Source organism: Oryzias latipes, chromosome 3 (assembly GCF_002234675.1).
Source record: "Oryzias latipes chromosome 3, ASM223467v1".
Lineage (NCBI taxonomy): Eukaryota > Metazoa > Chordata > Actinopteri > Beloniformes > Adrianichthyidae > Oryzias > Oryzias latipes.
In genome coordinates, this window is record NC_019861.2 from 8511584 (window position 1) to 8633479 (window position 121896).

General features: G+C 39.8%; 1 protein-coding gene and 1 long non-coding RNA gene across 3 annotated transcripts; both read right to left on the reverse strand.

Moving 5' to 3' along the window:
* Positions 1-42929: 42929 nt before the first annotated feature.
* On the reverse strand, positions 42930-44398 carry LOC111946743. Its single transcript, XR_002872485.1, has 3 exons — positions 44350-44398; positions 43458-43553; positions 42930-42968 (listed from the first exon to the last, which is right to left on the reverse strand). It is a non-coding gene; the product is annotated as an uncharacterized LOC111946743 (long non-coding RNA).
* A 16991-nt stretch (positions 44399-61389) lies between these two features.
* On the reverse strand, positions 61390-106241 carry LOC101160884 (very-long-chain 3-oxoacyl-CoA reductase-B). Of its 2 annotated transcripts, none has more exons than XM_004066848.4 (11): positions 105923-106241; positions 87551-87597; positions 86887-86962; positions 86337-86441; positions 83064-83128; positions 82435-82479; positions 78489-78523; positions 75211-75292; positions 74636-74701; positions 70394-70543; positions 61390-62307 (listed from the first exon to the last, which is right to left on the reverse strand). In XM_004066848.4, exons 1-11 carry the CDS (start codon positions 106098-106100, stop codon positions 62200-62202), a joined length of 957 nt encoding a protein of 318 aa, XP_004066896.1. In that variant the 5' UTR covers positions 106101-106241; the 3' UTR covers positions 61390-62199. The 2 variants fall into 2 exon arrangements, with proteins under 2 accessions (XP_004066896.1, XP_011485867.1); XM_011487565.3 differs by having other exon boundaries at positions 86337-86444; positions 105923-106239.
* Between the last annotated feature and the right edge of the window lie 15655 nt (positions 106242-121896).

A 121896-nucleotide genomic window follows, 5' to 3' on the forward strand; every position in this document is an offset into this window, starting at 1 on the left:
GCATGCGTGGGTTTTCTCCGGGGACTCCGGCTTCCTCCCGCTATCCAAAAAGATGCTTCATAGGCTAATTGGTTACTCTAAATTGTCCCTAGGTTTTAATGTGACTGTGGGTGTGTGATTTGTGCAACAGACTGGCGACTTGTCCAGGATGTCCCCTGCCTTCGCCCACAAGTGGCCAGGATAGGCTTAGATGAGAAGGAACAAAAGCGGGTTTAGAAGATGAACAAAAAAATTTAATTATGCTCCATTTTCGTTTTAACAATTGTAAAATCAAAATAAGATTTTGTTTTTTTGTTTTTTCATTTTATTTTAAGTTGAAAAATGAATGAATAAATGATACATGGATACAAATAGCCTTCACAGTCACCAAATCTCAACCCAATAAATCACCTTTGGGATGTGGTGGAACCAGAGATTGGCATCATGGATGTGCAGATGACAAATCTGCAGCAACTGTGTGATGCTATCATGTCAATATGGACCGAACTGTCTGAGGAATGTTTCCAGTACCTTGTAGAATCAATGCCCAAGGCTGACTTTCTTCGTTAGAACACCCAAATTATGGTGATTGAATGAATGTTAAGACTGGAGTTTAAGCTCTGGTGTTAAAGGGTTAACTGAGGGGAAACATTCATATTTGCTCCTTATGTTTTAGTCTTGACTTTGTATTTAACTGCTGATATTCTTTCATTCAGCGCTCTGGTCAGCTTCTGCTGTTTTTTAATATGCTGTGTTGAAACATTTAAATAAGGATGTTGTCCAGTCAATAAGCACATGCTTGCAGGCATGTGACCAGATTTACTGTATGAGGTTCTCCAAGAGAATGGAGTATTGGGACCTTTGCCATTGTCCATTCAAATTCTGTTCCACTACAGTGAGAGCTTGATCTGCACTGCTGGCAGTAATTCAGCTTCATTCCCGCTGGGTGCTTGGCTGCCCTTTCTCACAATGCTGTCGTCCCTTTAATGGAAAAATGTTTAAGGCGCAGCCAAAGGGTGAGGGGTTTCCAATTCTGTCAGCATCAAGGATTCCATCTTTGCCTTATGCAGACATAGTCTAGTTTGCTTCATCAAGTAGAAACTGCTTTTGAGGGGAAAAAAATGACACCGCTTTGAAGAAGATGAGCTATATACCTTCGTTGTTTTACATTTTGTTTACAAGTGGATGTAGGATGGAGTGGATTGTTTACTTGACTAACATCTGTAGTAATGCAGAGACAGTATCATTATGTTTGCCAAAGAAAGCAGAGAACAAAGGCCAAGGTGGGGAGTTACTGCATATTTTTTTACATGCTAAATCTCACATATACATGTCACTTCTTCTTTTTCTTTCAGCTTTTCCCTTAACCCTTGTGCTATCCTATGGGGTCAAGATGACAATTGACATGTTATCCCTACCATGACAAAGGTGGATAAAGGTGGAGAGGATTTCATGTTATCCATGGACACCAGTGAAGATCACAAATCATTGAAGAAAAAAGTTCAGCGCACTGTCTTGTGGGTCTAGATGACCCAACTTCCAATGTCAAAGTGCCTAGGATAGCACAAGGGTTAAGGGATCGCCACTGTGAATCAGCCTCCTTCATTTAACCTTGTCTTCTGCATCCTCTCTTCTAAAACCAGCTACCTTCATGTCTTCATTCACTGCATCCATAAAGCTTCTCTGGTCTTTCTTTAGACCTCTTATTTTGCAGCTTTAGAGTCATCATTTTTCTATCAATATATTCACTGTCTCTCCTCTGGACATGTCCCAGCCATCTCGGTCTGGCCTCTCTGACTTTATCTCCAAAACTTCTAACATGCTGTCCCTCTGATGTCCTCATTCTTAATCCTATCCATCCTGGTCACTCTCAAAGAGAACCTTAGTATCTTCATCTCTGCTACCTCCAGCTGTGCTTCCTGTCTTTTCCTCAGTGCCACTGTCTCTAAGCCAGACAACATGGCTGGTCTCCCAACAGTTTTTGTACACCTTTCCTTTATCATAGCAGTAGGTTTAAAGCTTGTCATCTGGACTTGGTTTTTTAAGTTGAAGATGTTTCACCTGTCATCCAAAATGCTTTGTCAATTCTGAAATAGCTTGTAAAAGAGCTGGTTCATATGTGCACATGGGGGAGGAGTCAGACCTGAAACTGGATAGTATGGTCTACTTAGACTACATGGTTTTGGGTCGTTAGGAGTCCTTTGTCCTCAGCTGGGGTTGGGGAGACAGTGGCTACCCTCCCCAACCTGGTCATCTCTTTCAGCTGTTAATGACCTAGGTGAAACTGGTTTGGTTTGTTTGGGTTTCAGAACCCTGCTGTAGATGTATGGAAGAATAAACCTGAGACCACCATTCTTAGGTTCTCTTCCATGACCTGCTCTGGCTACAAATCACAATTTCATCTGCAAACATCATAGTCCATGGTGATTCCTTTCTAACCTCATCTGTAACCCTATCCATCCCACTGCAAACAAGAAGGGGCTCATAGCTCACCCCTGATATAATCTCACCTGAATGCATGCATCTATGCATGTCACTGATTTTCACAAAAATCTCACTGGGAAATCACTAATAGACCGACAGCACAGGCCGACCTGCGACTCAGCAGGAATTAAATCTCCTAGGTGTTACTCAAACCTCTGAGTATCTCCTTAGATGAATAAGAGCAAGCAGCTGGAAAGAATGAGTTCTGGAGATTATTACTAAAGCCTTACAGCAGATTTACACTGGTTTGTCAGTGGTTTATCTCCATTGTGTTGTGTGGGGACTCCGTCTCACAATCGTCAGTTATCTTATTGTTTCTGTTGTGTCCTCTGGTTCGTCCCCCCCCCTTCCCCCTGGCTCCTAGGGATGAACTTCTGTGTGGAGAAGTTCATCCTGCCCTCTTTGCTTATCAGAGACTGAAGCAGCCATGTTTCTCCTTCCCTACTGATTCCTTGATAAATGCAAGTTTTGTGTCATAAATGATTTTGTGTTTTTGCTCTTCCAAAAATAGACCTTCGTCCTCCATGGCGAACATGGACGCCGATGTTTTCCACTGTGTTGACACATATTATTGCGTTGCCACGTCACCTTAAATATAAAATTATATTTTTCAAAGTTTAATGTTGAAAGTACAATGGGAGTTTACATTTTGAAACCCGGACCCGTTTCCTGTTTCTCCAGCTTTTTGCCGCGATACTGACAAATCAACAAACTAGAAATAGAACTCCAGTGTAAAGCTAATATTGATGAGGAATTGACTTAAGACACAGATATAATAGAGGCCATGTACTCATTCAGCATGATTGATGAATGTTCTTTTTTTTCTTTGTATGTCAACGCAACAGAGATGCTCTGCAGACGGACCAGTTTAAATGCAGGACATGCAGGAAGGGTCTTTGGGTTATCCGGGCCTGTGAAGGGTCGATCTCCTTTGAGGGTTTCGTACGCCAGGTACTGACGTGAATTTGGTTTTAAGCTGTTCAAAATTTCTGGTTGGTTGCAGTTCACGGATATATCTCCCGAAGGGCGGTGTCTGTCGTCCTCGCAGGTGCAGCCTTGGACGCGCGCCGGGCCCTTCTTGTTGATATCCCCAGTTGTAGCTCCCACTGGGTCCCGTCTTGGTACCTAGCAGTTGAAAGCAATATGCACAATTTGTGCATATTGCACGGATGAAAACTGGTCATACATGAATATACGTGGGAAAAAGTGCAGGAGACCTGGGGGGTGTCAAAGTTTTTTGTTGTTGGTGCAGCTGCCTCCCTGCAGCTCCACTCTAGGGCTGTTTTCTTCAGAACAATACCCAATTCAACATTTTTTTAAAACACAACTTCATGTTTGAAAAAAAAATGTATTGTTATCTTGTGCATGTGCATTTAAAATGTGTTGCTACAAATTTATGTTAAACTACAACACAATCATCATGGGTCTGCACTTCTGTAGTTGTTGAAACATCTGCCCTCTCTGGAGTATCTTACTTCTGGAAGGTTTTCTGGCTCATTTGATCAACTGATATTCTTGAATTATTTCTGCTCTACAGACCATAAAAAATTCTCTTTTGCTGCTGTGGGTAGGAAATTACTGATGATCATTTTCTTGCTCGGTTTGACGAAATTAAACAATAACCTCAAACTGTAGTCATAGGAAGAGGCTGCCATCGAACACAACACGGCCCGACTCTGTCTCTGCTAGCTTAAAAAAACATTAAGCATTGGCTTGTAAGGAAAATTAATTAAGAAGTGATATTTGTCCCCAGGGATAAACTGAAAAAAGGTGGCTGTGTGAATGACAGGACCTCTAATTTGGTATGACCCAGAGGCATAAAATGTTTGGGAATTTTAGGCTTCATAGCTGCTGAACATTATTATGAACCCATTTGGCTAATTTGTTAGACTTGATGGCTTTATACCTTTTACTTTTCATTATGCAAGAGTCTTAAACTCTGCAATGAGGGGGAGCCTAATGATGATGTTTAGAAGAAGATCTGACATTTTCTTTCACATGAAATGCACATTTGCTGCCTAATTATCAGCTAAAATAACGTGCAATGCTTTTTTTTGGCACTTTTCTAAACAAGGAACAGACGTGATATTTCTGGGCTGGAAAAAAAAGAAAGTTTTAATGGCCACCCAGCTAGTTATGGGAAAGTCAAGAAAGACAGCCTGTTGACAGTATAATAAATGAAAAAAATTAAAAATGCATTAATATGATCATTACTTGTGAAGACAGCTTGTGTTTTATGTGTGAGTATGAATATTACTGCATGATTACTGCAGAGGTGATGAGTGCTATAAATCTCTGTAATACAATGTGGAATCCAACATGCAATACTCTTATACTGAAGGTGAATTTTTATAAACCTCATATATTTTATATTTACAAATAAACTTAAACACATGTAGATGTGTGGCCTTTTTACTTTCAAGAGGATCATTAAATCATGGTTCTGAAACTGCAATAATGAGAGGGTATCAAGAACTTAATAGAAAATGTTTGCTGCCAGTTGACACCATTTTTGTGGAAAAAGGGGGTTTAGTGACATCATTGTCAGGCCAGGATTGTGAGGATTGCTAAACTGACAAACCTATCCATTGCAAACATTTAGACAAGTTGTCCCCAGGCCATGGAACAGCACCATGTTGGTATACCCTCAAGTTAGCAAAGCTAACAAAATAAACAAAAATATGTATATTTCAGTCAGACAACTCATGCAGTAAAGACATTTTTTCACATTCTTTTAGTTTGGCATAAAGGTCTGTTCAATTACATAAGACAACGAACGGGGCGATGAACGCAGTGCTTGTGGTAAAGAAAGTGAAGGAAAAACTTGCACACCTGGACCTAAATAGGAAGCTGAACAGTTGAGTTGATTAAACTGAACTGCCCTAGGGAGTAACCGAAGTAAACGCACTGCTAGAGTAGTCTACCGGAAATGCTCCCAAGGACGCTCACTTCAGTCAGATAACTCATGCAGTAAAGAAATGTATTCACATTCTTTTAATTTGGCATAAGGCTCCATTCAATTACATAAGACAAGATCTCCATAAAATTTTCGGGTAATAAACTACCCCAACACCATAAGATCATCAAGGTTCAAGAAAATGTGAATGTAAATCAGTGTGTAAAAGTCAGATGAAGTGTGTTTCGGAGGCATTCCATGTTCAGACTTAGAAGTACTGTATGACTGCTGTGTGTGACCCAGCAGCATTGACCGTTCGGCCGCTCCCGTTCCAGTACAGCGCCCCGAAGGGAACACACTATCTATATAGAAGAGAAAAAGAGCCAGGCAAATTTGAACGTCGAGCCAATGTCCGCAAAAACGCTGTAGGGAACTATAAATTGAAACCGCCATGAACCAAACCTGTAAGACGACACGAAGCTTAACATCCAAAATCCGATACTTCCACTTGCATACTATGACACAAGCTTAAGTAACATTCATAATGTGGAACTTGGAAGCGAGCCAACTTTGTCAAGGGTTTTACGTCATCCACCAGGAACTGAAGTCCTGACCGGGGAGTAGGGGTCACAGGCTCAGGAAGCGATGCATAGATAAAGACAAAAGCAGTGTTAGTCTTGGCAATGAATATAAAAAATAACTTAGAACAGATCAGTTTTAGAATCCTTGAGATGAAGGGAATAAAGATGCTTTTAAAGAACAAATCTGAGAAAGTGAAATCAAGTAGTGAGTTTAAAGAAAAGGTTCTATTTGTGTATTCATCGCACCATAGAAACCCATCAGAAGCACAGATTCCAACAAAGGAGATGCTCTTAGTCCAGTGTCATTTGTTTGAAAGCAGGGCAGACTGAGGATTGGTTTGTGGACGCAAATTTTTAACTTTTGGACTGAAGCCAGAGAGCGTCAATGATATAATTTCTACGGCCAGGGATAAATTTTCTCGTAGTATAAAGTTATTTAAACACTAAACCAAGTCAACCGACGATGCATTAAACTATTTATCATCGCACTTCTTGAAACCATCATTAATAATCTCCGTGGCTGTATTCTTTCAGAACACCATGATCCGTTAGTGAACCATTAGAGCTCTGAATTTGGATTCAACATCCTAAATTTCTGGCAGCCGGACATTCATAAACCACTCTTCATAAAAAGTCCCCCAAAAACCAACGGAGGGCGCAGCATAAAAAAAAAGCGGAGGGAGACTGAGGATTCGAAACAGTCACCATCATAACGAAAACCACTCCAAGCATCGAGAAGGAGACCAGAAACGCAAGACAGAGAAACATCCAGAACAAGGAACATGGAGGTCCAGGACTGAACTTCTTAAGGCCTGTACACACCGAGGACGAATTTCGCGCGCGATATTTGCCGACGTTTAACGCCTCGTGACTAAACAAAGGGCACCAATCTAAGTGTGCACACCGACGCGAAAAAACCCCACGCGTCAAAGCGTCACTTTTTAAAAAATGCCTCGGGTTAGTTTTTTTGGTTTGACGCGCAGTGTCGAAAACTATACGACCAATGAGAATGGCGCTTTTGCACACGTGTCTGGAGCTTCTGAAGTTACAGTAAAACACAACTTGGGGGCCCTCAAACACAAAACTGCCTTTCTGAGCACACATACCAGCGAAGAAGATAGACGCCAAGTAGCGTCTACACTGCCGCGAAGAAATAATGACGGACATTCTAAAATATCCCCTTACCAAGCACCAGTTGGAGCAACTGGTGCTTGAAACATTCATGTTTTCTTTGTATGATTCTGACAAGCGCGTAAATACTTGCTCTCTTCTTCTGAGTGAAAAGCGACTTTAAGAAGCGTAAAGTTGCGCAGCGCCACCTTGTGTACAGGAGTATTTCTGTTTTACATTAAGCGCCATCTAATGTCAGGGAATGAAATTGCATGTTCGCCCGGCTCATCGTCAGCGAAAATCGCCTGGGTGTGAACACAAAAAACGTGGCGAAAAACGCTGGCGAATAACGCCTGGCGAACATTCGTCCCGGTGTGTACGGGCCTTTAGAACGAGAAAACAAGATTAACAAATGACTGTGGGGAATAATGCACATAGCAAAATTGAGGTGGCCCAACAGCGACAAACCCCTTTTTCATACATCCAAAATTGAAAAGACGATGCACGGCATGAATACGAGTGATGATATAGTGGGCAGAGAGGCTTGCATAATGAACCATCCAGATTTATGGCAGAAAATAAATCCTGAGGTGGAGGACCATTCGTCTTACTCACCCAAAGCGGAAACCCCGGTTCGAAAATGAGTCGAGACCATAGAGATGCAGTGACCGGGGATAGAGGAGGAAAATCGACCACCAAGAAATCATCAAGACGCAAAACGAAGGGGAGTCCATAGGATTAAACAAATTCCAGCTCAGGGCTTCTGACAAATGTAGTCTAAAACATGAGGACTGTTACGACACCCAAAAGGTAAACAGAAAGATAATATGTTGAGCGCCACCTGACGCCAAAAGATGCCACTGGGAGGGATGGAGAGGCAGAACAGTGAGAATATCTGCGGTATCCGCCTTCCCCAACCATGCACTGCGTCCAGTGGAAATAATCTTGGAGATGGCATGGTCAGCCGAAGTGCAAAACAAACAAAACAGAAAGGATCACGAGGAATTAGGCTGCTGATGCCCAGATTGGAGGAACTGCGAAGCGTATACAGGTCTAATATAAGTCGCGTCAAACCTGAATACTTCTGGGAGGCCACCCTTAGTGGCTGACTTGAAAATGGGTATTAAAAAAAAGGCCCTGGAAAGAGCCCATCATATAGCTCCCACAAACCAGCCAGAAACCCTTGAACCAACCAGAGAGAGAAAATAACAAAATATCTGTTAGAATGAGAATCAGGGCTGCGTACAAAGGTGGCTGATGCTAGTTCCCCGATGGCTAGGGCTGGACTCTCCGGGGCACAAAGAGTGGGGGTGGCTGTCCACACACCAGCTGGCCACAAGGGAGGAAGGGTGGAGCAGAACCAGCTAGCTGAGCATGCACCACCAGGATAGCTGTTTCTGGAGCAAGCGAATTAAAATGAGAAAAGGAGCCACAGATGCTGCATAAAAGAGACCAATGACAATTAAAATGTCCACAGATGAGATACAGGTCCAATGACGGACCTTTCTAATAGCTGGTTAAACTATTGAATGTACACAGCAGCTTTAACAGGAAAGAAACAAAAACAGAGAGCCGCCATGACAAAGCCAGCATCAAATGATGGCCAAGAGTCACATCTGGCTCCTAAATATCACAATAACAAAGAAATACGCCAAAAGCCACAACAAATTCAGCCAGCATGAGAAAAACGTCAAGGTGAGGACCGCCAGCCTTCATAACCACGGAGAAGACCCCACAATCCCTGAAAACGATAACCAGATGACGGAGAGCCACACAACAGAGTCGGAACAGGTACACATCATTACTCTTAAGAAAGGAACTGCAAATCCCAGGGTCCTTAGGGGCGTGACGTCACAGGCGACAATGTAAAATATAGAACCAGGAAGATCCGGGAGCGAGGAAAAACCTCAACACAAAAACGCAGAGGAAGAGGGCAGCATGCACGCTCACCATAGAGATTCCTGTGATCACAGCGTCCAAGGAGGCCCTGACATCACCCAAACGAGCGCCACTGACAACTCAAACACCGCAGGACGCTCCCCCCGCAGATGCCGAATGCGCCGAAAAAGAAGGGGCAGACGGGGGGAAGACGGACGCCCCCACATCTAATGACGGGAAACCATCAAATCCGAAGAAGAATGGGGGGAAGACATATGACGCTGAGAAAGTGAGAAGGAGAACAGCAAGCATGGAGAACCGGCGACAAACGCAGCGCTTGCGGTAAAGGAAGAGAAGGAAAAACTTGCACACCTGGAGTTAAATAGGACGCTGAACAGGTAAGTTGAATAAACTGAACCGCCCCAGGCAGGAGTAACTGAAGTAAACGCACTGCTAGAGTAGTCTGCCTGAAATGCTCCCAAGGTCGCTCACTTCTTTAATTTCATAGAAAAGATCTAGTAATGAAACAGAGGTGCAATTGACAAAAAGCTGAAGTTTTCACTCCAAATATGGATCTACTGCAGCAGTTGTTCCAACACACTTTAATTGTTATTCATAATGTAAGGCAACCAGATATTTATTGTTACAAAGATGCTGCTAATAAAGTTGCTCAAACAGCAGATTCATGTTTTATATGATCCCTTGTGCTATCCTATGGGGTATATATAATATATAGGCAATCGGCGGTCGCTCCGGCTGGTTGGCTGCCTCTGTCCCCTTCGAGGCCTGATCAGAACTCTCCCAGGGGCGGCGCCTGGGGGTGGGGGCCTGGGCTTACTCCGCGGGGCAGGGTTGTTTTCTGGCTCCTTCGGGGGATAGGACCACTGGGCTGAGGGGACCTGGGCCCTTTGCTGGGGGATGGCTGTTTGACCACCCGGGGACCGTCTAACAGCTGTCACCGACTTACCCTCTTCCTCATGTAATCTCTCATATGGGGGATGGGGGGGGGTGTCAGCGGAACAACCCCACCTTAGACCTTAGACATGTAGGACCCATGGTAAGGGGGGGATTGGTGCTTGGACATCACTGCCAGCAAGCAGCAGATATCCTTTTAGCGCCCTACCCGCCACTTTTAATTGCATCGTAGACATTTAGGGCCCCTTGGTGCTTGGACATCACTGTGAGTAATCAGGAGATGTCCTCTCAGTGCCCTACGCACCAATTTTAACTGCATCCCCTTAGTACACACACCCTTTACCCCTCGGACCCTCTGTCCCCTACCCCATCCCTGGTAGGGGGTATGGTGCCCTTGGCAACGGCGACCGTGTTCCCTGGGTGCTGGCTTCCTGGGCCCGGCGGCCCTCTCTCCACACAGGGAGAGGGAACCCTGAGCTTTCTGGCAAGGCCAAAAGCCGGGGATCATATCACACCTGAGCCGGGGTTGTCCGTGTCCCTGAGGTGTGGGTTCTGGTCCTTGCCCCTGAGTGCTGGGCCTCGCCAAATTTCCAACAGTGACCGAGTCTGGTCGGGCCATGTTTACAACACTTTTTGTGGACCCCTCTTCCCCTGGGTGTCCTCCTCCTGGGCGGGGACGGCTGGCCCCTGAATTGCTCCTTCCTGGACCAACCATGGGCCAGGTGGGCGGCTGTCTGAAGCGAGGGACGGGTCTCCCTTGTGGGGTCTTGGCCCGTAGAACTCCTGGGTGGTGATGGGGTGCTCGTCTGGGGCTGTGGGCACTCTTCTCGGGTGGGGGCCCGGCCCGGCGTTGGGCCCTCCCGGCGCTGCAGGGGGGCTGCTCTCCTGGTTGGGCTGGGGCTGTGCTCTCTGTCCCCCGTGCCCCCCTGCTCTCTGGCTCTGGGGGCCTCGTGGCGGTCCTGCTGCCCCTGGCCTGCGTGGCGTATGTGATCACCTGGGGACGGTTGTTCTCTGCCTGCTGCCGAGTGGTGTTGGGGGGTTCTGGTTGCCGCGGCTGCTGCGGCGGGGGTCTTGGTGTGGGGGTGGCACTTGGCACTTGCCATGCCAAGAGGCTCACACAAACGTGTCCCTGCAATAGTATCTTCTTTCTCTTTCGGCTTTTCCCATCAGGGGTCGCCACAGCGAATCATCCTTTTCCAACTCACTCTATCGTGCAATACTATACTGTATTTAATCCTTATAAAGCTGTTGTGAACCAGTTGATGTCTCTGCTCGTCTTGGATTGTGTTATTTAGATCTTGTTAATTGCATTTCTTATTCCCAAGGGGAAGCTTTCTGAGCTTTGAAATATGTTTAAAGTCACTTAATAACTTTATAATTTCAAAGAAGTGCTTTAAAGGCCAGAATGTCTCACTAACCAGGTTTAAGACTAATTATTTGTTTAGGTAAAATAGATTTATTTTTCTTTATTCTACCTTTAATCCTCAACTTGCAATTTTAAATCACTGTTTTTTACCCCCCTGGATACTATAAATCCATTATAGCACTTGAGGTAGTCGTGTGTAAAATTATAACTATGAAGCAGGATTTTTATGGTTATGCTCCTGAACACAGAGAGTTCCTTACATATTGTTTACTCTAAAACCCTCAAGGAGAGTGGAGCTGCTTTGCGGTTCGAAAACTTATTTTTACATCTTTATCAAAATGAACAAACTCAGTCACAATCGTACTGAGCACCCTAGAGGCCAGTGGTTAAAAAGAAAAAAAATCTGATAAACTGTGCGCACGGATTAGTAAACCGTGCGCATGAATTAGTAAATATTGCGCATGGTTTACTAAATGGTGCGCACGGTTTACTAATCAGATTTTCTTTTCTTTTTAACCATTGGCTTCCTGGGGGGATCAGTAAAAAGCAACACTGTAAGAACAATATAAACATGTGAAAATTAAACAACACGACAGAAAATCCTCCTTTGGTGCAAATATGCTGGTCTTTAATGACTCTCCAATAAAGCAGGGAGGGGAGGAGCAATCGAGAGAGGAGGAAGTGTGCAGTTTATGCAGACAGACAACGTTGCCAGATTGGACAGTTTTCCACTCGGGTATTTACTCAAACCGGGCAGCATTTTGCCCAATCTGGCAACACTGTAGAGAGAGTGATGTTGTGCTTACATGAACTCAGTAAGTACATTCAAGCTCTTAACTGTACGTAGAAGACACGATAGTATTGATCTGATCACAGCAGTATTGATACTTTGATACTCGATACTTGGTATCGATACTATCAATCCTCAGATTGATACGCCCACCTCTATGGCCCATTCAGGTTTGCCTTTTCTTTGCCTGGAGACAGCCCGTATCCGCTTGTAAAGGGCATAGGGGTGTAACAATACATGTAGTTCGACCAAACTATACATGTATAACAGTTTCGGTTCGGGTCACTTCTATATCGTTTCGGTACGTTTTTCCTTTTTTTCCCCCGCATATGCATTGTAACGATCCAGCTGGTATGTTACTCAAAGTAGGGAAACGAGTGTTGAGCTGCGGATTAAGTAACTGCGTTGGCTGTCCTTGCCCCATTCTCCACACGCCCCCAAACAATCTCAGAGGGGTAGATAAAGAAGCAGATTGCTCCATCTCCTTTCCGGCATTATAACACATTTATTAAGAATGCACACGAATAGTGTAACAGCATGAACCTCACTTCTCTTCACAGCTCTCTCAGTTATGGTGAAGGATTCAACACACAAGATTTCACACTTCCCATGAGTCTTAGTGGATAACCCCCAGGTTGCCACTGTTTTAACTCTGCGCCGAGGTGGAAGTAATGTTAGGTGTGAGTTTCCTCCAAGATGCTATTAGGTGACGGACAGTAAGCATGTCAACATGCTTTGGCTTTGTTGTCAGCATCCAGAAAGGGAAAAGACAATTGGATAGGTCGAATGCTGTGTGTCGACATTGTTACACAAAGATAGCGTATGCCAAAGGTAACACATCTAATCTGTTAACGAAGTTAAAATGGCATCAGCCGACTGTAACAATCGGGTCTACAAGAAAAAATATGTGCAAGTTAAAATGTTTTTTTTCAGGCCAGTGTATCCAAAGTTTTTGGTTCCTTGCATCTAAAATTTTTTCTCATTTTATAAAGCAGATCACCTACATAGGTCAATTTTATTTGTTATGTAAAACCAATGAATGCATTTTGCAAGGAATTTTTTCTGCCTTTTTTGTACCAAAAATAAAGATAGAATTAAGATAGACAGACAGATAAAAAACTGAATTCTGAACCGAACCGAGTTGAGATTTTAGCGTACCGTTACACCCCTAAAAGGGCAGTTGTGACTTAGGAGACTTGATGGTGCAATGAAGTACTTCAGGAGGAAAAGGGTGTCTAAGAAAAAGTGGGACACTGAGAGGATAGACAGGAGACAGGGAGATGTAGCACAAGGTAAAGGTGGGAGTGGCAAAGGCCAAACAAAGGATAGATAAGAACTTGTGTGACGGGTTGGACACAAAGGACAAAAAAGGGGGATCTGTGCAGTGTTGCAAAGCAGAGACAGAGACAGGAAGCAGATGTTTGTTTTCTCACATCTGTAGTAGATGCTGGTTTCGATTCTTTAGCTGTAATGAACATAATTCTTCTTTTTTTATTAACTAAAATTTTGCTAAATATTTTATCAGGCTATTGCACTTAGGATTCTGTATCTTGTACACCAAGTTCAAATTATTTAAAAAAAATTGCTTTTGAACATTTTTTGTGTAATTTATTTGCATTTTATGACTATTTGACACCTAGGCTTCAAAAGATATTTGTCTGCAACGTCAGCATAAGAAGCCAAAGTGGAAAACATGTCTCTTTTCTGTTGGGTTGAAGTAAGATTCAAGAAGGGTCATCTCATGAAAGTGCATGCTACCGTATGACAACATGAGAAGTAATGCATGGTAACGTGTCTTGGCTTGTTATCTATATTTCATTAGAGGCGGCCTGTCATAATATGATTTCCCCGAAGGGCCTTGACTTAAAGCTAATCTTTTTTGTGTTTTATTGTTTAATAAAATGTATGTAAAATGTATTACTTAAAATAAGTAATAGTCATAACTTCCCTTATGGGTGGATACGTACTGCCTGTGTGTGGAAAAATTGGCAAACTTCTTTCCACAGGAATGATGTGGACAAAATTTTACAACATGCAAGGGTAAGTAAGGGTGAAGTAGGTGACAAAGGCGTTTCGTACAGATTTTCAATTTTTTTCAATCCCATGAATCCGTCGCACTAGGCAAGGGGTCCGTTAGTGATGTTCAAGGGAAAGGTACTAGCTCCTCTCGTGTCCTCTGGCTGTAAGAAATGAGGAAATTAGATACTCAGTGACGTTTGTGTGTGCCATCTACAGGGCACTTACGTATAACATGAACACCCCAAGCAATTCTTTTGATGATGGCCTTAATATGTGAAATAAATAAATTATGGTTGATGAAAATACATTTGTTGTTTGATTTTGCTTATTAACGTTCATCCAGGACAGTTTATCCCTTGTGCTATCCTGGGCACTTTAACATTGGGAGTTGGGTCATCTAGACCAACTAGACAGTGTGTTGAACCTTTTTTCTTTAATGATTTGTTATCTTCACTGGTGTCCATGGATTACATGAAATTTTTCCACCTTTATCATGGTAGGAATAACACGTCAAAGTAAGGGTGGGGTCATCTAAGACAGCACAAGGGTTATTTAGCATCACAATGAACAGAAAATCATGGCATAATACTTTTTTCTAAATAATTGGAAATAAATTCTGGACATGACATGAAACGGTTAATATGCGCTTGTTTTTCCCTGATTATTTTTGGAATAATTTGTTTCCTGCTTGGTGAACAAGAACAGAAATTTTAAAGGCATTAAAAAAAAAGCGCACAAATTTACTTAATTAATAAAAGTAACAATCTTCATTGCACACCCTTTGCTCTTTGTTATTCGTTGCTTTTATTTATTTTAAATTAGATTTATAATAATCTTAAGATTATTTATTAAAGTGGAGCATTCTTAATTGCTACTATAAGTGATGCTTTCATGATAAATATGACTCCAGTACATACAAAAACATTAGTGCAGGGGAACTCATTACGTCGATCGCGATGTTCCGGATGATCTTCAAGGACAAGAGGGTAGATCGCGGGCCAGAAAAGAAAAAAAAAAAAAAAGTACTTCTTAAAAATCCACCAACCAATCAAAATCCTCATCGACAAGGAACGGGACTTGATTGACATGCAGATTGGCCAATCGGACATCCTCTGACACATACGTCACTGCAGACGCGTGTTTAAATTCACTGAGCGCAAACTCGGGGGGGTTGGACCAAGATGGCGGCCTGAGCAGACGCTCCTTTTCATCCAGCTGCGCTAAAAAGTTATTATTACTTTGGAAAATTAGCAACTTAAACGCTGAATAATCTTTTCTGCTGACCCTGAACACCCTGAATGTTAACTGCTCTTAAAATGGATTCCCGAGATAGAAAACGAAGCTCAAAGCAAAAAAATAAAAGTTTGGCTAATGCTAACAACACAACTGCTAGCGGCTGTGACTCGGGCAAGGCGGTTCATGACTACGTTAAAGTTCCTGACGACCAAGATATGTGTGGAGAGGAAGAATTCCCTCCCTTACCTCTCTCAGAGGACGGAACACCTTGCAAAGAACCTGCGCTCAAGAAGGCATTGTTTGCAACTCCCAAAGGCAAAGGTGAGAAAAGTGTTGACGGCAACCAGGAAATCGTAGCTGTTTTATCAGAACTGATCAACACTCGCTTTGACAGCTTGGAACAACTGATTAATACCAACTCACTTAAAATTGAAGACCTTAAGAAATCAGTTGACTTTGCTTTTGGTGAAATCCAAGATTTAAAGAAGAGAGTTGACGTAATTGAGAGGAAAACAAACAAAGATGGCGCCACCATCCTCCAGCTACAAGAAAGACTTATTGAGTCCGAGCGCTACTCGAGAAGCTGGAATCTAAAACTGTACGGAGTACCAGAGACTGTGGCCAAAGAAGATGTAAAGAAGGAAACCATCCGAATCTGCCAGAGTGTTTTTCCTGAAGCTAAAAGCAAACTGCCTGACGTGATTGACGTTGTTCACCGGTTGGGAAAAATGAAGGAAAATGAAAGGAAACCCAGAGTAATCATCGTACAGTTTACATCCAGAACCCTCCGAGACGCCGTGTGGAAAGCTGCGAAAAACAGCTCTTTTCTGAAAGAGCGCCATCTCCACTTCACCGAAGATCTCTGTGCGGCAGATCGCGAGAGAAGAGCGGCGCTGTGGCCAATGATTGAGGCAGCCAGACGAGAAGGGAAAACCGCTTACTACGTCGGTCCTCGAGCATATATCAATGGTAAAGAAGTCGGCCTGCCTGAGACCTAAACACTGGACTGTCTACCCGACGATATCAGCTCATCCATCTTTTTGTTCTCTAGCGGTTTGCAATCTAACTTTGTTGAAAATTGGCCATTCATGTTAATATCTTAAAATGGTCGTCAGGTTTTTTTGGTTCATAAGTTCAAGTCACTTTAAAGTTGAGCCTGAATGTGTTTAATTCAGCATATTTTTTCATCCATTTGAATTTTACATTAGCGTAAATGTAAAAATTGAACGTTTATTTTCCTATTTTTTATTTATTTTTAGCACACTGGTTGATGCAACACAGCTCACCAACTAAAGTTCTTACTTTATCATCTTCTCTTTGTTATGTCTTTATCTTTAGGTTCATTGAATGCCAGGGGGTTAAAAAATGCTACAAAGCGTAAAGCTCTTTTCTTGTTTGCCAAAAAGTTAAACACAGATTTTTTCTTTTTTCAAGAGTCTCACTCTACAAAAGATGATACCAATTTTTGGAGATCTCAATGCGGTGATAACATTTTCCTCTCTCATGGTAGTCAGCACTCAGCTGGTACTCTTACGGTAAAACATAAATTTGAAGGTGACATTCTTTCACATAAATGTGACACTGAGGGTCATTTTGTCTGTATGGCCTTGGCCTATGAAAAAAAGATTTTTATAGTAATAAATGTATACGGTTACAATACAAAACGTGACAACTCTCAACTCCTATCTATAGTAGAAAATGATTTAATAGAATGTTTAAACAAATATCCCAATGCAATTATTATCATTGGAGGAGACCTGAATATGGTGTTAGACTGCCAACTGGATAGATGGCCACCACAAACTGATAATCCTAATGCCGAACTTCTCTCATTTATGCAAAAATTTAATTTAAAAGATCCTTGGAGAGAGAAATTCCCAACAAAATCAAGTTTTACATGGAGCAACAAAAATGGCTCCCACCAGTCTCGTATAGATTATTGGCTTGTTTCTGATTGTTTAGATACAGATGACATTAATATTGATATTTTTCCTTCTCTTACTGATCACAAAGCAATACAGATTTCCATTAAATTAAACCAAAATAACTCTAGAATTAAAAAAGCATATTGGATCCTTAACAATTCTCTACTTAAGCTTGCTATCGTGGAAAAACAAATTTCTGAAAGTGTTTCATATTACTTTGAAAAAGCTGTAGCTGAAAACTCTTATAGTAATAACTGGGAATTATTAAAATATGATATTGCAAACTACCTTAGGAAACTTAGTTCTAATTTAAATAAGTCCAGGAAGGAAAAAGAGGATAAGGTCATAAATGACATAACAAGATTATCTCAAATATGTCCAGCAAATCAATCTGAAGATGACAAAGTTAACTTAAATTCTTTACAAAATAAACTGGATGAGATTTATAAAAATCGTGCTGAAGGCGCTTTTGTCAGATCTCGACTAAAATGGCTGGAAGAGGGTGAAAGCAATTCTTCTTACTTCTTCCAATTAGAAAAGCATCGTGCTAAATCAAATACACTACACCAGTTAAATATTGATGGCCAACTAAACTCAGACCCCTCTGTTATTGCTAAATTTGTTAGTTCTTTCTATAGTAAACTTTATGCTGTTAATGATTCCACTGACAATCCCCAACAGTTTTTAGATAACATTAATTCACAATCTATTAATCCCTCTGAACGTCAAATCTGTAACTCCCCCGTCACTGTTAACGAAATACTGACTTCTATAAACAAACTGAAAAATAACAAATCTCTTGGACCAGATGGATTAACTGGGGAATTTTACAAACAATTTAGTATCTCAATTGCTCCTTTTTTAACGCAGGTTTTCTTAGAAAGCCTTCGCCAAGGCACTGTTCCTCCAACACTGAATCAAGGAGTGATCACTCTCCTCCCAAAACCCAAAAAAGACACTCTCAATATTGATAACTGGCGCCCGATCAGTTTATTGAATAATGATTATAAAATTATTGCCTCTGTATTTGCTCACAGACTGAAATCAGCCTTGGACTCTGTAATTGGAGAAACCCAGTCAGGATTTATGCATAGAAGACATATTTCTAATAACATCCGGCTTGTACTAGATATTTTAGATTATTCACATTTAATAACAGATAAAAGTTACATTCTTTTTTTGGACTTCTATAAAGCTTTTGATTCAATTAATCACACGTTTCTTTTTAGCTGCCTTCACAAATTCGGTTTTGGCTCTTATTTTTGCGATGCAATAAAACTGTTATACAGTAATGCTAACTGCTCAGTAAAACTAAAATATGGTACTTCTCCCCGTTTTAATATTAAAAGAGGAATTCGACAGGGTTGCCCAATCTCGCCGTATCTATTTTTATTAGCCACTCAAACTCTGGCAGATTACATAACTATTAATGATTTGAAAGGCATCTCTGTCTTTGGTAAAGAGATTCTTATTAGCCAATTAGCTGATGATACCACCCTTTTTTTGAAAGATAGCAGTCAAATTCCTCGAGCACTAAATCTAATAAAAGCTTTTTCTAATGTCTCTGGACTTCATCTTAACATAAAAAAATGTGAATTAATATCTATCAAAAATGACCAAACAGGATCCATATGTGAAATCCCCATCAAAGAAAGTGTAACATATCTAGGGATTACCATCACCAAAAACGAACTAGATAGAAGTTCTTTAAATTTTAGTCCCGTAATAGAGAAAACCAGAAAACGTTTTAACTTATGGCTTCAAAGAGACCTAAGCCTAAAAGGCAGAGTCCTGCTGTCAAAGGCAGAGGGAATCTCTCGACTCACTTACTCTGCATTATCTCTGTACGTAGACAATCAAACATTAAAATCTGTTGACCAAATTTTATTTAACTTTATCTGGAAAAACCATATACATTATTTAAAAAAATCTGTGGTAATGAACTCGTACGAGAATGGAGGACTAAACTTTCTTGATTTTACAACCCTAAATAACACATTTAAAATAAACTGGATCAAATCTTACCTAAAAAATCCTACTTCAATTTGGAATATATTTCCCCATTTTATATTTTCAAATTTAGGCAACCTTAACTTTCTTCTCCTTTGTCATTACAATGTTGAGAAAATACCAGCTAAACTATCAGCATTCCACAAACAAGTTCTTCTTGCATGGGCACTTCTATACAAACATAATTTCTCTCCCCATAACTTCTTTATTTGGAACAACAAATATTTATTATACAAGAATAAATCTTTATTTTTTCCACATTGGTTTGAGAAAAAAATTCTAGTGGTGAGCCAACTTTTTGACACGAACGGGCATTTATTAAGGTATACTGAATTCAACGCTAAATATAATCTGGTTGTGACTCCTAAAGAGTATGCCATTGTGTTTGATGCTGTTTCCAAAGAAATATGCCAAATGTTTAAAACAACTGCTACGAATGAAGAAATGCCCTCTATGGATGCAACTGCCACCACCACAGGAAAAATTTGTTTTACCCCTACACACAAGAATAACAACAAAAAAATACGTGTGTTGTTTCAAAGGGACGTCATTTCTGTACCGTGTACTAAAACCTTCTGGAGACGTTTTGTTCCCGACAGTATCTGGAAGAAAGGATGGAGTGTCACCCAAAAATTTATGATAAATAATAAAATGAAAGAAGTATCTTTTAAAATAATTCACAAAATTTACCCCACCAATCAATTTATGCTAAAATACATTAAAACAATTGACCCTAACTGTATTTTTTGCAAAGAATATCCAGAAACAATTAACCATCTTTTTTGGAATTGTGCTATAATTAGAATCTTTTGGAAAAAATGTTTACAATTTATTAGAAATCGCATTCACCCCAACTTCAATCTAAAGTTTGAACATATAATTTTTGGCTTTCATAATAAAAATTTGGACTCAAATAAAAAACTCATAATTAATCTTATTATTATTTTTGGCAAATTTTATATACATAAATGTAAATTTTCTTCATCTTCAATTTTTTTCCCTGTTTTAATGAAACAAATTGAAATGTATATTAGTAACATCTCCAAGAGTCTTAATCAGAAAGCTGTATGTCTATATGAAAGTTGCAGAAACCTGAATGTTTTTATGTAAAATGTATTTAATATGTATGCTCCCCTGGCATATCTGAATTTTATTTTGTAAAATTGTGTTTTGTATTGTACTTCCGTTTTACACAATAAAGTTGTAAAATAAAAAAATAAAAAATAAAAAAATAAAAAAAAAAACTGAGCGCAAACTCTCTGTAATCAAAAAGTCTCTTCTGCCCCGTGGGACGTCAAATCCCCGGCAGAAGACCACTCCGGCCAACCGGAGTGTTTATTAAAGCCGCCACGGGTGTCTCCTGCTACCAGCTCTGCAGTTTTCGCCCGATAAATACGAGCTCATTAAGGAAGCTGTTTTTCACGTGGCACATGCTTCGTACAGAGCCAGCAGGGCCTTTGAAAAGCCATGCTCCCCCCATTGCACGGTTCACAGCAGAGCATGACATTCAACGGTCGCTGCTTTCTGTCTTTGTAATAAAACGCCTCATCTGTTAATACAAAGGTATCTTTATGTAATCTCACTGTGTAGTTTTTAATCATCAGTACATAATCAATGATGTTAAAATAAACATGTAACTAATAAACATTACTAACAAACATTTACTAATAGTATTTTATACATATATATATATACACACACACACACACATATTTTATAGGTAGATCTTCGAGACATTGTCGATTCAAAAGTAGCTCACACGCCAAAAAAGTGTGAGCACCCCTGTGTGTCTCATGTCTCATGAAAATGAAAATCAATGCAATTTTCCATTTAGTCATCAAGTTCTCAATACTTAGAAATATTCCTACTGATTAGTTATTTGATGTCCTAGTGAAGAAAGTTTAGTTGTATTTCCTTAATGGCCTAGATTTTTTTCACTAACATTACAAAAGCCTAATACATTTCATGCTGCTGCCATCTGTTCTTTACAGCTTATGGAGGGTCTTAAAAAAATCAAGACTGGGGAGAAATAAAAAGTGATTTGTCTTTGGCTGGTGAAAATCCAAAGTTGTGTCCGAATTTCTTCACTGCTCATCAGTGTGCATTTCCAATTTTGTAGAACTGTCCAAATCTACAATTCCAAAATTGAGTGGTCTAAAAAGTTCCCACAAGTCGTTGCTAGAAGCAATCATGCATTGATGTTCACTAGAATAGTGAACCAAAATGCATTGTTTGAACAATTTTTCGTGAGGAAAAAAAGTAATTAAATGTATACTTTTTTATCATTCAAGTTTTTATCATCAAAACATAGTGGATTAATAAATCCAAATGTTCATATTTATAAAGTTTTTATTGTAGAAAACGTGTGGTCTTTTTTTGTCAGTATGGTGTCCGAATCGCTTTTATAGTGCAGGGATCTAGATAGTCCCACATTATATCGTTTTTTAGTTGTGTCACGTTCAGCTCGTAGTCTCGGAGACCATCATCATGGTAGAAGCAGAGGCGGAGTCTCAGGCCTTGGGTTTAGCTCAAAACTTTATTTTCCAATTTCTTCTGTTGGCATTACACAGTCCTGCCCCAAGCTCTAACCACTAACCAACAACAACCCTCCAAATGGTTACACCTTTTTAGGATTTCTCCTTTGGGAGCTACCATTCACCCATGTAGACATGGTCAAGACGATTTGCTGCAATTCAAACCGAGCATCATGATGGAGAAGAAAGGTGACTTCAGTGAAGAAAATATCCAGTGATCTGCAGTTCTGTGGGCAAAAATCCCTTGTTGATGCCAGAGATCAGAGGAGAATGGCCAGGCTGGTTCAAGCTGATAAAAAGACAACAGGAACTCAAAAAAAAAAACTGGTTACAACCGAGGTCTGCAGAAGAGCATCTCTGAAAGCACAACACCTACGCACTACAGCAGCAGAAATTCACACCAGGTGTCACTCCAGTCAGTTAGGAACAGAAAACTGAGGCCATAATTCACACAGGCTCACCAGTCAATATTTTTTTATATCCATTTCTGCTGAGACATTTGGATAGTAGAGTCAGAATTTGCCCTCAACAACACAAAAGCATGAATACATCCTGCCTTGTATCAACAGTTTAGGCCGGTGGTGGTGTCATGGTATGGGCGATATTTTCTTACCAAACTTTAGGCCCCTTAGTACTAATTGAGCATGGTTCCAAATCCACAGTCTACCTGAGTATTGTTGCTGACCATGTCCATCCCTTTCTGACCACAGTGTATCATCTTCTGATGACTACTTCCAGCTGGATAAGGCACCCTGTCATAAAGCTGGAATCATCTCAGACTGGTTTCTTGATCATGGCAATGAGTTCACTGGACTCAAATGGCCTCCATGGTGACCAGATCTCCACCCAATAGAACACCTTTGGGATGTGGTGGAACAGGATATTGGCATCATGGATGTGCATTCGAAAAATCTGCAGCACCTGTGTGATGCTATCATGTCAATATGAATCAAACTCTCTGAGGAATGTTTCCACTACCTCATTGAATCTACACCACCAAAGATTAAGGCAGTTCTGAGGGGCAAAACGGGCTCCAATCCGGCACTGGCAAGGTGTAACTAAAAAATTGGCTGGTGAGTGTAAATTTTACAGATTATATGACATAAAGAAGCCTCAATGCACACTTTATTGCCTAAATTCCATTATTGTGAATTGTGATTTTTTTAATCAGTTTTACTTTGACGATAATCAATTGTCTTTTGTATTTCCATACTGGGAGGAACTTCCTGGAGCTGGAAAAAGAAAAAGTGATCGTTATAACTGAACTGATGCTGTGACAATAGCTAACACCTCAGATTATCAATTGCCAAGATCAAGTTTGGACTGGCAAGAGGGTGACCATGGCATCAATGTTAATTAGACACTGCTAATCTGCAGGCACTAACGTTTATCCTTTTAATTAGCAGAAGCGATGGTCACTGCCAGCTAAAAGTAAGAAACTGCTTTTCTTATCCCTGCAGTCTTTTTGCAACCGTTTTGTTCAGATTCCTTTTCCCTGAATTCCCATTACTGTAATACTCAGCAAAGGATCTCAGTATAATTCTTATTTACAATTTGTTTATGTCATTTTTGAGGACTTTGTTTTTAAACTAAACCTCAAGTTAGGAGCAGATCTGCTTTCAACCTTCCACATCACCCGAAGACTTCACCATGCATTAGTTGTGAGGTCTAATCTAATATCTTAACATGCAATTGAAGCGTCATTCTGCTGGGAACTGCAAAATAACACATGTTCTGTAAACTACAGTCACGCTACACCTGCAATCACCATGAGAAAAGCAGCTTTGCACTGATATGCAACCATTTGTTACGTGAAAATCACGTTTGGTGTGAACACAGCATAAGAGTTCTGTGCAGAACCAAACAAAGAAAACCTAGAGTTTACTGAGCGGTGCAACACAACTTTATTAAAACGTAGATGAGAAAATGCATGGACAGCGGAGCAAATATAAGCTGGGGTGACTTATACAACTATGTACAACTGCCACAGCATGATGGGGAGACATCGGCAGAATCTTTGAAAATAGCTGATTTTTCTGTAAAATCGTTGGCGTTGTCGTTAAAACAGACGGCTGCAATCCAGCGGCAGTCAGTCAAACACGGACTGACTGACTGCCAGCCAGCAGCAGCTCTGATGGACGATGTTTAAATGCCTTCAGATGGCAGACGTCCATATCAAGTGCCACTGGCCGCCAGCAGCCCGGTAGCCCGAGGCAATGTTCCCTAAGCGCTTGCGCAAAGCTCGCACATTCACAGAGCAAAAGAAAATATCTGCAGTCCACAAAGTACAATACACTATTTACATCAAAAACAAAGTTAAAAACTCAAATTCATTAGAAATGTTGCGCTCATGAACAAACCGAACGGGATGATTAAAACGACAGTTGAAATGGACTCACTTCTCATTGTTTTAGAAATTACTTAGATTTCCCTCCACATTTTTTTATCCTTGACTTAAAACCAGTGAATCACTAAAATGAATGTGTTTAGTCTATTTGGTTTCCAGCTTAATTGGTAGAAAATGTATCTAAAGTCAGAGCCATCAGTCTTTTAGTCAGAGGGGGATAACCTTTTATTGAAAAATCTTTAGTTCTAATTTAATGACATGAAAAAAAATCTTGACACTACAGGGCATAAAATGAGCAGCTGGTTTTTTTTGCAAAACTCCTCCATATTCATTACTTTAAAGTAAAAAAAAAAAGAAGAAGACATACATGGTGATTGTACAGAGTCCCCCGGGGCCCAGTGGTTAAAAAGGAGAAAAACCTGATAAACTAATCCGTGCCCACGGTTTACTAATCCATGCACACCATTTAGTAATTGTGCTCGTACTGTTGCGCAATCGTGCGCGCACAAACCGTTTTTGGCCCAACTGACACGGAAGAAGGGTTAGGATTAGGTTAATACATACGTGCTAACAACATTAGCCATGCAAATAACCGATTTAGCCGTGGATCAACTTAAATTGGAATAACCATCAGCATTATTTTGTCTGGACCCGAATGGTAACACAAATTCACATGATTGTGTGCACGGTTCGTCTGTTTTTTTGAAAGCCGCCTCCGCCTGTCCCAAAAGCCCGTCCTCTATCTAGAGATACAAATTTTCCCGGAGACATGGTTCTTTTGAGTCCATCTGCCCGGTCAGGCAAAACAGGGAAATGAACTGCGGTCCGAAGTCTCCTCTGTTGCGCACACTGTAACAAAACATCCTCACAACCCTGCAAACACTAAGCTAAGAGTCCATCTGCTCTGCTCAGAGACATGCACATGCAATGTGCGTGCGCGCACGATTGCGCAACAGTACAAGCACAATTGATTAATCCGTGCACACTGTTTACTAAACTGTGCGCACGGTTTACTGAACGGTGTGCATGATTTACTAATCCGTGCCCAAAGTTTATCAGATTTTTTTTCTTTTCAACCACTGGCCCCCAGGGGGCTCAGTAGCTTTTGTTTACTTTTTTCACCATTGACTTTGATATTTTATTACTGCCTTTTTTTTGTTAAATATTTGTCTGTGATGCTGTTATACTTAGATTTTTTTTATTATTATTATTTTGCACAAGTTACTGTTTTCTTATTATTATTCTATTATTACTATAAATGTTCTAAATTTACTTTATGTCCAGTTCCGATTCAGATTCTATAATACAACAATTTAAGGAAATGTATCAGCATTGGTATCGGCAAAACTAGCCCTGTAATTATTTGGTATCAAATCAATACCCAAATCCACAGTATCGACCCTGTGTGTCCTGTACAAGTCTGCTCTTTTTTTGCCCGCAGAGAGCAGATAGCCACCCATACGGGCAGTTAGGATCAAGGTATCAAAGAAAAATACTGGATTTCTTCCCAAACCAACTGTAGATTTGCTTAATTCTAACTAACACAGTCTAATCCCACTGAAGAAAGAGTGAACACCAAAGCTGAGTTAACTACAGAGACAATGCTGAAGCATTCACATGCAAGGCCATAATCCCCCCCACATGTTTGAGGTTAGAGAGGATTTAAACTCAAATAACATTCATTGCCTTTCTCTCCCTCCCGAGCATGTGCATCACCATTAGAGCAATGGTGCTCCGCTCATATGCAAGCTAAAAAATGGATTTAGGATCCATTAGCTTATTAGGAACAAAATGACATTATCTTCCCTCAATGTGAACCCCGTAGCAACAATTTGGAGATAAATCATCCCATAGCAACACCCCCCCATGAACTGTCAATCAGTCCTCTTATCAGTTTGTCTCCTACTAGGATTTGTATCACCCATTCACTGTGTGCTTTAAATAAACGTACTGCAGCTGATCCTTTTGGAAAATCAGGGAGGCTTCATCCAAATTAGAGAGAAAATATAGTTAACTTCAACTTCTTCATGATCACCAAACAAAAATCATGTATTAGAAGAAGGACACAAAAATAGATTATAACCTTTTTTAATATCTATCTTTTAAATAAACCATACAATTGTCAAAGAGTACTTTTATTTTACCCAATTTTATCTAAAACAGGGGTCGGCAACCCATGGCTCCGGAGCCAAATGTGGCTCTTTCATCCTTTTGTTGTGGCTCCCTGTGACTTTGGAAAATAATGAGTATTTTATAATAATTAAATTTTATTTCAGTTTGTTCATTTTTCATGGCATTTCAAAGGCGCTGCTGGTACGAAGCGCGTGCCACGTACGAAACAGCTTCCTTGATGAGCTCGTATTTATCGGGCGAGACCTGCAGAGCTGGTAGCAGGAGGAGACACGCGGGGCGGCTTCAATAAACACTCCGATCTTCTGCCGGGAACTTGACGTGCCGTGGGGCAGAGACCAACTCGCTGATGACAGACTGAAAGTTCGCGCCAGTGTTGCCAGATAGAGTCCCAGTTTTCCAGCCCAGAAGTCATCTGAAAACCGCCAGACCCAGCCAAAAGCCGCCCAACACAGCTTTTGTTGATGATTTTTTTCGTACTGGACTGATTTAGCAAAATAAAATATTTTTCTAAATAAAAAATAGTTCAGACTAATAATAAAATGTGTACAATATTGAATATTTCTTCAGCGGAGCGCCTTCTTCCATTCATTTGCTTAACCCGCTTTATCCCCGCTATAACCTGCGTCCGGCTCTTTCATCCTTGTGCTTCGCTGGAGCGCCCCGACTATCGTGTCATCCTGCTATCACCGTATTTTGCGCTCTCTTTGTAGAATACACTGAGGAGCGCGGAGGAAACAAATCTCAGCTGCAGAGGATATGAACGGGTGAACAGGTAGAGAGGAAAAGCAGGTAGAGAGGCGGGGGAGGGGCTTTGGCTTTAAACTCTGTCATAGATGCAAACACGGGTGTCAGATTCAGACGCAGCTTTCCCTGCGGGAGTTGAAGCAGAGACTTTCCCTGGGTTGATTTTATGAACTCAAACATGGAAACATGATTACCAAGTAGAACTCTTCAAAATAATAAACCTGATCTCTCCACATTCTCTGTGTCTACCATGCATTGATGCACACATCGCTCCATGCAGCGATAAGACCATAACTTCAGCCCGTACTTCTCAGTGAGGATTTTTATTGGCTGGTGGATTTTTAAGAAGTACTTTTTTTTTTTTTATCTTTTATGGCCCGCGATCTACACTCATGTCCTTGAAGATCGACGTAATGAGCACCCTTGAATAATATATACATGTATAATATATATAATGATGTCAAAACGGGTTGTGGCTCCAGGTGCTTTCTTTTTTATTAGGGGCGGTCCCAAATGGCTCTTTGAGTAAAAAAGGTTGCCGACCCCTGGTCTAAAAGAAATACACTTTATTTTAGAAATAGCTTCAAACGTTGAAGAATTGTGTTACAGAACAGCTTCAAAAAGAATGTAGAGGATACGTAGTACTCAGTTGTTCCTAATTAAATGCTTTTGTTCAATTGATTATCTTTGGATGAGAGCTCTTGTGGATGCACAGTCTGGAACATTTAGATGTGTGATGGGAGGGGTAGGCGGACAAGCAGATTGCTCCATCTCCTTTCCGGCATTAAAACCCATTTATTATGAACACACACAAACAGCATAAAAAAATGAACCTCAATTATCTTCATAGCTCTCTCAGTGATGGTGAAGAATTCAACACACAAGATTTCACACTTCCCATGAGTCTTAGTGGCTATAGGCGGGGGCTAACCCCCGGTCACCACTGTATTAACTTTGCGCAGAGGCGAAAGTAATGTTAGCTGTGAGTTTCCTCCGAGATGCTATTAAGTAATGAACAGTAAGCATGTACACAAAGATAGCGTATGCCACATGTAACACATCTTATCTATCAACAAACTTAAAACGGCATCACCCCACTGTAACAATCGGGTCTGCAAGAAAAAAAATGTGCAAGTTAATTTTTTTATCCAGGCCAGTGTTAAGTATCTAAAGTTTTTGGCAGCTAATATTTTTTTTTAATTTATAAAGCAGATCACCTACATAGGTCAATTCTATTTATTGTTATGCAAAACTAATAAATGCATTTTGTAAGAAATTTTTTCTTGATTTTTTGTAGGAAAAAAATACAGAAAATAGATAGATAGATAGATAGATAGATAGATAGATAGATAGATAGATAGATAGATAGATAGATAGATAGATAGATAGATAGATAGATAGATAGATAGATAGATAGATAGATAGATAGATAGATAGATAGATAGATAGATAGATAGATAGATAAAAACTTTATTGATCTCCCAAGGAAGAAATTCAGTTGTCCGGCAGCAAAACACACAATAAATAAAAACAAAATAATAGTTCATAAAATAGCAGTTCATATCAGGCAGAAATCCCAACCTTCTCAGTAATATGTGAAAAAAAAAGAGTCACAAACAGCTAAATGTTAGCCACGTTAGCCACGTTTGTAGCGTTAGTGTATTCACAATACCTATAACCCCCAACCTTTTTTGCAGCATATTAAAAAACAGACTGATTACACTAAAGCAAATGTTACTCTAACTACGCTAACTTCCAACATCATTAGTAACACATAAAAACACATCCACCATAGCTACACATTAGCTACACCAGCATATTCCCAATACCTGTAACTCCCAACTTTGTTTGCAACAGGTAAAAAACAGACTGATACTGCTAAAAGAAACTACTGTGACGACACTAAATCCCAATCTTATTAGTAACATGAAAAAAAAAACGCATCGACACACTATAAATGAGCTATTTAGCATTTTCAAATACCTGTAACTCCTTTTCGCAACATTAAAAAAAAAGACTGATACCACTACAACAAATGTTTCTGTGACTACGCTAACTCACAATCTTGTTGGTAACAAGTAAAAAGGACCGTCTGACACTCGTTTTCTTTGTCTCACTGATTCTGCAAGTTATCTTTGTTTTTTTGCAAAGTATTTAAAAAACTAATTTGTTCCTGTTCAAGTTGTCATTCTTTTATTTACTTTTCAGTCCTTGTAATGATCTTCTTTTAATTGGCCATGAAAACTTTGAAAGATAATTTGGTTTCTTTCACCATAAGTAAAATCTATGTTATCACTTTCGAATTCTTCCCCCTAAACCTGATCACTACAGTCCAATTTGGCTGCACATTTGCAGTTTAAATCTACGCATAATGATCACATTTGCACTTCCAGTGTGGGCCTGAACTGGTGATGAAATTGCGCATCTCTGAAGTGTTAGCTGTATTCCAAATTGGAATTTCCCTTTTTCTTGCTTCATTATCACAACTTTTCTCTTTGTGTGTGCTTGGAGGCTAATTAAGGGGGGGTGGAGAGAGCAATGGAACAAGACCACACTGATGAAAATCAAATGAGAAGTACAGGAATGGGAGAATAGATGAATAATCTGACTTCTAATGAACACTTATAGTGCTCTGATGAATAGCTGCACTGCCTCCATAGAATGGATAAGAGGCGAATGAAACAAGTGCCACAGACAAGCTGCACTTTGTTCGTGTTAATAAAGGTTCAAACTGAGTGGAGGAAGAAGCAAACCAAGCCAAATCAGCTTAATGTTCTGGTTTGAGTCTTAATGGTGTTGTGCTCCTTTACAGACAAAGCACAGAGCTCAAATTAACATGCAGGAATTGAGACTTTTCTTTTTACACTCCTGCAGCTGGTTCATATACGCTGATGTTTGTGTTAGTGCACCTTTCAGCAAGGAACAAATATTTAATCCCCAGATAATTTGTACTTTTTCCTACAGTCAAAGAGCTGATCAGCCTGGAATTATAAAGCCTGGTGTATTTGAACAGTGTCAGACAGAATAACAAAAGAGAAAAAAAATCATTAGATGTTGGATATGGCCTCAAACCTGAGGGAGAATCCCTTTACAAATAATTGCGTTATGTGTGTCCTTAATCTTGTCCTTGAGCAGCTTTTGTTCTTGGCTATAGTTAGAATGAGACTGGAATCTTTATAAAAGCAGCGAATAGCCTTCTTCTGAAGTAATCTTAATTTATGCTTGGTAACTGTAAAAAAAAAGGGATCAAAGTGCCAAAATTGTTTGTTGATTGATTGGAATCACATACTGAGTTGTTGGCCTGGGGATACCAGACAGATCTACGTAGGTTTCAGAAGTAACAGGATAAGTAAAGTTTTGGATTTTCCTTTTCCACATTTTTCAAATGTTCATTTTTTTATGTCATATCATTTTGTTCAGCTTTGTCCATGCATTTAATTGTCACAGTATTCCGTTAAAAATGTGCAAGTTAAAGGAGAACACCACTTCTGCGAGGTCGACAAATCTCCAGGGGTCGTTGTAGGGGCATGCGAGTGAAATTTCGTCAAAATCGCTAAAGATCAGTTAATTTTCCCAGATTATGGGTGAAAATTGCTAAATATCGAGCTCCCAGCCGTTGGTCACGTGGCCATCCCATAAGGATATCAAGACTTCCTTTGGATATCCCCCGCAAAGGCTTTTTTGGTTTCGTTAGTTTTTTAGCTGAGTCACATCGTATGTTACATCGTTTAGGTCAGCATGGGCCATGGAATCACATACTTGACTGCTGCGGGTCATAATAATGCATTGCTGTTTTCCCGTGTAATCTGTATTGTTTCACCACGTAAGACTATGATCACACATTCCAAAATGCCTCCACCCCCTCGCCCCCGTGCTGCCGTCCCACTGCCACTGTCAGAATACCACTTGTGCAAGGTCGACAAATCTCCAGGGGTCGTTGTAGCGGCATGTGAGTGAAATCCAGCCACTGATGTTCCTGCGCATCAGTGGGGATTGATGCTGGATTGATTCATTGATGCTCTTCATCCGATGAAGGCTCCTGGTGTGGTTGGACCACTTGGACCTTTGTTTTCTGGGGTGCTGGGGCTTTGCCCTTGCTGGATTTCTTTGGAGGGATATTGTTTAAAAATGAATACATCTGTACATTGACAAGACTATATTATGGCATTCACTAAATCTGAGTTGCGAATGACCAGTGGTGTAGAATGTCCCGCTTTTTATACACGCTTGATATGGACGGCTGCAGTCCAGAGACATTTACACATCGTCCAATCAGAGCTGCCGATCCAGCTGCCATTTCAAAAAACTAAGTAAAACTAACTATACAGTTTATATATATATATATATATATATATATATATATATATATATATATATATATATATATATATATATATATATATATATATATACAGTATGGATGGATGGATGGATAGATGGATAGATGGATAGATGGATAGATGGATAGATAGATTTACATGGTATTTTTTAACTAAGTACAGATTTAATATCAAGTGTTCAGAGCTCTGATGAACATAAAAACATTTATTTTAATCTGAAGATTGGCAGAAAGTAGAAAAATACATTTGAAATGTGACTTGATTTGTGAAAAAAAGCTTTACCTATTTACTGTTTTATTGGCGCAATAAAATAAGCTTCATAGTTTCTGAGGCACGATAGGATTTCTGTTAGGAATCATGTTCCCTTTTTTATTAATGCAGATCTGTTGGTTGTTAACATGTCCCATCTTTGCCAGACAAATTTGACATTTCAGTAAAATTCACATACATTTTTTTTTCAAGTACAAGACTTTGATGACCAAGTATCCCAGGCATAGCTGGCTCATTAGCATCCATACAGTTTTGTAAATGAAGCTGATTTTCTTCATTTTAGTATTTTTCTCAAATGAGAGGCCTTGTTAACTTTACCAGCTTTCTGCAGTCTTTCAGCTTCACAGTGCAGATCATGTGGATACTCAGCTACACTGAAGTTTATGTGCTGCTCTTGCAGAAACTTTGGTTTCCTTCAGTTAACAGCATTGTCTAACTCAGCATCCCTTGAATTGGTTTAACATCCACATTTTTTATCAATCCAAGTGGCAAAAAGATTTCGGACATTCCGTCTAAAATCTAATCCTTAACTATAGTTCATTTATTCACATTTGAATATGTTTTTGAAAGCAATTTACAGCCATAAACAAATGATCTAGATTCATTTTAAACAATTTTGCCTTTTTGGAATCATCTTGACTGTGTTGGATTCCACTGGGGCAAAAAAGTATTTAATCCTCCACCAATTGTGCAGGTTCTCCCTCTTAAAAAGATTTGTGTTTTTTTAATATATTTTCTGATGATCGAAAATAATTCTAAAGACAAGTCAGCGTAACATTTTATTTCTAAGTATTCCTTTATTCAAACCCTTGTGAAAAACAGGAGCAAAAGAAAAACTGCAGTTTGAAAAAGATCGTAGTTATGACGTAATAATGTCTTTGTCCAATTTGGGATCTGTCATTAAACTGCAAGGCTGCGTAGCTCCAATATTGTTTGCTTTTCTTTTTTTTTTTTTCTTTTTTTTGCAATGGTAATGTCAGGATAGAGGTGTGAGGGGCTGTATGCTAGCGAGAGCGTGTAAACAGCTCTCAATTATGGGAGAAAGAAAGTAGGGGTGGGGTTTCTCTGCACCAATTGATCCACCCACAAATTTCTGATGAACTTTTGCCGTTCTGCAAAAACTACAGTATGTCCTAAAAAACAACCCAGCCTGCAAGGCCAAGTGGGTCTCAAATGGTTTAACCATTGTGCTATCACATTGACGTGTTCTCCCTATGAAAAAGGTGGTTAAAGGTGGAAAGATTTCATGTAATCCATGGACACCAGTGAAGATCAGAAATCATTGAAGAAAAAAGGTTCAGCGCACTGTCTGGTGGGTCTAGATGACCCAACTCCCAATGTTAAAGTGCCTAGGATAACACAAGGGTTAAAAGTCGTCAGAAAATGTGGGCTTGTCTGCAGTTTCTCTGGCCCCACCTGTGTTTGCCTACATTGGCTTAAGTGGACACTTGGGCAGTGTAGCTGCCCAGGGGCCGACAAGGCTAGAGCAGTGTCTTTTAACCGGTGTGCCGCGGCACATTAGTGTGCCGTGAGAAATGCCATGGGAAATTACCCATTTTCACTGATTTTAAAACATTTACCATCTCCAAGACATGAGCTCTGTGTTCATCCATACAGGCCCAAATAAAACTCTGAGTAGTTAGGAATATGAAAGATCATAAAATACTTTTTTCTTTGTGTTTATTAGCTTCTATTAAAGACACTTTGATAACAATGACGGTACCGCGATTTAGCCACAGCTTGAGCTCTGTTTTCGTAAAAGTCCCGCGCCTTCAACCATCTCCACCAATCATTCTTGGAAGCTTAATCATAGGTCATCAGTCTGACCAATCAGAAGTGGTTAAAGTCTTCACTTCCTTTTTTTTGATTCTGCTCATGAAGTCGCTCAGTTCCAACAAAAATAACATGTGTAGCTTTCCACAGACTCCGGTGTCAGACCGTGGAACTAGTGAACAAAACAATGAAGCTCAGAGAAGCGAGTCTGTCTGGCATCTGCGGCAGTTTTGCACTACATCTCCCATGATGCATTGTGTTAAAGTGAGAGTGTCTCAGCGCACAATGAGTCTTCCCTGTTAAACGTCTTGAAACCACAACGAACACATATCACACAGTTTTTATATCTTCTAGATGAAATCAGAGGTCAGGCGTTTAGTTCTCCCAGCATGCTTTGCTGCGAATCATTGGCCAATCATTGGTCTTGTTGTTAGACCTTGGTCACAGGGACACGGTGATTGGCCAATGATTTGCAGCAAAGCATGCTGGGAAACGTGACGTACTACTATTGTTGTTATGCTACGAGCTAAAGGTAAGTGCTTTAGGCGAAGCAGCCAGCTTAATGTGATATTTTTTCAGATTTTCATCGAGACAATAACAGATCGACCATTCTTGCTTTTATTTTTACCCTTATTGAATGCTCACAGAGACACGGAAGTAGCGGCAGGAAGCGGCTTTTGCAGCAAGATGACCGGAGAGCGTACCAGATCATCATGTGAATGTGAATACGATGGATGCTTCTGTGCTTTTTAAAATAAATAAATCTGTTCTCTAAACATCCTCCGTGTCTTCAATGCAATGTAATGAGACACACACAGACAGAAATGTGAAGGTATCTGCTGTAAATCTATGACGTAAATTAATAACAGGATAAATGATCGGCTAGTCAGTTAGCATGTATCCTTATAGTCTTCGAATGTAAAGCAACTGACTGCTAAATTTTAATAAAAGACAAGTCCTGAATATTATTCCTATTCGACCTTAAACTACAATATCAGCCGTCTGTCAACCGACCAGCCAGTTGCCCAAATGCCGGCATACATCAAAGAGCTCTGCGGCGGCGCTAGTAGTAGCCTGGCAGGAGCTATCGTATGACAAAGCAGCCTAGTTATCATAAATCTTTTGATAATTTTCTTATATTCATTGAGACAGTAATAAAGTGATCATTTTTGTTTTTCATGTTCCTTTTTTGAACGAATATGGGTCAAGTAATGTCTCTTTAATGTCATCGATATGTGAAAGTAGGTAAATTTTAAAAGTTTTTTTCGGGCAGTTTGCACAGTATGGAAAAAAACTAATAAATCCTAGACTGATTCCAGGAAAATCAAAAAAAGTCAAATGATTTCCGATCATGATACTGCACATGCAAAATTGATTGTAGAGAAAAAAAAGTTGTATTTAGTTTTTTAAAAATTCCTAAATTGTCAGCTTGTCTTTTATTTTTTTGTTTACTTAGCAGCCTGCAGAGCGAGCTCCCCGAGCCTTTTCTTCTACCAAGACTTCTTGGTCAATTAATCATTTTTGGTTTCCCTTAAATTCTTTGTGACAAGTGACCTTGCAAAATGGCTTTTGTCAACATCTCTGCATAGTAATTCATGCTAAAATGACAGAGCTACGACTCTGCCAGCACAGCATCATTTAAATAGTTTATAATTTAATCTGAAAGTCCACTTTATTAAATAAAACATGTCTCATGCCATGTCCAAATGGAGAAATTCCTCTGAGAAAAAAAAAGGTCTGATCATTAGGGGAAGATTATTTTATTTTTTTTTAGTGCTGTGCTTCACGTAGGTTAAGTGGGCATTTACTTCCCAGTGGTCTTGACAACTGAAGTCATGCAGAGTCCGTTATATTAAAGATAAAGATGAATGTGGCTTTTTTTCTAATCTTTCTAATCGTCTTAAGCTTTTTTCCCAGACATAAAAAAAAACTGCATGAAAGAAGAAGTCAGTTTGGAGATCTCAGTTCACTTAGATTGATTTGAGAATAAAGGAAGGTGCATGATAGCACAGAGGCAAAGACAAATACTGTATTTCTCGAAAGAAAAGTCACAGTTTGGCTTACGCCGAATTTACACCAGTCCATCTGCGGTGCGTCTCAGTTGCGTCGAGTGAGGGGGAGTCCATCTCACGACCATTAGTTAATTTCTATAGACTCCGTTGTGTCTCTGTGTAAAGCTTGTGTTGTGGTGTGGAGGGACGGACATGGAACGCAGGCATGGCAGAGGTGATGTAGACATTCTGATTGATTACTACAGTCTATTTTTCTTTGGCAACGCAACAGAGATGCACTGCAGACAGACGAGTGGAAATCAGCCTTTATACTCAGGTGTGACTTATATAAAGAAAAGACCACTAGAGGGCACTGTAGGTGTGTTTATCAGTATTTCCGACTGACAGCAAAGCAGGCGAAGAAACGGCTTGGCGGAATTGTTTCAAAGGGACACAGAGAATGAAAAATTCAATAAATGTAGGATTTCAAAAATATATAAAGAGTTTAGTTGACTTGTTCTTTATGCTATGGTTATTTAATATACTAGATTCCTTCTATTTTTCATGAAGCTACACAAGCATCAATGCTACGTTCACACAAGAATGCACTGAAGTCGGGTTCTTGAACACATATTTAAGCCCATGGTGTTCGCACTGGACGAGCAGGGAGGGGCCCGTTTTCTCTTCCTTTTCTAGCATTTACTAGCGCTTGTTTGCCGCCTACAGTTAGCTTGGTGGGAAATGTCAAAGCAGTTCTTTTTCTGCTGACTGGGTGTCATTTATACAAACCACAATTGATCATTTTTCTAATGGTTGGCACATTGTGTACAAAGAATCAAAAAATGGTTGTAGAAATTTGCGTTGACCCGCATTTCCTGGTAGAGTTGGTGGCAAGTGGAAAGCTGTTATGTGTCAGCAGTGCAATAAAGTGAAGAGAGAGCAAACAAACGAGAAGAGAAAAAAACAAAGAGGGGATCTTTGTTCATCATCACAAATGTTCCTTCTTTGGAGACAAACCTGGCAAGCTATTTAAATTGCATTACAGTTTGTTTACTGTGCTTCCAGAATCGCACTATCAATAGATATTCTTTGTAAGTATTTTTCCAATCTCTTTGAAGCACGGCTCCACAAAAACACACAACCTCTGATGAATAGACTGCTGTCATGCAAACACAAAGAGCAGCAAAACTCTGTAGGGTAAACGTGGGTTTTTGTTTGAAGGCAAGACAATTCTGACTGTCACATGAGGCATGAAGCACCACACTAGCTGACAGTAAAACTATGTAAATAAAGCCTAAAACACAGCCAGAGCATTTAGGTTGGTTATGCAATGCAGCTCATAAAAATAGCACCTCTTATTGGGGATCACAAGAAGTATTTTTCCCCCAAAGCTGCAAAAGTAGCTTGAGTCAACATAAAATGTACGGTTTAGAATAGAGATGCAGTTATCCCAAAGGCAAGTCCTTATTAGGAAAAGCAACCCAAATGTCTGGACACACCCATCATGATTTAGACAAAAAAAATACTGAGTTTTACTGATGTTTCATTTCTTTGACCTTAGAGACATGATAAAAACATCTAAAACAATGTTATGAATGATAAAAGAATTTTCTGCCAGTACAAAAAAGTGCTCATAAGCTTGACGCCCTGGCCGCATGTGGGAGGAGCTACCAGGTACTGTTCTTAACCTGATCGCCACATGGAGCGGTGTCTGTGTTTATTTCATTTACAATGCATGGAAGACATGGATGATGTTGAGAGATCAGATTTATTTATTTTGAAGAGGTCTACAAAAATGAGTATTAGTAATGGTTACGTCTCTATGTTTGGGTTCACACGATCATTCAGAGATTATCCCAGTGAGTTGAGGTTCACTGCCATTGATGTGTCTGAAAGATGGCTGCTTCCATGGTCTATTCCGTCTCTCTCTGACCGAGTTTGAAGGCTTGCTGTCCCGCATTAACCTGAGAGGAAAAAAATAAAAAGAAGAGTAAAATTGGGGGAGGTTTTTTATTATCATCTTGATTAAAATAAGAAAAATATCATTAAGTTCAAAAAGCTTGAGCAGGCTGGCTCCCCATCCTCCCCATTGGTCATTTTGCTTCTATTGCGCCTGCGCGAGCCCACAGGTATGTTGCTCTGTGTGTGAATCTTTTGTACTTTTTGGGGCCTTGGAGACTTACTCTCTTCGATCTACTATTGCAAGCCAGCATTAGTAGGCTGGTATTTCCAAGACAAGCAATACTGACGCTCAGGAAACAAAAAATGTCTGGACTCCGTCATGTCATTCCATCTGAGCTTAGGTGGAAAGACCGCAGGTGCCGAGCAGGATGTACAGTACACAGTCTCGCCTCGGTCTACACAAGGCGAGACTGAAGGCTAAGGTGGCTAACCGGCGGGGTTTCAAACCATTCGTCCCCTCCATTACTATTGGAAGTATTAACGCCGTGTAAATGTAGGGATGGATGGAAGTTCAGGAGAACTATTGGATTGATCCACCATATTGGATGTGTATTCTACCCGCTGATTGAAACACTGAAAACATCGTCAAAGTTGAGTCCCTAATTGTTTGCTCAGCACGCTTCCCAAATCTCGCCACTCAAATCGCACTGCTGCCAGACCTTTGCACTGCGCCCATCACTCAAATCACGCTGCAGGACCTTAGATCGCATCTGAACTATTGACTTAACATAGAAACTGGGTGCTTCTGCCGCGCAAATGGTGTTCAGTGTGAACACAGCTTAACATTACCGATAGCCTAGTGGGAGAGCGCGTAAACAGACAGCTCTCAGCAATGGCGACAGGAAGTGGGGGCGGGCTTTCTCCGCTACAACAGTCCTGCCCACAACTCAGAGGAGAATTTCTAATGAACTACGGCCGCCCTGCCCAATTACACAGGATTTCTGGATTCTGGCTACAAACAGTATCATGATAATTAAAAGATCATTTAGTTTTTCTAATAGATCAAAAGATGATCGCAGTGAGACTTAAAATTATAGTATATGTCATTTGCATTTATCAGTTTCAGATTGAGGTCACAGAATGGAACTTGGAAGATCGTTAATTTTTTGGTGTTCAATGACAGTTCTGAAAGGCATCAGTTAGCAAGTTATAGTAAAGTAAAAATACCCTGTAGCTTTTTCAGCTTTATTGCTTAAAAAAAAAAGCTGCACCGAATAGCTGTTCTTTTAAAGCTGGAATTTAAAAAAACAAAACAAAAGCTAAGGCAGGATTAGTACGAAGAATTGAAAGAAAAAAAAATTATTAGTGGAAAGTACACCAGCCCCATGAATTAAGATAGATAAATAAGAAAACACCACAGATTTAACAAGTTAAGTAGATTAAGATGGTCAAAGCGATTGTATCATCAGTCTAAAGCTATAAAGATTTTCTATTTACAAAGCTGGCTCTTGTGGAGCTAATTGGAACGTTTTAAATCTGTTGCTCCATTTTCTTGTAGAAATGTGCTAAAGTGGCTCCAAGCTCAAAAATTAGGCATCTCTCTTTTTCACTTGTATTTAGTCACTATATCAGATAATAAGCTGCGTGCCCAATGGTTGCATATTTAAGCTGTGGATCATGAGAAAGCCACTTTAATTAATTAAAGAAGGAATGATGGTTGCACGAATCAGGATAGGGATGTATAAATCTCTCATTTCATATTTCACTTACATACATCATAAAATAATTCTAAAAATGTTCTGTTAGAATCTGTTGTGCTGTGTTCTTTCCTCGTTGTCTCTTTGTTGCTTTTTCCGACCTTTTACATTTCATGCACCAGACACACGTGGTTCTGAACCTAGACATACAACTGATAAACAGATTTATTATAGAACATGGGGAAAATGACAGTTATTGCATGTATAGGTCTGGAAAGTCATTGATCCAGATGGATAGCAGTAAAAAATGTCAAAGATCACCATTAACTTTGCTTCAGGCAAATTTATGACTTTACAGAACAAAAGTTTGGGTGGCGCAGGGAAAAGCACTTTCACATTACAGCAAGAAGATCCTGGTGCAATTCCAGCTGGGTCTATTCTGTGTGGAGTTTGCGTGTGTGGGTTTTCACCAGCTCCCTCCTTCACAGGTTGATTGGTGACTCTAAATTTACCCAAGGTGTGAGTGTGTGGCCCTGCGATAGACTGTGATATTTCTGTTCAGGGTGTACCCCACTTTGCTCAACAGTAGATAGGATGGGCTCCAGCAACCCCATGACCAAGAAAGACATTCAGCAGATTCAGAAAATGGATGGATGGATGACATTGAGATTGAATTTATAACAGTGTTTCCTTGTTTATCGGAGGAGTTATATTCTTTAAAGAACCTGCGATCGGTGAAAACCACAAAGTGGGACTACAGATGTTTTAAGGCTGTAAAATTCCTCACTACACACTCAGACAGACATTTTCACACTTTTCCCTCTTGTTTAATCTTTCAAAGTTCAAATCTTCATAGAAAAATATGTCCAGTTTTATAGAATGTAAAACAAAGATCTACTCATGATTAAAGGTTTATGTACATGTGACGAGGATGGGTGTTTCACAGATCCGGCCAGTCGTGTTCCAATTGCAACTGGTTTATTTTTCTCCACAATTTCCCAAATGCAATAATCCTCAGTGAAATTACTTTACATATATTCACCAGCATTACACAGGAGAGGAGCACATTCCTGTCTTCCTTCATTGCCCTCCCTCGGCAACTAACCTCTCTCTCTCATATAGTCTAAGCCCCTCCCAATAGGCTGAATTCTCAATAGTCCTCTGATTAGGCATTTTCTTGTCATTCTGGCCATTTCTGACAACCATTTACAAAGAAAATACATTTATAAAACACAGATATGAGGGGCCGTATAAGACATTATTTATTCTGAACCATTCACATTCATACATTCTTGCTCTCACAGTCATATATACTCTCTTTCGCATACATATATTCTCTTACGCATCCATATATTCTCTCTCTCACATTCATACATTCTTGCTCTCACAGTCATATATACTCTCTTTCGCATACATATATTCTCTTACGCATCCATATATTCTCTCTCTCACATTCATACATTCTTGCTCTCACAGTCATATATACTCTCTTTCGCATACATATATTCTCACTTGCACATCCATATATTCTCTCTCTCGCATGCATATATATTCTCTTACGCATTCATATATTCTCACTTGCACATCCATATATTCTCTCTCTCGCATGCATATATATTACTTTACACATACATACATTCTCACTCTCATTGTCACTCTTAAAAAAGAATGTATGTATGTGAAAGACAAGTATATATGAACGTGTGAGGAAGAGTTTATATGTGTGTGTGAGAGAGGAGTATGCATGAAACGGAAGTTACTTTGCATGAAAAGGAAGGCACTTTGAATGAAAAGGAAGGCACTTTGAATGAAACGGAAGGCAGATGATTTCTCGTGCTCTGATTGGACGAGAGGCCGCCACCTCCCATTTTGAACAGACGCTAACACGAACCAATAAGAAGGCCATCGGAACCTTAAGAAATATTTTATCTTCACTTCAAGTGGTCACAAATCTGTCTGCATCTCTAGAGACACAAAGGAATGTCTCAAATACCAATAATGGTAATAGAAGTGCCACCGAAACAGAAAATCCGTATCCACCTTATTCCTAGCCCCCATGAGCCTTTGCGTGAATTATGGGCGACACTTCCTGTAGACGCTGGAACACGCATTTACATTAAAACAAATTCCTCTTGTTTTCGATCCATAACTACATATAAATGTGGGAAAACCAGCTGTCATTTCTTAAAAAAGGCAACAGTGAGGTGGAGATGAAATATTTGTTAAGGTTCCGATGGCTGCAGGACCCCCGTGGCTACTTCTTGCCGGTTCGTTTTTTTTAAAAAATAAACTTTATTAACAATATCTTGCACATACAAAATACCAAACACAAAACTCCACTGTGTGCAAAATACAATCTTCACGTTCGCCATGAGAATGAACAAAAAAACATAATGATAACCATGTAAAACAGGTTATGCAAAAAGAAAAGAAAAATAATAAGGCAAAGGAATCTGTTAAAGTTTCAGGAGAGACCATGTTTCAACTGTTCTGACAGCTTTTTTGTTAGTGGAAGATTTAATACTGTTCACATACAAAACCATTTCTTTCTGAAAAACATAAAACACGGTTTTTTTGTTGGCATATTTACACTTGTGTATAAAGTATTTAGCCATAATTATAAGTAAATTAACTACATATATTTTTTCTGCATTAAGTCTTTCTTGTGTAAAATATCCAAAAATAATATGCTCGTAAAATAATCTATAATCTTCACATAGATGAGTTCTTATAAAATGTATCACATCTTTCCAAAATAGTTGAGTGAAAGAGCAAAACCAAAAAAGATGAGGCACAGTTTCTGGTGAGGAATGACAGAATGAACAGTTTATGTCCAGATCTTTTTTAAACTTAGTAAAGAAATGTTTCACTGGATAAAATTTGTGAAGAATTTTGAAAGAAATTTCTCTGATTTTATTGGTGATGAAATACTTTTGTGGCAGGGTCCAAACCTTTTCCCACTGAATTCTACATCCAAAGCTGTTCCAGTATGAGATAACGTACGGTTTTGTGGCAATCTCATTTTGAAACAGAGAACGGGTACTTTGATTATTCCTGCTAGCTGAAAAACATACCTTTCCACAACACAAGTCTGTTAATTTGGGATTTCTTGCTTGTTCATGTTAGCGTCTGCACTGTAATCCCTAGCGAGTTGACTGAACTTAAAAATTATTTTGTAACAGATTACGCAACAGTTAAGTTATATTATTAAAACTTTTAAGTTAACATTTATTAAAATTCATATTGTCAGTTGGTTTACATTTGTATTATTTCATATAAAAAATATTAAGATTCCTCAACTTATAAAAGAGAGATTATTTAAAGTTTTTAATATTTTCCAACTAAAAAACGCTTTAACTAACTATATTTTTATATTACTCAACTCATAAAATATGTAAAATTCACTCAAATGCTTTATAAATTCTTTAACTCATTAAATGTGTAGCATTGAAAATATTTAAAATTCTTCAGCTTAAAATGTATTCTAAACAGAGATATTGATACTGCCCCACTACATTTTAAAGGCTAACATTGATAAAAACCAACAAACGTGAAGGCCACACAATAGTGATTGCTTAATACACTTTTTTTAATTGCTCTTTAAAAAAAAGCACAAATATCAAGAGGATGAAGAAACAATAAGTGCAATAAAACTGCATTATAAGAGTGCCACACAACATATTGACAAAAAGAGTTGGTTTTGTATTTTACGGCAGAAAAAGCAAATGATCACAACAAAACACATTAGTTACATAACACTTAAACCAACAAATAGTCCATTCTGGAAGACTCACTCAACGAAACATTCTTCAGCGTCAATAAATGTCCTTTCAGTGGTTTGCTGTCCTCAAGGCTCAAGACAGCATTCTGAATAAATATGAAGGCAAGTTCAAGTTTTTTGGGGTGCTGTAGGTCCAGAGCATAGATGTCCCCGAAGAGTTAGAAGAGATTAGTCAGCCAGATGTGTGGGACCACTGACGGCAGCATCCGGAGCGTCACCACGACAACTGAGAAGATACCCACAGCAGTGTCTGTGAGGTCTGGTATTCTGGAAAATACAAAACAAAAAACACAGATGAGTTCAGACCCTCAAAGATATTCATCACACTAATGTCCAAAACTGACATTCCTGCCATCTGTCAACAGGAATCTTTTCATGCTAACATTCTGTTAGCTTTTAATCAACTGGCTATGATGTTTTAAGGACCAACTCCAATTAAAATTGTGTTTTTAAAAAGTTCTTTAGCATTTTTCTGAAGGAGGACATTTATAAAATAATTTAAGACTAAAGCTTCATTTTTCTTTATTCAAATAATGATGGATCAGGAGCAGAAAAGGTAAACGAAACTCCACTCCTTCCAATCAGGAGTCCCTGATGTTCGCCTTTCATCTTCCGTCTCAGTTTTAAAACCATTTAAAAATATCACTCAGTATACAAACTACAAACAATTGCCCTATTTATTATGTCACTCAATAAAATCTCAATCAATATTAAAGGATTAGTGAAAACCATTGACAGGGAGTCGTGTGCACTTACTGTACAGGTCTTGAAGAAGTTGGAGGCATCTTCATGCAGATAAACAGGAAGTGCAAGGAGGACAAGTGCCTGTCTCATGTTCACATCACGTTGGTCCTAAAAGAATAAAAAGAAATATCCATTACCATTGAAGCAAACGCAGAGCAAACACTTCCAATATTTATTTAAGGAACTTTAAGAAATAATAAAATTATACCTTTTCTAGATGTCTATTTCTAGTAAGAGGACAATACAGTGTTTATGTCATGATCCACTTCAGGTCAAAGACCCAAAGTCATTTGAAGGCAAGTTACACCTTGGCTTCTTACAGCTGTTATCCGTTTTTGAATTATGCACATTAGAAATTCACCTGGAGGTCATAAATCCTAACCAAGCTGGCCAGTTCCTGTCTGTTTTGGCGGACTTGGTCTCAGAAAAGGGCAGCTTTAAGTTACACAAACATGTAAAAACTGCACAATTTCCTCTGACTGCATCTACTCTACATAAATCCATTTCAGATCTTGACAGATGAGTTTTCATGGTTTCAAATGATGGAATGGTGCTAATGCAACATCATTTTATTATTGTAATATACTGTCATAAAGACATGACAATATTCCAAAGTGTCTCCACATACATGGCAGTGGAAACACTTTGGAATATTGGCTATGTAGTACTGCAGTATTATATGTAGTACTGCATAGTGCCAAAGTAACAGAACACAACTTGCACCTCCATTCCATTGTGCCACCTTCAGCCTGCAATCTAAATATGTTTAGTTAAATTGTAAATAATTTCAGCTCTATTTAGACCTTTGGCTAGTTAAAATGTGCATAAATGTTTCCATGCTGCCGTATAAATCTAATAATGGTAATAGTTCAGGATGAATGTATTAAATAAGTATAAAACTCACCCACTGACAGCTCTTTTCTGGTGAAATGGTGACTTTCTGGTGAACTTTCTGAAGTTCAGTATCTGAAAAAGTCCAAGAGAGATTTTTCAATGTTAAAAAATGTTTCAATTATATTCTGATCAAAAAACATTTATTGCACTACACAACCTATTGCATTTTTTGTTTTTTTAAAATAGCTCTAGACAAATAACTGAGACAAGTTACCTTGCTGGCCTTGGCGTCTACCTGGAGGTGAAACACTGAACACTCTGTAGTTCGGTACCTGAACACAACACGAGCACGTTGATTAATTTATTTTTACAAAAACCTTTTTTATAACGGAGATCAGTGATTTATAAAAGCTTAAAGCTGCATTCAAAACCCAATGCTTCCATGTAGCAACCAGGCTTAAAACTGTTGGCGGTAGCTCCTCCCACACAACCGTTAGAGGCTTTGAGTGACATTTTTGGACAAATGTCCAGCAGCAAACTTTAGCCACAGACAGAGGCCTCCAACGCGAATTTCACACGCGGATCATGTTTAGTGTGATTGCAGCATAACAGATCATTTCTACCTCTGAAAAAAAAAAAACCTCATCACTGTCGTAACTTACGGGCAGAAATGCATTTTGGGTTTGGCTCGCCATACGTCTGCTATGACAAACTAATCATGTATACATTTCCACATTAATCTCTAAAACAATCATAACACACATATGTTTAAACAACAGTAAACCACATTTACGGTAGTATAAGAGCATTTTTAAAGCATTCATTCATAAACCATGAACGATACTTACCAAATTAAATCAGGGCTGAAGACAAGACGGCACCATCAGCGATGAGGCGGATGAAAAAAAAACCCGAGGTTGGGGCGTCTTGAAGCGGGACGAAATCGCAACGCTTTGCAGAATAATAAAATGCTCGACTTTCAATTTCAAACGTCGCATACTCGCATTCGGCAAATCCAACATGGCCACCTGAGCTAACGTAGAGAAAACGAAAGACCCTCCCACCAGTACGTGATGACGTCATAACGCTACTTCACGGATCTTAAAATTTTTGAGTGCCAGATACAAATAAGCTTTAAAATATTTAGCACTGTTAAGTTAAATTTGAAAAAATCTTGATAGAGCTTAATACTTTATAGTTGAATCAACTACAAAATGACATTTAAGTTGTGTAACCTTAATAGTTATGAGTCAGTACAAGTGATAGGGTTTAGTGTTCAAAATGGGAGGTGGCGGCCTCTCGTCCAATCAGAGCACGAGAAATCATCTGCCTTCCGTTTCATTCAAAGTGCCTTCCTTTTCATGCAAAGTAACTTCCGTTTCATGCATACTCCTCTCTCACACACACATATAAACTCTTCCTCACACGTTCATATATACTTGTCTTTCACATACATACATTCTTTTTTAAGAGTGACAATGAGAGTGAGAATGTATGTATGTGTAAAGTAATATATATGCATGCGAGAGAGAGAATATATGGATGTGCAAGTGAGAATATATGAATGCGTAAGAGAATATATATGCATGCGAGAGAGAGAATATATGGATGTGCAAGTGAGAATTTATGTATGCGAAAGAGAGTATATATGACTGTGAGAGCAAGAATGTATGAATGTGAGAGAGAGAATATATGGATGCGTAAGAGAATATATGTATGCGAAAGAGAGTATATATGACTGTGAGAGCAAGAATGTATGAATGTGAGAGAGAGAATATATGGATGCGTAAGAGAATATATGTATGCGAAAGAGAGTATATATGACTGTGAGAGCAAGAATGTATGAATGTGAATGGTTCAGAATAAATAATGTCTTATACGGCCCCTCATACACAGAATAATTCCACACCATTTAGGAATAAATCCCTACATCCCAAAAGGCTACAAACAATAATAAATCATATTTACATGAATATTCTGTTTTTCCCACACATTTGTTTGATGATGTCATTTCCTCCCACTGCTCCCGGTCTTAACAGAGCTGACTAGGCGTCACCTCTGTTTGAAACTCGCGGTTCTGAACACCTTCCGATGAAGCGCATTGAGTGTGCATCCTCAACAAAACCCACCCAAGGAGCGCCTTGTGTCTGAAAATGTCTAAAAATGAGGTGAGAGGTTAAAATGCGTGGAAAAAGCTGCGTGGGTATATGTGTGTGTGTGTGTGCAGGTGGCTGCATCTAGAGGCGCTCTGTCACAGTACATAGGGCAAATTGAACATGTTCTGTACAGCAGATGTGGCACTGAGGAGATTAACTGACAAGGTCAACAGCCAATCAGGGCGCAGAACACAGTGTGCTTTTAAACAAAACAACAATAAAAAAACATTCCCTGAAAAAAATCCACGAGACAGCAAGGGAACACTGTACTCTAATGAACACATCCCACTCTCTCTCTAACTTCTATTTAGAAACCTTTTTGTTTGAATGGGTTACAATAAAAATACTGTAATTCTGCAAGGGTTGTGCCCTTTGTCAGTTTTGTTTCATTCGTTCTTGTAATGTGCTGTTTTTCTAAGTTCACCTCCCGAGATTTGGGGCAGGCGGCAGGCAAACAGATTAAGAGACAAAAGGGGATCAGGAAATCAGAAGATCAGGTCTTGATATCACGCTCTGTAATGCAGACAGAGTGGTACAAACAGTACTTCACACCGAGTGAGGCTAAGTACAGTGCTTGAGTGTATTGCGAGTGATTACAAACAAAAATCAGGTGTGTGGCATCCAGAAACTGTGTGCTGGGGTTGCTGGGAGATGTAGTTTGTTTAGAACTCTGGGGATGGCTCCCGCCGGTGACCAGAGGGGGAGAGAGAGCTCTGGCTTCTGACAGAACCCCATCCTGCAAGCGGTTCCGGAAGCGAGGGGCCCTCTGACGCAGAGGTAGACCACGGGGTCGAGGTGCTGGTCTGTCTGGGTGGCTTTGGTGGAACTCGCTGATCAGGGAGGAGTCAAAGATGTCATCAGCGCATTAGAAAATCAGCAGAGTAAAGGTGGGAACAGGTTCACTCACTGATTTTACCGAGTGTCAGGGGTGGCGATTGGAATAGGTATTGCGAACGTGGTCTGGCTGGCTGCAGTAAAGGCAGAGGTTCTCCCGGAAACGTCTCGCTCTCTCGAGAGCTGGGTGGAGAAACGGTGAGACGGGCATGGTGTTGCTGAGCCTGGGTTGCGCGGCCGCCGGGTATTCAGCAGGTTATCATGTTTATTGGTGAGGGGTGTGAGTTGGTCCAAGGATAATCCCTCCTTGCGGGATGCTAGTTCCTGCTGCAGCTCTGTGGTGAGTCCCTCACGGTAAGCCATCACCACCGAGATGATTGTCCAGTCTGTACGTGCCGTCAGAGTCCGGAATCGCAGTGAATAATAGGCGGCTGCGGTCTGCCGCCCCAGCTTGATGCTGTATTACTGTTCCTGATTCATTTAAACGATTCAATCCGTATTGCAGTTTTTGGTTGCCGATACAAATCATTAACTGATGTTCATTCATTTTGAACAATCCAATTCACTGACCTCAAATGGATCTAGGACACCTTTAGCCAAAATTTTAACCAGTGTGACTCAGAGAGAAATACCTGATACTGAACAGTACAGGTCAAGTTTTCCAGCTTCCTTGCATTTCTTGCAAGATAATCAAGCGTAAATTACATATGTGTACAAATTTCAGTTTTTTAAAGTTCAGACAACTGTTGTTTTTCCACATCCAAATAATCCAAAGGGAACGTTTTACCACACATGGTCACACGCCTTTGCTAAATTCAGTGTTTCCACACATTGGACTGCAATGATGGACTGATCATGTGTGTTGTCCGCTGTGATGTACTTCGTCATTTTTATGAAATTGAAAAATAAACCTGTCATGGCTCAATCCAAATGATAATTTCTAATACAGATTACAATTGATTTATTTCATTCTGAATCCACCTATATTGTACCATGTTTTTAGTGGTACAGGTCGATTCAATTAATAAACTGAACTCGGACAGATCAATCTGGTTGGATTGTAGGAATATAAATCCATTTAGTCGATTAATTGTTACACCCTAGGTTGTGGTCTGAACCATTGTTCTTGTTAATTCACATGAAAGCATCATAAATCAAACAGTCTTATCGTTTTGTATGGATCATTATTTTCAGTTTCTCTGTGATCTTAAAGAGAAAAAAAGGAATTTTTTTTCTGAAATGCCTCCTTAGTGTCATGTATTTAAAATCTTTTCCACACTAAAATGCTCTACATCTCATTTTGCTCCCAACACACAGACAGCAGCTGCAGGAAAAGGTCCAGCTGTGCAATTATTGACCCAAAACATATTTTATCTCAATGTACATCAGTTGGATGTGTAAAGCTCCACATCAGACTCATTTGAGTTGTTTATCTCCACGTGCCCCCCACCCCAATTGTTTTTCTGCTGAGCTGAAACAGGGAGAAGTCATGTCACCACTATACCCCACGCCAAAATAAAATGGCCAACGTTGTAATAAATTGTTCAAAACAAGAAAAACTGTTTTGTTTTAGCATAATAATACTTGCCCTATATTACATTATCAAAAGGCAACGCTGCCTTTTGCAGTTTTACAAAGGGAAAGATCACATGAAGCTGTTTCAAATACAAACAGAAAAAAAAAACTGACTACAAGTGTCTGACTTCAAAGCAGTTTTTAGATGCTTCTGAATAACATGATAAAACTTGTGTTTCTATTTAAAATATGAATTTATTTTCAGTTTCAAAAGTTTTTTGGTTTTTTTTGTGGTTCTGCTTACAAGTGCCGCAGTCTTATGAGGTTGCTTGTCTGTCTCCTTTCATACAACAAAAAGGACTGGATGATTGCTTTGGGGTGTCCCAAGTCCCACAGAGTAGCTCAATTATTGACTTTGCTAAGTCAACCTTTAACATTCAAATCCTGCTCAGACTTTTGTCCCCGCGGTGGCCGAGAGCCCACTGAAGGCATGCAGTCAGCTCACAGTCCAGCAGACATTTATTCCTCTCAATCTTCACACTCAATTTAGCCTCGAATGTCCCTGCCAATATGGCTGAGCCTTGGAATTAGAAGTGGTAAATTATACAAATAAAGCCTTAATAGCATGCCGTGCCCAAATGAAGTGAACCCAACAACACGCCAGCGATTTGCTGGTGAAATAGAAGGGCAAGTCCAATCATGTAGGTACAAGTGTTCGCCCTGCAGCCTGTGGTGGGATAATGATTTGTTTGTCATCATTTTGCGCTCTGAATCTTCACAGAGCAACAACCAACAGAACTGTGGGGCTTCAAACTCTGCTGTGGGCACAAAAATCAATCCGGCTCTTCTGTTTGAGCACATGAAGGTGTCAATGTGGGCGACAGACTACTGTAAAATAAGCAGAATTGATTGACTGAGAATGGTGGATTTTTGCATTGATTGAGACTCACGGGGTAAATTGGAGTGTCAAATAATCGCGTTAATCACAGTCAGTTAATTACCCTTGGGCTATCCTAGGCACTTTAACATTGGGAGTTGGGTCATCTAGACCCACTAGGCAGTGCACTGAACCTTTTTTCTTCAATGATTTGTGATCTTCACTGGTGTCCATGGATTATATGAAATCTTTCCACCTTTGTCATGGTAAGGAGAATGTGAGGGTGGGGTCATCTAAGACAGCAAATTGCGTTAATCTAATTTTTAATCTACAACTATTATCTAAGTTGAATTGCTATATGTTAGCCCCGGTTTATACTTTATACTACTTCCTAGCTTCTACTACTACTTCTGAAGGAGCGAGACCGGAGGTCGTTTCTACCTGCTGCCGTTAGACTGTACAACCTTAGCTGCTCCCATTGAACCACGTTAATCAACATCATCGGTTTCTGTCATATTTCTTTTACCCAGTGCAATAACCGATATATGGTCATCCTGTGCAATTTTTTGGAAATGTATGTTTATATATGTGTGTATATTGACTCCATAGTTTTTCTTTTTCTTTTTTTCTTTATATATCGCTCTCTGTTACTGTACTGCTGCTGCAACAAGGAAATTTCCCCATTGTGGGACTAATAAAGGAATATCTATCTATCTATAAACCGTGACTTAGAAATTAAATGACGACACGGAGGCCTCATCTTGTGGGACAGTTTCTACCACGGAGTCCATTCATTTCTAATAATTGACAACTTGAAGGGCATTATACTGCTTATACCATGGTCCCTTCAGAACACAGAAATAGTATATCAGTTATTAGTAGTGGTGTCAAATTATCACATTTATCACAATTAATCAATCATTCATTCATCTTCTGAACCCATTTTGTCCCTTTTGGGGTCATGGTGCTGCTGGAACCTATCCCACCCACTCGTGGACGAAGGCAGGGAACATCCTGGGCAGGTTACCAGTCAGTCACAGGGCCACAATCACACACCCATGCACACTCACTGTCACACCTCAGGACAATTTAGAGTAAACTATGAATTAATTACAGACAAATTAGCACTCATTTTTAAGCTATGTCTATTTTTGTGTTCTCAAATATAAAACAAAGGTCCAACTGTTTATTTACATGAACATTTTATTTAAACTCAGCAAAAAATGTGTCTTAAATCACACTATGTACTGCTGTGATGTCATCAATGTGCGACTTTGTAGTTCTTAACAAAGTAATTTAAAACAATTCTGTAAAGTCACACGTATAATTTTTTATGTAAGGGATTGAGCCGATGAAGTGCAATGGACACCTCAAAGGGTATTACAGTGTTCCCCCACTTTGATTAAAAATAGATCATATAGATTCATTCTGAATCAATTAAATGCTCCAAATAAATAACCACATGAGAGAACTAGGGTAAATAAAACAAGATTTGGAACAGGGGCTAACAAACTCTGTTCTTTACAGCAGCAGGAGAACTTCAAAAAGTTATTTGATATTCATTTTTTTCTTAGACACCAAAGTTGTTATTCCTGCCAGGCAACTTGCAAAGAAACGATTTATTGCTGGCATAAAGGAGGATGTTAAGAGATGAAATGTTGTCAAGCTCCGAGCTCATCATTCACCAAAAAGCAGGCAGACCCCAGCACAGCAGCAACTGCGGAAGGATGATAAAAAAAAAACACCCCTCAAGGGAAACCTAACAGTCAAAGCCTACAAGTGGATATCAGGGTGAGGGTGGGGTCTGTTAAACAGTTAGCTAAAGCTGCTGTGGCAGCTGGAAGTTTTTATGCAGCAAAGTTAGCAAAAATGCCAGCGGCATCAAACACCATGTGGCTATTTAGCCTGATGAAACTGTGCGAGTTATGCTTTCCAAGAAGAGACGGGAATAAATCCAAACCCAGCAATGCTGATCAATTGCTGGATTTGCAGCAGCAGCACTGCGCTTTGGAGAGATAATTATAAACTTGTGCACGCTGGAAATGAAAAGACCCCAGGTTCACAGAAGACAATATCTCCATTTGACATACGGCATCGAGCAGGTGATCACCAATAATACACGGCCGTTATGCTGAAATTAACTGTGGCTGCGTGAAAAAGAAGGGCAGAGCAAGACAGTATTTAAACTGTAATTACTGTGGGAAGAAAAGCGCACACTCACACCATAAACTCCATTTTTTCCCCCCAGTGATTAAACAAAATTACTGTCATCTGAGAGAGCTCCTTTAATCCCATGTTTTCTTGGGTTTTATTTTATTGTAGCAAACGCAAACTCATATGTAATGTTTTAATCATACAATTGTTCATTTAATGAAAATAATAATAAGATTTGGGGACAACATTATTCTTGTGAGTTCATCTTTGGTAATAAAAACTATAGTGTGTTTTTTCCGGTTTGGCTTTGTCTTTTTCTTTTGTGGAGGAAACTGCGACTCTCTTGCAAAAAAAAAATCTTATTGTGGTTTCTCGCCATTCTTAAAAACCTACTATGATGAAAATTGTTTTTTTTGTGTGGCATTTTTAACATATTCTTGAGGCATTTTTCTGACGATAGGACATATATAGAGAAAACTAAGCTCAAAGCTGCATTTCTGAGCATTTCTTTATTTAAATTGTTGTGAATCAGGAACCAATAAAAAAAGATATTTGTGACAGAAAATACGATGGGTGGACCGCCAGCTCCCTGCTCCACCTCATTCTGATGCATCCACTTGTAGACAACTAGATCCGTACGTCTTTGTTTTCCTCATCCGAGCTGGTATTTAGCTCAAAATCGTACAGTTGGATAGCTCCAATATTGCTCCTACTGTTAGTTTGGGGTTGTGAGGGGCCATAAGCTAGTTAGAGGGTAAACAAAGGGATCATGGTAAATGGTTAAACAAGTGGTAGATTGTTTAACCTTGGAAAAGTGCAAATATGGTGGAAATAGGATTTCCACAAAGCAATCGCGTATAGTGGCTGGTTGGTCATCTCAACACTTAATTTTAGCAAGTGTTTTTGTGCCAAGTTTGACACTTGGCACAATAGCGATAGGATTGCTTGTGTAGAGCAAAAACCAGCAGACTCCATTTTGTTTCATTTTCTTTGTACTTACTGTCTTCAGTTAGATTTTAAGTGTTCCTGAAAAGGTCTTAAAAATCCTTAAATTCTAACGTTACATCTGTAGACGGCCTGGTCCTGTTTGATATGATTACCGACACCTTGGCTGTTAAAAAAAAGTTGCCAAATCCTTAACAGTCTGCTGGATTATGGTTCCTACCATAATCCAGCAGACTGTTTTCCTTAAACGTTGTGTCATCACATCAGGTATCTCCCAAACCTGTAGTTGGTTCAAATCTAACCTTTTTTTTAAAGTATGCTCTCTTAGCAAGTCCTTCAATTAAAACATGTTGTGTTTTTTTTCTTCTTTCTTTTTTCTTTTAAATTGTGCTGTTTCTGTTGAAAATTGAACTTTGTTGTGTCAAAGATGCATCTCTCAACTCTGTAGTTCTCTGAGCGCTGTCAGACATGAGGATGAACATGTCGGGACAAACACTCCTGCTAAGTTGGACAGCTGTCTCGACAGTCTTCTGGGCGGCCTTTCTCACATCGAGTGTCACAAGAGAATCTTGGCACGACCTTGGTCACTTGTTTTGCTTTCCCAGCTCAAGGAAAAGAAGGAACATGTCTGAACGCAAATCAAAGCGCTTTTGGTTGTCATGTAAAACTGTCCATATAGAGTGCAGCTTCGCATTTCCTTCAGATGTTTATTTACATATATACTTGTCGTCATGACTGCAAGTTTAACAGTCACGTTTGACTTGTAAATTCCAAATCTGCAAGTGGAGCATCAGCATGGAGCAGAGCAGGGAGTTTGTGGTCGCCCAGCGTATTTCTATGACATTTTTTCATCTGCTCCTGATTTGAATAAAGAAATACTCAGAAATGAAATATTAATCTATCTCTGACTTTGGCTTTACTCAAATGTAATATAATTTGACACAATATACAAAACATGAAACACAGTCTAACATGATAGATGGCCGTGTGTTACATAAATAACTAAACATTTTTTAAATTCAGGATTCATACTGGAACTACAGTAACACTAAAACTTGTGTGTATGTGAATAGATGTAATCATCGTAAAGTTTTATATTGTGGGCCTTTACTGGCTTTTTGTTTACTTTCAAGTTTATCTTTAACTTGAAAAGTTTTCAAAAGGGTAATTTATTACAACTGTGGCTTTTTATGCAGGCCCTGAAGTTGACATAATTTATGAAATACCTACAAAAGATCATAAAGACAGATGAAAGGCACTTCTATGTTGACAGAGGCATTTCTCCATTACCATTCATTTTCCGCACATGCTTCACCCTATTCAGGACCTATAGCTGGAGCCCGTCCCAGCTGTCATCGCTCAGGAGAGGGAGTAAATCCTGGACAGGTTGCCAAAACATCACAAAGCCACACACACTCCTAAGAGCAATTTAGAATAAATAATAGGCATGCTTTTGACAGTGGGAGGAAGCTGGAGTACCTGGAGCATCTCATTTATTTCTGGCATTTGGTAAAATTATTGGACAGTCACAGAGTTGATTAAATACTGAAAGTGGTGTTGAATAAAAAAAACAGAAACAGTGAAAATGGTGCATTTAATTTTAGTGTTTGGAGCATGTTGGAGGTGAAAGTGCTGCATTCTAGAGATGCTTGAATGTCTATTTGAGCTTAATTACACTGTTTAAAAGCTGAAGTTTGATTGGAAAATTATGTCTAACCAAAAATAAAAGAATAAAAGAATGAAATAATGTTTTTGTTTTCTGGTGTGACAAAACCAAACAATGACAAATCAAGTCAGTCATGTTAAAGGATGCAGTCAGTTTTTCTTACTGTAGTCACATGACTTTGTTTTCGCAATTCTTCTTTCTTACTGCACCTTTAAGCGAAACGTTCACCCCCACCACATACTTACAAACTCACCAAAACAGGCACACACCTAGTACCGGGAGAAAATAAATTTTGGGCACATTAAACAACACTCCCAACCACACAAGAAAAAGAAAAAAAAAACTGATGACATCGCAAGACATTTTAAAAAAAATGAATGGGGTCAAAATCTCTTATGAGGTTCCAAAAGTAGTTCAAAATCCACTAGCGAAACCAAAACACATGTGTCGGGGAGGTCCAAAGGATGTTTTGAAATCATTATGGTTCCTGGTTTCTTAGGAGCACTTCCTGTATCCTGGGGCCTGTTTCAGAAAGGAGGTTAAGTGTAAACTCTGAGTGCGTTAACCCTGAAATCAGGGAAACCCTGGGTTTTCCGTTTCAGAATGGGAGGTTTGTTAAACCAGAGTAAACAGAGTAAGTCAAACCCGTTTCTGAAAGAGAGGTAACTTATACTCAGAGTCAGTGTCCATGGTTACTTACGCTGTGAACATAACCTGGTCGGGAGCAGGTTTTATTCTCTAAACTCAAGGTTTCTGCCAGTCCCCTCCCCTTTTTAAAGACGAAGCGGTATTTTTCGCTTTAACCTTCATTGCCCAAATTTCCGTCACACAGAGACGGTCTAAGTGACAAGAATGGCTTGTCCTTTTTTGGAGGACCCAAAAGACGAGGAGGCTGCATTAATTCGTAGAGAATTACATTTACGTCGTGCGAGGATTTTGAGACCTAGACTCAATTTTTTGTCATTTTCCCATATGTTTTTGTTTGAGCGTTACTGTTTTTCGTTGCAGTCTATTACATATATACAATGAAAACAACATTAGGTATTGCTATGTACATGTTTCATGTGTCAAATATTGTCACCAAAGCCTACATCGATGACATGCTCAAATTTGACCTGATTGAATTATGTTTTTATACTTCATTTTTAGCTGCTGCCATGTTCTTTTAATTCCTGCAGGATTGCATCTACATGAAAATGAAATCAGGGACATTGAATTAGATTAATGTAACAATTACTTTTTGGAAACACAATTTGCTAGTACTGCTTAATTTCTTAATCCCATATAAACCTATACCATTTGATCAATACAAGGGTAGACAAAAGTTCACTTTTAAAAACACAATTGCATGTATTAATATTAAACTGACCAACGTTTGCAAGAGGGGAAGGTTAAAAGAAAAAGTCCTCTAAACATTACCGACGTTAAATGCATTTTTCCCCCAGATTGGTTCTGTACACTATGCAGCATTTCATGCAATTACACCAGGAATAACACTTAAAAAGTACACCTAAATATCGCCATTTTTTATTTCACACCTTACACTATTTAAAAAGTTATTACAGCCAATATTTTATGACAATGATTTAAATGCAAACTTTTGCATTAACTTGAGCAGCTATGTTTTCCACGCTAACTGTCTCTGTTTTGCAGATGCAGCGGTGTTGCTTGTCTTCCGGAATATGTGCTCATATTCACTGTAACTCTGCAGCAGCACGTCAAGTTCAGCTGGCGAAAAATACGCCGACCTCTTTTTTTCTACTGTTGCCATGGTGACTAGTAATATCTGCGCTCCATTGATAATGGCTTCTTATAGTCGCGGTGCGCACGCTTACCTCTGAATCAGTCCACTCAGAATTGATTGACCTAACTCCGATCAGCTTCTCTGAAACAGAAAACTCAGAGTTGTTAATCTCTCGATTGACCAACTCAGAGTTCAAGTTTAACCTCAGAGTTGGTTGAACCTCCTTTCTGAAACAGGCCCCAGGAGGTCCACTGGACCCAAGGTGCTGTTTTTGCACGATATGGGAAATGAAAACATTTCTTCCAGCGGTCTTCACAAAGTGTCATACTTTGTCTGTGTCTCACTGGGAAGCTACTTGGGAAAAATGATTGGAAATAAAGTTTGTAGATGTGTCAGAAGAACAAGTCAAGGTGCTCTTATGCATTATGCATTCTCAGGCAAAATGTGGGGAAAAATGCATCCATTGATAACAATTTGGCAGGGAAGCAGCCAACAATGCAGCGCCATGGAAGCCAGACAACAAAAAGGAGTCCTCCATCTCTTTTATAGGTGGTTGGCTCCACCCCTTACCAAACCAACCCATTTACCAATGAAAATCAAATGCATTTCCTAAGAAACAAAAGACCATTCACATGCATTTCCCCTCTAACAAATGCAACATAAATAAACAAAACGTGTCTTCAATTTAACAACAATCTTTAAACAAAAATGCAAAATAAAAATACAGTATTTTGAATTTAAAACAGGCCTGTCAAAGGAAACCAATACAATAGGTGGGTACACTGCACCTCCTGGAAACAGGAAGTGCTCTTAAGAAACCAGGAAGTGAACAAATAAAACATTGAGAACTCCTGCTGGTTTTCCAGACACCCTGCATTATATGCTGGTGATTACCTGGATCTGGTGTGTTTAGCCAATAAGGAACTTCAATGGCAGGATGGTTGGATAACATGTAAGACACCGGACAACATGTAAGACCCTTGAGGCCTAGATTTGGGCACCGCTGTTTGCTGTACTCATCCTAATTTATTACTAAAGATACGGTGCAACAGAGCCTTTATAGAATGGCAAAAAAAAAGCCTTTATGGACAGGCAGGAAGTCCGACATTTAAAAGAAAATGTCATTCCTTACAGATTTTGCATGCTTGCCAGCAGCACCTGCGCTTGATGGTTTCTGCCTCCCATTGGGACAACTACACAGGTCATCAACTTAGAATTGCCCATTGATGTCAGCGTAAGTGTCGCTGGCTGTCTTTATAAGCACTGAACAGACTGTTGACTTGCCCAAAGCCAAGGAGCAGAGGTGTCTGTGCTGGATTTGTGAAAAGTACAATAGCCCGAAAACATAAGCCTTAGCCAAAAACAAACTGCTGCACTTTTGGTTTATAAAGACAGCGAAAGAAGTATCGCAGAAGCTCGGAATAGCTTAGCTCCAGATTTAAAAACCTTTCATGATTTAGGAAGTGACACAAAGCGCCTGAATTTAGGAAGTCATTGCTGCAATCAAAGCTAACATGGATGGAGTTGAAGGAGGGCATCACTTAGTGAATGCAGTTATTTACAGTTTCCATTTTTAACAGTCTTATATGGGTCTTCTGACAATTTTTGTTAAACTATCACAAGTTAAAAAAAATAAATATGGGGACCTAATTAATTTATCATTTGAACAGCTGCTCCATGTTTTATCTTCTCCACAACATTTTCCAAGACATTTTTAATCAAAAGTACCCATGTGCCATTTGCTCGTCGTTTATGCCAAGTCTGTTTCGCTAAAAAAAATTATTAACAAACAGAATAAATGATTTTTTTCAGAACTGTGAGGATGTGTTTTATTTTTTACTCAAAATATGATGCAGTTCATCTGAGTTCCTCAGTAGCACAGTGGAGTTTTGTCTTTTGAGCATCAGAAAGTGTGTCAACAGTGCCACAGAGTGGAGGAGTCGCAGGCGGTGGAGCAGCTTCTCCACTGTCCCTCTGAAACACTCATTTCTGAATTCAGCTCTAGCAAGTAATCTAGTATATATAATAAATAATGGAATTATTTTTCCAACAGTTTTATTGTACAATAAGAAGAAATACAAGTGGATAAAAAGGAATATTTTCACACTGAAAATGCTTAACAGCAACTAATATGATGATAAAAATGCAAGCTTTGGCAAAAAAGATGAAATTTGTGCTTTGCAGATGATTCCTTGTGTAATAAAGGAAAGTAAAAAAAAAAAAGTCAAAACATTACTGTCCTTACACCACCTTCCAAGCAGCTCTTTAAAATCCTTCACAGTCTCAATCCACTGCAATCTCCAACCACTTAGGTGTGTTCCACACGAGTGATTACAGTTAATTCTAACAGAAAGTCACGTCCCACAGAGTCCTCCTTTAGACATCTGCTGACTTCCAAACTGGTCGAGGAGCAGTCAAGCCTGTCATACAAAAAGTTTGTCCCGAGGTGCTCATCTGGTGCTCCTCCTCAAGCTCTCCAACGTCTGCAGGAAGGAACGCTGGGCCTGGTCCTCCTCCAGCGTGGAGGCGTCCTCCTCCTCCTCCTCGATGATGCCGCACTGCACGCAGCGGAGGCGTGGCTCGCGTCGGCCAGCCCTGCAGACGCAAGCCGTGGCCAGCGACTGGGGGAACTCCTCCATCACTAAAGGCAGCAGATGGGCGGGCAGGGTGTCCATGCTGGTCGCCATGGCGAACAGGGGCCCGAATGTGAGATGCTGTGGAACGGTGGAGTTTAAGAAGAGCACTGGAGGATGACAGACTTCCAACTTTTGGTGGAAAATCCTCTGTGTGTGATTAGCTGCCTTCCTTGACTACTCTGGTCAAGAAAAAAAAGACAAAATGTTAAGTATGTTCTGATCAGTGAGAGCTGAAAGACAAGTCCCTCAGGGTTCTGCCTGATAAGATGACCCCAGAGATCCGCCAGCTCGCTTTGAAGACGGAGAGTACAAATGTGAGCGGGCTGTTGAGCCTGACTACCCATAAGCTCGTCTTTAAATACAATTCAGCAGCCCACTCGCTCCTTCCTTTTGGGCATCCCACCACGCACAGAGCTCCCCTCCCTTCCTACATCCTCGCCGATGACACATTTCCGCAGCTACCATACCAGTGCACCGGAATAATCTCACAGAAACTGTTGGCATGGGAACCGGAAGGTGATATTTGGGATGGAGGAGACAGAGTGAAAAAGCAACACATTTACATGGACTGTGAGGATGATGAATGATGACGGTACAATCGGATTATGAAGATTCCTATAATAAAGGGGTTTTGCGCAATCGTATCAGATGCAATAGATTTTCCACTCAGCGGATAAGGTATAAAAGTTTATCTGAGATATTTGTGCTTAAATTTAACCCTTGTGTTATCTTAGATGACCCCACCCTCACATTGACGTGTTCTCCCTACCATGAAAAGGTGGATAAAGGTGGAAAGATTTCATGTAATCCATGGACACCAGTGAAGATCACAAATCATTGAAGAAAAAAGGTTCAGAACACTGTCTAGTGGGTCTAGATGACCTAACTCCCAATGTTAAAGTGCTTAGGATAGCACAAGGATTAAGAGATTTGAGAAGTCACAAATATTTTTTTTTCAGGAATATCATCTGTTTTGCATCATCTATCTAACTGCACAGTTGAAAAACAACATTAAACTTTGACAAAAGGACGTACAATGTCAAGAGGCCATAGAATAAAGATGTACATATTTCTTTGCTTGATGTCAGAAATACATACAGTTTATCATTGCTCCAAATACCATAAGTTTAAAGTTTTTGCTCTTTTCAATTCAATAATAGATTAAAAGAGTCAACAAATAGAAGTCAACTCAGTCACTTTTTTTGTAACCCTTGTGCTATCTTAGATGACTCACATTGACGTGTTATTCCTACCATGACAAAGGTGGATAAAGGTGGAAAGATTTCATGTAATCCATAGTGAAGATCACAAATCATTGAAGAAAAAAGGTTCAGCGCACTGTCTAGTGGGTCTAGATGACCCCACTGTCAATGTTAAAGTGCCTAGGATGGCACAAGGGTAAAAAAATTAAAACAAGCTTGGAAGAATCAGTAATCAAATACAGACTTCTATTGAGGCTTTCATCATATATGGTTCAGAACCGACTGTGTGAATTTGTTGCACTGTGGAAGACCGGCGATCTGCTCAGGGTCCATCTTGCCTTCGTCCAACAGTTGCTGGGTCGGCTCCAGCAGCTCTGGGTCCCCAAAAGGGATTCAGTGAGTTCTGAAGGCGTTTCACTAAGGGGAGATGACACAATTTTTGGACATGGGACATAGTTTTTGCAGTGCAGGAGTAGTTCATCAGAAACTTGGTAGTGGGCAGGAATGTTGGCGTGGAGTAAGCCCGCCCTCACTTCCAATCTGCATACACGCTCTCCCGCTAGCTTCAAGCTCCTCACACACCCAACATAACATTACTGGGGCAACAAAATGGCGAGCAATTTTGGAGCTATCCAGCCGTACAATTTAGAGCCAGATGCCAGCTCAGACGAGGAAAACAAAAGACGTACATGGATCGATTTGTGGATGCATCAGAATGGAGCAGAGCAAGGAACTTGTGGACCACCCAGCACTTTCTACCATTCATCTAGCATTTTCTACCTTATGTTATCTTTTTCCAACTGAATTTTTTTGTCTGCTCCTGATTCAAAACTATTTGAATAAATAAATACTCAGAAATGTAATTAATTTTGAGCTTACTTTTGTCCTCGACAAGAACAAAGTTTTCATTGGTTTTTAAGGGGCAGACTATATCAAAATGAGGTCAAGGGCCAGGAAAAAAAGTGCAATTATAGAGAAATAAACATCTATGAAATTGAAAAGCATAAGATTGTGATTGGTTGCCAATTCAGCTCTTGGTTCAGAATAAAGGATGAACTGATAAGTAGAATGTGGAATGAAATAAAGCCTTATAAAGATGGTAGCGCTCCACTTTTGAAATGACACCAAAAGCTTCACAAACTGAGAAATTAAAAATCACAGCAGGTTACTGGGAATGTTTCAAAAGAGAGGAGATAACATTAAGTATTTTATTCAAAACATGACAATATAAAGATCCCAGCAATTCGAACATTTGAGAGAAAAAATGACTGTCCAGCCCTAAAATTCTTCCATAAATGCAGTTCTAAAATTTGAAATTGATGTCTTTATTTTGGCAGGACCTCAAGTTCACACACAGACCAAATAAACAATCAAAACAAAGTTGTTTTTTGAAAAGCATTTTTATTGATGACAGAAGCGTTAATGAAAACACATATTTTGGAATGACCTCGATTTCCTAGACAACCGAATGGCAGACAAACACGAAGAAAGCGGGTCGTCCTTTCAGAGGAAAACCCGTCTTTAAAACGATTTGCCCAGGAAGACTGACATCTGAAGAGTTCTAAGGCAACGCCCCAACTCCAGAGCGAAGCGTGAACTTTACTAAATCAAACCTATCCCAGGACGATGCACTGCAAACTCAGTGAAATGTTAGGGACAAAATTAGCTCAGTAGGAATTGAAATATTACCAACAGATGACAATGGAGTCGAGACAAATCAAGCGTCACATGAAGAGTTAGAACAAAGAACGTTAATACCTTTGACAGGAACTGTTAACAAAAAACGACTTTTGTTTTGGAATCATCATCAGAGTGCAGTGAAAAAAACAAACATGTGAATCCATATCCTCCCTCCTCCCATGGGCTTCCTGTCTCATTACAATTTGCAGACAGATGGTGGGTTTTTGGAGTGGGCTTTAGTTTTTTTCCTGCTTTTCATTAAAGCCGTTTACTCAACAACAAAAAGCTCCACTTGGTCCAATTGTTTTTACACAACTGTTTGGGTTGAACACTTGTAGTGTGCTAAGTTAACTGGCTCGTGTCGCGTCTCGCTACCAGGAGGAGGAAGACTGAAATGTTGCCCAGAAAGTGTCGCATTTTCTCCGCTTGCTCTGTGATGAAGATGAGGAGAGTTGGACGAGTCATCAACACAGCTGGTCCCCCTCTGTCTGCAGCCCCTCCCCCCAGCGTCCTATCCCTGCTTCTGCTTCTTGAGGTAACGGGCGCGCTGGGACAGGCCCATCCCCATCATGTAGCTGGTGAGCATCTTGGCTGGGAGCAGAGCTGTAGTCACCCAACCCTACGGAGGGAAATTACATGGTCAGCTGGTGGCATTTCCAAATAACAGATTAGCATTCATTATTAATCTCCAACCCAGAGGATAAAGAACTGTGGCAAACATGTTTGTAGAAAGGAAAATTCAAGCAACTGTGTCATTCCAGAGCCAATGACCTTTGGGATCACGTCTGAACGGTTTTAGAAAGTAAATACACATTCACACAGTGCTGCTCTAAAATAACTAAGCAAACATTCTGAAAGGTCCTATCGTCAGATGGTGGGTCTCCCGGGGGTCCGAGGATAAAGTCTTTTGATTTGTTTTCAATTTAAAAAAGGTGCAATAATGCGCTTCAGTTTACAATCCTGAAATCCCCTAGACTCAGTCAGTAATGCCTTAGTTATAACTGCCCTTACGGGTGGATACAGGTGAAAAATTTGCAACCCTATATAGGAATACCGAGATCATAGAGCTCTCGGTGTGCCCGTAAAGAGAAAATGGTCATGCACATGTTCTGCTAGGGCCTGCTGCAGGCAACAGCTTGTAGCGAACACTTAAAGCAGTGTTTTTCAACCTTTTTTGAGCCACGGCACACTTTAACCATGACAAAAATCCCGCGGCACACCAGAATCCCAAAAAAATAAAAACAAAAAAGGAGAAACTCAATCTGTATTGATCTACAGCCCCCCCCCCTGCAATCTCACGTGCATTTTTGTGATAATTGTGGCAGAAAAAGCAGGAAGCTGCAGCTGTTTTTTCTAAAAGATGTAATAAAAGTTAAGTTAAAAGATTTTAAAAACTGTTTGATGTGTGTTCGTTGTGGTTTCAAGACATTTAACAGGGAAGACTCATTGTGCGCTGAGATGCTCTCACTTTAACACAATGCATCATGGGAGATGTAGTGCGAAACTGCCGCAGATGCCAGACAGACTCGCTTCTCTGAGCTTCATTGTTTTGTTCACTTGTTCCACGGTCTGACACCGGATTCTGTGGAAAGCTACACTGCTAAATATGAGCTTTAGCTGGTATTTTTGTTGGAACTGAGAGACTTTATGAGCTAAATCAGAACAAGGAAGTGAAGACTTTAACCACTTCTGATTGGTCAGACTGATGACGTGTGATTGAGCCTTCAAGAATGATTGGTGGAGACAGTTAAAGGGGCGGGACTTTTCCGCAAACAGCTAAAGCTGCGGCTAAATCGCTGTACCGTCGTTCTTATCAAAATGTCTTTAATAGAATCAAATAAACACAAAGAAAAAATAATTTTATGATCTTTTATATTTATAACTACTCAGTGTTTTATCAGGGCCTGTTTGGATGAACAAAGTGCTGATATCCTGGAGATGGAAAATGTTTTTAGATGCTCCTATATTGACATGGGTCATTTGGAGTATAATTTAAGTTACTGACTTTTATTTTGATAAAACCAGGGCTGAAAGCAAGCCGGTACAGTCCGGTACTATGTTCAGGTATGAGATCCGGCGGAGGTACGCCGTAGCGGCTGGAAGATGTTTGGTATTTGCTGCTTTAACACTTATTCAAAAGCAGCTGCAGGCGGATGCCGCTAAAACCGTGAACCAGGCAGCACTGCAATCATTTCAGCATCTCTGTGGTTTTTAGTGTCTTGTCATCGCTACAAAATGGGATCTACGTCCCTCTCTCTGCTCACGATACCCGCCAATTCTCTCACTTCCCTAAACAAACACATTGAGCATGTGCGACTTTACAGGGTACCTTTTGATTTGTCGTGCGGGGGACGCTAAATTCATTCACAGTCAAGGAGGCATATTTATGTGCAAGCTGGAGGTTGGTTTGCTTGCAAAGTGACAAGAAAAACCAATCATTCCTAGTTTTCTGAACACTTTTGCAATTGTTAGCTCAAGATAAAACCTAATGCAATGGTGGAAGTGAAACAAGCAGCAAAAAATTCATTTATATTAGAAAAAGTCATAGAAAATAGAACAATGTAATGGAGATTTCAAGTGAGGACGAAGATGTACAAGCTGACATTAGTAGAGGAGAAGGAGGAAGTGCATTTCCTACATTTATCAAGCTCTTTAGTACAATAATTGATGAAGATATTTTTTCCATGAAGCCTCGTCTACATTTTTATACTTAACTGCATTTATCTGTTACGATTCATTTTATCACGTATTCACATTATAATTCACTGACCTATAATGGATCCAGGACATCTTTATCCAAAACGTCAATCAGTCTGACTCAGAGAGAAATATCTGGTACTGAACAGTGCAGGTGACGTTTTTCTAGATTCCTTAAATTTCTTGCAAGATAATCAAGTGTAAATTCAAGTGTGTACAAACAAAGAATTAAACAAGAATGAATGTCAAATCCAATCATATTTTAGTTTCCCAAAGTTCAGCCCACTGTTGTTTTTGCACATCCAAAAAATCCAAAGGGAATATTATTAGAACATTCTCACATGTCTTTGCTAAATTCAAAGTGTTTCCACACATTGGACTGGAATGATGGACTTGGTTGTTTGTACATTACAGTAAAATTAACCTACAGTGTCTCAATCCAAATAATATTTCCCAATATTTATTATCTTTCATTTATTTCACTCTCAAACCATTTTTTACTGTTATATTTTGATTTGATTCAATTAACAACCTGAATCAAAGAGATCAATCTGGTTGGATAAATCAATTCATCGGTTAATCGTGACACCCCCAATCTGCATTTACTGCTATTAAATAATTTACGTAAACCTAATTTGTTATAGTACCGACATTAACAAAGATCTACTTTCATCCCTGCATAAAACTGTTGCGGTAAAATGCATATTATGTATTCGTTGTTTTTAAGTTTTCGCTATTTGTCGATCACTAATAAGCACATCGTAAGTTTTCCTTGCATGGTGCAGCCTTAGAGCGAGTGCGCAGACATTACCGACGGCTAGAGTGCGACCTGAGGGGACTGTACAACCGCACCACCGAGGCTCAAGGGAACTGCAAGAAGCGCCTTTCCCTGCTTTGAAGATGCAGCCACTCCTCCTTAGGACCCTCCACAGGCCCGAAAACCCCAAAACCTACCGCAGGCGTACAGGTCAACCCTCCGCACGTGTGCGTGACTAAAAATTTAGTTTACAGATAGCAGAGGCTGAGGTTTTTCCTTGTTTTTAAGATAGAAATAGTTTTATGCAGCAACACAAATGAATCTTTACATGGACTTAAATCACTTTTTAATTTTTTTTTGGTGAAGATAAATCAGTAAGAATCTGAATCCTGAAACTTTCTGGATCATTGGAGTAATCACACTAAAATACAAGCATCACCAAAGCCTGGAGAGGTGAAGTTAGAGGACTCATTAAATTGTGAAAAATCCCTTTTCTTCCAAATGAGCAAATTGTCCTTGGCCTTGAAGGAAGAACTCTTTCTTTAAAGGCACTTAAACTATCAAAAAATGATTTTATTACTCTCATTTGAGGTCATTTTCTTCACAGCTGAAATGGTGGATTTTCTAAGCCAAAAAGATGTACGAATCCAAATTGATCCATTACATAGACAGAACCTGAATAACAGTAGTGTTCAACTATACTTAAAAAAAAGGTCCTTTCACCATAGCTAATGATGTTTTAGGAAAAACTGCAGCCGAGACTCAATTACAGGTGAGTCTTTTCACATGCGACAAGCCCTATTCCTTTATTTGTGTTATTTTAGCTCCAATGAATTACTTTGCTGTAAAAGAAGAAGTGAGCTCCAGCGATGGTGACGGAACATATGTCTCGGTTTCAGAGGGTTGCAGATTGCAGTTTTAAAGCAGTTTAAATTAAGATCCTGGAGACGCTCAGCCTCTCAGTGAAACGTGCAGATCTGTGGCACGCCGCAGAAGAAAGAGGGATTATCAGATTATCGCCACAACACTGAGTGTTGGTGAAATACAAGGTCTGTCCGTGCAACATCTGTGCTGAATTTATGCCATCTGCACAAAAACAGTTGACTACTTAGGATTAATGCAAGTTTGTTTATGTTGAATATCATTCATTGAGCATTTGTATGCTGTCTTTTATGTGAATAATAAAGAAACATGATTGTTGTGGTGCGTTCACGGAGACACTTCCAATGAGAAGTCTATTGAAACGCATGCAGATGCGCGTTCGGGCTTCTGCCATCAAAAGTCTCGCGTTCACACTTCACTCTTTGACGGGTTTTGTGCTCTTCGTACAAAACCTGCAACCATGGAGCACGCGTTGAAAGGTAAACCAGTTGAACTTTGCCCTACAGCGGTATCTGATTTTGGTAGGGGCATGTGGATGGCGTCCCTTTAACCATTTTAAAATTGATCACGGAAGAGAAATAAGTAATTGCGGATTGATGACACCAAGTCAATCATATATGGGAATGGAGCTGTGAATGAAAAAGCCTGAAGCAACATTTGCAGCGCCTCTTCCAGCTGCAGCTGGCAGACATGCGCCAGTACACATTAATGAAAGAATAAGAAGACGACGCCCCTCTCTGCTCGTCCAGTGTGAACACTGTAGGCTTTATGTTGGTTCAAGAACCCGCCATTCGCGAACATGCGTCACATCCCTGGTGTCTCCGTAGCTTGAAGGAAGGAAAAAATAAAAAGTGCGATCGTCTTCGTTGATACCAATTGGGTCACTCGTTGAAAAATCCGACCTGTATTTGCAGTTTCACCTCATTTCTGAGATGGAAACTCAAAGATGTAATTTCTCAAGAGAGTAATTACAATATTAGGATGCAGACAATAGTGAAAGGTAGTGGAGCATCCCACTCCATTATTTCAGAGGATGTTTGCCTTCAAACAGATGCCAGCAGCAGCCGCCGGAACAAGATGGATTAAATAAAAGGAGATGAGCTGGTAATGGGCTTCTTTGTAAGAAGCCAAAATGCAGCTTCAATGCCGGGACAATGACATACCTCGACTTTGTGTCATGCTGCACCGTTCCCATTACTTCCACACAGAAAAAAAAGCCCTCCAGCTTTGAAATTGCATCACTTATGTGCTGCACCTGTGCTCCGCCATTTTTTACCCTCAGTCATGAGCATCATCTCGGGGTTCGTGCAGATTATATAAATAGACTAGAATGGGGAACTTAAATTCATGGCCAAGCTCCCAGTGACGGCTCACATGCACAACATGTGGGAACAGGAATAATGGAGTCTGAGGCGCATGGATAAAAAATAACTCTGATGCTGACAATAAATACAGCCGATTGCAAGAATAATCATCTTTAACAAAATATTTAAAGTAAATAAAAACAATAAACAGATGTGCTTCTAGTCTGCAAGAAAAAAATGAGGGTTTCCTGAATATTAGGAGAGTTTAGATCAAGTTTAAACACACAAAAATAAGATTTACAGGGTACATTTATTTGGCAAATATAAGCTGATGAGGACAAAACAGTTAGAATATACAGGAAGTACTCACAGTCAACTTCCTGTTCCTGTTTTGTGGATAAAGCTTTTACATGCTCTTCTTTTTATTATATGTTATTATTATTTTCAGAAATGCAATTTGAGCTCAAATTTCTTTATATATGCCCTCCATCATCAGAAATATGGCACAAGAACATGTTAAAACCACCAAAAACCCAGTTTTCAGGACTTTAAAGGAAGTCGTTTAAACCTTCTGTCCATTCTCCAACTCATTAAGGATTTATTTAAAGCTGTTCTTATCACAACCTCTTTGTTCCCCAGCTTCTGTGTTCGACTGAAAACTTGAGAAAGTCAAAAACGACGTTTGTCCCAGCAGGTCATACTGGATTTATATGGCGTCTATAAAAAGAGCCACTAAATGAAACTTCACGTCTGCACAATGTGACAGGTGACTGAATCACAAAGGAACGGAGACATTCCTCTTCCCGAGGCGGGCCGGAGCAGACGAAAGCAAGCAGGAAAAATGAATGTCAATCACGGGCAGAATGGAGCGCGCGCCTGCTGCGGGGCTATGAGAGGCGGCAGCCCAGCCGGAGCAGCCAGCTGTGACTGCTGCTCAGGGTCAGCAAATCTGCCCGTCCGCTGACGAAACAGATATCAGTCAGGGTCAGAAACTGCTGCTGCATGAGTCTGAAAGCACAACAGACCTTGAAGAACAGCGAGGAAACAGTTTGATGACGCCTTCAAACATTGGTCATATCATTAATGCCAAGCCATGTTTGATCTCGCTTTCTAGCTGTAGATCAAAAGGCATTTCAAGCCACTGCAGCCAGCCTTCAAATGGGCTTTGGCTCTTCTCCAAATAGCTATTAGAGCAGTCTGACCCCAGGCCTCTGCAGCTTTACAGCTGTATGTTCCCTAAAGTTTGTGGTCATTTTTAATTTGTGCTTCACATTTTCAGATTTATTCCCCCTTTTGTCTGATCTGTATCATAATTCGCTGACACTATTTCCTGTGAATGAACAAATATCTGCCTGACAATTTGGCTTCTACAAAAAAGGTGGAATCATTTGGACAGGAAAGCGAAACGAATTCTGAAAGAAGGAATACTCTGGTCTGGGATCTCAAAACGTCTAACCACAGATCGAGGAATAAAATACAGCATCGTGCTCTCCCCTTTACCATCATTCTGCTGTCAGACTCTACCGCCGACTTTGAACATTGTCCGGAGAAACGGCTCTCGGGGCTTTCCGAGAAACTTCTAAAGCTTTCTCTGGACATTCAATTTCAGTCCTCTTACCCAACCTCCTTCAGAGGGATTTGCCTGCTGAGCCACTTAACACTGACCTATGGAACACCAGCCAAAACAGACAGACTCACTTTAGATGGCATGTCTTTGCAAGATAAAGTTCCTGGATAATAAAAAATTAAAACATTTGACATAAAAACCCCTCTTCAGAACTTTGAAAGGCCTTCAGAAAGTTTGGAAAACCATTGTTCAACTCGGGTTTTACAAAGGATAAAAATCAGTCTGAAGGCTTAGAAGGAAAATATGAGAAAAAAAGTGTAAAGTGGCTGGTTTCTGAAACATGAAAACAAAATGAAATTTTGAACCAGCTTTTGTGTCTGCGTACTGAACATTACAGGATGCTGATTTCCTCATTTTCATCTTTTTGTTGCACCTGTTTTGTGACCCACTTCATCTTGAGATGTAGACAAATAACCCTCATTGAGTTTTGAGGGTGCAGTAAGAAGGATAACAAAGTGTATTTTTGGTGAAGGATTTGAAAACAACATGATTTTGAAGCAGAGGTTTAACTAAAAAAGGATTCTTGAAAAATGTGCATTTGTAGCTTTTTCCTCAAATCCAAAGTTACGTAGAGCAACACCTAGATTCTCATCATTTTGTTTTGTCGGTGTATCTATAGGTTTACAAACGTTTTAAGACCTTTTTAAGAACACTTTAAATCTGGTATAAGATTGTATGTACAAAGAAACAACTAATTGCAGTGGGATGTTTCTTGATCGCCATGATCCCCAAGTTCAAACGTTTTTTGGTGAAGCGTCAAGATAGCTTCAAATGGATTTCCACTTTCCGATTTTAACCACCATGAAAAATCACTGTTTTCAATCAATTTCCTTATAAATTTGTACATTTTTCCTCATCGACGAGCATGAGCCACTTAGCTAGCTGATGTTTAACAACTTACACGACCAGTTCACGACACAGCGCATTCTGGAAATATTTCTTTGTGACAGGAAGTCGCATTGCATTGTCGAGAAAAAAAAATCTAAGACCCTTTCACCAGTATCTAAGACAACTGAATTCTTTATGAGGCCTTTAAAGAGCCAGTGTCTTGTAAAAATCAACTTTTTTTGGAGTTTCATTTTATTTACACAATATGCACACCAATCTTTGCAGAAGTTTGGATGTTGTTTGTTTCCCTGGGCGAAATGAACACACTCTGCCGAGGCCGGCTCTAGGATGATGTCATCAAATGGGCGCACTCCTTTCACAAGGAGTGAAATGCGGCGTCTCAGAGATGCAGTCATTTTACTTCCGGGTGGGAAAATAAGCTGCCAAAGTGACTCAGATTTCATTAAAAAAAGTCATTATTCAGTGTGGCAAAGGTCATGTGGGATATAGCTTAAGAAAGGCTTTTTAAATGACATTTGGGCCCTTTAAGACTGTTTAAGGATTCACATGTGTTTGTGTCTTTATGCTCTTGTCGCATATCATGACTTACCATAACGGCGTGAGGCAGGTAGCCATTCGTCTGCGTCTGCAGCCCCACAGTGTTAATCTCTGCTGCCACATAGCGATCTGGGTTAGGCTTGTCCAAAGTAGCACGTCTGATTTTACTCAGCTTGGTTGCAACAAAAAACGGCAAGACGCTCTAAAAAAGAAAAAGAAAGATTATTTCTCTAAAACTGTTGTTGTAGCCCCTTTAAAAAGATATGATAAAGTAACGGTGTGGAATCATTGACTGTGTGTGAGAACTGGGCTGAGTGAGTGTGACGTCACTCATACAAAATGCTTTGATTTGACCGACTTCAACCATATTTTTTTGCCGTATGGACGCCGCATGTTTGAATGGGTGTTGGAACCAGAAATTGTTGTTCAGTAGTAATTGGTCCGAGTTGATCCGAGTCAATACTCTTTCCAATCAGGAGTGAGCCTGTTGGAAGTCCACACCCCTAACACTTGAGAGGAGGCTTGGAAAAATCTGTCAATCAAATGTTTCGAAAGTTCAACTGAGAGCACACACTTTTATTGAGGCATCTGACTGGTCAGTTTCTAACTTGAGTAACTTGAACTCCAGAAAAAAATATGAAGACAAATATTTGATTAGTGAGAACATGTTAAATAAACAAGATAAATAAATAAAAGCAAGAATGATTATTCTGATCAATATAATGACTGAGTAATAGCTGTTTATTTCTCATAAGAAGTCTGGGATTTGGACTTGAACAGATATCTTATTCTACAGACTATAAGCTGCTTTGGAGTACAAGTCACAGCAACCATAAAATTCATAGTAAAAGAGGGAAAAAAATCATAAATAAGTCGCACTTTTGAGAGAAATGTATTTAACAAAAAACACAGGTCCAAGAATGGAAATTTCATCTTAAAAGACAAATTGTGAAAACGGAAAAGATAATAATAAAGTATGCACGCTACTAACACACTGATGTTTATTTAAAGGAAGAATTTAGTATATTAGCACAAATATGAACAATATTTCAGCAAATAACATGCTAACAAGTCAACTAAACTCTTTTTATCACTTTAAATGAAGAAATCCATTAAATTCTTCATTGTCTGTATTGCTTTGGAACACTTCCGCCAAGCCAGGCGTTTCTTCTTCTTCTTCGGTGTCACTAACAAACAGATATATATATATGGAGAGAAATTAGACTCAGTCGGGTTTGTGCGTGCGTAATTCTTGATTTGTGCGTAAATTAGGATTTGTGTATACATATTCTTGCTTTGTGTGTGCGTAAATTAGGATTTGTGCATAAATTTGGATTTGTGCGTGATTTGTTACTCACATAATATGTTTTGTGTATAAGTTAGGAAAATAAAAAAATAAAAAAAATACAAAATGCAATTTACGTATGCACAAATTAAGATTGCAACAGTTTGAAAGCATTTACACACACACACACATCTTTAAAAAACACGCACGAATCCCTTGTTACACACACAGGAAGCCAAAGTTACGCACGGATCTACCCTGAGACTGTTTTCGCGTCTCACAAATTCGTCCGTAAGTGCTGCGTTTAAATACCAGTGGAATGCTCGGTCATTAGAATTTTCCTATCAGCCTTCCCTTCTAAACGTATTTCCTTCAGTGGGTGTAGCAGGGCTTAAAAAAACTTTAAAGGAAAATAAAAATTATTATCTGAGAATATGACGTTCACTTTTAAACGCTAATATGTATATTAAAAGTATATTATTCTCCGAGACACCGAATTGATACAAAATGCGTAACAGGAACGACCAGTAGGGGGCACTGTTTTTTTTCTTCCGGAATAATCAATGGCAGACAGACTGAGAGAGTCACGGGAAGAATGGCGGCCCATCTCGGTGGTCAGCGCCCCGAAGTAAGTAGCCTCTATGTTCAACACTAACATCTACTGTCTTCATGTATTGATTGAGTCATTGTCTGGATACGTTTAGAAGGGAAGGCTGATAGGAAAATTCTAATGACCGAGCATTCCACTGGTATTTAAACGCAGCACTTACGGACGAATTTGTGAGACGTGAAAACAGTCTCACGGTAGATCCGTGCGTAACTTTGGCTTCGTGTGTGCTTAACAAGGGATTCGTGCGTGTTTTTTAAAGACGTGTGTGTAAGTAGTTTCAAACTGTTGTAATCTTAATTTGTGCATACGTAAATTGCATTTTGTATCTTTTTCATTTTATATTTTTTTAACTTATACACAAAACGTATTATGTGAGTAACAAATCACGCACAAATCCAAATTTTTGCACAAATCCTAATTTACGCACGCACAAAGCAAGAATATATATACACAAATCCTAATTTACGCACAAATCAAGAATTAAGCACGCACAAATCCGACTGAGTCTAATTTCTCTCCATATATACACACCTGCAGTGCCCTCTAGCGGTTGTCGCCATTTTTTTTAAACACAGTCAAGTCACACCCCCCAGCTAAAATATGCAAAAAAGTTTGAGTTTTACTGTATGGGGGGGGGGGGGGGGGGGGGGTGTCACTCAGTCCAGTTCTCATATACTACATATACAGGCAGGACCATAAATATTTGGACAGAGACACATTCTTTGTAATTGTGTTTCTGTACATTACCACAGTGAATTTTAAATAAAACAACTCGGATGCCATTGAAGTGCAGACTTTCAGCTTTTATTCCATGGCCTGAACAAAACGATTGCATAAAAATGTGAAAAACTAAAGCATTTTTTAAACACAATCCCTTAAATTCATGGGTTCCTAAGTAATTAGACAAATGAAATAACTGAAAACAAAATGGTCATTACTAATATTTGGTTGAAAACCCTTTGTTGGTATTGACAGCCTGAAGTCTTGAACTCATGGACATCACCAGATGCTGGCTTTTCTCCTTCTGAATGCTCTGCCAGGCCTTTACTGCAGCGGCTTTCAGTTGCTGTTTGTTTGTGAGCCTTTCTGTCTGAAGTTTATTCTTCAACAAGTGAAATGCATGCTCAATTGGGTTAAGATCAGGTGACTGACTTGGCCATTCAAGAATATTCCACTTCTTTGCTTTAAGAAACTCCTGAGTTGCTTTGGCTGTATGTTTTGGGTCGTTGTCCATCTGGATTATGAAACGCCGCCCAATCAGTTTGGCTGCATTCACCTGGATCTGCGCAGACAGTATGTCTCTGAACACCTCAGAATTCATTGGGCTGCTTCTATCACGTCATCAATAAACACTAGTGTCCCAGTGCTACTAGCAGCCATGCACACCCAGATCATCACACTGCCTCCACCGTGTTTTACTGATGATGTAGAGTGCTTTGGATCAGGAGCTTCTCCACGCCTTCTCCATACTTTTCTCTTGCCATCAATCTAGTAGAGGTTGATTTTGGTTTCATCTGTCCAAAGAATGTTTTTCCAGAAGTGTGCTGGCTTTTTTAGATGCTTTTTAGCAAAGTCCAATCTAGCCTTCCTATTCCTGAGGCTTATAAGTGGCTTGCATCTTGCAGTGTACCCTCTGGATCTACTTTCATGCAGTCTTGTTTTTATGGTAGACTTGGATATTGATACGCCTACCTCCTGGAGAGTGTTGTTCACTTGGTTGGCTGTTGTGAACGGGTTCCTCTTCACCATGGAAATGATTCTGCCATCATCCACCACTGTTGTCTTCCGTGGACATCCAGGTCTTTTTCCGTTGCTGAGTTCACCAGTGCTTCCTTTCTTTCTTTCTCAGGATGTACCACACTGTTGATTTTGCCACTCCTAATACTGTAGCAATTTGTGGCATGGTTTTTTTCTGTTTTCTCACCTTTATGACGGCTCCTTTCACCTGCATGGAGACTCCTTTGACCGCATGTTCTCTGTTCACAGCAAAATCTTCAAAATGAAAGCACGAGTCCTATAATCAACGCCAGGCCTTTTATCTGCTTCACTCATAATGACATAACAAGGGAATTGCCCTCACCTGCCCATGCAAGAGCATGGTATTCAATTGTCCAATTACTTACGAGCCCATGAAATGAAAGGATTGTGTTTACAAAATGCTTTAGTTTTTCACATTTTTATGCATATATATATTATATATATATATATATATATATATATATATATATATATATATATATATATATATATATATATATATATATATATATATATATATATATATTCATATTCATATTCATCCATTCACTGTATATATAACTGTGGAATTTTTTTTGTAAAAAAAAAACTTTTTTGAACCAACAGAGGTTAAAATAAGTATGTAAAATACTATGTTTTACCTGAATGATTATCCCTTTGCTCTTGTATTCAGCTTGCAGTCCTCTTGAGAAGAAGTCCACAAAGGCCTATTTGAAGTAAATAAAACATTAGGGGGAAAAAGATGAAAGAACAACAAGAATCTAGAAATGTAATAAGTCTTTTAAAATCATATTGAATGTATAATGTAAAGGTGGGCTGGAATTAAAAGCTCAACAGATTAATGAGCCTAACGGAACAGCAGGCTGCCTTTAGGCTCACTAACAGACGAGAGGGATAAAACACTGGTAATGCCATGTGCTTCCACCGAGATTTCTAATTTGTCATGAGAGCAGAGAATTATTCATCTTCAAGAGTTAGCAGGGTGTATCGATTAGGTTTCACTTGCCTGTATTCTTGTGGGAGAGTAAGCATAATATTTCTGAGATGACAACAAAATACGGATTTCTCCTCAACAGCTACAGCAAATATTTACGTCGGAACCATTTTTGAAGCTTGTTGCACTATTCAATTCAATTTTTTATTGAATTCTTTCTCAAGCAAATTCTTCCTCAAGTATCACTGAGCAAAAAGATCAGTGACCAAATTCAATAATCACCTTCGAAGCGGAGTAGATGGTAAGGAGAGGAACGGGGTACATCCCACTGGCAGAGGAGATGTTGAGAATAGCTCCTTTTTTCCTAGAAACAAAGCACAAGTAATGATCCTATACAATAAAAAATACATCTTAAAAAAGAAAAGGAAAAAAAAAAACTGGATCTCAGGAGAGGGGGGTTAGGAGTTGAGATGGTGGCGCAACAGACATCTCAGCCTGAAATCAATCCCAGCAAGATAAAAGGATAGGGTAGTACGAGTACTCAGAGGCTGGGCCAAACCTACACTCATAGTACATCAAAGTAGAGCTGGTTGATAATGACGAGATCAAAGCTGGAGCAGCATCAATACTTAAATGTTTACAGTCTGACAACATTTTTGCTTCAGCCAGTCATGCCAACATGTTGCTTTTTTCTGACATTTCAAGGAATAAAAGATGAATTCATACAACCTATTGTAAAAAAAATATCTATTTGTATATAAAGGTATTTGGTATATGTATTTTAATTTTAAAAATATGAAAAAAGTTTTTAAAAAAATACATTTTGCCATAGCTAATCCACCTTCCTCTGCCCCCTTCAGAGCAGTCCTAAGTCACCGCTCTCTTTCCCAGTTTCATTAAGAGACAACCATCTATGGTTTACCAAACGTAGAAGTTTTGTTGAGGCCTGTGGAGTTCGGTTGGTCTCATCTTTGCATACCAATCGTTTTCACTTGATTAAAACACATAGCTAGCAGTACCGGAATGTCACAGCATGCAGGAAGATTTAAAGGACACATTACGCCCATTATTCCAACAACTTAAGTCTGCTGGGAAATAAATCAAATGTTTAGCTTTTTAATGCTTCATAGAAAGAAAGAAAAAAAAGGTTTTGTCCAGCCGCTGCTGGCTTGTAGTAATTCATAAAATATATTAAACTAGCGCTGCATTAACATGTGGTTGCAAACAACAAACTGGAATCGTTGATCAGCCGCCTCTCCATTTGGAGGACTGTGGATTGGATCTCCAGCCCACATAGCATGTGTGATACCTCTGTTGATACCTCCTAAACTACCATAAACGTGTGGCTACTGGATGAAGATGGAGGGGGGTTATTTAAAAACCCCTGTGCTGGAAACAAGATTTGTTAATTGTTTTTTTAGTTGACTTAATAATTTGACTTTTCTTTTAATATGCTCCTGCTGTTCCTCATATTATAATCTTCACCCGATTCAAACTATCAGCTGTAAATAGCTAAACAGTTAATTTGAAGAACTAAACCTATTGCAAAAAATCTCAACATATTGATTTTCTACCTGTTATGCGTTTTCAGCCATTGACTGTATATGGGAACTGGACCAAGTGACCCCTCCCTCCTCATGTTCCAAACAGGAGGTAGCTGCTGGTTCCAAGAAGCCAGAATCCCATAAACCTCTATATAAGGGATAATGGCAAATGAAGTGTGCATTATCAGAAATTAATGCACGCCGTTGAAGCCTGAACTGTCAGATGTTAAGCGGAGAACGGTTGCTTCTGCGAAGTGTGTTCATTTCTGATAATGCACACTTCAAAGGCATCATCCTGATTATACCGTGGTCACTTACAAACAAAATAAATATTCAATCAGTTTTTTATCCTTTATTCTTGTTATCTTTTCAGTTTAGATTGATTTTTTCCACAATAGCAGACTATTTGTCTTATGGTGCGGCGCGTTGTCACGGTAACATGACATGGTGCCACTTGGGTTCCCCTGCCAGAATTTGTTTCCCCTGTCGTGATAGGAATTCTGGCATCGTTGATGTGTTTCGTAGCGATCATATTTGACCACAACAAGCGTAAATAGAAAGTGGATGTTTAAGATATACTTTGTTCTGGGGCTTGTGAGTGTTTGTTGTCATATTTGAAATTGTTTCCAACATATTTTACGTTAAACAATAACAGGAACATGGATTCTGTCAGGCTGCTGATCCAGCCTGCCAGAATCAGTGCCCCCCAATAATTTGCAGTAGAAGCAACAACTATTTATTAATGCTTTCACAACAAACTCACTTTCATAAAACGGGTTACTTACACAAGGAGTTTTTAGTTTTTTGTTTTTAAACACAAAAAGCTTTTGTTGTTTTATGTACCATAAACGTGCAGATTGTTGTTTTTGTCCAGATGATAAAGCAAAAGCTTGCTTTAAAGAAGTCAGCCCTGTGATTTAGAACATTTAAGCTATGTGACCGGAACTTCTTTTTAAGTTTGCGTTATCACTGTGGATTATCACTTTTTAATGCAAACCCTGCAACCAATCAGAATCAAGTCTTTGTATTTTTTTCAGCAGTTATTTGTTATTCAATTTATAAACTGACCAATCAGGTGCTTCAATTAAAGTATGTGGTCTCACGGCAAATGTTCCAAGAGTTTGACAGTTTTCGTGTATCCCGCTTTCAAGTGGGGGTGAGTGGTTGCCATAGAAACGACTCAGACCAATCGCTGCTTACTGATGATATTTGGCCTCAATATACGACGTCCGTACAGAGAAAAAAACGGTGCCTCATTTCATTGGAACTGGAAGTAAGCCATTTTCTATGGATGTTGTGACATTCACTCGTTCCAGTTCTCATATACAGTCAATGTTTTCAGCAAACACTTACTTCCCTTTTTTTTATCTCCTATGTATAATTTTGTAAATTAGAGAATTTTGTTTTTCACATTATCAACATAAATCAAGCATTTATTTGGCCTGTTGATCTCTGTAGGACTGTACACGTTAAAAAGAAGAAAGTTCTCAAACCTTCTGTTGTCTTTACCCACCAACATAAACAATAGTGTGATAAAGTTTTACCCAGCTTTCTTTGTTGTTTATATTCTTTTTTAAACTATTTTAAATATTAGATAAAGCCAAAATTGTTACCAAAATTTGGACTTTTTAAATTAAAAGGGGTTCAAGGCCTCAATGTAAAAGTCCACAAAGAATTGGAAGACTTGCTGTAGTGTATGGAACCAGAAATTCTGCTTCCTAAAGATCCTAAAGGAGAAGTTCTCCATTCATGGCTTCTAATTGAAGCAGGACAATGAAAGGGTGTTGTAGTCTAAGGAACAAAACAAAGACTTTGAAGGGACCAGATCAATTTCCTAAACTGAATCTAAACGTAGACGATGTTGAATGACCTTGAAATGGAAAATGTGGCAAAAGTACAACAATGTAATGAGGACAAGTGAACCAGAATCTTCCACAATCACAGTTCTAAAATAGCAAGTGATGACCAGAATTTAAAAGCTGGTCTACCATTGAAATGATCAGTATTCTGACTCACCTCTCAACCATACGAGGTAAAACAAGACGAGTCATCTAGAAAAAAAAAGGAAAAAGCAAGTAAGATGCAAGAAAGAAGTAAGGAATAGACAAACGAATGTGAATCGTGGGCAGTGCGTGGAAGTGTGTGTCCACATTTGCAAACAAGTGTGTGAGGGGGAGGTGTGTGAAGAGGTGGTCAGGAGGAAGAAAGAACAGAGATGGTAATAAGAGCAGAGGGGGTGTTTGAAACAGGATCCAATCACACAAATGAAAAGTTAAAAATGTGCACAGGCTTTAGCAGTTGCTCTGAGAACTGCTGAACAAAAAAAATTGAAAGTAAAATGACTAACAAGGCCTAATGTCACCATTCTGACATGGTGAGCTGTTGGTCTGACAGAATAAGACAAACTGTCACCTGTTTGGGTCCATTAATACAAAGTTATTTACTCTAAAGCCACCCAAATATCACAGAGAGACACAAGAGACAGTGGTGGAAATAAGTATTTGATCCCTTGATAGGTTTGCACACTTGAACAGAAATTGACAATCTGTCATTTTAGCAGTAGGTTCATTTGAAAAGTGAAGACATTGACTTTAAAGAACTTTAATAAATTTTGTTTAATTTCATTGATGGAAACAAGTATTTAACGCAACTTGTAACAATGAAAAGCTCTGTTCACACAGACCAGTTAGACAATTCGGATCATCCTGTCACTTGAATGAAAGACAGCGGTTTGAACTGATCACCTGCAGAAAAGAAAAGTCCAAAGAATCAGTCCATCAGTCAGACTCCAAACTCTCCATCATGGGAAAGACTAAAGACCTTTTAGTGGATGTAATGTAGAAGACTGTAGACCTGTATAAGACTGGAATAGACAACAAAACCATCAGCAGGAAGCTGGGGCTAAGGCAGAGGTGGGCACTGAGGGCCGCATTCCTGCATGTTTTCCAGCATACCATGCTCTGGCATGTTCTGATTGGCTGGACACACCTGAACCAGGTAATCAGCCATTAGTATGGCAAGGATGTCTGGAAATCATGCAGACACACCGGCCCTCGAGGCCTGGAATTGCCCACCCCTGGGCTAAGGTGACAACTGTTGGTGCAGTCGTGCCAAAATACAAGAACGTGACCATCAATCCACCTATAGGTCTGGGGCTCCAAACCGGATCTCACCTGGTGTGGTTTCAATGGTCATGAGATCAGTGAGAAATAGACCTAAAATAACACAAAAGGAGTTAGCTGTTGATCTCAAATCGGATGGAACCACATTCACCAAGAAAAACATTTGGGACTACTGTACGCCACAATGGTTAACATCTTTAACCTCTTCTTAAGAAGACACGTGCCTGCCTGAAGTTTGTCAATAAACATCTTCATGATTTAGAGAGTGATTGGGAGGTGCTGTGGTAAGACAAAACCAAGATAAAGCTCTTTGGCATCAACTCAACTCATCGTGTTTGGAGGAAGAGTAATGCTGTCTTTGACCCAAAGAGCGTCATCGCTTATGTCAAGCATGGAGGTGGAAGCATTATGCTTTGGGGACGTTTTTCCGCACAGGGCTACTTCACCGTGTCAATGGTAGGATGGACGGAGCCATGTACTGTTAAATTCTGAGTAAGAACCTATTTCCCTGCAACAGGAGGCTTAAAATGAGTCATAAATGAGTCAACAAATGAATGACCCAAAAAATGCAGCCAAAGCAACCAAGGAATGTCTGAGGAAGAAGTCTGTGGACCTCGATCCTATTGAAAATCAATGGAGAGCTGAAGCTCAGAGCTCAAGGAAATGCAGACAAATTTAAATTCTTTAAAGTTGATTTCTTGACTCTCTCATTGTCATCCTAACAACAGGTTCATTTTAATTAACAGTTTGTTTTTAAGTGGGCAAACTTACAAAACCAACAAAGGATCAAATACTTGTTCTCTCCACTGTAAAGTCACAAAAACAAAATAGTGAAGACAGAATCAGAGCTGGACTTGGTTGGAAGATCAATTCAGCACTGCAAGAAAAACACATGCAGTCCCTGCTTATTCCCGTTTTAATATTCGCGGTTTCACATATTCACAGATTTTTTTTTAGTCTTTTGACTCCTCCCGGTTCATCACAAAAACAACAAGGAGGTGCTGCGGGGGAGGAGGGGAGCGGAGATGACGAGCATGCTGGCCCGTCGTCTTCCTTAGCCAGCTGCTAAAAAATATTTCCAGCTATTTTTACTGGTTCTTGAATCGCTATAACCGAAGTTTGTGTCGCTGCATGGAGAAATGGGATCAGCTGACTCAGAAGTGGGCGGAAAATTTCCTGAAACGCTGAGGAGGATAATCACGGAGGATAAACATCATCCAGATGAGAGAATGACGGATGAAACTTCATGAGGAAACACAGACACTCTTAATGTGTGTTATAAAGTACGCTACGGTACATTCTATTGGTCTGTACAAAAAAAAAACATGTTGAGCAATGTTCCGGTGTTCGTTGACTTATGTTTTGCAAAACATCAGAAATGTTTCCGAAGAATTTTTGATGAGTAAGGTACAGTGACGGACATTATTCGACCGCATGGTTGGGGGGGGTTCTCCGTATTTGCAGATTCGGCGTATTGGCGGGTGTCTCTGGTTAGGGTTGGGCGATGTCCCTTAAATTGGCCGTTGACGATGTTTGCTGTCAACCATCGGGATGGACGATGACATCGTGGGGGGGGCGGGGGGGGGGGTATTTTTACATTTTTCGTTCTTATATAACTGCTATTCGTTTTTTTGCTTTTTTCATTTTATTTCCCAACTAATGACTAATCCGCGATGATCCAGTATAAACTGAGGGAAGTGACTTTAACAAAAAAAGTAACAAACAAAATAGAAAAGAAGTAGTCCGCTCCCGCACTTCACTAGTGAAGTGGACCGGCTTTACAGCTTTGTGTTTGAGGGGAAGGGGGGGGGGGGGGGGGGTGCTTTGTTACATGAGCGCTATGTGTGGGAGATTTAAGACTGCGATCCGTCCCGCAGCTCTAGGGGTACAAACAACCGAACTCAGAACCGGGTCTAAAAGTGTGTGTCTGAGCACAGCTCGGATCGTCAGCACACACAGCGGTTTGAGCTTCAAAGCAGAAATGTCGCTCAGTCCTTAGAAAACATTCAAACAATCACGCGGATTTGTGTTTCCAGTCGTGTCCCGACTAAATAAAGGCTGATGTTATTCTTACATGTTTACATGCAGCCAGCAAGCAGCACCACCCAAAGCTAATGTTGTTAGCCCGTGTTAGCATACTGCTAATCCTGGCTTCGTTCAGAAAAAGCACTGACCACACGGATTAAAATTCAAATGATGAGCGAACAGGTGTTTCATAATAACTGTAACATTATTAAAAGCACGTTTAGAAGATCATCTCGTATTTTACCGAGCTGGCATGTCAATGTATATAGCCGCTCGGCGCTGTTTAACATTGTTTTGTATTGAATTGTTACATTCAATAAAGTTTGAAAAAAAAAAGCCGCTCGGCGGAATTTATATCCTTCCGGTTTTCAAACCCTACTGCGCATGTGCGAATGATTTATTCCGACGGAAAGTGTGACCTTAGTGAACGTTTTTATATTCTGAAAACATTTTTCTGGGCCCATGTACACGGTTGGATTCTAATCCGACCATTGATCCCATCAAGGTATTTTGCACATGTAACCGCGGCTAATGGTGTCGACGCGCAACGTGGCGGGGGCGTGGCATCACGATGGTGGTCTCTCCATCGGGATGTCAGTCACCCATCACGATGGACGATGATATCGTCCATCGGCACAACCCTATCTCTGGTCCCTAACCCCCGCGAATACGGGGGGAATAAGTTATATAAAACTCCTTAGAATAGTAAGATTTGATTCTTTTTTTCCAAGAAACAAAACTTTTCACAAAAAAAAGACTAATAACTGCAATACACAGACAATAAAAGAAAAAATAAAATGTTTTGCAACACTCACCTGGCACACTGACGTGATGTTAATGTTAACCATTGTATCAATAAACTGAAATGAGAACAAGAGCATTATTTTGTGTTTGTACAAATAAAAGACTAAGTGTATTTTTTGTTAAAAATAAATTGAAGCTTAATATCAACTTAAAGCAGCAGTTTTAAATTCCAACAAATGAACAATCACATTCACTGGTTATAAGGAGTTAACCTCCTCCTCCCAGTCGATAGCGACTGTGTGTAACAGACGTTACTGACTTCACGACCCGCAAGCTTCAATGGTTTAATGAGCCTCGAGTTTGCTCTTTCAAGTTTTCAACAGTTATAAGAGGCACAAGACTGATAACGGGGGAGAAAAGCAGTCCACTTATGGTACATTGATTCACTCTGAAGTGGAACAATATTGATCTAATCTGGGATTTGAATTTGACACGTGAACCAGCCAAACACACAACTTCAGACATTAAAGGAGGAATCACATGTTCTCAGTTATGAAGATGGTTTGCAAAATTATTAAAGCAGAAAAGACATTTGCGCCTGAGGCATTGGCGTTGCTTATATTTTAAAACATTGACTTACGTAATTAACGTTAAATGTACTCAGATATGTATGTTTGACGTTATAAGTTAAAACACTTACAGTGTCCAGATTTGGTACATTGAGGAAGAACTCGGGATGAGAATAGGATATTCCGACATTGTTTACTGTCAACAAGAGAAGAAAAAAAAGTTGGAAAAGAAATTGTTATTAAATTGTCAGGTTAAACAAAAAAAATTAAAATACGAGTCGGATGCAGCAGTTCCATATTAGACCACGGGAGGTTGTATTTGCAGAAAACAATTTCCCATTGACTTCCATGTTTTAACCATTGACTGTATATGAGAACTGGACCAAGTGAGTGTGACATCACCCATAGAAAATGGTTTACTTTCGGCTCCAACAAAATAAAGGTAATTGAGCTGCAATTTTGAGCCGCATGTTGGAACCAGACCACGTCAGTAAGCAGCAATTTGTCCAAATCGGCCGAGTCATTATTTCTATGACAGCCACTTTTGCCAATCAGGAGTGAGCTTGTTGGTAGGCCATACCCGTTCCTCTTAAAAGAGGGCTAAGGAGAATCTCTCACTAAAACATTTTCAGCAGGCGCCACATTCAAAGTATCTAAATGGTTTGTTTATAACTTGAAGAAATAACGACAGTAATAACTGTTTATTTCAACAAACGTTTGTGGGATTTTAGCTTCTTGAAGCCAGCAAATTCAGTGGAGCTAAAAAAAAGTATTTAGTCAGCCATCGGTTGTGCAAGTTCTGCCACTTCAAAAAATGAGAGAGGCCTGTAATTTTCCTCATTGGTATAGCTAAACTATGAGAAACAAAATGAAAAAAAAAAATTACAGAAAATCACAGTCTGATTTGTAAAGAATTTATTTGTAAATTATGGTGGAAGATAAGTATTTGGTCACCTGCAAACAAGCAAGATTTCTGGCTCTCACAGACCTTTAACTTGTTATGTAAGAGGATCCTCTGTCCTCCACTCATTACTGGCACCTGTTTGAACTGGTTATCTAGATAAAAAACAACTGTCCTAACCTCAAACAGTCACACTCCAAACTCCACTATGGCCAAGACCAAAGAGCTGTCTAAGGACGCCAGAAACCAAATTGTTGTCCTGCACAAGGCTGGAAAGACTAAATCTGTAATAAGTCAGCAGCTTGGTGTGAAGAAATAAGTTATTAGGAAATGGAAGACATACAAGACCACTGATAATCTCCCTCCATCTGGGGCTCCCTGCAAAATCTCACCCTGTGGGGTCAAAATGATCACAAGAACGGTGAGCAAAAATCTCAGAACCACATGGGGGACCTAGTGAATGACCTGCAGAGAGCTGGGACCAAAATAACAAAGGCTACCATCAGTAACACCATCAGTAACACACTACACCACCAGGGACTCAAACCCCAGGGCCAGACGTGTCCCTCTGCTAAAGCCAGTACATGTGCAGGTCTGTCTAAAGTTTGCTAGAGAACATTTGGATGATCCAGAGGAGGATTGCGAGAATGTCCTATGGTCAGATGAAACCAAATTAGAACTGTTTGGTAGGAACTCCACTTGTCATGCTTGGAGGAGAAAGAATTCTGAGCTGCATTCAAAGAACACCATGCCTGCTGTAAAGCATGGTGGTGGGAACATCATGCTTTGGGGCTGTTTTTTTTTTTCAGCAAAGGGACCATGTATGGGGCCATGTATCCTCAGATTTTAAGTTAAAACCTCCTTCCATCAGTAACAGCATTGAAGATGAAATGTAGCTCGGTCTTTCAGCATGACAACAATCCCAAAAACACACTCCCCAGGTAATGAAGGAGTGGCTTTGTAAGAAGCATTTCAAGGTCCTGGAGTGGCATCGCCAGTCTCCAGATCTCAACCCCATAGAAAATCTTTGGAGGGAGTTGAAAGTTTGTGTTGCCCAGTGACAGCCCCGAAACATCACTGCTCTAAAGGAGATCTGCATGGAGGAATGGGGCCAAATTACCAGCAAGAGTTTGTAAAAAAAACTTGTAAAGATTAAAAAAAAAAAAACATTTGACTGCCGTCATTGCCAACGAATGGTATAAAATAAAGCATTGAGTTGAACTTTTGTTATTGACCAAATACTCATTTTCCACCATAATTTACAAATAATTTCTTAAAGTCAGACAAATGTGATTTTCTGGATTTTTTGTTCTCATTTTGTCTCTCATTGTTGAGCTATACCTATGATGAAAATTACAGGCCTCTCTCATCTTTTTAAGTGGGAGAACTTGCACAATTGGTGGCTGACAATACATTTTTGCCCCACTCCCTTCCTAACGCAAGCAGTGATGGGGTCACTCATAAGTCCTCATTTACAAGCAATGGTTTTTTACCCTTTTTAAGACCAGAGCTGTTGACACTCTTTAAATTACAGTAACTTTTTAACCACTTACACAGTTAACATTCGGGCAGATTCTGGAGCGAAGAAAAGCAGGCTTGAGCTGATAAACAACACTTTACAGTAGTGAAATGTTTATGCAATCCATGTAAATGAGCTGACTCTGACGAGGAGAAAAGGGGCTTTGCCCCGCATCGGCATTCATGGGAATTACGTTAAAAACGTGTGAGGATAGTTCAAAGAGCATGTGTTATTTTGCTGTCACCGGCAACATTCAAAGAAAAAGAAGGCAAAACCAAAATTAGCTTTTAAAGAATCAGAGCTTAAATGTGTTTTACTTTAGATGTTTGTCGTTCTTGTAAGATGGACAGTTGTAAAAAAAAAGCTGTATATTCCTAGAAAACAAATGCAAATATTATTTATATACTTAATTTCTGAATAGATATTCATGTGCGTGGCAGCACATTTGCCAGTAGCCTTCCTAAAACAAACATTAACCCACATAGTCTACAGGAAAGACTGAAGTGACCAATAGCATTAGGGGGGGAAAAAACACTAACTTCAGTGATGGGTCAGAAATGGTTGAAAATGAATCTGACTTTAATGTCAGATGCAGCAATAATCAACTAATCCTTGAAGAAATAATTATTGTATAAAACAGAAATATTTTTTCCTTTTACTTAAAAACGCTTCTTCAGCATGACACTTGTCTTTTAAAAACAAAAAAATCAATACGTCTTTACACTTCATGCATCATTGATGCACTTTGGCTAGAAAATGATTGAAGGCCTAACTTCAGATTTGACCACATGTCTAATAGGAAACATCAAAGTAGAAAAAGTCACTCGATGCGTTGAATTCAGTGAAAATCTAAATAAGTTCCTTCTGTGGGCTTAGGGAGGAACAAGTAGAGTCAAAAAATGAGATGTCCTTTTACCTTACATGCGTCTAAAAAAGGGAAACAGTATTTAAGTGAGATTGCCTCAGCATCTGCTTCGAACTTACCCAAGACTCCAATCTCCAGCCCCGCCAGTCCAGCTTCTATTTTGGGGTAGATGTCCACAGAACTGAAGTCTACTGCAATTGTCTTGGTCTCCACACCACATTTGCCTGCTGAAGGCAAACATATGATCTCAATATATTAAACATTTTCAGCTACATGATAACGTTTATGAATGAGACCATGAGTCACACAGGGAGGACAAACTTGGGAAAGAAAATGAACAAGCCCTAAAGTAACTGGCACTTAGGGAGTTCCCTCTTGGGTTTTCTTTTTCTTTTCTTTTTTTTTTACTGTTCAGAATTCTTGTAAACTGAATTTTGTTAGTTCAGCTGAATCGAAAAAGGAGCTGCATCTTTGACAACAGTTACAGCAGTATGGATGTGTCCAACAGCTGTCATGTTTAACATGAACTGCATTACTTTGCTGCGTTTAAAGCACATGAGCTGTTGATTTTCCCTTTATTCATGACTTTGGATTAAGTTTAGCTTAAGGGAAAACACTGCATTTCCTCCAGTAGATCAAAAAACAAACAGTTTGATCTAAAGAACTCACCGATCGCCTTGGAAACTTCATCCAGCTTCTCCTGGGAGCGGCTGATCAGGACGATGGAGAAGCCTCTGCGGGCGAGCTGGATGTACAATGAACACGTGTATAAATGCAACACTCAAGAACCAGCAGAACCCTGTGATTCTAACATCTGAACTCCGAAGTGGGTTTCACACTAAACATGGGTTCTTACTAGGAATGCAGCAATTCGCTTTAACCACAATCCGGTTCAAACCTCAATTTTTGGGTCATGATTCTGTTTGATATATGAAGTGTGTATTACAAAACGAAAACCAAACATTTTGAAAACCCCCCTTTTTTTTTTTTTTTGCTTATAAGCAAGTAACAATGCAGAAAAAAACCCAGTAGGGCTTATAATAAGCCTGGTGTACGATACACTTTCCCTACGATTTGGTTAAATGCTGCAACAAACGGTTCGGTTTTCGATCAAGAATTGTGGCATCTCTAGTTCTTAAAAAAATTTCGAGGTAAGTGAAATAGGACTGCATGATAAAAAAAAAATTTAATAATCAAATTTCCGTTACTGAATGCGTATTAAGCACAGGAAACTAGTGCCAACTGTACATTTATAAGATGAGCATGGGCTGCAATAATGGATTTTTTTTTTTTTTGTCTGGAACAGTCATCCTTTGATGTGTTTGAAACTTACCTCCTCAGCGTATGCTTTCCCAATGCCATCAGTGGCTCCTGTCACAACTAAAAGTTTAAGAAAAAGACAAAAAAAAGTTAGAAATATACATTTTATTTTTATTAGTAGTTAAAAAGTGGTGAAAAATATCACAAAAATCACAGTTTGTATTGCTTAATGAAGTAAAGCCTAAATGCAAGAGCAGAAACGGGGCTGAGAGGGAAACTAGGAAGAAGACCAAACGTGACCAACTCTGTTGAACGTAAGTAAAGGACCATTATAAACATGCCGTTTAAGTGTATGCACTAAACTAGGGCTGCACGGTATGAGGAAAACTCACGATATGCGATATTAGTGAGCAAAATTGTGATGATATAACATGCGGTACATGAAAAAAAATAGCAAAACAACTAAATACATCATTTCCATTTCCCTGCAACAGATTCATTTAAATAAGAGTCAACATAACTTAAATTATACTCCAAATGACTTTGGTTTACATAGAAGGCGAACATCTAACATAAGAGGGCTGCATCCAAATGGTCAACAACGTGAAGGCGTCTATCCGATTGGTCAAATGCATAAATGGATTTATTTGATTTGTTAAATACTTCAAGCTGTCATTAGATTGCTTTAGCACATTTAAGGTACTCAGTTATTGCAATTTTTGCTGTCTTTTGCGATATGCATATTGCACAGCTTGATATCGTGATGATGATACATTTGTGATTTGTCGTCCATGCCTATACTAAACAATATAATAAAAGGAGCATGAAAGAGAAAGTCATCTGCAGGAGCAACACCTGATCTTAATCTGCTGCAGTAACTGCAGTTTTTGTTTTTGTTTTTTTTTTGTTTGTTTTTTTTTTGGGGGGGGGGGCAACTAGATTTGGTTTTGTGGCAGCAGAATTCGCTTTCACCCTGCCACACGTCACTCATGATGGCTAATCTGGCTTTGTCTTAAAATCAGTATTCCGATTCATCCCATGAGAGTGGGAGCGTTAAGCTCACAATTACTGAAGGCCAATCAAGTTGTTCTACACCGAAGGGGAACATTTATTTCTGCTTGACCTCACAGATGAAGTCGTCTGGAAAATGTCGTGGAATCATAAGAAGCTTGCCTGGACTGCAGTCCTTTTCTTTGCCTTACATGGACTATAACTCATCAGCTGACCAGCGTGACCCGGTCAGGTCCAGCTAGTCTGAGAGGAAACCCATTTGCAGGTGAATGAGTCCAATTGGTTCTGCTGAAGCAGATAAGCAGGAGCTCTAAGGATTGGCCGTTTCACAGATCAGGGAGTCCCTCATTCACTGTGGCTGTATAGAAGAGCAAGACTAAACACTGAGCCTTGTAATGTGAAGAGAAACAATTTCCTACAATCTTAAAGGAAAAAAGCTTCACAAAATTGGATTATTATTATTATTTTTATAAAAGCATCAAGGACAAGATGTTATTTGAAACCCTCAACTTTAAACTTGTGCACAGACACATCCTTGGTGATTATCTGCTGTATTTAGACTTCCTGTCAAACAATCTTTTATAACCTTCAATGTGCTGTGACCTTAAAAAAGCCCCAAACAAAAATCTACATTAGACAAAAAAAATGTTTAAAAAATCTGAGGACAATAATCCTATTGGACTAGCAGTAATGAAAAATCTTTTTTCCCCCCCCTTCTGTATTTCCCATTAAGAAAAACCAAAAGACAACCAGTCGAAAGCTGGAGTAACAGCGCAGGAAGAGCTAAGCTGTTCCCACAAATCAACCGGCAGCGATACACGGAGAAAGAGTGCCACCTACAGGAGCTATTCTGACCTCCACTAGATGTGTGAGGGAATAAACCAACGATAGCCGAACACAAAAAGCCTCAGAACTACACTCATCCTTCGAGGAGATTGTGCAGCTTGTCTGTGCGGACGTTTGCACTGCAGAGCACAGCACACACACGGAGCAGATGAAGGAGGACAAAGAGAAGGAGGTCCTCTCCGTCATCCGTGGCAGCAGAGCCAGCAGATGCCCTGGAACTGCCTGGCACAAACAGCAACGGCAGCAGCAGGGGACTATTTTTAGCTGCACCCGTCGTTCAGAAAGAGCTATTCCTCACACCTCTGGCAACTCTAACAAAATGGGAGGAAAAATAACAAAAAGAGTCAGAGGAAGGGTTACAATACACCTCGGCATCATCTGCAATGACTCACTCGAAGAGAAATTCAAAACAAAATTTCAAACCGATTTGGTCCAAGCCGTAAAATATAGCTATCTCTTGAGGTCTTCGTTTAAGAGAACTGAAAAGAGCAAGGAATAAAAAGATATTGGAGATGTTTGAGACTTTTTCTCAATGTCAAAATAACAAAAGTTTGTTTTAAGTTCTTAAAGTCCCACTCCAATCATCTTTGATCTGTTCTAAAAGAGTACCCAGTGATCTTTTTTTTAACTGCGATTATCCCTTTTTTAGCCTAAATTTAAAAGCTTGTGTCGTTTTCTAGGACATAATTTCTGCAGAGCAACGGAAGTTCATTAAAATTTGCCTCAGAGTTGTGGGTGTGATCGTTGGCGCAGCGCAACCTTCCCCTCTCGCTGCTGAGAGCTCTCTGTTTCCATGCTCTTCTGCTAGCTTAGAGTCCCTCACACTCCCAGCATATTTTCTACATCACAAATACAATCTTTTTTCAAACACAATTGTGAATTCCTCCGGATTCACAATTGTTTGAATACAAAATACTAAATAATTAATGTTCTTTATATATGTCATAAGACCATGTCAATAACACCACTTTTGTCGGAGTGGGTCTTAAGGATTTTCCAAGTCAAAGCTCTTCTCAATTTTTAATTACAAAAATGGGTACCGGAATTATTTCCAGCCAAACTTGAGCAAAGATGTTGTACTGCTGAGATAAGCATGGCATGGTTTGGAATGGTCAAGTATACATGGTCACCACAGGTCCAAACACTAAGTGTAAAACTTGATTGCAATAGTTTAATAACTTATCTGGCACAGTAAAAAGCTTTGGCTTCATCATTTTTTTTTATGATTAGATTGGATCCTCAAAAATGGCCAAAAACTTGGCTCACAGTTTCAACCAAACCAGATTAACATTTATTGATCGAAAGGAAACTGGAGAAATTTGCATCTCAAATATGAATTTAAAACACTGGCAAACAATAATAACAAAAAAAAACGCTGAGAAACATCTCTGACTGAAATGTATCCACTGAGAGACCACAGTTCAAGCGATGTGGGCTCAAATATGGAGATGAACTTCCTGCAGCTGTAATAAAGATAATGCAGGCCTGCAGTCTGAAGCGGGGCTGAGGATGGGAAAGACTGTCCGTGAGCATCTTCAACAAGTCTAATCAGGCTGACTCACACAAGCACGGCCTTTGATCTCATATAAATGGATGTAATTAAAAAAGCCAAGCAAATCCATCAATTGAATTATCTCTGAAATAAACAGAAAGCAAATGTAGACGCAACTTCATAAAGTGAAAGAAAGGTCTGAACATGTCCGCAATTATTTGATTGGAATGTGCATTTGTATTTTATTGTATAATAGAATCACAAACATTTAGATGGAATTTGAATGGATTCAGTGGTTTAGCAGTGACATTTAGCACTGTTGCTAATGTAAACAAGCCTTTTTAGTAGGGGTGTAACGATACACGAGGTTGAATCGAACCGTTTCGGTACGGCAGTTTCAGTTCGGTTCACTGCTGTACCGTTTCGGTACGTCCCCCCTACGACGGAGTATTAGGGCCACCAAAAGTAAGTGTTTTTAAGTCGTAAATTTATGAGAAAAAAACTCGTAAATTTACGATATTAAGTGGAAGTGAGCATGCAGAGCAGCAGGTGAAACAGCGCAGCAACAGAGCAGACCGACTAAACTCAGTTGAACAGGTAAGCTGCATGAGCTTGAACGTTCCAAATATCTGGAAGCTTATTAGTTTGATTTACAATTTATTAAAGTTTTATTTATTGATGGTTGGTTTGCAGGATCCCTGAAGCCCGATGAAGCCATCGGTGTCCCTGCAGCTTTCCACTTCAATCCTTTCTTCCTCCACCAAAAACAAGATCTCTACGTTTGTGTGACGCTTCCGTCTGAGGAGGAGGATCACTTTTTTGGCATTTTCAACGTTCTAATGCTAATACAATAGACTATTTTCATTCCTCTTTGTTGTTTAATGATATAATGGGACGTTTACTTCCGCATTGGTGTTCGGATCTGATGACAGGTTCATGACGTAAGGTGACAGATGAACTTCAGGGTTTGTGAATGAAAAGGAGAATAAAAGCTGCAGCGATCCTCTGCACCAAAACGTGTCTCTGAGCTCCACATATGAAACTCCGCTTTACTGACACTGAACCCCGGAAAGCCGCCTCTAATGACAATAATCTGATTTTGAGTCGCCAAAGGTTCAGAATCTCTTTGTTTTAAACCTATAATAATCCAGAAATAAAGCTTCACAAAAGGCTCCACATCTTTCATTTTCAAGCGATGCTCCGATAAACGGACAATTTCGGTGTTTTCTCCTTGTTAATCCATGACTTTTTAAAAAGAAAATGTCATTGGTGGCCCTAAAACTCCGTTTTTTTTTCTTTTTTTAAAAATTTCAGTACTGCCTATGGTGTGTGATTTGAACTATAATAAACACCCTAATCTTTGCTAATAATTTAATTTTTCCACGAGTCCTATGTTCAAACTTCAAAGGCTTCTGGGGTAAAAAGTCTGCATCCAAGAAGGAGGGGTAGGCAGACAAGCAGATTGCTCCATCTCCTTTCTGGTATTAAAACCCATTAAATATGAACAGACACGAACAGCGTAACAACATGAACCTCACTTCTCTTCATAGCTCTCTCAGTTATGGTAAAGAATTCAACACACAAGATTCCACACTTCCCATGAGTCTTAGTGGCTGTAGGCGGTGCTAACCCCCAGGTCGCCACAGTAGTAACTTTGCGCCGAGGTGAAAGTAATGTTAGCTGTGAGTTTCCTCTGAGATGCTATTAGGTGACGGACAGTAAGCATGTCAACATATGGCTAAAGCAGACACGAGGCCAGAGATGAGGACCCCCCCATCTCCTAACGCTCTCCTGTGTGGGAACACTTCAGCTTTGTTGTCAGCATCCATGAAGGAAAAAGACAATTGGATAAGTCGAATGCTGTGTGTCGACTTTATTACACAAAGATAGCGTATGCCACAGGTAACGGGTTTACAAGTAAAGGAATGTTCACGTTAAAATGTTTTTTTTCTTCAGGCCAGTGTAAAGTATCCAAAGCTTTTGGTTCCTGGCAGTTAACAGTTTTTCTTATTTTATTAAGCAGATCACCTATATAGGTCAATTTTATTTATGGTTAGTTAAAACCAATGAGTGCATTTTGTAAGTAATTTTTTTCTGCCTTTTTTGTACCGAAAAAATACCAAAGAGATAGAGAGATAGATAAAAACTTTATTAAATCTCCCAAAGGAGAAATTCAGGTGTCCAGCAGCAAAGCACACACAATAAACAATAAAATATTAGTTTTTAAAATAGCAGTTAATATCAGGCAGATTTGTTAAACAGCAGTACCAAACCGAAATGTGCCGAACCAAGCCCATTCTGAATCGAACCAAATTGAGATTTTTGTGTACCGACGCAGCAGCTCACTGCTAAGGATTATTAAATCGGACTTCCACCGCTCTCACCACATTCCAGAGGGCAAATTAAGACCCCAGGGGTCTCTGTGGATGGTTCTCCCCAGCGACAAGCCCAAGAGGAAGCGTTAACAAAGGAAGCAAAAACGAGGCTGCAGGGGTGACCCGCTAGCGTGGCTGAAGAGACAACCATTTAAGCCGCCACTTCCAAACCAGATCCATTTTGAACAAAATTGACGAACTGAGGCTGAACAATATAACCAATAAGTGTTTCCGTGACTACTGTGTCATATTAATCACAGAGACTCGGCTGAATCCCTCCATACCGGACTCGGCTATCGAGCTAGCAGGCCGCACGGCCTACCGCCACGACAGGAACGGTGACTCCAGTAAGAGCAGAGGAGGGGGGCTATGCGTCTACAACAACGACAACTGGTGCAGAAATGCAACGACGGTAGACAGCTACTGTTCCCAAGATGTGGAATATCTGACTGTTGAATGCAGACCCTTCTACATTCTTCGTGAGTTTACCGTCGTCATGGTAACGGCCGTATACATACCACCCGATGCTAATGCTAGAATAGCCATGGAGGTGCTGCACAGTACAATAAGCACCCAGCAGAACTCTCATCCTGACGCAGTGCATATTATAGCTGGGGACTTCAATTATGCTGATTTAAGGTTCCCCACAAGGCTGTGTGCCGAGTCATCTGCTGTACACACTGTACACGTATGACTGTGTCAGCACACACCCAGACAATGCAGCCATTAAGTTTGCTGATGACACAACTGTGGTGGGGCTCATCTCTGGTGGTGATGGTGGGGCGGTGTGCAGACAACAATTTGGTCCTAAACACCTCAAAAACAAGAGAAGTGATCGTGGTCTGCAGGAGGAAGAAGTCGGATCTGCAGTCCATTGTCATTAATGGGGAGTGTGTGAAGAGAGTGCAAAGCTTTAAGTACCTTGGTGTGCACATTGATGAAGACCTCCAATGGAGCTCAAACACTACAGAGGTAATGAAAAAGGCCCAACAGCGTCTTCACTTCCTGAGGATCCTCAGGAGGGTCAACATGAAGAGAGAAAAGCTGGTTGCCTTCTATTGTTGCTCCATCGAGAGTGTACTAACATACTGCATCTGTGTGGTTTTCAAGCTGCACCACGCCACACAAGAAGGTTCTACAGAGGGTCATAAACACTGCCAAAAGATCATTGGCTACCCTCTTCCCTCACTGAAAGACCTCTACAGGACTCACTGTCTTGGGAGGGCACGCAACATCATGAAAGACTGCACACACCCAGGACACCGGGTGTTTAAATGGTTGCCCTCTGGAAATAATAACCAGCACTACAGAAAAAAATATCAAAACAAAATTAAGATTAGAAACAACAGGTTAAAAACTGAGCAAGAATGGTTATTCTGACAAATAAAATGACTGAATAGCTGATTATTCCTCAATAGAAGTCTATGGGATTTTGGCTTTTTGGAGCCAGTTCCTGTTTGGAACGCGAGGGCAGAGGGGTCACTCAGTCCAGTTCTCATATATGGTTTGTTACTGATTTGTTTAAAGCCATAAGCATAAATACCGGACAGATCATGGTGCCTATAAAAGGTGTTTCCTGAAAAAAAAGTTTGTTTATTTAGTAAAAGAGTTTAGATTTTGACAGTCCTCCTCCATTCCTCCCTGGTTTATGTGTGAATCTAACATTTCCTGTGTCTACATCCCCCTCGTGTGATTATCTTGAGTACCAGGGAGGTTGAGATGTGGAGCATCCTCTGGGGCTGAGGCAGAGCAAGCAGGAGGGAATGGAGGAGGGAAAGAGAGAAAGTGACAAACAAGAGCATGGGGGATCCTGGGGGCAACTAAAAATAGCACAGGAGGGGGGTGGAGGTGGTACAGGAGAGGCTGCAGGCAAAATGAGGAGAGAGAAGTTGGCATGAGTTTATTTTTAGCCTTTTTTAAGAATGAACTGTGTTGCAGTCGGAACCAAAATAAAGTGAATGTTCACAGCTGAGTGCATGTCACACAGAGGCTATTTTTAGAGATGCTGTTGACTCCTGCAAAACTAGGCCAGACTGTCCAAGTGTCCCGACAACGATGCTACTGTGAGCAAGCAAAGGCCTTTCTCCACATGACACCTCCATAACCAGGAATTCCTAGAAACCAGGCATCAGTTAAAATATTTTTTAAATTTTTTTTTATAATGCTACATTCACACCGCGCACGTGAGACACATGTTTAGCTTATGGTGTTCACACAGGACTCTCGCTACCCGATACTAGCGTACGTCTGCCGCCTACAGTTGGAAGAGGTTTGGTGTGAAATGCCAAAGTGGTGCAAATCCCGTGAATCTTGTTCCAGGCGTTTTCTTTCACCACTCTATTCTGATTTATGAACGACTTATCACAGAATTCCGTCAAACGGCAATTATTAATTTCTCCTTCGTGATCAATTTTCAAATGTTTGACACTTCCGTGAATGAAAAGGGACGCCACGCCACCCATTGGTCACCAACAAATCCGAGTCCTTGATTGGTCAAACTTTGACCTGGTTTTCTTCTAGCTAAAAACCCCTGTACATGCATTTAGGAGCATCTAAAAAGACTTTTCATTAAGAAGGGTCTCTTGTAAGTGCATTGCTGAGGGCGGTGTGAACATAGCTTAACAGGTGCTTTATGGCAGTCCCAAGAGGTTTAAAGAAGTACTGTTTGAAAACCTCCGCTTTAAAAATTATAGAGTTTTCATCACACACAACTAGAAAAACTAAACTCAAAAGTAAAGAGTTCAGCAGAGAGAAAGAGATTGGTTCACTTTACTCGTTAAAGTTATAAATTAATTGCAGTCTTTGCTTAAATGGAAAAATATAACCAAACCACAGAATCTGTACTATAACCTAAATAGTTGATAACTTGGTCAAACACCAAATCTGTTTATATGGAACTCTCCTTGTGCAGGTTAGTGCAGGGCTCCAGACTAACTTTTTTCACTAGGAGCACAGTGGCCCCTAACTGAAAATTTTAGGGGCACATACCGTAAATCAAAATTCTAACCAAATCTACTAATTTCCACTGTATTACTAATAAATACTTTAATAATAGATGCAGAAATTACAATGTGCTGTTTCAAATTCAGTGTCACATTTTAATCTGCACTTTTGAAGATGCACCAAGAAGGTAAACTGACAAAAGCATTGCTGTCATGACAGTACAAATAGTTAAGAAAACTGATGGAAATTTATCTTGGTGACACCAAATAGGTGCAGCCAAGATGCACAATAAGCGTGTTTGAGATCACCCAGGTGAACTCAACGCTGCACAGATCACCTGGTGTGTGACATATATTTTTGTTTTTGCTCCAACATCAACTGTCAATCATTACAAAAATTTCAGGAGAAAGGGGTGGGAGCAAGGGGCAAACCTACCCGGACACAGCTGGAAACTGAACTGACTGAAAGCTGCCCTACAGACTACAAAACAATGCATTATGGGACATGTGTCCTGATGGTTTTTGTAGTGGAGGGATTAATCAAAATAATTTAAAATACCAATTCATTAAAAAAGGCTACATACATTACAAAACCTTAAATAATCATAAAATATATAATAACACAGATCATACTAAGGGGGAGAAGAATATTAAAACTAAACTGAATGTTAAGGACAACTCCATTTCCAGGCGAGGTGCTGGTTCATTTAAAAAACGTCTATCGTTGCATTTTCAACACGTATTTTCAGTGTGTCTAAAACTAATGTTGTTTTTGCTCGAGCGTGTTTAAAGTTCAAGCCCCGTTAGCTGTCACGCATGTAGGTGTGGGACATATTCTCCTCAGCTGACCCGACTCCCGCGGGAGCGGTGTGCTGCCGTAACCCGTTTGATGCGCCGCCGTAACCGTAACCAAAACCTAAACCTTCCTCCGGGTCTGTGCGGCCCAGAGAAAAGTTCAGCACGGACTGCATGTATTTAGAAAATTACGAGCGAAAAGATACGTTCTAAAGGAAAGTAAGGAACTCCTTCATGTGGTCCGGGGAGGGCGCTGTCAGGTGTCCTGCTTTCAAACCCTGTCATTGTCACGCCCCCAAGAGTCATATACCCCACTGTGATTGGTTGGTCAGCTCTAGGCCCCTCCCCCTACACGCATTTTAGCCACTCACAGTGGCTTTCCCTATTCTTCTCACACGCAGTGGCCGCCTCACACACAGGCATCACGCGAGTGTGTGCTCGCGTTTCATGAGTATGTGCGCGAGTGTGGCTGTGTCCGAATTACCGCCCTAACCCCTATATAGTGCACTATATAGTGCGGTCGCCATTTTGTAGTGCTGTCCGAATCTACAGTTCAAAAATCATGTGCACTAGAAATTTCCCAGAATTCTCTACGAAAAACCAGTGTGGATCGATGCTCACTCGATCGGCGAATATTGCCCAGAATGCACTGCGTTCATACCAGAATGCATTGCGTGTGACCCACAATACACTGCGTTTGAATTATTCAAAGATGGCGGACGGTTGCGCTAGAAAGAGGACTTAAAAATGTAAGTATATTTAAAAGTATCTTGTATATTTTGTAAAATATATTTGTAAATACGTAAGATGACTTGTTTAATATGTTATATTCCTCAATCGACTATCTACATTGTTTTGAAGCTCATCAATTTCGGTAATGCTAAAGCTAACGTTAGCGCGAATTAGCATTGAAGGCTAAAAACAAACGCTGTTGATAGTACATCAAAAAGCAGTGAGTTCTAACCGTAGTCATAAGTTATTAACACATTTTTAAAATGTGTTTATATATGTAGGGACTGACGAGGATGAGGAAAATCTGATCCATATGTGGATGGAGAAAGATAGCCTGTTTGTTATCAGGCAAGCTCGTGCCGGCGGATGGGAGTAAGAGACACTTGATCAGATTTGTATTTATTTATCATTAAACTGTAATCGTTGTCATGTTGGGGTAAAGGTTGTTGTTGAAAGAGGAGAGGAGGAGAGAGCACGAAGGGACAAAGAGTGACAGGAGAGTCTGTTAAGCTTACCTCGAGTTTAAAATATTGTTCACAAAATGTAACGTCGTCGTTGTTTTTGCAATTTGTTTAATAAATGCATGAACAAAAATGAATTATTTACATGTATTATTTAAATCTGAGCCATTTTTAACAATCTCAAAAGGATTTTCATATAAATATCAAATGTACATATTTACATTTTCGTTTTATATGTTAACATTTATTTTTATACATCTTAACAATAATTCTGGTCTTCTAGAGTCATGTGTGTCACAGTTGGAGCTAAAAGGAAAGCAGAGATCTGTCCTCGCAGACGGACGCCACTTTACCCGTCCTACTGGTTCCTGGTGTGGCTCAACATCTGTGGCTCCAAGCAGTCCCCTTCCCTGATGCACAGATTGTGCAGAACTGAACTGCAGGCAATGATTTTCATTGCAAAGGTTGGTTTTACTTCCAGTGCCCCCAGAAATATTGCTCTCCTCCTCATTTGCCAAATGCTCTCTCTCCACCACAGAGCGTGCCTTGGCGTGGTGCTGGTTGTAACGGGCCTGAACCGCATTCCTCATGGGTTCCCTGTAGGGTGTCAGCAGCGTGATGGGATGTGCAATGCAGGGATACCCACCATCACCCAAAAGGATCCTTCAGGTGGGTAATGTTTGATTTACATAAATTGGGCTTTTACGTAGAACCTGTGAACTGTGGACTGATCCATGATTCCCAACAAAAATATCTCTAAATTTGGCTTAGAGTCACATACAGCCTGCAGTTGAATGGAATAAAAAAAGCTTCCTGTTAAAATAACAAGCTGCATTTTCTTTTAGGGCCTTTATTCTTCAGTGGCAGCCCTCAATGCTCCCCACGACCTTTTGGAAGGTGGAAGACCAAGCGAGCTGCTATAAAACCAGAGGTGACTAATGGCAGTTCATTCCCACTGGATGCTGGGTGACCCTGCTCATCAGCTGGAGGATGCGGTCTGCCGTCCTGTGGACAACGTCACTTACAGTGGACCGTGGCATGTCAAAGGCCCTGGCTACCACACTGTATGATGTGCCACATGCCAGCCAGAAAAGAAACACCAGGACCTCAGTCTCCTGTGCCCCCCCCAGAGTGTGAGGAACCCGAAGCTGCTCCACCAGATCCTCTATGGTCTTGCGGGTCAACCGATCTGCGGGTCTGCCGGTCTGGTTTTGTGTCGGACTGACCGTCAGCGTGAAGGGCCACGACAGACACCTTTATGTTGGCAAAGCAGTAGAGACATGGAAGACCCTGTAAAATAGAAAAATAATTATTTCATTGAGAAAATTAAATCTGATTATTTTGAATGTTTCACTTTATTCTGATGTCTTACATTTTAGTTTATGACGTATTTATAAATGCTGGAAAATCTCGTGGTTTTTATGGCTGGGTTTTTGGATTTTTATATAAATATTTAAAAATTAAAGTATTTTTGTTTAAAACAAGTGATATGGTTTGACTCTGAATAAAAAATACTAAACTTTGATCTCACAAGTGTTTCATGTAGTTAGACTATACAGTTCATAATCCAGTGTTGAAAAATAATGTTAAAGCCTTACCCAGCAGACTGTGTAACCTTGAGCACAATTAGTAACAAATGCTTAAATTGAACTAATAAAAAAATTTTAAGTTTAACTCACAGGTTGTTCATGTCTGGCCAGGGCATCCAGAGTAAATCTGAGACGTCTGCTTCTCCTTGCCGTCCTGTGATGCTGCATATCTGCTCGTTTTTGGTTTGATCCCATGAAAAACGGTTGAATTATTGCCAGGAACACGGACAGATTCATATATAAAGCTATTTTCAGTAAGGTAGAAGAGAAAACTACAGGAAAAAATGCCTCCTCGCAAGAGCCCGTAAATCGTTCAGCGGCACAAAAATAAATATTGCCATGGAGTAATAACATGGGGGTTTATTTATCAACAAATACATAAAATCACCACCAATGTGTTTATAAATTTATTATTTATAAATCAGCCACATTTTCCATGATCAGAAAACAGCAGATTCATAAATAGTCTTCATAAAATGTTGATATTTATTATATTTTTAATTTGACAAATCGGTGTCATTCTCCGCGTTAAATAGAAGTAGTTCCCCTCCAGACCAGGTGGTGGCGGTAATGCGCCACTTTGTTTCCGTGCCAAGCGCCATTTGAAAACACCCGAAAGAGAAAACTAGTGAGCACGGGTGTCCGAATTGCTTTGAAAATTCAGAGAACTATATAGAGAACTATATAGTGCCGCACTATATAGGGTTTTAGTAGTTAGGGGTTAGGGCGGTAATTCGGACACAGCCTGTGTGTGTCTGCCTGCGTGCGTGTGCGTTTGCGTCTCATTGATTATTTCATTGATCATTGACGTGCCCCTTCCACGTTTAATGTATAAAAAAATACGAAGGGTGGGGGAGGCAAATTTACTGGTCGCACATGTGCGACTGGATGTAAAATTCAGTCGCACACTCTCAAATTTTGGTCGCAAAATGCGACCAATTGCTCGCAGTCTGGAGCCCTGCGGCGAGTGTGTCAGTTGGACTGAGGAAAGCCATGCTGCCCCCTCTTCATTAATTGGTCCCTCTGGAGCACTTGGCAACTGTATGCAGGTACATCTAAAAAAAAAAACTAAAAAAAACACACACACATTTGGACACAGTGGTCCCTTGCTGAATAACAGTTCACCTTTCATAGTCTCGCTGATTTATTTTTGGTACAATTTTGCATTACATTTTTGGCGTCCTGATATGCTGTAGCCCTGACAACAAAGCTGCTGTCAACAAAGCCGAAGTGTTCCCACACAGGAGAGCGTTAGGAGATGGAGGGGTCCTCATCTTTGGCCTCGCGTCTGCATTAGCCATGTTGACATGCTTACTGTCCATTACCTAATAGCATCTCAGAGGAAACTCACAGCTTACATTACTTTCGCCTCGGCGCAAAGTTACTACTGTGGCGACCTGGGGGTTAGCACCGCCTACAGCCACTAAGACTCATGGGAAGTGTGGAATCTTGTGTGTTGAATTCTTCACCATACCTGAGAGAGTTATGAAGAGAAGTGAGGTTCATGATGTTGTAACGCTGTTCGTGTCTGTTCATAATAAATGGGTTTTAATGCCAGAAAGGAAATGGAACAATCTATTTCTCTGTCTACTCTCTCTCTGAGACTGTTTGAGGGTGAGTGGAGTATTAGGTACAGACATCCAACGCAGCCAGTTAATTAGCAGCTCGGCTTTTGTTTCCCCGCTACGAGTGACAAAGCAGCTGGGTCCTAACTATGCATATGGGGGGAAAAAAAGAAAAAAACGTACCGAAACGCTACAGAAGTGAACCGAAACTGTCGCATCGTAACGGTTCAGTTCAACTACATCTATCGTTACACCCCTAGTCAATATGTATTAAAAAGTAGTTTGTTGGAGAATGATGTGTTACAGATGTTACCGTGTAGTGCTGGTACAGCTCATGGTGGTCAATTTGAAACTAGTTAATGGTAATTTTCAGTGTTTGTTTTGTTTTTTTCACTGCTTGAATTTTTCCACATATAGAATGATTAGTCCCCATTCCTCTAATGTTAAATGCTATCAAGCCCCTATGGGTAAGATAACATTATATGTACAAAGCTACCCTTTCTAATGGATCCCAGTAGTTTAAAAAAACAGCCTTAATCAAATGTGACGAGTAGCAATGCGTTAGAGACAAGAAAATCTCAACGTTGGACTAATCTTTTCCCAACTCAAGCAAAAACCAAAACTCTGAGGCAGAAGTGGGAAACAGATCCACATAGACGAAGGCCACGTCCTGGTGTGATGAAGTTCCCAGATGGTAGGTCAGCATGGCTTCTTGCCATGGTAGGGGGTTAGAAAGCCATCAGCTGGGGGAACAGACTCAGGGGCGAAGGGAAAATCTGACATTTCAGGACAAGGTGGCTTCATGCTGTGAGGTCAAAGCTTGGTCATCCTAGCAATTCAAGAAGCTCCTTCAAAGTTCAAAGACAATGTATAGTCTGTGGGGAGAAAGCCGTCCTTGAACACCTTAACTTCCTAAAAGAGATGCAAACGTTTAAAATGGTCAATGACGCTTGAATAAATGTGATGCAATTTCCAGGTGAGCGTAATCCAGTGCATGATTGTTGTTTGACTGTTTTGCTAATGTTTGGTATTAGATTGATTGCCATTACCTAACTTTAGTGTTATCTGCTTTAACATTCACATATGTGAATGTAGCATCTTTAGTATCCTAGTGAATACACTACTGTGTTAACCACTTGCTATCCATTTTGTTTTGTTTTGTTTTGTATAATTTACTCGTCTTTTTCTTGTTTTTGTAAGTTTTGTCTCGTTCTTGTCTTATTCTGTTATTTTACATTTGTTTCACTAGTCCAAAATAAAAAAGACTACTACTACTACTACTACTACGCCAACGTAACTGCTTTTCCTTAGCTAAACACCGCTAGCCTTAGCTTAGCACTTAGCATGGCTTCTACCTTTTCTGCTTTCACACCTCTTTCCTTGAACTGTAATCTGGATCAAACCTAAACGGCTGGATAGCTTCAATATTGCTCGCCATGTTTGTTGCATCCCTAATGTTAGGTTGTAGTTGTGAGGAGATGTAAGCTAGCGGGAGAGCATGAAAAACAGATGAGTGATGGTAAGGGGGGGGCGAGGTTGCTTCGCGCCAACGGCCCCGCCCAAAACTCAGAGGCAAATTTCTGATGAACTTTGGGCTAAAAACATTAGACTCATAATTAAAAGACAACTTTAGATCAAATGATTAAATTCGCCTTAAGGAAGGTATTGTCCCATGCCGCTACAACCACACACACACACATTCCAGGGATCCTGAGACTTCTGCATCTCATACAAGTCTCATTTGTGAATGAGTGTGCTCCAGTTATATAACCAGGCCGTCCTGTGAATCAAGTCCACTCTTTACAAAAGGCAACATTTGTCAATGAAAGCTGCAACCAAAGCCTACTTTTTGCCTCATTGCTCATTCGAAATCATTTGCACGTGTGATCCAAAAATAACTTGAGCCTTCTCTCCCCTCACTCTGACGTTTTTCCATTTTTAGATGCACGCATAAAAGATCAAGGGCAACTTCTGCTCCAACATCAAAACATTTGGTTTTCTCTAGGGGGACTGATGTGGCTGAGTGCACACGAGGAAGGAGAAGACTGAGCTAAACCTCTCTTTGCATTTACCCACCGCCGTCTCAAACAGGAAAGCTCAACAGTAAAATAAAGTTTGCTTAGCAAAGTGTCATTTTATCTGTTCAAAGCTCCAGCTTCAATATCGTCTGACATCTTTAATCTTTAAACTCGGATGACTATTATGTTGAAATGTGAACTTTGAGAATCAGACTCTGCAGTTGGAAGAAATAATGAGGTGACAGTTCAAGGTTCAACCAGGATGAACAGATGGACAGTCTTCAGCGTGATTTGATAATCTGCTGGAACCATAATCCAGTCACTCACTGGACTGCAGTTCACAGCCGTTGATAACAAGATCATTCTTTGTCTAGTGCACATGTGCCAAACTCAAGGCACGCGGGCCAAATTTAGCCAGCTGTGTCATTTTATGTGGCCCGCGAGAGCATAAAAGTTTTTAATTGCCAAAAAATAAAAAATAAAAATTGGTTTGTATTTATTCATATCTACAGGGGGAATCAGACTTGAAATATTGGAATGGGCAACTATACATTAGGACTTAAAAACTGTCCATATAACCTAACCTGTCAGAATCAAATTCAAAAGGATTTATGCTAGAATAATAAGCAAACATATGTGTTCTATGCAACTGTAATTGTCACTTTAAAAAGTTAGAATAAATAAACAATCAGTTATTTAACATTAAGGATCATTCATTCATCTTCTTCCGTTTTGTCCCTTTCGGGGTCACGGGGCTGCCGGAGCCTATCCCGGCCCCCGGTTCAAGTCCTGGCTGGGGACCTGAAACAGAACATCAATGGGGGACCTTTCTGTGTGGTGTCTGCATGTTCTCCCTGTGCATGCGTGGGTTCTTTCTGGGGTCTACGGCTTCCTCTCACCGTCCTAAAACATGGCCATGTCATGTTTGTGCTGCATTAATATGTGGAATTTGCGACTTCTGTTTGATTTAGAGTCCATTTATACTGTACTTCCTTTTAATATTTCAAAAGTTTATTTTAATCTGTTTAGAGAAATATCATATTCCCATTTTTTTAACCAATCATGAATACATATTCAATACAAGCTTCAGCAGATTGGAGGGAAGTTCATTAACCCTTAACAGTCTTGGACCTTTCTGAGTATTTTTGTTCCTACTTTACAATTTGCTCCATTCATTTATCAGTGAAACTGCTTTTGTGGCAATGCTTGATTTTTATCTTTTTGTACAGCCCCAGCTTCTTTTTTAAATAGATGTGTTTCACTATATTGCAGAATAATTCCACAATGACCCCTACACTGTCCAAAACATTCAATTCACAAGATTAAGTTGTCTTTTTTTTTTACTGCAAAAAATTAACAAATAAATAAAAATAATTTTAGAAAAGTTCACAAAAATTAATAAGAAGTTATAAATCCCTAAACAAAACAAAGACAAGGTTAAAACAATGTGACAAATTTCTAAAAACCAGGTTAAGCTCCACTAAACTACTACTACTCCAACGATTCATTCCATTTATTCCAATGTGTCATAACTCTTGTTAAAATGTCAAAGCTGAAAGCCTTTTTGAAAACGTTGCACTGTAATGTGATGTGATCGGTAAACTCACCGGAGACTTTAGGGACTACTGAGGGTTAAAAACTGAAAAACCTTCACTCTTTCAGCATCAAGTAGTGAGTCTTTTCTGTCCTCCAGACTTGAAAACTGATGCCGTTACAAAAGACTGCCTTCAGTTGAAAGCACACTTGAGAAAAATTTTATGCACATTTTTATGCATCGCTCTTTAAGATTTAACAGTAAAGTTTATCAATGTAAATAAAGATGATTCCACAAAAAGCAACCTTTTTTATTTATTTTTTTTACTACAAATCGAATATGTACAAATCAAAATTTGTTCTACAAGCTTCTCGCCTAAAATTGGCTGGGACCACTGCTGCAAATAGGCATTAAACCACCTTGGCTCCAAAAATACCTTAATTTAGCATTTATTTGAAAGAAAAAAAGAAAAGAGAATTTTATTTTGTATTTATTTATTTGCCAAAGCTGGAAATAAACTGAGGCATCGAAGGATAAAACATCGAGCAGAGGCCTTGAGTGCCTGCATCAGCCTGGTACATTCAGCCAGAAGAGGTCAGTGCCTAGCAGCATAACTCATGTTTGAAATGAATTCCTGCAAGTCTGGGACAAAACTGGAAATTAACTTTTAAGGCTGAAATGACCTATTAGATTTGTGTAAAAAATAAATAAAAGAGAAACAAAGAAGTAATCATGAGTTAAATAAATATTTAAAAGTAAGTGTCGCCAGTAATTGCTCAATTCACTCACTTTCTTTCAAAAACTGACATTTTACGCATTTTATACACACACACAAATATCATTTATTTTAAAAAACTGCATCCAGGTAACTTTTATGACAACTTTATAAACATTATCCCTAACCCTTTCGTAATGCACTAGCTTTTATTGTGTTATTAAACATTGTTTAACTTAAAATTGTATTTCCCCGTTTCAATGTTTGTTTGCTATCTGGTTTTACTTTAGCCGCAACTGTAGTTCAAATTTGGTCATATATTGTTTAACAGGTTTCTAAATGTGGCTGAAGTGTTGTTCCAATCGCTCACCTGCCCACTTTCCGAGTCTGTTGGGTGACACGAGGCGCCCGTTACCGAGCACCCACACCCGGAGCCCGGACAGCAGCCGGTACACGGAGCAGAAAGACAGCCAGACCGCGGTCACAGCACCGAGCCAGAACAGCGGCACCTCCACGGCCCGCAACACGGCTTCCCCGCTCGACGACATGCCTGTTCCAGCCACACCCGGACCGAGTGACCGCGAGAGCGCAAGAGCTAATCCTTAAATAAAGAAGATAATAAATGCTCCAAGTACAGCAGACAATGATCGATGCTGCGATGATCACTTCCGTGTCACTGTTTGGGTGCTTCTGATTGGACAGTTTTCTTCTTCGATGTTTTATTTGAGATAACTGCTACCGTTAGCGCCGTCCTCCAATACACTTCCGCCTCACCGAAGGGGGGAAATCGAAAACACATTATTTACCGATTTTCAAATAATATACAGCTTGTATATATTGTTGTATATTATTTTAAAAAGATGATTTAAAAAAAAGAAAAAGAAACTTCCAAAGAAATATATGTAGCCTTAATCAAATCAACCGAGCTCAAGGATGGCTAATTCTGAAATTTTCGGTTACATTTTTCAGTTTTTACTATAGATAATGTAAATATTATAAATGAAATTAAAGTTTTTTTTCTTTGTTCATATAGAGACATTTAATCTCTCCTTTTATAGAAGTGTTCTGCAGCCAAACTCAATCAAATGTCAACTATTAGGTGTGTTGATAATTTTGCAAAACAAAAATTAAATAACTAAACAGAATTTGTAATATATCTGTAAAGTAAAAATTAAGAAAAAGAAAATGATCAAGACAATGTACCAAATAATTAAAATGTAAAAAATAAATCATAACATTTTTTACAGTAATATTTTAGTGGAATAAATTTACAATGACATCAGTATGGAATTCTCAGTATCAATTGAAGAAAATTGTTTGTTTTTTTTCTTCCAATTTTTAAATAACTACATAAGCAAAGACTTACAAACAGGATGGGCACTAACCTTATCTGATGTTTGTGGATAAAGTAAGTAGGAAGAACAAAACCGTCAGGCGATGAAGAACACATAAACAAAACATGTCATTGACATGGAAACATGGTGGCTTCCCTGGGTTTAATTTTAGGTCACCGAGCAGATGAGATGAGGTTAGTGTCCAGCCTGTTTGTAGTTCTTTGCTTTGGTGGTTCTTAAAAAAGAATTAGTACGAAAATCATTCTCTTTTTTAATGCATGAAAAGAATAGAATGAAGATAATTCTTTTTTGTTTGTTTTTTTACTGAATGTGGCTTCCGTTACATTACGAGTTGAATATGAAAAAAAATTGTATGAATGTAGGATTTTCTTTTTCATTTTCTTTAATTCTTTGGCAGCACTCTATCAATAATCATCTTTGTGATCTACAACTGGCAAGACTTATTATCCCCAAAAACCATCAAATGTCAAAGAGTCTATGATAAGCTATGTGTTTAGAAACAGCACTGGTCAAACATGTGTGATAGGAGCAGATATGTTCATTGTTATTGGGAAACAAATTGTCAATTTGTATATAAAAATGTTTCTAATCAACAGTGTAAGCTAAAGTCTGTCTGTTAGGTTTTATCTGTGTCACCTGAAAAGGGGAAATTACAAATATGTGGCAGCACTGTTTAAACCGAGCAGTGAAGTCTTTGTCCAAGAATCCCACATCTTTTGAGAACATTAAATAAAAATATTCATTCATTCATTCATTCATTCATTCATTCATTCATTCATTCGTTCATTCATTCATCTTCCAAACCCGTTTTGCTCCTTTTTGAGGTCACGGGGCTGCCAGGGCCTATATCCCGGCCACTCTTGGGCGAAGGCAGGGAACATTCTAGACAGGTCGCCAGTCTGTCGCAGATAAATAAAAAAAGAATAACTAAATTTATGACCGAATTCTAAGCAGAAATATTTTATTTTTAAAATATTTTACCAACTGTGGTGTTTGTTTGGGATGCAAACACTTAGTCAAAAGCAGGAAGTTGCATCGATTATAGGTGCTCAACTTCTCTGTTTTGTTTTGTTTTCCTTTTACAGCATATTAAACAAATATCACTCTTTCATTTTTTTTTCATTCTTCCTGGTGCACTATAAAAAACAATGGTTTATTCTTTCTGAATCTCTAATTTAATCAATCAAAAACATAAAATAAAACGAAGACTAAGTTTGAAAACAATCACACAAATAAATTATGTTATTAATATATTTATGGAACAAAGGTTCTTACAAAATATAGACTTTCAGTTGTTTTTATATTGGTGCTAACTCAGGTCATTACTGCATCCAAGAGAGAATTGGTTCTCAATGATCTTCCTGTTTAACCCTTGTGCTATCTTAGGCACTTTAACATTGGGAGTTGGGTCATCTAGACCCACTAGACAGTGTTCTGAACCTTTTTTCTTCAATAATTTGTGATCTTCACTGGTGTCCATGGATTACATGAAATCTTTATCCACTTTTGTCATGGTACGAATAACTCATCAAAGTAAGGGTGGGGTCATCTAAGATAGCACAAAGGTTAAATAAAAACAAAATAATAAACAAGCATGAAATGTCCTCTTTCCCTCTTAATTTATGGAACACATGTTGCACCAAGAAAGAAAAAGAAATTACAGTTTTGCCAGTAGGAATAACTTTTATGTCCCTGACATTGTGTATAAATAAGCTAGAATTCATTAATAAAGTTCTACACAAATACAAACTGAATGACAGTGTGTACATTTGTTCCTTTTTAAATGCTTTTGCTTTTTGTTTTATCTTTTTCAAAGGAGACTAACAGATACATCTTATTCTTGCTTGTTGGTCAAAATGACGTATAGACGCACTCCTCAGTTCAGCCAAGTGGAGCAGGCAGCAGTGGTCCACAATGTTAGCGTTACATAAGGCTCATTGCATCCAAAAATAGAAATGCAGCACTTGCAAACTGTTTGCTGGGAGTTTTGACTGGAACATGAATGAAATCTAAATTCCAGTTTCGGACCCAAATGGACCAGCACCTGTTGATGTCTGTGAGAGCCTGCAGGGAAACGCTGCAGATCTGCCGTCTTTGTGTTGGTGAGGAAAGTTTGAATGAAGTCATGAAAAGATTCAAGAAGAAGGAGCTGTAAAGAGCAGATTTAGATTTCTGGAGTTTGTTATAAATAAAATCTTGGAATTCCACTAAAAATGTTAAAATTATTATTAATTATAGGAATGATTTTGTGTGTCTATCTAATAAAGTACCACAGTATACCTTTTAGTATGCTAACCCCTTTATTACATCTGCTTAGTTTGATACATACATCACATCCACTGACTTCTGAAAATACATATCTCCATCAAAACACGTAAAACAATCCAAAAACACATTTATTCACAAACACATAAATAAGGAAGAAATCATTTTAATATCCCACTGAGCTTTTATACTTTTGTCAAGAAGAAGCGTCATTTATTCTGAACCAAACATTATGGTTCCAAAGAAAACAAACAGCTCAAGTCCGGTTTATTTCTTTTGCACCAACTGAAACAAATGATTGACCAAAGCACTTTAAAGTTAAATGAATAAAAGAATAATGAAAACGACTACAATAGAATCACACACCAGTTCAATGAATATAATGGCAATAGCTCAATTCTCAGAAATCTCTTAGGTTTCATTTGTTTTTCAACATCAAACTGCATCTGAAAAAAAATGTTTAAAAGAAAGGATTGGTTTTACATTTCAAATCATCAAAAGTGCAAATAAACTTGCATGGAAAAAGACAAAAATAAATCAATTCAATGAAAAAAATACTGCGGGTCGTGCCTTACAAAGGATGCACCGTCACGTAGTTCCACATGGACTGACAAAAAGACAGAAGAAGCATCTGAACTGGAATAATCTAACAGACGCATGAAACTGTAAGCCTCTTTCAGACATATAACTTCATTAAGTTATTATTCATTCAGATTTGACACACTTTACTGGTTAAAAAAACAACTTGTTGTTCATTTCAAGAGCCCAAATATACCTATAAGTCACAAGGGGAGGAGCAAACATGATGTTTTAGGGTGCCTGATGACATTCCATCATTTTATCACTCTTTTTATCATGGTGTGTGTGTCTCTGTGTGTGTGTGTGTGCAGGGGGGGGGGGGTTGTCTGCATTGTTTTTCTTGTCCTTTTTTATTTTTAAATTTTGATTATATTTTATGCAAAGCACTTTGAGTGACATGTGTTGGAAAATTGTTACACAAATAAAGGTTGATTTGATTTGATTTACATTTACATGATATGTCTCCGTACAATCTATAAAGGCATTTCCAGTTTCACAGCAGTCTGTTGTACTGATGTTGTGCACATTAGCAAATAGTCTTTTGAATGGGATATTGTGTGTAACCGTATGTCAATTACAGTTTATTATCAAAATTCCAACTCAGGAAGGTTGTTTCATTGCACAATACCCAAAATACTGAATATGAAATGTGCGGTAAATAAAACTATGTAAACAGAATTTTGTAAAAAGACAGACAGCTAAATATTGAAGCAGGAGTAAGAAATTGTCTCTAAAAAATTGACTTTTCAATAAAATCTGTAAAAAACGTAAAAGTAAAAAGTCCCACAAAACTGAAACAAAATTAAACAAAGTCAGTTTGATACCTGGAATATTTTTCCAGAATCCAGAAAAATAAAAGTAAATCATGAGTGACTCACCAGACGCAGCAGCAGCACATCCTCGGTACATAAAATGATCATTTGTTACAGGTAATCATAAAAAATGCATAATTTTATTATATTTTACAATATTTCTTCTCGCTCAGAAGTTGTGTGTTTGTGTTTGACATGTATCTGACAGTAAAAGGGGGGGGGGGGACTAATATCATAGATTATTTTCACCCTCTCGCATTCACATCTGAATTTAAAAAATGATCACAAGTACACACACAGGTGGACAAAAAATAGAAAATAGATGATGGGGAACGGGATGAAACTAATTATTCCTTCTGCGAAACTGAAAAAGTACAAAAAAGATGTTATCCTCAGACATGTTATTCTTTACAAGACATTTTTGCAGACACCGACAACCTGGTAAGGAGGTAGATTGCTAGTAAATATGTGAAGAAAAAGCATAATGAATCACATGTAAATCACATAACATACCCAGTTCTCTGTAGCAAGCAATATTATACATGACAGCTGTTGCAGCAGAAGAAGAAAGAAGTAAAGTTTGAATTTGAGGACATTTTATGGCATTTATGACTAAAAATCTGTGAAAATTAGGCATAAAGGTGCATTGATTGGAGAGAACCGCATTTTTATAAGCAGAAGATCGTGGTGATGTAAGCTGATGTAGTTCCAAATAACCCCTTAATCAATACAGACATTTTCCGCAGCCCTTGAAACATTTGTTTTGTTTCAGAGCTCGATGGAAAACGTGGTGCCTGATTGTGTTGCTCTGCAGGCAGCTGGGGAGCGCACGCGTCCACGTGTCAGGTGTGACTTCTGGTGCTTTCCTCCTTCTCCGCCATGCATGCATCGCAGCTTAGGATGCATCCAATTCATCTCCACATGCGTGGTTGGGGTCTAACATCAGGCTGCTGCACGTGAGCGCATGCAGCCCCCCTTTTGCAGAATCTCACTCTTGGAACACGGAGCCAAGTCTTCGGTGTGAATCTCGAGTGACGTGAACGTCCTCCACGAATGCTTTTTGGGGTAAGGGCTTCCCAGATTAATGAATGCACAGCAAGCCCAGACCGCAAAAAGATTCGTGACGGACAGCTGCTTGAAAAAAAAAAAGAAAGAAAAATCCACTCCCAGACCCACAGTCCTCGACCTTCGTCATCCTCAAAGTGCTTTTTGTGCATTTTTCTTTTTCCATGTGCACACGCCGCCCTTCTTTTCTGTTGGAGTTTTAAACAGCACAACTGCCATCCACTACACTGCTTTTACCTTTGCAGCAACAGGCAGCTGTATTATTAAAAAGAGCGGCGGTGGAGAGAGGCGGCATCTTCCTGCTGATCCAGACTTTAACGCGCAGCAGAGGAATGCTCGTCCTCTGATTGGTCGGGACGAGGAGTCAGCCACCAATAGCTACACCGGGGAAAAGAGCACTTAAGCAGGAGGCCAACGCACCTGGCATTTGCATGAGTCTCCACTGAGGACATTATTAAACTGTTAGCCTTATAAACAACAACAAAATAACGAATAAAAAACACATCCAAAGCGAAATGAATCACGTTGACAGGCAAATCCGGATTTTCCCGGGCGCGCATTTTACGCACGCGTCGATGCGCACCTGATTTCTTTATTAAAAAGAGAAAGTTTTCTTCATTAGCAGCTGTCGCTGGAAGGGCCCCACCTTCGCCTCGCTTTCATTGGGCCGTTTAGCCTCTCAGTCTTGGCCGCGTCCCCCTGCCGGTCACGATTCCCCCCATCTGTCTAGAGCGCACCGGAGCCAGACTCCACTGACGCAGCACGCGTCTTACTCACTTTTAGCAGTCACGACTCGAGGCTCATCGCGCTCACAAGCAAAAATAAGCAACTATATATATATATATATATATATATATATATATATATATATATATATATATATATATATATATATATATATATATATATATATATATATATATATATATATGCATAAGGGAGATTTGCCTTTTCCGTGAAAACATCAAGGTGCCCACAGTGGCACTGTGAGGCTGCTTCGTGCAGAATCCTGCATCACTTCAGCACCACAGACGGTGGACAGCTCCCTGCCCCGGTGTTAAAGCAAAGCATCGGGGTCCGTAAGCGCCCCTGTTTCGGAGGAAATGTCCAATTTCACCCACTAAAACACAGAAAACACACCATCCACCCGGTGACCACAACTAAGGGTGATTCCCTCTGTAGCTCGCGCACACAGAGCAGCGTACATCCGTCCAAACACGCTGCACAGACTGCAGAAATCCTCACTTGTGTGCACTCGTGACACCGCGGTTTTTTTTCTTCTAGTCACATCCCACTAGAATTCACCACCTGCAGATGCCCGACATTTTGCAAAAACAAGCATCTTTTTTTTAAAGATCACTAACAACAATAACGTTAAAGGGACATAAAAGGTGCAGCAACAGCAAAGGCAACGCTACTCACCGTTTTAGCCGAACCTTCCCTGGAAACACAAGTTGCATCTAAAAGAAACACAAAACAGGGGAGGGGGGGGGGATCGCTGTTTTTTGTGTATAAAACTGCTTCGGTTTTTCTGCTCCTCTCAGTCTTACTCTTGAATGGTGTGCCTTTTATAGGAGTGATGCCCCCTATCTATTTCTGGATCACGATCCAACCCCGTTTCTATTTTTAGCGCGCGCGTGATGAAAAAAGAAAAGCTCCTCGGAGGAATTTCGGGCGTGCGGCGCTGGTGAGCTCGCGCGAGCTCCCGCCCTCCCCGCATCACGCCGATCATGATATACAGAAACGGTTTCGTTCGGATTGATCAAAGTCTGCAGATTTGACCATTTTCTGAAGGAATTAGTCTACTCCCGAAAGCGCTATCGACGCGTAAACGTGGAGACACCCACTCCAGTTTTTTTTTTTTTTTTTGAAATTATGGAAATGAGGCAACAATAAAACAAAAAACTCAACAACTTGGTTATTGTAAAGATCACAAGAATAAACTATGTTTTGTGTGCAACAGCGAAACAAATGGACACGGAAAACAGTCCTCCTCACTCATGGGTTGCGTCAGTCACACAAGGCATTGACGTCAGGTGGAGAATCTCCCACATCCTCAGCCTCTTTTACCTGTAATGTCCCCCAGAAAACAGCAACCGGTCCCTGTTCTTAAGAGCTCTAGGAGCTGGGAGCGAAGTGGTGAGTTAACTGAAAGAAAAACACAATTTTTCTGCACATACGTTGTTTTTTTCTCTACTATAAATGTGTTGCAAAATAACTCAGGCTGGGTTTTCCTTTTTAGCCGAACCACAAGTGGCTCTCAGTGTGAGGAACTGCACTAAAAAAGAAAAAAGGTGGAGGGGCTGCCGCGGTCGGTCCTGCAGACTCCCCCCCAGCACAGGGCAGAATGCTGAAACGCGTAGTAACGGAGCGGCACTTGGCCGACCGATGATGCTATTTTTAACTCCCATAGTCGACATGCTTGGCTGGCGCTGCGGCTTTTCCTGCTCAAGCAAAATGCAAACCCAGGGCACCTTCCGATACTGCGCTCCTCTTCACACACATAGACACACAAATAAACAATAGACATCTGGATTTTAAGAAGCTCTCATTCATTAAAGGTGCAACCTGCAGGATTTTTGTGGCACTGCATCTGCACGAGCTTAATTTAGAAACATTTTTGCCTTTTACTTTCACAATAAAAGATCTTAATGGCATGGATTAGAAGCCTCAGTATTTTTACTTTATTAGTTACACCTTGCCAGTGCCGGATTGGAGCCCGTTTTGCCCCTCAGAACTGCCTTAATCTTTGGTGGTGTAGATTCAATGAGGTAGTGGAAACATTCCTCAGAGAGTTTGATTCATATTGACATGATGGCATCACACAGGTGCTGCAGATTTTTTGACTGCACATCTATGATAAAAAATCTTCTGTTCCACCACATCCCAAAGGTATTCTATTGGGTGGAGATCTGGTCACCATGGAGGCCATTTGAGTCCAGTGAACTTATTGTCATGTTCAAGAAACCAGTCTGAGATGATTCCAGCTTTATGACAGGGTGCCTTATCCGGCTGGAAGTAGTCATCAGAAGATGATACGCTGTGGTCAGAAAGGGATGGACATGGTCAGCAACAATACTCAGGTAGACTGTGGATTTGGAACCATGCTCAATTAGTACTAAGGGGCCTAAAGTATTTTTAAGAAAATATCCCCCACACCACAGTTGATACAAGGCAGGATGGACTTTTGTGTTGTTGTTGTTGCCAAATTCTGACCCTACCACCCAAATCTTGCAGCTGAAATGGAGACTAATCAGACCAGTCAAAGTTTTTCAAATCTTCTACTGTCCAGTTTTGATGAGTCTGTGAATTATAGCCTCAGTTTCTTGTTCTTAGCTGACAGGAGTGGCACCCAATGTGGTCTTCTGCTGCTGTTCCCCATCGACGTGTTGTGTGTTCAGAGATGCTCTTCTGCAGACCTTAATGGTGCTTTTGGTGCTTGTTTGAGTTATTGTTGGAACCAGTCTGTCCATTCTCCTCTGACCTCTGACAATTCTGCCCCACAGAACACTGGATATTTTCTCTTCTTTTTTTCGGACCATTCTCTGTAAACACTACATATTTTTGTGGGTGAAAATCTCAGCAGTTCCGCAGTTTCTCAAATACTCAGGCCCGTCTGGCACCAACAACCATCCCACATTCAAAGTCACTTCAATCCCCTTTTTTTCCTCATTCTGATGCCCATCTTGACCATGTCTACATGTCTCAATGAGTTGCTGCCATCTGATTGGCTGATTACAATTTTGCGTTAACGAGCAGTTGGACACGTGTGCCGAATAAAGTAGCCAGTGAGTGTGTATAGTGAGGTTTTCACAGACAATCCTTGGGTTTCTCATGTTGGTATATATTTTTGAAGCAATAAAAAGTTTGAGGGATATAGTAGTTTCATTTTAACCCAATTTAGGATTTTCCTGAATTTTTCTTCAGCTTTTTTCCCTGAGTGACAGTAACCCAGCAAAGTGAGTCCCTTTTTAACCAAGTTGGGTTAAAAAAAGGGACAAACGTAGGTCATGTTTTGGAGTTTTTGATTTGATTTATTGTTTTTATTTTATTTCAAGCATTATTGTAAAAAAATACAACAAGAAATCCCACAGATATATCAAACTCATTTCAGGAATAAATTAATGCATGGATTAGAAAACAAAGAAAAAGTGATGAAATGGTAAGAACATCCCCTTAACAGTGTAATCACAACTTTTGCAGTATTGCATACGGTACACACTTAGGTCACATTAGATTAATTAAATATAGTGAAGATGAACTAAAGTTAAGTAGAGTTTGATTTATATCTTGAAAAGGAGTGGGAAGAAGCAAATTTACATAATGCCACCCTTACTGAGTTATTTCATTTATATTTCTACAAAGTTGTCGCAATCTGGTGTTTAGTGTGTGTGTGTTCCTAATGATGTGACTCCGCTTAAGATTGAAATTTTTCAGATGCTATATTCTTACAAAAGACACACCAAACTATTTGCCACTTTCTTTGTTAGTGAGTGAACTTTGACAAAAAACTACATAAAGAGTATTCTTGTAAAACTTTTATCTGTGCACAAATGGCTTCAAAATGTTGCACATTGTCTGAAACAAGTTGTTGATGTATTCCACAGAAATGCCCGCTGCATATGGGAAACTAAAAGAACACACGGCTCAGTACAGAGGAGACATGCTTGGGTCAGTATGTTCACCTGCTTCTCAAGGACGAGAGTCCTCTGGGGTCAGCATGTTCTGCAGAGGGAAGACAGATGGTTCAAAGGAGGTGGTGGAGGCATTTATGTCTCTGACCCAATGAAAAGCCAATACTTCACTGCCAGAGTACTTACAAAGACATCCACGAAGACAAGTCCCACTCCCAACATCGATGATTTTCGCCCAAATCAAGAAACCTGTGTCGAATTCTAGTTTCTGCAGAGCGGCAAGACTTCATTAGAAATTCGCCTCTGAGTTGTCGGCGGAACCGTCAACACAGAGCAACTCCTTCCCCTTCCTCCCACCTTTCCTGAGAGCTCTCTGTTTATACTTCTGCTAGCTTACAGCCCCTGTCAACCCCAACCAAACATTAGTGATGCAACAAAAATGACAAGCAACGTTAGAGCCATCCAGCCGTACAGTTTTGATCCAGATGCCAGCTCGGACGAGGAAAATAAAGACATACATGGATCTATTTGTCTGCAAGTGGATGCATCAGAATGCAGCGGAGCAGGGAGCTGGTGCCCCGCCCATTGTAGTTTCTACATCATAAATACAACCTTTTTAAAACTGCTTTTTTTGTGTCTGCTCCTGACTCACAGTGATTTGAATAAAGAAATACCAAGAGAAGGCAATTTTGAGTTTCATTTTATCTTTAAATTTCTTGCCAGTAATCTCTGAAAACTTGCTTGAAACCAGCCGTAGTAGATGGTTTTCCAGCTCATGTTTTAACATTTTATTTTTCTATGTGGTTTTTCTATATGTCCCAATTCCATTTCATTTTTGACAGCAACACCAGCTCCTTTCAAAATAAAATCTCCCCTGTGTCAGATAAACTAAGCAAATTTACCTCAATTTAAAATGCCAAAAAGTCAAACATGATATTTTCTATCATTATGACTTTGGTGTGCCTTCATCCTTTTTCTACTTTAATAAGAAATATAAACATGTCAGCATTGGTGAAGAATCTATTTATTTAACCCTGGTGCTATCTTAGATGACCCCACCCTTACTTTGACGTGTTCTCCCTACCATGACAAAGGTGGATAAAGGTGGAAAGATTTCATGTAATCCATGGACACCATTGAAGATCACAAATCATTGAAGAAAAAAGGTTCAGCGCACTGTCTAGTGGGTCTAGATGACCCAACTTCCAATGTTAAAGTGCCTAGGATAGCACAAGGGTTACTGCAGTTATAAACATTAAGAAATTTGCCTCTGAACAGAAAAGACACTGTTGTGCAGCAGAATATAAGTGTGCTTGAAGTTTCTTCTAATATTAAGCCATGCTGGGGAGCACGGATGCTGGGGAGCACGTGATGCTGTAGTATCGCGAGAGCCGACGAGAGGAGTGTGGTGAGTTTACTTGGCGGCGCGTAAGTTGTGAACAAACATTTTTGATTTATTTAATTACACCGCCATATTTAAATAATCCAGAAAGTTTAAAAAATAAAAATCTAAAAAAGTTTGTCAAGCATTTGCCAGCCTGGATGACCTGGAGGACCTGGAGGATCTGGAGAATTACATCGACGAGTGTTTCAATACCTGCCTCATGAAGAAATCCAACACCGCCACTCCGTCCACCAAACGCAACCGTCCCGAAGACTCCCCGGGGGCTGCCTCCTCCCCAGGCAGCAACATGAGTGATATCCTGGATTCAATTGATAAAAGGCTCTCCAGCCTTGATTGCCGTTTAAATCTGCTGGAGATCCTCCATAAGGAATTCCAAGGTCTGCGAGAGTCTCTGGAGTTCAGCCAACAGCAGGTGCAGGAGCTCGCAGCGGAGAACCAGGCCCTCAGAGAGACCGTGAAGACCTTGGGCCACGACACCGCCCGTCTCTCTGAGGAAAACCGATCCATCAAGGAAACCCTCCTGGATCTTCAGGCGAGGAGCATGAGGGACAATCTAGTGTTCGCAGGGATTCCAGAAGAGGCAGGGGAAGTCCCAGAGAACATTGTTAAGTCCTTTATAGAGGTCCACCTGAAGCTCCCCAAGGAAGAGGTCCAGAAGATCTCCTTCCACAGGGTTCACCGGCTCGGAGGAAAAAGGCCGGACAATCAGCGTCCCCGTCCTATTGTTGCTAAATTTGAACATTATAAACAAAAGATGCAGGTAAAAAGCAGAGGGCGAGAGCTGAAAGACACACATTACAGCGTGAATGATCAGTTTCCAGGCGAGATCCTCCGTCGGCGGAAAATCCTCTTCCCGCTGAGGAGGAAGCACCTGTCTGCTGGAGCCCGTGCGGTGGTTGCCGTTGATAAACTTTTTGTGAATGGCAAGCTGTTCCGGGACCCAGAGGTAACACCCTGGCTGTGCTGAAGGCTTTCAGAGGCGCACTGACATCTGCGCTGCCCAGAAGAAACCCGCAAACTTATTTAACTAGGAAATAATCGGATCATCAATAATCCACACCTCTCAGGAAAAGTGTTTTTTCTTTCTCTCACATTCATGTTTCTGTTGTTGTTTCGTTGTTTTTGTTTTTTGTTCTTTCTCTTTCCCTCTCTCTTTTCTCTTGTCCCCCCCCCTTCCCATGTCCTCATATGTGAATCAGGTAAAGTCAACGCAACCACGGTGAGTATTTATTTATGCACGGAACGGGCGCGCGCGCATACTAGCGCGCATAAGAGCATGCACACGCGATCCCGCACACACACGTTGATAAACTGCAAAAACCTCACTTAGGCTCACACAGGACGCACATAACATGCAGCTCATAGCCAAGACACGTTCACCCATAGCGCTTGTCAGTGTAGCAGGTACGCACAGCGGGCACGCGCACACGGACGGGCACACGCACTATTTAGCCTTGCACTCTCCCGGTTAGAACAGCTATGAACAGTCTTAACATCGTTAGCTGGAATGTGCACGGACTTGGTTCTGGGCCAAAGAGATTGAAAGTGTTAAATCACCTGAATGATCTTAAAGCAGATATAGCTCTGCTGCAGGAGACCCATTTATCATTATCAGCTGGTCATCTCCTGTGCTGTTCCCAGTATCCAGCTATGTATTCTGCCAGTTTCAACTCCAAACAAAGAGGGGTTGCAGTTTTGATTAATAAAAATGTTACATTTACTCATAAGGATACAGTTACTGACCCAGAAGGCAGATTTGTAATCATTAATATATCCATTCAGAACAAGGACTTTTGCATAGCCAGCATCTATGGTCCTAATGTTGACGACTCTTCCTTCTTTCACAGATTCTTCACCTCACTCTCAGTTCACTCTGACTCCACAATCATTATAGGAGGAGACGTCAACCTTGTTTTGGACCCTGAACTTGACAGACTCAGCACAGCAGCAAACCAGCGTACATGGCAGTCTGCAAGTATTCTAAAGCAGTACATGAATGATCTGGGTCTCTGCGACGCTTGGCGCTCATGTCATCCAAACACTAAGGGGTTCACCTTTTTTTCTCCAGTTCACCATTCACAATCTGGTTTAGATTATTTATTAGTCAGTAACTCCCTTTTGAAAGAAATTAAAAGTTCCAACATTCATCCAATTATTATCAGTGACCATGCACCAGTTTCTGTTACTATTTCAAGGGAAGTACCCAGACCCTCGGGTTCAACCTGGAGGTTTAATACGTCTCTGTTAAAAGACCAGGAATTTATTGAATTCTTTAAAAAAGAGTGGGCAACCTTCTTAGAATTCAACGATACTTCTGAAATATCACCAAGTATTCTTTGGGAAGCAGCAAAAGCAGTCATGAGAGGGAAAATCATCTCTTATTCAACGCATAAAAAACGCAAGGAGAAAGCAGATTTATTAGAATTAGAAAATAAAATCAAAACCCTGGAGACTGCTTATGCTGATTCTGCACAGGAACACATACTGGGGGACCTGAAAAATTTAAAGCTGCAGTTAAATGACATCATCAATAAACAAACACAATTCCAGATACAAAGGCTTCGACTGGAAAGATATGAAAACTCAAATAAATCTGGCAAATTTCTAGCTAATCAGCTTAAAATTAATAAAGAAAAATCAACAATCACTTCGATTATGGACCAAACAGGGAATGTCACCCATGACCCGGTAAAAATTAATAATGCGTTTAAAGACTTTTATCAAAACTTATACACTCCACAGATCAATCCATCAGAACAAAGCATCAACTCATTTCTCAACAATATAAACCTGCCCAAGTTAAACGAAGATCAAATCACAAATTTAGACTCTCCGCTCTCGTTGTCTGAGCTTCATGAAGCTCTGTTACTTATGCCTAATGGTAAAGCACCAGGGCCTGACGGCTTTCCTGCAGAGTTTTATAAGGAATTCTGGGAACAACTGGCACCAACGTTTTATAAAACGGTAAAATTTATATATGAAAGCCAATCTCTACCACCTAACATGAACTCTGCCAACATTATCCTTCTTCTAAAACCAGACAAAGACCCCACGAGTCCTTCAAGCTATCGCCCCATTTCTTTAATTAATGCAGATGTAAAAATTATCTGCAAAGCACTAGCACAGAGAATAGAAAAAGTCACTCCTCACATAATTGACTTTGATCAAACTGGATTCATCAAAGGCAGACACTCGGATGACAATGTCCGCAGACTCGTTAACATAATAGACTTTGCCACCATCAAAAACCAGGAAATGACTATACTATCACTGGATGCTGAAAAAGCCTTTGATAGAGTAAATTGGAAGTTCCTCATTGCTGCCCTCCATAAGTTTGGGTTTGGAGAATCATTCATCAATTGGATCAAAATATTATATCACAACCCCAATGCATCAGTTAGAACTAATAAACAGACTTCCAACAGGTTTTTTCTTGGAAGAGGAACTAGACAGGGTTGCCCACTCTCCCCCTCTCTTTTTGCAATATTTATCGAGCCTCTAGCTGCAGCAATAAGACAGAATGAGAGTATTAAAGGAATTAAAACCAAACACAGCCATCATAAAATTAGTCTCTATGCAGATGACATATTACTGTTTTTAAGTAATATACATTCTGTAAATGAAACGGCAACAATCATTAATGAATTCTCTTCTATATCAGACTATTCCATTAATTGGAATAAATCTGTTTTATTACCACTGAACAGTAATGCGGAGCAAGGACTCACAATACCAGTTAAATCAGGCAATATAAAATATCTAGGTATTTATTTTTCCCCCAAAATATCAGAACTGGTGCTGCTAAACTACACCCCATTACTGAAAAACATACAGGACGATCTAACACGCTGGACCAACCTGCCTTTGTCCCTTATGGGCAAGGTAGCCACGGTTAAAATGAAAATCTTACCCAAAGTTAATTATCTCTTCTCAATGATTCCCACACAACCGCCATTAAAATGGTTCAAAACATTAGACTCATCCATATCAAGCTTTCTATGGAACAATAAACCTGCAAGAATTAGTCTAAAAACTTTAAAATCTGCAAAAAGCTGTGGAGGATTAGAATTACCTAACTTCCACAATTACTTTCTTGCAAATAGATTACAATACATCTTAAAATGGTTAAAAAATAATCCAGAAACCAACTCATGGTTAGACTTGGAACAGGCGTTATGTGGAAAGATCAACCTGTCAGATCTTCCATTTATTAGTCAAATAGTTAAAAA

Excerpts from the sequence above, each read along its gene's own strand:
- LOC101160884 (XM_011487565.3), bottom strand. The coding sequence starts at position 106,100 with ATGTCGTCGAGCGGGGAAGCCGTGTTGCGGGCCGTGGAGGTGCCGCTG. Across the intron at positions 78,524-82,434 it reads ACATCACGTCAGTGTGCCAG|ATGACTCGTCTTGTTTTACC; the intron begins GTGAGTGTTGCA and ends TTTTTTTTCTAG. Across the intron at positions 74,702-75,210 it reads CCATCTACTCCGCTTCGAAG|GCCTTTGTGGACTTCTTCTC; the intron begins GTGATTATTGAA and ends TACTTCAAATAG.